The sequence below is a fragment of the Embiotoca jacksoni genome, unplaced genomic scaffold (assembly GCF_022577435.1).
Source record: "Embiotoca jacksoni isolate LCO1_2020_lvr unplaced genomic scaffold, fEmbJac1.0.p SCAF_12, whole genome shotgun sequence".
NCBI lineage: Eukaryota > Metazoa > Chordata > Actinopteri > Embiotocidae > Embiotoca > Embiotoca jacksoni.
Genome location: NW_027185252.1, coordinates 5,479,384 through 5,612,500, shown reverse-complemented (window position 1 = coordinate 5,612,500; position 133,117 = coordinate 5,479,384). Strand labels below are relative to the sequence as shown.

The following is a 133,117-nucleotide window of genomic DNA, read 5'->3' as shown; positions in this document are numbered from 1 at the left end:
TAGTTCAGTGTGCGGTATATTTTCACGACATAATTTACAATAGTTACGTTAGAAACAGGTTTCTGTGTGTTTGTGCGTGTTTGTGTTAACGTGTGCTCACGTCCATTCTGACTGGTCCATTATTACCAGTGAGTGAGATCTTATTATTATTGGCGAGATATACAACATATGCTGTTCTGGCGTCTCTTATTCTGTCTGTCTGTCTGTCGGTCTGTCAGTCACACACACACATGCGACACACGCACGCACACACTCATCACGTTAATACGCTTGTTATGTTAATGAAGGCCTCAACAGCACCTGAAATACCTCCCCTCGTTGCGTCTGCCTCCCTTATCCTCCTCCTCCTCCTCCTCGTCTTCCTCTCTCTTCCAGAGGTGAGCTGAATGGGCACGAGAGGATGAAAGAGAAGGAGCGAGCGAGGGAAGATGTGATTAGAGGACGGAGGAGGCAGGATAAGACAGGACAGTGCAAGGAGGGCAGGCAGGGAAGAGGAGCAGGAAGGCAGCCCAGACACAAGACTTTGATACCGAAGTGACTAAACACAACACAGCAGCTTGCGGTGCCGTACCTGTGCTGCCCGGCTTGGAGGTCGGATCGGCCCTGACCCCGGTTGCGAGCTCTTCCTGCCTTTTTCCATCCAGGGACATTCCTGTCTGTCCCTGCCAGGACAAGATCAGCGTGCCAGGGAGAGCTGGCAGCGACCGTGGGGGGGGGGGGGGGCATCTGGTGGGCCACGCCAACACACCGACTACCTTACTGTACCGGGGGCCTCTGAAGTGCTGCCATCCCATGATGTTTGCCACTGTATGTGTGTGTGTGTGTGTCTGTGTGTTGACTCTGTAAAGTCAGTGCAGCCACTTCTCAGACAACGTTTACTGCTTCATTTATCCCTTGAGCATCGTGACATATTGGCTGTTTTTTTTGGTGCCTTTTCTCGCTCATCTGTCTCTTCATTGAATACCTTGGGCGGTCGATGATGTCCAATAAAATAAATGCAGAAAAGCAGAATAAAAGCAGATGTCCAATAAAGGAAATGGTCCCATTTAAAAAAAACAAAAAACAAACAGAAATCGTGAATCTTTGCCTGTCTGCTCTCCGCAGGTCCTGGAGGACAACGACTACGGCCGGGCGGTGGACTGGTGGGGTTTGGGTGTCGTGACGTACGAGATGATGTGCGGCCGACTGCCGTTCTACAACCAGGACCACGAGAAGCTGTTTGAGCTCATCCTCATGGAGGACATCAAGTTCCCGCGCACTCTGTCGGCCGACGCCAAGTCGCTGCTGTCTGGCTTGCTCATCAAAGACCCCAACAAACGGTGTGTGTCGAGGCTTAATGTTGTCAACTGTGTGTTAAAAAAAAACAAAAAAAAAAACAAAGATGTGAGCAGATGTACTGTACTGACAAAAAAAATTGGCAAAGTGATGAGCTTGGAAGAGATTTCATTTATGTCCCTTATATTTAAAATCCTGTCTTGGTTGCTACATTTTGGACACAGATGGATTCAAAAACACCACATACTTGAAATCACAGCTCAAAAAATGATTGAAAAAAATCCCACACCTTTGACTGCTGCTATTATTTACAATAATTGTGGTCAACAAAACCTTCATCGGGGACATGAACAAGCATTACAGCAGATATTTATAGAAATATATCGATGTTCTTCTAATCCTCTGACAAATTAAATTTTTCTAAATGTGACCACCGGTACCGCAGGGTGGGTTATTTCCTCTTAGAATTTAGATAGAACAACCGCGGATCCACAAGTGATCGAAAACAAATGGACTGAGGCAAAGGATTCCCCCAAGATTACAAATGTTTATTTAAACAATTTTAAGAATATAACACAGTAAAATAAAAAGCAATTTATTAAATCAACTCTTGAAGAAACCAAGTAGGAGGGGGGGCAGACTCTGGGACATGGCCCTCACCAGCTCCTGTGCTCCACACACTCACATCAAACTATACAAAATTATAATCAAAAGCATGCAAATACTGAAAGAATGTGTAAGACTAAAAGAAAACGCCATCAGCCACACAACTGAGAATGTGAGGAGCAGGTGAGAGACCCAGTCACCAGACCCACCACATCTGGGCAGCCTAAAAGAAAACAGGAGAATCAAACTTGACAAAAATACAATTTTATGGAGAGTAATATTCTTGGGGGGGAAATACCAAACACAGTTTAGTTAAAACACAGGAAACTAACACCAACAGAAGTCCTCTAACTAAATGAAACAAAACAACAAAACCGTAACAAAACAAAACAGCAGTGGCTTTCAAGTCTAGCCCGAAAGTTGTGCCTCCTTCATCTGGGCAGGCTCACACCTGGTTTGGGCCTCCCTGAGGAGCTGGATCTGGGGTACAAACAAAACAAACAAATGACAACCAATAACAGCATAACTGAAACCTAAAAACACCTACCAGATCACTGTGGAGCCTCAATGCAGCACTGACACCAAACAGGACAAGCAGGCTGACAACAGCTCATTCTGTGCAGCTTTTATACCCTGCCTAATGAGTGAACCAGGAAGTAGGAGGTGCCAAGGCCTGCCTGCACCTCCAGTAGCTCAGGAGGGACATTTCCTGACTGGCTGCATACATTTCTCATCATTTTGAATTCCTTTAAGTTTTATTACTTTGTGTTTAACTTGTTGGTTCAAATCAAATGTTCTTCCACTGAGCTTGTTTCTTGTTTCCCCCTGCAGGCTGGGGGGAGGACCAGATGATGCTAAAGAAATAATGAGACACAGTTTCTTTTCTGGTGTCGACTGGCAGGATGTCTACGATAAAAAGGTTTGACGATAAAGCCGTATATATTTTGCATTGTGTGTTGTGCCGTTCTTTTGTATTGTAACGAAGTATAACATTAAGGATGGCGGAAAATAACCCACGGCAAAGACACGTTGTTAAGTTATTTAAGTTAAATATCTACTTGTTGTGGTTGTGGTTCAGGGTTCAGTCACATTCACACATATAAACTTGCACACAGCAGAACAGACAAGCAGATGTATGAAGCATAAAGCATTATGGAGAGGTGTGACTTTAAATCCTGAGAGTATGTCATTCAGCGCATGTGTTTGTTCTTATAACGCCACCGAGTGAGAGTCAGGTCCTGTGTGGCAACACCTACACCATGTTACACAGGTGCTGAGCTACCTTTTGACTTTGGTCTATTCTTTCCTGGATCCCTCAACAACAACCCCCCCACCCCCCGCCATCTCCTCTCCAAATTCAGTCTTCCCAGGTTGTGTAACCGCATCACTGGTTAAAAAGTTAAAAAAAAAATTCTTCACAAAGTGTACTATAGGAGGTGTTTCCGATCATGTTTCAGGTCCATTAAGTCATCTGGAGAAGGTCTGTGTTGCACCGTTTTGACACCTAACAGTGACACTGATAGCTGCAGCATATGAGCCGTCCCTTTCCCTTCCCCCTCGATTGCTGCTTTTTAAAACATGTCGAGACTTCGGAGTTAGAAAGCATCAAACTGAGATGATGGAAGGTTGTTTTGATGAAGCAGCTGAAGGGTAAATAAAAACTATTGTCAGTGGATCTCAGGGATTTAGACTCCAAAACACCACAGAGCTCCTTCCTTTGCGCCTTTTCTTTTTTTTTTTACTTTCAGCTGCAGGAAATGTTTGTGACATCCAAAGTTGAACGTCCTTCAAGCAGCTAATCTACAGTCTGGAAGAATCAAATCAAATGTAGGATCTAATCTGATGTATCACATCTCTCTCCCAGCTCGTCCCCCCCTTCAAGCCTCAGGTGACGTCAGAGACAGACACCAGATACTTTGACGAGGAGTTCACAGCCCAGACCATCACAATCACCCCGCCAGAGAAATGTGAGTGTCCTCAGTGTCTGAACACGTGTTCACAAACATCAGCCACAACGAAACAAAATGCTGTAAATCATCTCAGTGGAGAGAAAAGACGTAAACGGAGCGACAGAAAACGTTAATTGGCAGCTTCGAATCGTGTTTTTCAGGCATTCTGGAGTTCAACATGACGTGTTTCTGTACTATTTGTGAAGCAGCTGATTGTGATCGAATTAAGTGTTTTACTCTCAACGACCGTAGTGTCTCTTGTTCTTCACGTGAGACATTTACATTTAAATGAACAAACACTCCAAAGTGCCGTCGTCTGTTTATCCAAGTGTCTCCGTATTAGTCCTCCGGCCACGTGCAGCTCTTCACAGACTTCGGAGATAACGATACGGCTTTCAAAACGTTCGGCACTGAATTATGCATGAATGGAACCGACGTGTCTCTGTTAATGTGAGGTTCCACTTGTTTTGTAGGTCACACGTCAGTTAGTTAGACGGAGATTGGCGTCAAAAAAAACGCACCGGTTAATTGTGTTGTGTTTAATTCTGCAGTGCCGGAACGTGACACAAAGCTTAATTCTGTGTCATGTTGAATTATGTTTTGAGAGGATAAGATCAACCTGGCTTTTTGTATATTTCCCATTTGATTTCGGTTAGTAAATAATTTATTCATTCATGACTCCATGTTTCCATTTTTTTTCTTCTTTTTTTTCTTTTTTTTCTCAGTCGATGAGGATGGGATGGACTGTCTGGACAACGAGAGACGACCGCACTTCCCACAGTTCTCATACTCTGCCAGCGGCCGGGAATGAACTGTCCGTCACAGTGACATCATCACAGCTGGTCTCTGAGGCCATCAGTGTGGGACTAAAAGACCCACAGCTTTTGGACCGACCCAGAACGACGCTGACTTGAAGGATTTCTCCTCTTCTCCTTCTCTCTTTTTCACCTCTGCTTATTTTTTGTAATTAATTTTTTTTTTTTTTTTTTTTTTTTTTTTTTTTGGGTGAATCCTTTGTGAAAGAAAACCTTTAGGCGAAATTACTGTCTAATCCTGCACTGCAACCCCAGCTGATCCGAACTGTGATGTGATGAGTTGCTTTGTAATGACCCTTTAATGACAGGAGCATTACCGGTGGCCTGCTGTGCTTTGACATGTGTCGGTCCTTCCAAACTCTGAAAACAAAACTCTGACGAAGTTAGACAACAGCTGGTGCATTTTTAACGGAGACCTTTTTGTGGCTTCTTTATCTGTATGATGGAGAAGCAGCGTTTTCAGTCATTCAGACCCAAACTGCCATTACCGGTTTTTATCTCAGGCTTTTGCAGACAGACTGATACTCAGACTCAGAGACACATGCGGGTCTGATTTCAAATCCTCAGTTAAAGATTTCTGGGATCGATCGGGGCTGCCCGGCAGTGAGGAAGTAGTTTTGTCACGAGTGAGCAGAATCCCACACACCTCATGTTGTCGAGCAGGATTTGACTCAGGTTTTGCTCAGTGCAATTCATTATCGTTGTTGCTGCTATTTCAACTACTACCACGACTACTACAGGTACAAGTACTCCTACTGCTATGATACTACTACGGCTACTACTGAAATCCGGTGCTACACTACTAGCTAAATGCTGCTGATCATTATACAGGCGCCAGCAAAACATCAACCACCTGTATTAACATCTATGCTTGTACAGCTGCAGAACAGCTGCTACTCCTAATGTACAGCTACTACACATCAGCTCTGTAGAGTAAGATAGTATTAGCATGTGGTGTGTGTCTGTGTGTGTCTGTGTGTGCGTATGTGTGCGTGCGTGCAGGTTCCAGTTATTGGTTTGTGTTTCAGAACGCACTTCAAAGCACAGCAGTTCAGAAGGATGAAGCTCCCACACCTTGAGCTTTACTACATTTCCCACAATGCAGTGCAAGGTGGTCGATTCCATTACTGCAGAGGTGAAAATGAGAGGAAAACAGCTGGTTTGAATCCCCCCCCACTCCCCCCCTCCCTCGAAGTTTATTTTTTATTTTTTATTAACGTCTCGACATCGAGTCCCTCTTGAGTTGAAATCTCTCGCGTCCCGAAAGGGAAAACAACCGAAACGGTACTTTAGTTTCGACGACGGAAAGCTTTACTGTGACATATTGTTATCGCGGCTTCGGGATCCACACGGCTGTCTGTACCTCTCTGTCTTTGTGCAGGAAAGAGAAACTTGCAGCAGGAACAGATTCACCACAGAGTGAAGAGACAAAGTCCAGGATGGCAGGTTGGGCATTGTAATGAGAGGAGAAGAGAGTCCAGGTGAAAATCTCCAAGAAAGATACCATATGAGAAGTTTATAATGTGATAATTTATTGAGGAGTAGTGAGGTCACAGCTTCTGTTTCCTGTGAGTTTCTTATAAAGGATTTAAAAAAAAAGAAAAAAACATTATGATCTGTGAGGGAGGTATAAATCAACAGTTATGGGTTTACAAGAATCACAGCAATGGCTATAATATATATGTTCTATTTATTGTTCTTCTCATCAGTTTTATATTTAACTTTTTCTATTGTTATTACATTATTCTAGAAAAAAAATATATTGTTATTTCTTAGGGCTGAGAGGAAAAAAGGAAAAAAAAAAAAATGCACCTCAAGAAACAAAAATGGCTGAAGAATGTAGGAGGGAAAGCAGATAGCCTTCCTGCTCCATTGTTTTATTTTACTGATGTTTTTATGTTGTTTTGTGACCAAAATGTGACAGCCGAGAGGTGACAGGACACATTAAAGACGGAGAACGAAAACCATCCCGCGGGTGTTGAGTGTGAAGACTCGCCGCGCCTGATTTGGATATCGGCACACAGAAAAAAACAAAAAAAACAACGTTCCTTATATTTAATCTTACCACAGGTGTGCGTGTCGGAGGCAGAGTTCAGGGAGACGAAGAGGAAGTCGAGCAGAAAGAAAACGAGTGCAGCACAGATGTCTGAATGTAACAAGTTAAAGGAAGGAAGGAGAGTCAATGCCGAACTGTAAGTGCTACTGTTTACTGTAAGTGTGTCGAGAGGAGAGGCGAAAGTGTTTGGGCAAGAAATGCCAGCGTGTCGAGTCGGCCGTTGTTTTTGTCCTCGGATGTTGAGGTGAGTCGGGGACGTTCACTAAAAAAAAAGGCGTCCCGGCACTCCGCTGTGTCTTTAACGCGTGCTGTCATTTCTCCGGTCTGGACTTCTGCTTGTTTTGCGGTCGTTGCATCGTCATGTCTTCCAGTCTGACCAACAAGATTTAAAAAAAAAAAAAAAAAAAAAAAAATCCCCTCAATTCCTCTGTGTTCAATCGCCGGGTAAGCCTTATGGTTTAGCTCTGAATAAGTCTCCGACTTTGACATGCAGCACTTCCGAGTCAAAAACAAAACAAAAGCAAATCACCAGATTTGAGGTAATATATTTTTAACAAAAATTTGAAATCGCAAAACATCACGTGGAAGACATCACTTTGAGTATCTGGCTGACACAGATTAAAGAAGAGTACCAGGGGATGTGCTCTTATTAGGCATAGAAAACTGTACTCCAGTATATTTATTTGAATGTTTTTATTATTATCATTGATGGATAACTTGAATTTATTTTCAATTTAATTTATTTGAAGTCCTTTTTGTTTTGGTGTTTAGCAGTAAGGGGGTGTAGTCGTGTTTCACCACTTTGTTCTAAAAAAAAATAAATGTCGTTTTTTTTTTTTTTTTCTTTCTCCCCCCTTTTACAGACACACGACACATTACCTGTTTTATTCCGCTGCTCTTAAAGTCCGTATGCTTTACTGTTGCACATCCACTGAACTGCTACAAGCTAGCAAAGGGAGCTTTATGGCAGAAAGTATAAAAGGATGGCGCCGGCCTGCATGCTGTAGTCCTCCTCTGTCCGCAGCACCAGTCCTGAGTCAAAGTAGCACTCAGAACTCTAATGAAAAATACTTCTCTGTGATCGATTGAGCCTGTCTGGCACCGCCGAAGCAGCCGAATATTTCAAAAATGAGTACAGAAACCCACCCAGCTGGCAGCCGCGACGGGCTCAAGCGAACGCTCCCGAGCATTTGGAAGGAGTTCAGCTTTGATTTGACCCAGGTCCGCGAGTGACTGAGGAGTTCTAGCTGCATGTGCACGCTTAACGCCAAAATCATTAGAAACCAGAGTTCATAAAATACCGCTTTGTAGCTTTGGCCACAGCACTTTCACACCCATCACTTTTTTATAGGATTCAGAGGAATCTGATTCAGCCCTGCTTTAAAAGGAAGATTTTTAGCTTTTTTATGTTTTTAAGAAAACAGATTTTTAAAGCACATCTCCCCTCCATTTACGACCGCTCGCTTAGATGTTGCTCTGATGTCGAGAGTTGGCAAAAACCTGGACGAAGTGTCCCACATGCGGAGACGAGTCCGAGCCGAGTGGGCTGTGAATCGGGCTCAGTTAGAATTTTTTTTGGTCAGTGTTTATGAACTCAAATCTTTGTAAACAGCACTGATCAACCGTTGCACTGATGTCTCCGGCTCCTCCTCCGATCTGAAAAGTTTTGCCTCCAACTCTCCTTGCTCAACCCCCGACAGGTTGGGGTTGGTGTCGTGGCACCGTCGGCGTCAGAGATCCTAAAAACCCGAGTGTTTTCTTTTGACTGTTGAGAGCGGAGAAAGTGAAGCTCAGTAATCCTCTTCATCGGTGTGTTTTTTTTTTTTTTTCTTCCATTAAAGACAGCAACTGAGTCGTGAACACGCGTCGGTTGTCTCTGCTCTTATAACCAAACGGAAGGTTCCTAAACTGGACGCGGAAACTTAAGTTTCAGCGTCCCCACAGCTTTACTGGTGCCCTCGACGTACCCGACAGCATGCGAGATCTCTGACAGCGTTCACTCTTAAAGATGCTGCTGTTTGTACTGTACATCTATCACTCAACAGATCTGACTCCAGTAGGGTTTCAGTAATATGTAAAATTCTTTCAAAGACCTCAGCTGCTCTGTATTGATAGTCAGTTGTTAACGGACCGACGACATCAGCCAAAAAAAAAAAATCACAAACTGCGCTCCGCCTGGCGTGAACCGCAGATAATAAGTAAACGGCTCAAGTGTTTGGAAGGATTTCTGAAAGTATTTGACCTCATGTCTGCCGCAGATTCCCCCCCTCTCCCCCCTTTCTCTCTGGTACTAGTCTATCATCATGATTATTAACATAAATAAGCATGAGAAGCATTTATTTATAAACAGCAAACAAAAAAAAACAAACAAAAAAAAAAAAACAGCAAACATGTACAGATATTACAAAGTACACCTGAGTTTTAACGCCATGTTCATCGACTGTAGCTTTACAGTTGTGCGAGATGTCTCTGGACAGCTTCCAGCTGTTCGCCGAGCGGCCACATTTCCCCGAGACGCTGTAACACTGAGGTCCGCTCTGCTCTCCGAGGGGTCGGTGGAGCAGTGGCCACGTCGAATGCTCGGGACAGCGTCGAGGAAACTCAGCGGATCCGGAAAGATTCACAGAAAAGCAGATCAAACGGCCTTTTTCTGTCCTTCATGCTGTCAGGATGCAGTGCTGCTGGCCAGTCAGGCCGCCAGGATGTGAAAACAACAAAGTACCATCAACATGAAGCTGTTTTTTTTACACTGTACATCCTTAGTATTTTTACACATAAAATGTATATGATAGGGATGCACATTATTTTCCTTCTTACAGACAGCTTCAATAAAGCACTATGTCAATCTGCTGCCATGGAGTCCACTTTGTGTTTGCTTTAAACCTCAGCTCAGTTTTTAAAGGCTCAATGAAATAAGAAACCAGAAATATTCTTCAGAGTTAAGACATGACATGTCCCCCCCACCCCCCTCCAAAAAAAAAACCAAACAAAAAAACCCAAACAAACGAGGTTGTTCAGAGGGGTGTACTACGAAGCGAGATTAGTGGATCAGCAGATGCTGAGAGTAAAACCAGGGTTGTCAGTGTCACGAACGTGGCTCTCTTTTTAGCTGGCTAGATCACCATGGTAACTGATGCTGCAAACTTAACCTGGTCCGGAGCAGGTTATGTTTGAGATAAAGGATCAAAACGTAACAAAGTACCGCCTGCTGACCAATCGGATCTCTGTGAAAATGTCATCACCAATCGGAGAAGCTCCCGTGGATCCTGTACATCTGGACACAAGACGCACTGATTTGGACGACATGACTTATTTTTTCATATTTCGGACGACATGCTATGGTATGACTTTGGATTGTCGTCCAAAGTATTAAATAAAAGTCATACTATAGCGTGTCTTCAAAAGCACTAAAGAAAGTCACAGCATCACAGCCACAGTGGTGCAGTAATTAGTGCTGGTCCCTCGCAGTCAGGTCATTGGTTCAATTCCAGCTGGAGCCATGCATGTGAAGTCCAAAAAATGTCATGAAATTTAAATTATAAAAAAAAAAAAAAACTCATACAATAGCATATAGTTGAAAACTGAAAAAAAAAATTAAAAAAAAAAAATCAATTTCCAACTTCCAAAAGTTCCACATTTCCAATTTCAGATTTCTGACTTTGTTTTCCTATTTCAGACGACATGCTGTAGTGTGACTTTTTTGTCATATTTCGGACGACATGTCCAAAATATGACAAAAAAGTCACACTATTGTTTATCGTTCAAAATATGACTAAAAAAAAAATCATACTATGGTATTTCCTCAAAAGCACAAGAGAAAGTCATAGTATCACAATCACAATGGTTAGTGCTGGTGCAGCTCATTGAGAAGGTCATTGGTTCGATTCCTTCTGGACTTGTCAATTAAAGAAAAGGCTTACTTTCGGATGTCGTCCAGAAAAAGTCATACTATAGTATGTCCTCAAAAGCGCAAAAGAAAGTGCAAGTATCACAAGCAAGATGGTGTAGTGGTTAGTGCTGGTGCATCTCATTGAGAAGGTCATTGGTTCGACATGCCATAGTATGATGTTTTTGTCATATTTTGAATGACATGCTATTGTATGACTTTTTTTTCTTCTTTTTTTTTAAGTATGCCCCGACCCGCTGGCTCCTCGACGTGCAGCATGCGAGGGCCGCATGTCACTTCTTGCAATTTTAATTGGTCTATTCTATCCTGCTATCTGATTGGTCTATTCTATCCTGCTTTCTAATTGGTCTATTCTATATGCTATCTGATTGGTCTATTCTATCCTGCTGTCTGATTTGTCTATTCTATCCTGCTTTCTAATTGGTCTATTCTATATGCTTTCTAATTGGTCTATTCTATATGCTATCTGATTGGTCTATTCTATCCTGCTATCTGATTGGTCTATTCTATCCTGCTTTCTAATTGGTCTATTCTATATGCTATCTGATTGGTCTATTCTATCCTGCTATCTGATTGGTCTATTCTATCCTGCTGTCTGATTGGTCAATTCTATCTTGCTGTCTGATTGGTCTATTCTATCTTGCATTCTGATTCTACACTCCTTCTACTCCAGGTGGCGTGCCTAAACTGACAACAACAGCTGATCTCACGGTGTTTTTCTTTCATTTTCACTCAAACACAAGCTGTTGGTTTAAGTAAAATAATCTTATAAAAAGACAAAGATACATAGAAACCTGCTGCCAAAAAACTTGTATCAAAATAAATGAATGCAATTCCAAAAGCACATATTAATGGTACACAGGTTTTGTTTATTAATGTAAAAATTGTTGTAAAACTAATGGTTTATGAAAAGTAATACAAAATGTGCTGAACACAGCATGCTAGTACATTTAAGGAACTCAAGACGTCAGTCATGATAAAACTATGGACAATTGTAAACCATAAAATGCAACCACACAAAAAATGCTGAACATTTAAAGGTCCTATATTGTATACATTTTGATTTCAATTTTTGGGGGGATTATAAAGCAGTTGTAGGTGTTGTATAAAAAAAAACTGATAAGACACGGAGTGATGCACAAAACCTGTATAGAGCAATTATGTCTTTGGAATGAGCAGTTTGTGATGTCACAAACTCACAGCCTTGTCATATGTCCGCAGTATGCGCTGAACTTTTATGTGCACGAAAACATCGAGCGTTCATTCTGTCATGGAGCTAGAAAGCTACGAGACTGAAATAAAAACCTGTGGTTGGCCTGGACGTATGTCACTCAGAAAAGAGTCAGCCAATCAGAAGAGAAGGACGTTGCTATCAATGCACCTCAAAGATAAAGATAAAATATATTCTTATGGATATCAAGACTGAAAAAGAAAAGTGTAAAATACGGGACCCTTAAATGTATCAATGCACCTTAATACAAAATAGATGGACACATTCAAATGATCCAGTCTCTCTGCATTGTCCTTGATTTAAAAAAACAACAACATAAATAACAGTTTGTGTTCTGTCTTCACAGTAGAAGCATCCACATCCAAAGAATGAAGACCAGGAAACAAACAAGACGGATCATGTGGACAGAGTATCAACTCGTCTCGTGTTCAGTAGCTAGAAAGACAAAACACACAACATTCAGCGAAACCTGTATGTGAACGTCTAACACACACACACACACACACACACACACACACACAACCATGATTATGAATCACAGCAGAATACAGACAGCATGTTTTTCAGCGAATTTAAAACCAGACAGAATCATTAGTCATAAAGGGACAAATGTCTTCTTACTGATTTTATTTGCGTAAACTGACAACTATAACGTGCTCCTGGAGAGAAGAGGCACGACTACAAATTCATTTAGTAACAGAACAGTGAGTCACACACTCCTCTGTGTTCGTGTGTGTGTGTTCGTGTGTGTGTGTGTGTGTGTGTGTGTGTGTGTGTGTGTTTATACCTCGGTGCGTAGGTTTTGCATCTCCTCGCTGAGTGTGTTTCTCTCCTGCATCAGCTGGTTCTGTTTGGCCAGCAGCTCACACACCTGCTGGGCGCTGCTCTGACAGTGACGGTCCAACTGCTGCAGCCTGCAACACACACACACACACACACACACACACACACACACACACACACACACACACACACACACATAATATTGACTGAAAGTGTGTGAGAGGAATGTACCCTCTTGGCTGATATAAAACCAAATGTTGTAAATATTGAAAGAGAGCTGGATCCACAAAAAAAGCTTTTAATATCACTGGACTTTGTGTCGCTCAAACAATCAACAGTGTTTACATGGATATGATGGCAGTGTAAGTTTGATACCGTGAGAGCACACGAGGACACGGTGCGGTCTCTGAAAGAAAATAAGAACGCGGCGGATATTGGCCAGATGTCATTGATCCACGCGCTGTTTTTTAGTGACCGATGTCAAGAAGTCCCAACAAGTAGCCATTTCCATCGAAAGGCTGTTAATGATGGCACAATGTCGTCCTCTGAGCAGTTATATATAAACAACTATAAAATGAGTTCATCTTTGACACCAAGTGAACATGCCTGCTAAGTTTGAAGAAATGAATTCAAGGCATTCCTGAGATATTGTGTTCACGGTAATTTGATGGCCAGATGAGAGACATGAAGTCACTTTGACTTTGACTACCAAACTCTGATCACTTCATCCTGGAGACCAAGTGAATGTTTGAAGAAACGTACCAAAACCTCCTCCTCTGTTGTCAAGTCAGAGGAGCAGGACACGGTCTTCATCTCTGGAAAAATGGTGAATCTTTCTGGAGAATGAACCGACTCGAAAATAATCAAAACTTTTCTTTTTTTTTTTTTTTAAACGACTGCTGTGAATTTGCATCCTTGACAGTATGAATCATTCTGTTGCGACATATTCGCAGCGGAAAATACTCCCCTGAAAATATTTCAACGCGTAAAGGCCTTGAGGCTGAGTCGGGCACCGCCAAGATGGCGACGTTAAACCCATCTGCTCTTAAGGAACACCATGAAACATCCATTTTTTTTTTTTTTTTTGTAAACAGTCTACGGTTGGTAAACGGCACAACAAACGCAAATCCTGGGTGGAGCTGCAGTCGCGTAAAAGTGGGTTAAAGCGATGTATTTCTTTGTGATTTAATCATTCATCAAATACGAGACACCCTTGGTTGTTCATTTGTTTTCCAGAGAGCCCGTTGAGAATTCAACAGCATACAGAAGCTCGATTCGTTTGTTGATTCGCTCAACGTTACGTTACGTTTTATCGTCAGACTGTCACGTGTTTTTTTTTTTTTTTTTTTTTTTGTTCTAAAACAGCCCGGTGAGAAAATTGTTTGAGTGTGAGCAGTTATGAAGTTTGATCATCACTACGACGTCCCAATTAGTGTGTTCCCCTCCTGACACAGGCGCTCCTGCAGACAAAGAACTCTTTCACTGCACACTGGGATTAAACCGTGTGTGTGTGTGTGTGTGTGTGTGTGTGTGTGTGTGTGTGTGTGTGTGTGTGTGTGTGTGTGTGTGTGTGTGTGTGTGTGTGTGTGTGTGTGTTCGTGGGGTGGAGGATGAATGCCTGTTAAGATATTTCCCACCAGCAGCCCGGTATTTCACCCATTCAGGCCGGTCATCCCCTCCATGAGTGCAGCGGTGAACTCATTCACACACACACACACACACACACACACACGCACGCACGCGCACACACACGCACACGCACACACACTTCCTGATAATGAGATGGAGAAAACTCTCGGCACTGGAACTCACATTTGCATATTCAACCAGCCGTCCTGAGTCAGACACATTTCTGTCTCTCACACAGAGTAAGTCGGTAGCTTGGAATTTAACAGCACACATAACTGTCCGCGAGTACATTTACCCAAGGACTGTGCGAAACTGCAAAACTGAGGTACTTGTGTCGAGTACTTCCATCATATTGTACTTTAAACATTCTATAACATACCTTTTATTTATCAATTTAACAAATACAGTCGCTGCCGGCTTTTCAATTCAAATTTTACATGAAAGAAAACTAATCTTAAACGAATCATAAAAAAAAAATATTTGTTCAAAATTAAAATGCATTATTAAAGATTAAACCGGTCGTTCACAACTTTTTTTGGCGAGAAAAATTCAGAGTCTACGTTTTCAGATGTTTCAGAGTCTACGTTTTCAGATGTCTCAATTGAATGACAATTTTCTTTTTCCTTCATTCCTTACGTGTTAATCACCTCACAACCTCTGATAAATCTTAGAACGGGCCCCAGTCTCATCTTGTAAATGAGCAACTATACGTCGATACATAAAGAACAATCTAATGATAACGTATTTATAAAGGATCATTTATCAGTCAGAGGGGCCATTTTTCTGCAGAATGAGTCCTTTCACTTTTTCATACATGTTGATGATATCGCTAAATGAACGTCCGTTAGATTCAAACTCTCAGCAAACGACTTCACACGATGCAGATTAAGTAAATCTCTTTGTATTTCACGGCATACGGAGGTTTTAAATCTGCTGTCTGGTGAGACATTACCAAACTGGCTGGATGAATCCGTACCGGGCGTGCTCTGCGGGAACACTTCCAGTTTAGCACGACGCTAACTTGAACGGCGATAAAATGATTCAAGTGGTCTGTTCTTGTACATTTTCCACGTTATTGGATTGAATAGATGAAATTCTGATCGTGAGACAAGTCATTTCAGGTGGGTTGCGATGCTATAAATATTTATCCCCCGAAAGAATAACCTGCGATGGAGACTTTGTTGTAGGTTCATTATTACTACCTTATTATGTTATTACTCTCTCTGGCAGAAGGGGGGAGACGACAGTTTGGCACGTTGAAGGAGGACTTAAGAGTTTGGTTTGTAATTTTTGGGAGTCATGAGATGATTAACACGGTTATGAATAAAAAAACAACAACAACAACAACACATATCTGTTAATTTATTCCATCTATGCTGTGATCTTCAGTCTGAGAAGGGAACATCAGCCTCTGGTTGAGCTGCTCGTGAGCAGCCTGTGATGAGAAACCTCAAGCAGCAGTTATTTCGGATATGGAAGCCGAAAAGCTTTGAAAAACCGCTGCTCGCTTCGCCGAGTCAAAAGTGATCATCTCTCGCTTTGCCGGTCACCATTTCAACAGGTTCAGAAGGCGACGAGTGGCATGAGTGGGATAAAGAGGAGGAAGGGAGAAGAGGAGGATGAAGAGGGCTGTGGCTCGGGGCAGAGAGAGACAGCGAGAGGGAGCTGGGGGGGAGGGGGGGGGGGGTGGAGGGGGGAGGAGACAGATGCCCCTGCCCTGCTGGTCATGTTGGCAGTGGCAGGGCTGCCTGCGTGTGACAGACGGAAGAGGCGAACATCCCAACTCTGCTACACAATCTGCTCCCTGCTCTCCCCCACATTGTCCTCACTCCACCCTGCACGGTCTCCTTTTCCACCGCGGGGTTTAATCCTTTGCCTGCCCGTCCCCTCTTCCTCAGGAACCCCTCCCCTCCATCGTGATCATCATCATCATCATCATCATCATCATCACGAGTGTCTCAGCATCCTCATCACTATCAAACCACCGGCTCTCCTCCGGCCTCTTTCTCCTCCTCGTCCATCCCGACTGAAGGCCCTCCGGGCGGTTTTATCTCGGACCCGGAGGCTCCGTCCCGTCCTGGAGGCCGAGGGCGACGACTCCCCCTCCCTCTCCCCCCTCCCCGCCTGGTCCTCCTGCAGCCGGCCGCCAAGCTGTCCTGACCGGCTCCACCCCCTCACTCCCTCCTCCCAACCCTGCATCTCCCTCCTACGCCCATCACACAGCACCACAGCACGACACAGCAGGCCATCGCCACGTCACACAATAACACAAACGCACACACACAGAGAGAGAGAGAGAGAGAGAGAGAGAGAGAGAGCCCTGCTGTGGCGAGCCAAGACACAAGACACAGCCGATGTGCCGCTCGCAACGTGCCGTAGAAATCGGCGAAACACGCACAAACAAACGCACACAGCCGAGCTCCTAAAGGTCAGAAACAGATCCTGTTATTCTGAAGCTGTAAATGTTTGATGAGGGAAGTGTCCAGAACGTGTTCCTCACCAACAGGCTGAACCGAGTCACGCCGAGATAATGACAATCCTCATCCAATCGCAACCCCGATGAGCGATGCACACAGATGCACCAGAAGTTTGGAAACAATCAGAGAACACGGCAGCGACTCTCGGATATATTGTGGCGAAGACTGTCGGCCCTGAAATCAGCAGGAGGTTTGTGGAGCAGGAGATTCATCGACAGCTTTCGAGTTTTAACACTTTGTCTGCAAGTCGAGCCGAAGGTGACACAGAGGAGAGCATTTATCCTCTTATCGATTCTGTGAAGTTATTTCTCCGACGTGAACTTTCTCGCAGACCTGCCGAGAAAAACAAAAAGGGGCCATAAATCTTTGAAAAGTAATATTCTACACGGACTTTGAAAGGTCAGTTCACCCAAATAACCAAAAAAAAAAGATGTTTTCTTATTTCATTTCAAAGATATCTACCTGTGCAGATAGTTTTGGGTTTTTATTAGACAGGTGTATAGAAAGCCATCTGAATAGTTTTCAATAGTGAATCAAAAAGAAAAAAAAAAAAAGAATTAATTATCAAATTTATGTCTTTTCTTCTCTTTCCAGAAACGACAACGCTTTGCTCCAAAAAAAAATAAAAATCAGCCGAAGCAGTGTGTCAAAACCCTGTTGAATAAAACCAAAGTGTTCATCCTGGAGGTGAGAATTTCTTTGATTTTTTTTTTTCCCCCCTCATTTTGCTGAACTGACCCTTTAAATAAACCCACTTCTTTATTACATTACATTAGAGTTGCAGAGAGTAACTTCATGCCTGCGCGGTGTTTTGGCAACACGGGTCTTCTCTTTCCTCAGACTTCTACGGCGCCACTGTGCAGCAAAATACCCAAAACACAATTACTAAGGAGGCAACAGCTGCACAAAACTGTGTAAAACGCCAAAAGGCCTCCACGCATGCCACTGACGCAACAGTCAGCCAGATGAACAGCCAGCCGGGCGAGTCAGTCGTTCAGGTCGTGGCCCGAGATGTCTAAAGCGGCTGCAGGTTGTAAGCTTAAGGTTTATGTAATGCAGTAAGTAAAAGCTGTGACCCTGAAACCAACACACACTCGGTTTGTCTGGCCAGAGAGCAGCCAACCTCTGGCCTTACACAACACACACACACACACACACTTTCTCTAATCCACTTGCCTCACCTTCATACCCCGCCTCCGAGGGGGGATGTGTGTCTGTATATGAGTGTGTGTGTGTGTGTGTGTGTGTGTGTGTGTGTGTGTGTGTGTGTGTGTGTGTGTGATTAAGGTAGCCCTCCTTCCAGCAGCTAAAGCAGCAAATCCAATAACTGGCCTCTATCGACTGGCACACTCATTAATTAGGGCTTAATACAGCTTAATGCTCAGGCACTGCCCTCCACTAATCCACACACACACTGCGGGCTGGCTCGCCTCTGCCCGCTGCCTGGAACTGGTGGGGTGGGGGTGAGGAGAGAGAGAGAGAGAGAGAGGGGCGGGGGGAGGGGGGGGGGGTTCAGGGATGGACTGATGGAGAGACAGATAAATGGATGTTTGGGTGAAGAGGGTCTGCGGCCGGTGAAAAAAAAACGAGGGTCTGACGGTTTGGTGTCCGGTGAGGCGGCGGGGCGGGAGCGCAGGAGAGACGCAGAGACAAAAAGACGGCTCGGGAGCTCCGGCCGGCTGAGCGCTCGGGGTTAGAGAGGCCGAGCCCCCCCCCCCCCCCCCACCCTTCCACCCCCCCGACCCGGTGAAAGGACACCACCTGCTGGATCTCACGGTTTACGACACGCGCACCTACATCGAAAAGAACTCCTGAACCAGCTTCCAGAGCTGCTGCTAAGTGCGTGTTTGGCTCTCCAGCAGACAACGATAAAAGCACGTTTTGCTGGGAGGCACTTTTGCAGTAATTTCCCCTGACAGCCCAATAATCAAACTCTGCTCACGAGCTGCACCTCGAACCGCCGCGCTCTCCATTGACTGCTGCTACTAAGGAGATTAATTACAACACACACACACACACACACACACACACACACACACACACAGACACAGAGAGCTACCTCTCTGTGGTATACATCAGTCGTAGCCCACAGCTAGTGTCTAAACTCTTGTTGTGTGTTTGTCTGTGTTTGCATATTTATTTACAGGTGGGAGCATACGTTCCTCAAGGCATGGTCCAAAGGGAAAGTGCCAGCGTCATGTTAGAGGAACAGGGAGACGGTAAAAGATACAGAAGACCCGGAAAGCAGCGTTCAGGTCTGTCATTCAAGAGCCCCACGTCAACACGTGCGAACGGAGCGTGTCGCTTTAAGAAGAATATTTATTGCTCAGCGTATAGAGACGATCAAAAAAGGACTTGAAAACAAGCCACGGAGTAAACTAATGCCTTCCCGTCTAATCTGTTGTGTGTTTCCAAAAATAACCACTCAGCATTAATTTTCACTGAGAGACGCTATTGTAGACATTACAGACACACACACACACAAAAAATCTGATGTCGAAGATAAACGTGGGATGTAAAGAGCACATTTCAACTGTTCTTTAACGAGAGACAACACACAAACAGGGAACAATATCTCATCTGACACACACACACACACAGTCAAACACTCTCAACCATTGTGACAAACAGGGTAAAATATCTAATCTTACACACTCGCACTTAAACACTCACAAACAGGAGGAAAAAAAATATGCTAGAAATCAAATGTAAAGTCAAACATAACCCCAAAAGATAATGAAAAAAAAATCAGTCTTTAACACACACATTTGACTGACTGAACCTAAATGTGTGTGTGTGTGTGTGTGTGTGTGTGTGTGTGTGTGTGTGTGTAGCATGCAGGGGGCCTAGGGGGTGAAGAACGCAGGCAGACGGCCTCGACTTGCCTGGTTACAACAACGCTGCCAGGGGCATGAAGGCTGCAGCTGCCACACACACACGCACACACACACACGCACACACGCACACACGCGCACGCACACAACCATATTTTGCCCAACCCCAGGCCCACCATCTCCACCCTCACACCCCAGCGCTCTAGCTCAATCTTGGCTTGCACACAACTGCACTAGAGAATATGTGTGTGTGCGCCCGAAGGCCGCGGCCCCTCGTCCTCTCCACCAACCTGTCGTGCCAGTTGTTGCTCTCGCTAACATGCGCATTCGACATGGCGACGCGATTGGTGACGCCGTGGGTTTTGATCGGGATGAAACCGACATGCATTCCCTCACTGTTATTTGACTTTCTTTCCTTTTCATTTACTGCCACCTGTCATTTCCGAGAAATCTCATTTACACGTACTTTACTCCGTAAATGTTCGGGTTATTGCACATGACCGCATCATGTTTGAAAAGGAACCGAAGTTACTTTACCTTTCCAGAGATATGACATGTATATTAAATATCGTGCTGGCATTCATCATGTTTAATTTCCGATGTGCAGATAAAATCCCTTTTATGAGATCACTGAAACAATCCTCCTCAAGATTCTGCTGAAAGATAGTACAACTTTAATATGCAGTATTTAGCTGGCAGTCATTCTCATCTAACAGAGGATGAAATTTATGATGAAAAAAAAAAAGAAATATGTACGTGGGCTGAAACAATCGTAGGGTGAAGTGGCCTCTGATCATCCTGCTGATAAATCCTTTTTTTTTAAATCATCTGTGCAGCCGTGTTGGTTAGAAGTGAGAACAACGGCTCTTTCCTTTAGTCTACAGCTCACAGCTGTTTTCCAGCGGCGCTGAACGCCGTTTTTATTTGTTACTCGTGTGCCAGATGTTAAGTCGCACGAACACTGCAACTCATCCGCAACGGACGTTTAGCTTTTCTTTAAAAAAAAAATACCTGCGTCAAAGCATTTACTTTAACATGGAGGTGAATCCGGCAGTCTTATAGCAATAATAATATTTATTTCACTTCCCTATTTGGCCCCACACACTGAAGACATTTCTGAATTATCGTGTCTATATAATAAGTTCAATTCTCTCAGGTCGACTCGTCTGTTTGTTCTCATTGATTGGCTTGAAATAAAAGGTGCTTCTCAATGTGTCAGATCAACCAAATCAACATAATTATATCATTAAAAAAAAGCTCAATTTCTTTCTCTTGCTGTTGATTTTATCTTTTTTTTTTTTTTTTTTTTTTTTTTTTTTTTTATCTGTTTGTTTCCATTGAGCCTGTTTGAAATTTTACACTAAATGAAATAAATCTGAGAGTTGAAACTGATTCATTTTAAATGACAATTTTGTTTTGTATTAAATCATTAGTGGATTAAATCCTTTTACGACTATAAATCTTTCAAAAGACAGTGTTGCTTAATGTTTTCACCTATTAAGAAAAATTATTTGCTGAACTTTATAGATCTAATGACGGGAATTGTTTGGTTACATTTACTTGTCATTACAGCTGTTTTTTTTTTTTTTTTTACCTTTGCGCTTTTAACATTTTTATTTTAAAATTCAAATTCAATTGAGTTAAAACACTCTTCACTTCAGAAAATATATAAAATAGATAATAAAAGTCACGTCTGCTGTTACCGCCGTGAGAGAAACATTTCCACTTTGTGACTGAAACAACAGAAATGAGATCAGACATGAAACCAGCTGATTAACACACAAAACATGAGCAAATCTAAAGCACCATGGTTTCAAATAATACAGGATTAATTATAAATATGTATTGAAACACTTTGATCAGTTTACTATCATCACAATTCAAAAATGTGTGAAATTCTTAAGTGCAAATGATAAAACATGTGAAACCTGTTGTGTTGACCCGTGAGGCTGTATTTTACCACAGCTGTAACACACAGGCTGATGTGCATGTGTTGACAAACAGACCTCACAAATCATCCTGTTTGAAAACCTGTTTAAAACTGACATCTCCAATTTCTCTATGTTCATTTAACTTCATTTCTTTTTTCTGATATCTGTTCACAGTGAAAACATCCAGAAGTCAAGAGGCTGAATTTGTCCTCTCAAACTACCCGTACATCTGGTGGTTTGCTGCCTAAATATGATAATATATAAATACATAAGAGGCAATAAATTGAAAAATCAATTCATCTTTTCCACATAAACGCCTGGTCTTTGGTCTGACAAAAACCTCTTGCGCCCAGATTTCAGAGGTTAAGAGTCGGTTAATATTTCAGACTCTTTTTCTCTGTTTTCGGTCCCAGACAGCAGTTCAACATCAACTCACACAAGATCAAACAGCGTAAAATAAAACGCTCTTGGCGAGTAGTTATGATAAAACAGATTTGTAAAGTGTTTAGGAAGGGATGTCAGAAATATATTCATGATGTGACGAAGCTGTAAACAGCCCTGGACGGGCGCACGAGTCGTCTCTGCTTTCATTTCCTCAACCGTACCAACAGAGGTGTCGGTGCCGCTGCAGGCGGATATATCATCTATTCAATATAAAAGCGTTTGCTGCCGTGAGGCCCGCTGATTCTTTTTAAGTCTTGCGTGTTTGAGTGTTTGCTTTCGTGGCTTTAAAGCATTTCTGCTGATGTTACATTTGACATTTTTCTAAAGAAGGGGCAGGTGTTTCTGCTCGACTTCTCTACTTGTAGTTTTATGAAGTAGTGTTAGTGTCACTGACTCGGGCTTGAGATGTGACGCTTTGCACAGTTAACGCTCCAGCTTGCGAGCCTCTGGCTACAGCCCGACATCTGAGCTGCAAATCTGTGCGACTGTGTCTCTGTCTGTGTGTGTGTGTGTGTGTGTGTGTGTGTGTGTGTGTGTGTGTGTGTGTGTGTGTGTGTGTGTGTTTGTGTGTGTGTGCGTGACAGAGCTGTAAAGCCACCGTTTGACAATGCTCTTTCAGCAGGCCGCCCTGCGGTCGCTCCCGGCTACAGAAGCCAGCTGGGCAATGCAGAGATAGAAACGATGGGAAAAGCGGCAGAGGACCATGAAGGAGGAGGGAGGACGACTGATCAGCGCCATCCTGAGGTCAGAACACGAGCGTGACAGAGAAGTGGAAAAAAAAAAAAAAAAAAAAAAAAAAGAGATTAAGTACGAACAGTGAAATAAACTGTTAGTCTTAAAACGATTACGATGTCCTCACATTTGGTTTTGTTCAGTATTTCACATCTGCAATATCAAGTTAGTTTTATAAAAACATTTTTTTTTTAAATAAATCAAATATATTTCAACTTTACATCTTCGTTGAACAAGTTTAACAATATTTTTCTTTGGACAGAAAGCTCAGGAAATGTATGCAGCAATGCAGCTGAAACACCCGACAGCTCAGACCACCGCAACGGGAAAAAAAACACTGTATATGTGATCAGTAAAAAAAAAAAAAAAAAAAGTATTTGTCAAACGTACTAACACGAGGTGACAGCGGCGATGTTAATATTAGATATCGGAGGAACATGAAGCGTAACGATGAGTGTGTGAACGCTGCGGCTCGCACGAGGACTTCTTCTTTCCCTTTCTCCGCATCTCGCTCTTTTATCGTCCCTCTGTTTCTCTGTACCTCTCAGATCACACACACACACAGTTGCCACTCATCACACACAGATGCACACACAACATGGTCGTGTATGTGCGCGCACACACACGCACAGATGAGACAAATGAAAGCTGTCCTGTGTTCTTCTGCCCAGCCTCTGCCAACTTCATTTGCAAATGAAAAGTTTTGCGAGGAGCGTCCTTTTGCTTCTGGGGCATGGCAGCACACTGTGTGTTTGGGAGAGGGGGGGGGGGGAGAAGGGGGTGAAGAGAAGAAGGTTTTGACAGAGGGTGGGTGTGCGAGTGTGTGTGTGTGTGTGTGTGTGTGTGTGTGTGTGTGTGTGTGTGTGTGTGTGTGGCAGGAGCCCAGATGAAGCAGCCCTCGCCCGAGGCTCGCTGTCCGCCCGCGGTAGCAGCAAGCCTGTTCCTTCTTCCCCGGCCCGCCGCGACCATTTGTTCCATTAACCAATCTCCTGGAGCCTCTGGTGCAAACACACACACACACACACACACACACACACACACACACACACACACACACACACACACACACACACTTCCACAGGCATACATACTTCAACAACTGCTTGCACAGCTCATGCCACACATGGCCCTCCATCTCTCCTCCATCCTTCGCTCCATCCCTCCCTCCTCTGCATCCTCCAGACGCACGCACCATCTTTCTTCGCGGAGGCCATATGGCCCAGAGAAGCCTGTGGATCTACAGACACATCTGCGTATATGTTGCTACTCCCCTTAAAGGGCTGCACGGTGAGCCGCGCGCTCACTCAAACGCTCACACACCTATAAAGTACGTGCGCACGCACGCACACACACACACACACACTCTGCTTAAGCAAGTGTTGGTGTTATGTTGGTCTGTCGTACGTGTGTGTGTGTGTGTGTGTGTGTGCGTGTGTGTGTGAGAGAGATGTCTGTGTATGTGACCTAAGTGTGTACATGCGTAGTGATAATTGGTGAAACAGCCTGCGAACAGCTGTGGGGTGAGAAAAGGTTGCGTGGTGTTTAGTAGAAAAAGCAGAGGGGAGGAGGAGAAAAGAGGAGAGGAGTAAAGTTGGAGCATGGAGAAGAGCAGAAAGGAGAGGAAGCAGGCGGGCGGAGGGCAGAGGGGAGGACAGTGGATGCAAATCTTAAACAGAAGAGAGGAAGAGAAAAACAGCAGGAGTCAGAGAACTTTTCTCTTTCTGTACTTTTCATATTTCTCACCAGCATCAATCTGCCCGAAAAGATCCTTCATATAAATCCCTATTTTTTTTATAGACATAAATTAGTTTCATTACACACAAAAAAAGGAGAAATATATATATTTTTTTTTTTTTTTTTTTTTTTAAAGATACATCCTCGAAAAAAAGTTATGATTTCCAGACACAAAATGCAAGTAAGTGTACAACTTAGTCAGAAAGACATTTATTTGCATATTACTATATATTTCTCATCTTTTCTTATTGCAAAAACTGTTGTAATGTTTTAATAATCATCTTTTAACTAAACTAAAACGTGTACATGGGAGGGAAATATGTTCAGAGCGGAGGTGTTCGCACTACCATCTCGCATGTTTCCCTCTAAATGAACTGGAACTAAGATTTTTGCTTTTGTCAGAATTTTATATATATGTTACTTAAACAAATAATATTTATCTGAAAATACCAAAACAGATTGTAAGTTTAACAATCTCTTTAAAAAAAAAAAAAAGTTAATAACCCATCTTTCCATTTTTTTTTGCATTTATCATTTGATTGCTTGTAAATGTGAATATAATCTGAGTTTTCTCCAAAAACATGCGCTGCTCGCAGTGAGGAGCAATTCATCATCACTTTTCATTTCTAATCTTGTTTGCATTTCCTTGAATAAAAAAAAAAAAACCTTTGAAAATTACATAATAACTTAATAAAATGCAACCAAACTAATAAAGATTCTGGTGAAAGTTGCAGATAAAAAAAAAAGAAAAAAAAAAAGCTCAACGCTACAAACCTTCCCATTTGTGCTCACTTATATAAAAGACACATTTAACCTAACAAATCCAAAATGTTAAGTATTATTTCCTGAACCAAAACGCTCATAAAAAATTAAACTCGTAGCCCTTAAATCGATGATTTACTGTAACTGTCTCTGCATCTTCTCTAACTCTCTGCTGCTCTGCTCCTTCCCTCCACCCTCCGTTCCATCCCTTCATTTCCAGGCAAAAAAAAAAAAAAAAAGCAACAACACAGAAATAGTGAAATAAATAATGAAATGGTGCAGCAAAACATTGTGTGCTGAAACCCCTGTGTAGTTTGGCAATCAGCTTGCCCATGTAAAAATAAATCAAGCTGATTTTCCAAATGTTTTGTGCGTGGTGCGCTGTTGCCTCTCTTCGCAGCACAGATTGCAGGCCGATGGAGAGGCTGTGGGGAGGGGCGGGGCGCTGGATATTGAACCCACTTGCACCAGCTTGTTAACACGTACACCTTAACCCCCGAGCAGCACGGCAGGGCGCCCACCAAGTGCTCAAGGCCCTGCAGGGACCAACTAACATATACCCAATGTATGGACGCGCACACACACACACACACACACACACACACACACAACAAGGACCACGGGAACATGCGTGGTAGTCGGTGCAAGAAAAAGTACCATATGATGTTCCGGCTTATAGACGAATATGCACACAAACAGAACTGCCTGCACACTCTAATTGGAGATTTCAAAGTTCAGGGCTGCCTGTGCATCACAAACAACAACACATGACTTCAGTAAAGACCCGATGAACACTGTGAATCTCTGTATTTTACTCCTGTATGAATATATTTGTGGCAGGTTTTCAAGTTTGTTTTTGTTTTGCCCTCAGAGTACTATCAGTACCTGAAACCCAATCGCACACAAGGACAGCATGCGCTGCGATGTGCATCATGAATGCGAGCCATACTTCTCTCCCTCGTCTCTGTATTGTACCTCCTTGCAACGAATCACCTCAAAAATAATGCGTAAATACCTCAACGACATGTATTCACCGCTCAAACCGAACAAATGCCTCCTCAAGCAAACACACACACACACACACACCTTCTACCGAAAGCAAAACGAATTACTAAAATGTGGTCAAGCAGCTGAACAGTCCCTCCTAAAGTGACCTCTTGTAGAACCGAACTCGAGAGATTTTTAAATATCAGGAGGATTCATCGACAAAACTAAGTGTCAAAGCAGAAAATAAAACTCGGCAAATGCCAAGAGTGATTATCGTGGTTCAGTTGGGAGAAGGGAGAAGTTAGGTGCCAACTTCCCAGCCAATCCACTTTTGGCAGCCAGATTCCTACTCTGCTAAACCTCCTGAGAACATGCAATAGCAACCCATACACGCGTGCGCACACACACACACACACACACACACACACACAAAATACCACCATAACATATGCGCGGAAACATACAGAATATTCATACTTCGCACTCCTTGACAACTTTAGACTGTTTTTCTGTCTATGAAACGCAGAAAAAGAGTCACACGGCAAGCAGGAGACAGCTGTGACTCGGTAAACTTTGTTTTTTTTGGCAGCGTCTGAGTGTCGGCAGGTTAACACCGGTGGGTGGCAGACAATATGTAGTGTCATCGATGGAGCAGGAGAAAAAAGGGTGAGCGAGTGTGTGTAAGGTTGTGTGCAAGAGGAAAGTGGAGTTGTGGGGTGGGGGTGGGTGGGGAGGGTCACTGGGGTAGAGATCCTGCAGAGTGGGGCAACAACACCCACACACCCTCGCCCACATTGGCGGAGCCAGGCTGCCTGCCAGGCACCCCGTGGAGACGCACACCAACTGGGCTCCCCACTCAAGAGGAAGAGACCCCCACATCCTGGACACACACACACACACACACACACACACACATACAGATACTGTAGCATAAGCCAAAGATGAAAGCACTTTGAGCTGGAGCTTTTAAAAATAGGAAAACCAACAAATGTTCATATTTAAGAAGCTGCAACCAGCGACTTATTAATGAATAATTCAACTATCAAAATGGCCGCATTCTTTGTCTCTTAATAAATCAACTAACGTTGTTCAGCACTGCTCTTCTAACAATGCTTCATGCTTTTGGTTTAAAATGACTTGTGGATGATTTGTTAAAACGAGGAGCAATAAAAAGGTCCAGAGAACTGCTCCTGTTGTGCAGGAACGAAGCGCAGCACCGTGATGTTGCAGGGGGTTACACATGTTTTGTTACACATGTTTCACCGTGGACCTGAAACTTGAGCAAAGAAGCACACATAAGAGTTTGTGAAAAATTTATTGGGAGGTGTGTGTGTGTGTGTGTGTGTGTGGGGAGGTGGGGGGTGGAGGGGGGTAAAAGAACAAAGTCACAAGGAGCCAAATCTGGTGAGTTGGTGTTGAGTGACGTGGGTGTTGAGGGCGAGAAACTTGCCCATTTTCAACGCACGGCGCAAACATATTGTCATAGAGCCTAAGTAGCAGCACACCAGAGTTCAGATCATTTGCAGCGGGTGTATTCCCTCAGAAAGTCACGGTAGAACTCGGTGTCGACAGTCTGACGCTGGGAGACGAAGTCATGGCGCACAACACCACAAATGCCCCAAAAAAAAGCCAACGGTTGAGCTCCTGACCTGACACGCCTACTTCGGTCTTGGACAGTGACCTTCTGTCCCTCAAAACACCTCGCCCGGCTCATTACATCATGACTGCGGGCTTCCATGTGCATTTTAAGTGTCTGTGTTGCCAATTTCCAGAGTTTGAGACAAAATTGTACACAAGTCAATGATAAAATTGCCAATGCGCCAAACCAGTTTTTAAAAAAAACACGTAACTCTGGTGCTGATGTTGATCAAGCGACAAAACTTGGAATAGTCCCTCATGAAGGCTATGGCGTCCACCTGCTCCGTGCACGTTACAGTGCTACTTACCGCCTGCAAACAACAGGAGCGGTTTCACAACTTTTTTTTTTGAATACCTCTTGTATCTACTATCTCATTGTGCTGCTCATTAGAGAGTAAACTGCTCAGTGTGTGTTAAGCAGTTAAAGGTAACGGCGTGAATGAGGGCGTGTTGTCAGACAGCTAATTTATCTAGTTTGTTAAGAAAAAGGAGAAGATCAACTTAGCTATGCGTAGTTCGCAGCATGCTTCCCCACCAGACAGTACTTTGTGTTGCGAGTCACCAGTGAATCAGACGTCGTCGCATGAAGCATCTACCTGTTAACGTTGTAACTGCGTTGAACCACAGAGGTGTGAATCAACACAGCTTTGAATATTTGAGCACTACCGATCCTCATTTTAAGACTTTTTAACACATTTTACTGAGTGCACGCTGCACGTGAAGCTGTTAAATATTTCCCATGAATGCAGTGAGCCGTCGTGAGCGATTCACGGAAGTTATAACTACTTCATTTTCTCCAGCACATTATGTAAAAAAAAAAGAAAAAAAAAGAAGAGGAGTTTTTGACGAGAGAACACTTTGTGTGTGCAGCCTGAAGAATTAGAAAATGTTGCCTCTATACAGCCAGCAGGAGAACAAACTGCTGACACAAAAACCACTGTCAACAAAAATTAAAACAATTCTTATATAAAATAAACATCAGATGTGCAGAAGATTGCCTGGTTGGGGACAGACTGTGAAGAAAACTAGTTTTTTGGTTGTTTTTTTTTAGAAAGCTCGCTGCCACCTTCCACAAATGAAAAGAAACTAACACCAGAAAACCCTTTGAGAGTGCCAACTGCACCGAGACTGCAGTTACTTTTATGATGAAACTGTTTTTTTAATTTTGTTTATAATAGATATGAAAATACACACGGTCATAGAAAATCACAGCATACCGTACGACTGGTAGTTTTTCAATCAAAAAAAAAAAAAAAAAATATTCCTCAACTTTTTGATCGGGGAATCAACAGATCATACTTGTAGAAATCAGGTTTTATTAGCAAACAAATGGAGATGAGGATATCAGAAAATATCTTGTCCTCCGGTGTGCGTACAGAATGTGTAGCTGTGCGTGTTGCGTACCTGTCCTTCATGCGCTGGTGCATGCGGCCGTGCTGGACGCACTGTTCCTCCATGTTGGAGCAGCGAGCTCTCAGACTCTTCACTGTCTCCTCCAGGTGTTGCTTCTCCAGTGCCAGCTGTTCAACTTCACGTCTGCACAAACAAACACACGCACAGATGCTCTAAAGTTATATATTAACGCGTATATTACGATATAATTATATAATTCACCTTATCAATGTACGGCGCATCATAAAACTTTCAGACGGAACAAATACTGCACAGAAAAGTACAAGTTGACGTGTCAGCTGTGTAGACGGACTTCACAATGAAAGGTAAAACAGAGACGCAGCATTTAAAGTTGACGTTTTTAACAGTTTAAAGTCTCTAAAGATCTCAGGAGTTCAGATAACTTGTTAACTTATAATGTTTGTTTAGGCTTTTTTCAAAATATGTAATCGATTAAGAAAAAGTATTTGCACAGAGTCAAAAGGTTAAATTGTGTCTTCGAATCGACAAGATCAAAAAGCGACACCACTCACCCTGCAGTCAAAGGATGATGAGGTTGCTCGAAATACACCAAAAGGCAAACCTCTTTTTTTAAGATTATTATATTGGTATTTTGCCGTTATTTGACAGCAACAGCAGAGATGCAGACAGGAGATGCAGTGAAAGGAAGAGACGTGACATGAAACAAAGCTCTCTGTCTGGACGTTGTAGTTCTGCATTCCTGTTTCACAGCAGCAATCGGCATCGGTCCGCCCCATACGACGCGCCGTGTCAGCACCACTAACCACTGAAAACAGTTTTCTTATTCATCCTCCTACAACTGTCTCAGCGTAACCTCACTTAGCCTGACTGAGGCCGTCCAGCAGGACTTTAGCCGCTACACTGGGCTAGGACTCCAGGAGCCCGACCAGCCCGAGGCGCAAAACACACCAACGCCACACTGCTGCTAAACTACGTAACGCACAGATACAGCAGATGTAGTTTGCGAGCCTTCCGGCCAGTGTTGTCCGCATGCGTGTGCGAACTCCTACCCGTAAAAAAAACCAAAAAAAAACCACATTAATACTCGATATGTGTGTTTAGTATTTGCGCTCTTACGTTAGAAAATACACCTGGCACTTTGGAGTGTGTGTTGTGTGCACGTGTCCTGTGGCTGGTGAGGCCAGTGCGGTCTGGCAGGGCCAGATTGAGGGCTGTCATGTGACTAATGTGCAGCACAGCTCCAACAGCTGACAGGACACTGGGCCCAGGGTCACTGTCATATATAGACACACACACACACACACACACACACACACACACACACACACACACACACACACACACACACACACACACACACACAGGCAGCCCAGATGGAGAGCTGGGCGGGCCTGCTGTGATTACTGTAGCATCAGGTTAACAAGAAAACAGGTCAGACTGGAAAGCAGTATGTAGTATGTTGACATGCTCCGTCCGAACAGCCGGGATAGATGATGCTTCGTGTCCAACAGATAGAGGGAATAAACAACAGAGCGAGAGAACAAACAACTGTTTTCATGAACAAACAAATCAATAGATAAGTAAGCCACGGCGTCATGGAGCAAACAATGAGCGGGGGAAAGCATGATTGAGTGACTTTGTCCAAACGAACAGGAAATAAAGAGTGAAAGAGGAAACACTGACCTGCTGTTTTCTGTCAGCTCTTCCAGTTTGGCTCCCAGGTTGCAGCACTCCTCCTTCAGCTTCCTGATCAGGGAATTCTGGGAACTCAGGAGACCGTCCAACTCTCCGACTGCAAAGAGTCATGGGAGAGCTGACCGTGAGTCTCGGGTGAACCACAACAGGTGATTTCATGCACTTCCAGTAGCTGTACAGACGCTGACAGCAGGTTAAAGCAAGATCTCACTTCAGTTCGACACTTTTACTTTTCAGCCCACAGACGTCATAAAACTGTAAAAGCTGCCAGGGGGATCCGTTGTCTCCGGATCACCTGTTGGACCTTGTTTAGTGTAAATGATTCTCTTTGAACATGATTTAATAGCAAGTACAAATTAACAAAGACAATCTCAAAGTGTCAGTAAAACTACACCGTAAAGTAAAATAGATTTAAAAAGAAACAAAGAACAAGAAAGCAAAGTCATTTCATCTGTACAGTATTGGGAAGGAAATTGTTGATGGCTGACTGGGAAATAATGCGTAAAATCAGTTACGATATACTGCAGGACTGTAATGAAGCGCCAGCAGATATTTTTTGTCACCGTGTTGCTTGCTAAGGTCACTGGACAACTTTTAGTTGTTTCTAAATCCAGACTGACTCTTTGTGGCGAACAGACTTTCTCAAAACTTTGGAACAACCTCCTCCTTCAGATCAGGTCAACTTTTCCATCAGTCTTCAAATTCTTTGAAAAAAATATTTATTTTCAATGGCTTTTCCAGATTAGGCCCAGTTTAAGTTTTATTATAATAATTTTTGTATAATTATTTACTGCTCTTACATCTTTGTGTGTCTGCTTTTTATTGTATTTTTCATTTCTTTAGGGTAGTTTTTATCACTTATTTTATCTTTAATGGCTTAAAATGTTCCGGTCTGATTGGATTTAATTCAGTGTGATGTCGTGCAGCACTTTGTTCAACTGTTGTTGTATTTAAATGTGCCATATAAATAAATCTGACTGAACATGACAATGTGATTTCTAAAGCTGTAACTGGAACTGAAGTGATTACAATTTTATAGCGAAAGGTTCAGTTGGCTTTTTTTTTTTTTTTTTTTAATTCACAGACCTGAGCAGGTTTCTGTGATTCAACGTAATACAAATTTAACATAAAATTAATATCACCAAATTAGATGCAAAACTCTAGGTTACGTCATTGACTGAGGATTGAATTTTTTTCATGCTTCCAATTAATTCAAGTTTAGCAGTAAAAAAAAAAAGAAAAAAAAAAAGAAACATGTTTTCAGTTTCAAGCTACTGTGGCTCAACAGACTGCCTGATGTCCTGCATTAGTGAGAGGAAATAAAAGTCAAGAAAGGACCGTTAGTAGAGCAGCCATGGCTTCTTCTGTTAACACGTCCGAAACCAAATGGCTTCACGAATCAGAGGGCAACATTGACTTCGCCGAACAATGACACCTACTGCAAGAAATACTGCGGCAAAAGAAAGATGCATATGTCTCTTTGAACGTGGGCCCAAAAAAATGCTTTCGTCAACATTCACATACAAATCAAAACTGTTCAAACGACAGGAGATGTACAGAGAGAAGCAGCCACACGGAGAAGAGAGAAGGGAAACATGAAGTGTGCGAGAGGAGGGTAAAACGAGGTGGAGAAAGAGAGCGGATTGTTGTTTGAAACAGCTTTCTTTCTCCTTTCCACCCTTCCTGCCACGTTCTCATCCGCTCATGGGGGCCTCTTTCTGAACAATCCAACACTGGGCTTTCATCGTTCCTTTGAAATGGTCCACGTTCCCCTCTCCAACATATGTCTGCTCTTTTAAAATAACAATGGCTGCCGTTTGGATTGAGGGAATGATCCACCTGCTCCGGCATTCTGTTACAGTCAACCAAAACCAAAAAAACACCAAGGACTCGCAGTCTTTGAAAAGTGGCTCAGAGTTTTTATTGCATACAGTAGATATTGTGTGGGGACAGAGAGAGATAGTTTAAAAGGACAGAGGGAGAGCCGTGACGACAGATCTCCGCAATGATATCGTTTACACTTTAGACATCTCTGTCTTCTCTCTGTGTGCTATAGATTTGCTATGAAAACATGAAGGAGGACGTATTCACCAGCTTTATGTATTCCACTGTATACAGTCTCCGTCTTCACATCACCGCCACAGACAATGCACAGAGAGCAGAAATTGGATGCTGCGGCGCCTTAAACTATTACACTTAACTACACAAACTCGCAGCCGTGCACACACACGTACACTCAACAAAGTTTGGTCAGTCCTGGAAAAGTTGTATGAAGAATGCTAATTAGCCGAACAGGCTTTGAATGCGTCTGGCCGTGCGTAGGCCAAAAAGAACCCTGGGACACAGAAACACAGCAGAACTGGCACTGGAAACAAACAGAGGAAAAATGAGGGAGGGAGGGATGGAGGGAAGAAGCGTGGCAGGGAGGGACGGAGGGAAACAAATATCTGATATCATCTAGAGGCTGCTCTGTACACATTTACTCAAAAAAGAAACATGAAAAAAAGAAATTCAAAAAAAAAAAAAAAAAAGGTGGGAGGGAGTGGAGAAGAAGAGAGAGGGGGACGGATGGATGGAAGGACAAACGGATGGACAGAGAGGCGGGATTTGGAGAGCAAGAAAGCTAATTATCCAGCTCGTCTGTTGGGTTGCACGGGGAGAGGAAGTGATGCGAGTTACTAAAGGACGTCCACCCCTCTATCCCCTCCCCATCCACAGTTTCCTGCTGTGCTCTGATGTCAGCTCTCTTTAGACAACATGTGTGCTGCCGACACGCGCCAGAAAGAAACCCTTTGTTTACCCCCCCTCCCCTTCCCTCCCTCAAACCATTCCTCCCTCAATACCCTCCATCTTTGTTCTGCGTACCAGCAGGCTCCCTGGTTGTTGAAGGGAACCACAGGTAAATATAAAGATGGAGGAGAAGGGAGGGAGGGCGAGTGGCTGAGGGTGGGTGGTGGTTATGAGGAGGGAGGGAGGGGGGGGGGGATCCAGATGGTGCAACAGATGTGCTAGCAGCAGCAGCTCTGCTGTGCAGACAGACAGGGAGCTCTGAGCTGGGTCTCCCCGCTCTGCTTCCATCACCTTCCCTCTGCTCTGCCCGGCGAGTCTCTATTCTCCTCTTAAAGCTTCTCTTTTGCTATTTTTTTTTTTACTCTGTTCTGCTCTTTTGAGGTCACTTCAGCTCAGCGTTGTTCGGCTCATTGGAGAAGTTGTCTTCCCGTCCCCATAGTGTGATGGTGGGTGTGAGGGGGCACATTAAGAACAAAATACATCCTTCAACTGGAGGATGCAGGTTCAAGACCCGCATTTAGCAAAGATCCACCCTGCTGCATTATCCTTGAGGAAGAGATGAAAAGCCTCCCAGCTCCATGTCTGTGAATCCGACACTGACCCTGGTCAACTCTGCTGTTTCACTCCTTGCAATTCTCTAATTGCTCGGTCCAATTCAGTTCTGCTGTGTTTTTGTTCTGGTGCTTTGCTCACATCAACCTCTCTTCTGTGGAACAGATAATGTGGCTGTGTACTGCAGGGGCCTACAGTCAACCTAGTGGCACTGCAAATGTAAGAACATACTGATGGGTGGCCGTGTAGAGATGCTCTCAAATGCGTGTTTGGCTCTTCTATGAAAACCTTTAAATGTAACCGGACTCCCAAGTGCTTACCTGCACCGCTGATACGTATATTTAGCTGATGTAAACACAGCATTTAATGATTTAATGATCTTGACAGCAGTTGACAGCAATAGAAATGTTACAATTCTACTTCTGCAGATGCAAAATATTTAGATAAAATGAAGTTAAAGTAGCATGCGTCATACAGTTTTTAAAATAATAAAGTACAGTCACAAACTAACGTTTAACATTTTGATCATAAATAAGCTGCAAATGTGTAGTTAATACTTAAATCAACAAAACTGTGGGGAAAAAACCTGCATGATGCTTTGTCAACCACTTCCAGTGGACATCTGAACTGTGACAGAAAGCTGTAGTGTAACACTACTGCATCCAATGCCGATCAGTCAAAGTACACGTGACTGTAAATCAAAGGTGGATCTGTAGTGAGGACAGTACGAGCGAGCGAGGAGGAAACTCGTGTTTTTGAAGAACAGATATGGACCAGACATGTTTGATTGAGTCGGAGAGGTGGGAAGAAGACACAGTGAGCTGCGTCACAAGTCAACAGTACGTCTGAAACTCGTTCCAACTGCTGTGTATGGAAGCACTGACCTCTCTGCAGGTGTTGAGCCTCTGCTTGCTGCAGCGTCCCAGTCAGCTCTCGCTCCCGTTCCTGCGCTGAATGTGTTGCAGATGCCATTTGCTCTTCGTGAGCCCGTCCTGCGTTCTCTCTGTCCTGTCTGAGGAAAAGAACGGAGGCGTTACAGCAACATTAAAAGCTGTCTCCCAGTCAAACTAAACAAGCCGATAGCTATTTCATCATTTGATGAGATGATCATTTTGACCACATCTCCTATTCCTATTGTAAGAGTCCATGTAAGAGTGCACTGTGCAAAGAGACGCACAGTTCCACGACAAAACAGTATTTTCCTTCCGTTACAACCCTGAAACAATAGAGGAGCAGTCAGATTACCGTCAGGCAGTTATTGCCATGTAACAGAGGCAAAACTGAGTAAAATTAACTTTATATTTGCAACTTTAGTATGGACACAAAACATTGAATAAATCTGAGGTGTAAAGCAAATGAAAGAGGGCAGTGGGGGGAGCCAAATCTAAGACATTTTTAAATTAGCATCACAGCAACAGCCTGCCTCGCTCCCTCAAAGAAAAACTAACACTTGCCTGTTTTACCGATCCAAGTAAAACTCAAGAGAAGCAAGGACTACAATACTGTAGCTGCTGTATCAAATGTACAGGATTTACATGCACAGGATCATACATGTAAAAGAAAACAAATCTAAATACATGCCCAGTTCTTGAACCATTCATCACACTGTGTTAGTCTGTGCTTGATGGCCTCTTTCTCATCTTCTGTCTCGCGCATTAACTCCTGCACTATGATGCTTAAATTTACTTTCATGCTGTGCCATTAAAAGACATGTCAATTAGTCTCTTGGAGTCTCTGGAGGAAGTCAATTTAATAATCAGTCCCAAAATGAGTCATTCAAACTAAGAGATATGTGCAATGTCAGGTCATATTTATTATTGTTGATGTTTTAACAGGAGTATAAAAAATAAATGTGATCTTGCAATGCGATCAGTTATCAGGCAAACACCGTCCGCCTGACTAGAACATATCATGTATCTGCGGCTGTGCGGTCGGACGGCATTCCAGCAGACTCTGCCGACGTTTCTAGGACAAGTTGGGGAAAAGGTTTTTTTTTTATGTGTGTGAATGAGATCGGTGATGTGGAAAACAGAGACTGGTAGCTGAACACAGAGGTGAGAGAGGAAGCAGGAGGAGAGCACACGCTGTACAACAAGAGCGAATGAAGGAAAGGACGGGAAGGACAATGACAGGAAAGGCTCGGGGGGGGGTCGGAGGGTAAACGTGTCAGGCCACTGTCAGCCTGAAGACCCCTGAGTGGTACAGCAGCTGTCCACAACACACATGTATACTACACACTCACTCACTCACTCACTCAAGCTGGTCCACTACATACAGAACAGGTCACGAGGAAAAGCCTCTTCCACTGATTGGCTAAAAGTTGAGGGTGAAGTTTTGACCAAGAATTACACTGCTGTAGCATTAAAGAATAAAAACAGATCTTGTTGTACAACTTGCACCAATATAAATGTTAACATGGCCGCAGTAATGCTGCAAACACACATGACACTACGGTGACATCCTATAATATCACTTCAACAGTCCTTCTTGCACTTAAAGAGGGGCGACATATGAATATATATCACTATGTAGTGCAGAGATCTCGGCTCAACTGGAATGCTGACATATTTGGTGGCGATCAAATCGCTTTAATCTTTGCTTGAATTTGTGTCAATATCCGAACGGAGCAGGTAAGATGCAAACCGAGGTGACACTTTGAACAACGGTGCATTTTGTTCCCGTTTGAACCAAACTTTCCAACTCAACTAAGTCCAAACGTACTCGAACAACAGAGACACAGACAAAGAAGGAGAGAAAAGAAAAACTACAAAGAGAGGAAAAAAAAACGAACAAACAAACAGAACTCTTCCTGAAGTCCAAAGGCGCTAATGAAGAGAGAATTCTCCAGTTTAAGTGAAAACTTTTCTCCCCTACAGCGCTTGGCCTGCATCTCTAAAGTGACCGCGTCTGTCTGTTCCTTCGTGTGTGTGTGTGTTCTCCTGCTGTCCTGCTGTCTGGGGTGTGAAAGCGGGTGGCGGGTGTGCAGGGGACACAAGGAGACTGTGTGTGTCTGTACGCGTATGAGTGTGTGCGCGAGTGAATGAACCCCCGCTGGGCTTGAACAGCAGCCTGAGCCACCAAAGCGCACACCAGGGCTCAGCGGGAGATGGCGGGCAGGCGTTGCCAGCCATTTGGTCCTGCAAGAGGTTCCAGGGGGCCGTGTGTATTTGTGTATGTCTATGTGTGTGCGTTTGTGTGCGATTGGGATGCGGGGGGGTGGAGGGGAGGGGGAGGCTCACACCAGACCTGTTTACCCACCAATTAGCATCAGACAGACCGCCAGAAAGTTCCAGCAGTCAGCAATAGAGTGGTGGTGAGGAAGAGGAGGGTGATAAAAGCCGAGGATAAAAAAAGCTAAAAAGACAGAGATACACATTTGGCATCTGTTTGCTTCTTGCTGATCAACTAAACCAACAATTTAGAAGTACAACCTAAGAAAGCGCACAGAGCAGAGCGAGCCGACTGAAGGCCTTCATTTGTGGAGAAATCCTGGAGAGGTGTGCTGAGTTTAAGATTTTGTTCATTTCATTGGGTCTCAGTGTTTGTATCCTTGTGACAAGAGCCTGAGAGCCTCACCGAAGATCAACCAGAAGCTGGAAAATCTAAGTTGTGCGCTTCTTTCCTCAACGCCATTTTGTATCCCCAATCAAATGCAACATGTTTGCTTGCAAAACGCTGTCACAAAATGGCTGCTGATGAGCACTATCAAATTAAAGCATTAAAAAAAAAAAAAAGAAAGCAAAGGAGAGATGTCAGCGGAGAGCCAAGCCCTGGAGCAAGCTTTAGGGGCGACGGGTAGAGCAGAGGCTGAATATGTGGAGCTGGAGCTGCATAATTCTCCTTGGGCAATAATCTGCCTTCCAGTTAATTGGTGAATGGGCTCTGGGACGCTGCCTGTGGCAGGAACTCTTGTTTGGGCCTAGGAGGCAATAGACTGAATGTTCAGTTAGCAGATAGCTGGGCCTGTTTGTATATGCCTGGCCTGCTGCACTGTAGGACAGCTTGATAAGTATGGCGAGAGCTGCATGGGCCAGGGGCCTAAGGTGGGCTGGAATGGCTCTGGGGCTGTGGCCAGGTACAGTGGCTGCTGGGTAAGTGGGAGGTGGCAGAGGCGGTGGCTGGCTGGCTAGCTGGCTGGAGTGGTGAGGAAGAAGAGGGAGCCCAGTCCACACTGCCTGCTTAAGTGGGCACTATTCAAGCTGTTGCCCATTAGATGTGGGGTGCCAGGGCCTGACCAAGCGCGGAGTTTGCAGCACCCTATGGTGCAGCCGGCATCCCACGCCAGAACCACCAAATGCCGCGGTTTATCAGAGAACGAGCACAAATTGGAGTCAGACGGTGGACTTGGAGGAATCGGAGACATTCACAACACCAGACACCACTGACCGCTGTTTAGACGGAAGTAAAAACAGACTCCACTCTCCAACAAACACAATATCACTGAGAAACATACACACCAACTGAAGTCATACATATATGAACACACACGCACACACACACACACACACGGAAAGAATATTAGTGTACATGTAAAATACACTAAATCGACGCTTCTATTTTGATTTCATTTCAAATAACGTGTGACATGATGGTGCACCGAACATAAACTTGAGTTACTTTTTGAAAGCTTTGTCAGGCAGATAACGTGGTGAATATGAACATATATTGTATATTAATCGTCTCCAGAAAAAGAAATGGACTACTAAAGAGCGCAATTCGTCAAATCAATGCATATTCATATTTATGCTCCGCGATGTTTCTGTGCTGCAAAATAACAGGTGTGAAATTAACATACAGGTGAACAGACTGTGAACTGAGCCTATAGCACAAACACACAGAAACACAGGCATTGTTCACACCAAAAAAAAAGACTGACTGTTGGAGGTACTGATGATCCCGGCGATGAGTTGTTGAGGAGGAGATGAAGAGTCAGGAGGAAGAGAAATAATGCTATTTCTATCGCAGAGGACCATCTGTACTGATAGCTACACGCTGCGCTGTGTTGCAGCTCATCCATCCAGAGTTTTACTCACTTTTTAAATAGTATCACAAAAGTGAAATGAGTGTTTTAAAAGGTAACCTTCAGTCGGTGAGATTTATGTATTACCTGTAATATCTTACACTGCTTGTAACTAAGATACTATAACAGAATTGACAATAAAAATAATTTATCTCTGAATTCTATTTTCTAAAATGCCTTTAAAATTGAATGCATTCATTTAACTATATACCCATACTTACATTTTTTTTTTTTAATGATACTTCCATTCAGATCGGTTCTGCAGCCGAAGCTCTGACAGTTATCCGGTGAGACTTGATGTCAGTAAGATTTTACGGAAATGAACTGCTGGTGTGTGTTACTGTATATAAAATTACAACTGTTAACTATTTGCTCTTCAACCACTCAAATCGGTGACACTCACGATGATTCATTCTTGTGGAGGAATTCCAGTGCATCCGCCACTATTTATGATAGACTGCATCAATCAGACAACATTAATATTCAACAGTTTGATACGCGGGACCACAGAGATGATTTCTGCTTATGTGTGAGCGTGCGACTGAGAGACGGTGAGACGGCGGCCTTGTGTAGGCCCGTCTAACTGATACTGCCAACAATGGATGAGTGCACCGCGGAGAAAATAAAGTGACATATTGAACAGTTGCTGTGCTGCGTATCGGTGGTGCCGCGCACGATAAACATTTGAATTGTTTTCGTGTCGCGGAGCGCAAACGGTGTCACACGATTCTCTGTCACACGCACCTCAATGTGTTTTAGCACATTTTTATTAAACCTCGGGGTGATGTAAGTCAATCACCACCTTTTTTTTCCCCCCTTCCCTTCATCACTCTGCTCCACTTTATGAAACAAACATATCGAGCACAGAGGCGGCCTGATGCAGCTTGTTTAACTGCGTGCCCAGCCCTTGTATCTATCTGTCCGTCCATCTATCCGTCCAGAGCATCCTCATCTCTGCTCCGATCCTATTTTCTGCTGTTTCCATCTCTCCCTCCTCCCTCCTCTTCTCCCTCCCACCCTTTTTTTCCTGTAACTAAACTGGCTGTGTCTCTCTCCATCTGCTGGTTCTTCCTTCAGCGGCCCTGCACCTGTTCACACCTCCTCTCCTGTTGGCCACCTCTTCTCCCCCCCCACCCCTCCCCCTAACCCCCCTACCACCACCCTCCTCTCTCTCTCTCTCTCTCTCTCCCTCTCTCTCTGCTCAGTGCGATGCTGCCAGGCCCGTTCCTGGCTCAGTTAGCCTCTCTGTCATTCAATCCATCTGTCGGCAAGTCAACTTTGTTTACAGCGGGCGGCCCAAGCCTCTTTTCTTCTTCAAGGAGCACTAAAGCCCCCCCGTCGCCACCAAGGTCAGTGGTAAGCCAATCGTGCCTGAAAAAACAGAAAACTGCAACTGTTAAAAGTAACAAGAAAAATTTAACACAGCACCCTCCTGGACACACACACACACACACACACACACACACACACACACACACGCGCGCCAAAGTATGGACAATAACTCTGCAGTTTTGTTCATCTGAAGTTCTCTTTGATCTCTCATCCATATGAATAACTGCATGCAAATACACACAGACAGCTACAAATAGACGTGACCCTCACTGAAAAAAGCATTTGCTGTTGCAGCGCACATTCCCTCAGAGAAAAACCCAGCTCGAGATTTAAGCAATTAGCGGTGACTGGCCTCTGTCATCATCTATCTGCTCACAAAACGGAGCGAGAGAAGTTTATAAATCTTAATTGGCAGAGATGACTGATGGTCTTAACACAAGAGGAGCGGAGTGGCAGCGCAGGCATCTGTGGTTTTTAAAAATAAACACACAGCATACGTACAATATGCTCTCGTTCTGACCCAATCCAGGAACCCAGGACTCGACGGCAGTGTCAAATCTGTGCCCTACAGAAATAGTTGTGGGAAACATATGTGGCAGTGCTGGAGGTCACAGCTATTTCAGATGAGAAGGTAAATGTTTGCCGAAAATGTATTATTTCAATCAAATTACTTCTTATTAGACATTTTATAAATTGTATGTATATTCCCAGTTATCTGAATGTTATTGTGGAAATATATCATTTATTATTAATATTATTAGTGATATAAAAGCAAGACTAGGAACAGAAAAAAATCCTCCCCATCCCCCTCAAAAAAAAACCAAATATGAGTCTGATTATGGGTGCATATTGATTGATTTAAGTGTTGAACTTAAATGCAATGTAGACAAAAAAAAAAATGGCGGAGAAAGTTTCAGATGAATAGTGATGAAAAGATTGAACAGTGAGAGAAAAGAGTGTTTGTACTGAAAACTTGACCACGCGTGTTCTTTTCCGGTGTGAAAACAATCCACCTACACAGGAATTCACTTCACACTTGAGAATTACCTGAAGTCGTTTCAAACACCCCTCACCCCTCCCACCTGGTCATACGCTTTGGGGGGCAACTGGCAGGAAGCATCCCGGCACCATCTCACTCTCCGAACCAACCCAACATACTCTTCAGTGATCTATTATCTTCTTACTTCCACACCTCATTTCTCACACACGCACACACTCGGCACACTCCTCTCCTCTCCCCTGGGCCATTTACTTTTAATCAGCCGTGTATTTACCTACCTCCCTGCTAACAGACTCCACTGGTCAGGGTTCACTCAGCGCTTTGTTTGGAACCAGGAGCACATTAATATACACTCCCTTTTTATATATTTTGGCCATTTTTCAGGATGTGAATGACTATGAACAAAAGCTGTTAGCAGCAGCTGTGATGAAGAGAAATGTCTTTTGAAGTATGTCCCTGTCTATAAAAGATAAAAGGTTGTTTTTTATATTAAAAATAAACCTCTGTGGATTCATTTATGAGTTCCTATGGTTATCATTACACATGTGGATTAAAAAAAAGCAGCTTTAACTATTCTTACTTTAATGCATTTTGCAAGGCTGCATGTATAAGACAGCCATACAAAAAGCCAATCATTACATTTAATTGGATTTCTTTTAGATGCCATACAACTTGTAAAAATGCAACTTGCAATGGAGAAATACAGCAGATTTTAACTGATTTCAAATAAATAATTTTTCTAGTCAGTGTCTCACATATACTCTCCAGTATAAGTGAAGGAGCACCATCCTGTCTTCCCCCACCTTAAAATGTCATCTTTACCATTGCCTCTCTCTCTCTCTCTCTCTTCCCTGTCAGTATTCCTCCTTCTGCATCTTCCAGATTATCTCAACCAAGCCGCTACCTCGCTCCGGTCTTATCCTCCTCCCTTCTGTTTCCTGCTCCTCTTTGTGATCATCTCCCAGTACAATCTGCTGATGGGGGCACTGGCCTAGTACCTATGAGCCACTGCCTGGCAGTGCTGTGCCCACAAAGGGCAACAGAGAGAAACTGATGGATTGAAGGCAAAAGAAAAAAAAAAAATAACAGAACAAAGAGCAGCTATATGAAGGACAAAAATGAAGAGGATGAGAAGATGAAAGCGTGGATCAATCAGGTAAGAGAGTGACGGAGGTAAAAGAGAGAAACGAGGGCAAAGGAAGCGCAGAGAGAGGTTCTGTCATGTTGGATGAAAGCTGTGCCTACTGGGCAGTGTAGAGCCACTGATTCTGCCACCCTCACAGCAGGGGTGTGTGAAGGCACAAAGTTGACCAGATGACACAGAGACACACACACACAAGTTCACATCTACACTATTTATTCTAAGATCCGTGCATACTGAATCCACAGCACGGTGGCACGTGGTGCAGTTCTCTAAAAATGAAGATAGCTAAACTCGCCACATCCATTTACAAAATACCTCATGATGTTTTAACATAGACAATTTGAGCATAGTTTGAAGGGTGGTTTTATGTACGTGCTATATAAGAGGAGGCAAGTAATGAGGATCAAATGAGGTGAAGAAGAGTGGATGGTGGATGGATAGAGTGGGCTGGTGCTCTCCCTTTCCCTCTCTGTCCTCCAGCAGTAGTGTGTGTATGTAGGCCAGTGTCCCAGGGCACACTTGGCTGGGGTGACAACAGTTGTAGCCGACAGATTTGCCTCCATCTTGCCTGAGGTCTTGCAGTCAGCGATCTGTCTATTCTATCCATTCCCAGCCCCGCAGGACCGATGGATTACAGCTCTGCTTAATAATCTTCGTGTTTACAGTAGAGTGTGTGATTTTCCTCTGCTGAATTTACAGCATCTAAAATGTAACTATTGTGATGCAAATAAGTTCATGCTGTTCCTGAGTTCGAGTGAGAAAGACATGATTTCATCTATCCTCTGAAACAAAAGAGGAAGGACGAATGGATGCAAGAATCAGTGGAGAGACACGCACTTGTCTCATCGCAGCTATACCTATATTAATTGGCTTGAACAGTAGAGAACACGAGGGTGCGAGGAGGAAAGCCGTCTGTTGCATGTCTTTGTCATGCTTACACTGTGTTTCACAGATGATGCTGTTAGTCTTTAAACTAATCTGAAAATGGATTTAAACCTACATCCATTACCAGCAGCTAATCTGGAATTTGAAAGGAGAGGGGGGCCTATAGAGCAAACAGCAGACAGTAGAAGTAAGGACTATTTCTTCAGTAGAAAGTAGTTCCAGTGAAGACTGTGCACATTGTGTTCTGTGGATGTGGATATCTAGAGTAACAAAAACTGTTTCTTGAAAGAGATGCTGTTAAATTTTTCAAACATCATTTTTTTACAACTAAAAAAACTAAACTCCATTCACCTTTACTGTATTGGTGAAATTTCAGAGTCAGATTTATCAAATTAAATATATCTATATAACCTGATGCCACCGAGGAGAAGCTGAAGCATTCACATTTTGGTTTTAACTGTGTACTTTCTGTACCTCTTGGTAATTTGGATAAAGCAACATTTTAAACAAATTTGAAAGAAAAACAACTTCTGTGAAGTGCCAATTTCTTTTTTACTGTTATTGACATTCCTGGTATGAATAAAAATAGATATAACCGCACTGACCCAGCTAAAGTATAATGTCATTTATAGAGTCACTATAATTATACTGTGTTTATACATTTATTATTACACCAACTATGTTGCCTCATTTTTACTTACTTTTAATGAAGTGATTAGTCCATGCTGCAGTAATCCCACTACTTTTGCTTTTAAGCAGCAAAACTGAAAACTGTCTTTAATTATCATAATGATAAGCCCCCCCTGTCAAAAAGAATTCGATAAGGTAACGTAAGATTACAGTGATATGTCAGAAAATATAAATAGCAACTGAAGTTACGTGTGCGTAAACTGCACACACCCTCTCTCTCTGTTTAATGTTACAGCTGTTTAATAAAGTAAAAGAAAAGATGCTGGTGTCCTCTACACAGGCCAGTGTCTGAAAGCATATTTCACGAGTTACATTAGTACATCAGCACATAATGCTGTGATACTGAAGGAGACGACGTTCCGGTGGACTGCAGTTTAACCCCCGTCCTTAACAGTTTTCATAATCATAGACTACTTGGTAAAGTGCCAAAAGGTCAGTTGGAGGAGCTATGCAGTTATATGAGCAACTACAGTCATAAAATGTGGCACTGAAAACAGACTTAGATCTGATGTGTTGTGCCTGGTGAAAGTTTTGCTTCAACACTAGACACACTAAAAAAAAAAAGAGTTAAAGTGAAAAACAAGAATTTTAAGCATAATGATGGAAACACTAAAACAGTGAGAAGATACATTGGTTTCGAACAAGAGTTACAGCACAATACGTCAGTGGCTGTATTTAGTTGTCCTCATTGTAACAAGCATACAGACATCAACCTGCTCCATCAATGTCAACATGAGTCAGGACAAGAGAAATGTTTCTGCTCTAGGGATCACATCTTCAAAGGTCTAGTGCTGATTTCAATAAAACCGTATTAAAATGGTTTTCATATATATTTGTTGGTAGCCACTCTGACAATAAAACACATTATTACTGTCACGTAAATGGAATTAAAACAAATTAACTTACAATTAAAGACCAAAAAAAAATAAGAATCAGCAGAGAGTAAAACAGTGTGATAGAAAGACAAAAGGAGACAGAGTCAAAGAGGCTGAGAGAAAGATAAAAGACCAAGTAGGTCTCAACAGATTGAGTGAGAGAGGTGAGGAGGCAGGATGGCAGAGAGGGCACTCCGACAGCGAGGAGAGAAGAACGCGGCAAGGTCTCGTCACCGGGCCAACGGGCCCACCACTGTCAACATCGTGGTGTACACGCACACGCACACACACGCACACACACACGCGCGCACACTCGTGCACACTCGCGCACGCACGCGCACGCACACACGGCTGGCCGACGGCCCTCCCAGCTGCCCTATCCGTAACTGTCTGATTAGTTGTGCTAAGCAGCCCCTCCCCTGCCAACCATGGTGCCATCTGCTACCCAACAACATGGCTGCCGACCAGACAAGCACACACGCACACAAACACACACAAATACACATACACGCAAACACGCAGCAAGCCCAATACCTGGCACTGCCCTGCTGCTGTCACACAGAGACATACACATCAAACTTCACAGACACAGGTGTAGCCCAAAGGTATCAACACATAACATTCGCACAAAGAAATGCACACAGACTCATCTAATTGCGCGCTCACAAGTCGACACACATCACGAAACAAGAGTACTTTGAGTGTGTGTGTGTGTGTGTGTGTGTGCACGCAGGCACAAAAAGTCATGCACACAGTTGCTGTGGAGGCTGTGTGCGTGTGCGTGTGTGTGTGTGTGGTGACAGTGGTTAGACACTGTTAATGCCAGGTAGGAAGAACGATGCTGTGCTCAAGTGTGTGTGCACTCGCTGGCAGTGCTTGAAGGTTCATTATGGCCCCCGCCTCTCCTGAGCGACTGCAGCCTGCGTGGCGCCCAGGCCCTTTTATTCCGGGCCGTGATTGGACAAGGGCCTCCCGCCGAGTTGGTTTGCAGCAGTTTTGTCGCGCCCAGATTTCACTCGCTGCTCAAAGCGAGCCTCTGGCGGGACGCGGCATCTGCTGCCTCACCTTCCTCATTTACACTTCTCCGCCCTCGCACACACACACACAGTTCTGTTCGCCGCCTTTCCAGACCTTGCTATCACGATGTACAACTGAGGGGGGAAAAGGAGAACTAGGTGGAGGAACAGAGAGAGCAGCAGCGTGACATGTTTAATAGAGTTTGGATAACTTTGGATATACGAGACGCAGCAGTTGGTCGGGAGTTTTGTGTAACTATCTCTCTCTCTCGCTGCTTCTCAGAATCCATCATCTGATTTCAGGGTCACAGAAAGGAGAGCGTGGCCTTAAAACTCAGGGACTGGATCTGGCTCCACTTCTAACTCTGTTTTCCTCAGTGCTTTATCGCTACCGAGTGATACGCACTATCCCTGCCTATTTTGTATTAAACTGATGGTTTGCAGCTCTCACACCTCATCTCTTCTCTCTTAACCAGACCAGGGAGAAACACTGGAACATACTTCAATGCAGTGAAGGCACAACACAGTTACAAGAAATGCAAGAAAACTAAACTTCAAATTTAAACTGTAGCACTATCTGAATGAAACACTATGAAGTATAACTAGCCTGTCCACCTGTCTCTAATTGTTGAAAATATTCAAACAGTGCTTCATTTTGTTCTTTCCAACGTGCGCCCTCCCCATCTTGCCATTACCGAGATATCGGACTACTCAGTGATCTCCACCAGAGAGATTGCTAAATTGTCCCTGAGGCTGAAGATTCCTGCATCCCATGTAGGTTCAAGAGTTTCTTAAAGTGTTCCACAGCTCAGTCATGACAAGCAGCTCTCCTCCCAACTCAGTTTTCCACACTCACTTGAAGGCCTACTTGAAGTTTGTCTCCGATAGTATTCCTTTTATACTTGTCGTTTTGCTTCAAATGCCACAGAAGCTTTAGTCTCCTGCATGACCTGTCCAAACCCCAAAGGCCTCCTCCACCACTAGTGTCCGACCGTGAGTTCTTGAGTTGCCACCACTTCAGGCACCCGAGACGATCCAGTCACATTTCTAAGCAACACCCTCAGGGAGGTTTTAAGTATTGGCCTTCTTGAACACAATGTCCCCAAATGTCAAGATGCATAATTGTTTTTTTCCAAATGTAAAGTTAAAGATTTTCCTCACAGGATCCTCAGCCAGACATTCACACATGACCCTCACTGCAAGTTTTGTCATCGTGGGTCAATCCAGCAGCTTCCCCGCCTCCAAATCACTACCAGGATGTTTTTAGCTGAAAGCTCCTTTTTAAGAATTCCTCACAGACATCCGCAGATTGGATTATATGAACAAACGTGTTCAGACATTTCCTGACCCACGAATTCATAATCAAAAGTTGTAGGTGAGAAGCTGACAGCAAGTAACGTGATTCAGTGAAGCCGATTCAGCTCCAGGTCCACCTACAGCTCTAAGTAAGCAATCTCATGAACATGGATGCTTGATTTTCACAGGGATAACAAAACTGGTGGAAGATTTGAGGCCTCACAGATATTCGACTTGTCCCAAACACACAGGTCTCAACTAACCATGGATACACTAATGCATGCAAACACACATCTCTCCACTCATTCCTATCTGGCATGCGCTGAAACCGAAGTTATGCTGGGCAGTTTTCACTGTGGCCTTTGGGATGTGTGATCACAACACGGGAAGAGATGAGGCCGGATGGGGAAAGAAGAAAAGAAAGAAAGTGAAGGAAGACAGGAGCAAGCAAACAAACAAAACAAACTTCGTAAAGCCCTCTGCTGGGCTGGGGCCGGGACTGGAGTGTGTGTGCGTGTGTGTGTGAGGCGATGTGAACAGAGTGGCGGGGATTAGGACAGATCCTGGGCTGTCCAACTCACAGCTGGCTGATGATCCAATCCTGGAGCACAGTGCAGCGCACCAGCCGCCATGGGACCCCCGGATGCGTGCCTGCATCTGTCTGTGTGTGTGTGTGTGTGTGTGTGTGTGTGTGTGTGTGTGTGTGTGTGAAGGCATGTGGATTCGACTGATGTGCATATCAGTATGCACATTTGCAAAGATTCAGTTGTACAAACAAATATGTGCATATGTATATGTGTGTGTGTGTGTGTGTGTGTGTGTGTGTGTGTGCATACGATATGTATGTGTTTATCAGGAAGGAAGGTAGGGCTATCAGAAATCAAACAGAAGCTGTCTGTGCTTCATGTCCCCTGTTTGAAGGAGAGCTGTGATCATTTGGGCCACGAGAGGAGGACAGAATGAAAGAGGGGAGCGAGCAAGTTGCAGGGAGAGAATCAAAGACTGTCGAAGGCCTGTCATACAAATGCCTTCCAGCCTGTGAATCTCACACTCTACTCTTACTCTGTACTGTAACAACACATACACACACACAGTGACACAAACCAGTCCACGAAAGCTACAAAGACTCATGCATGGCTCTGTAGTGAACAACAAGAGAGGGCATGACTACGAATGAACTACATGTAGCTCTGCATAACCCCTGAAGGCCCACAGATGGACAGAAAGAGAAGCACGGAGTCAGACGTAGAGAAAGAGGGGAGCGACACAACCGCTTGAGGTTTATTTGTTTAGTTTTGGAACAGCAAGAGAAAAAAAAAAAGGGCAAAAGAGAGCATGAGAAGAGAGGGAACAAATGGAAAAACAAACAAAAAAAAGGTGGAAAAACCACAATGCTGGCCTGAGAAGGGACAAACGCTGTGACCAAATTTCAACAGGTGTGTTTGTGGCGTGTCTGTATGTGTCTTTCTATCCTTGTAGGGACACACTTCTGCATTGTGAGGACATTTTGGCCGTTTGATGGTTATGATTTGGTTTTAAGGTTGAGGGTAAAATTAGGTTTAAGTAAGAATAAGAGTTCGGGCATTTACATGTGATAATTAAGGTGAGGATAGGAGGTGGGAAGGATGGCCTTCTGTCTATGAGTGTCCACACAAAGAAATACAAACATATGCATGCATGTGTGTCAGTGTATCTAGATTTAATGCTTCTTTTCTGATCTGCTCCAAATATGTCCAGTTATTATGGATGCTAGGTTTAAACAGCACATCTCAAAGACCAAATCCCATTTTTGAAATGTGTTCCGTCAACCAATAAGGATGAATGAATACATGGAAGACTTTCTGAGCTCTTAAGAAAACTAGCCTGCTAGACAGTTTAACTGTGAGTAGTAAGAATAAAGACCAACACACTGGATATTTTGACACAAAATAGTTAAATTAATCCAGAATATAACCCCACATTTTTTGGATTATCTTTATTAGTATTCAGTACTCAAACTCTGAATGAACTGAATGTTATGTAGGCTATTACAGAAATGTTTAAATGGAGCACAGAAGTCATATTAACAAAAGGTAACTGTTGGAGGAAGGAAATGCTTGTCAATTGGGAGAATTTACTTTGGTGCTCTAGATGTCAAATTAAATTGTGTCTTTTTATACCTTAATGCAAATCTCAGCCCTCACCTGCTGTTCAACTTTGAATTTGACCCTTTAATCAAATTTTAAATACAACCCCAGCTTTAAGCAAATTAGGTTGTTAAAAAAAAAAGATGGTCTGCAGAGTATTTTTGTCATCTTTCCCAGTTGGGTCTCAAACAGACGTGTAACAGACATGCAGGTCTTTTAAAGCAGTTTCAGTGCTTGCTAAATTGATTGATATTGATTTATGATTTGTAGTTTATGTGATGTTATATTTAAAATCTATGTTTTCTGTATATTAAATTATGACAATACTGCCTTTTAAAAACTCTAACACTAAACATAACTCGTATAACTAATACTGCATGCATACATGTAAGACTTCCTGTCATGTAGGAATGTAGGAAAATAAATACCCACATTAAATTAGTATCAGAAGTGGCTTTCACTGCTAATGACTGAAATTGAATTTGAATGGCTACATGCTCAGCCAAGTCAACAGCTGTCAAACATCTAGTATGCATCTGAGGACAGATAAAACGATAAAGTCTGTCATGCACATACAGCCACACACATGGTAGTAAAATGGTTTAGTCCAGTGGCTCCTCGAGTGCAGGTCAAAGTCATCATGTTGCCACATTAATATGCATGTCATTCTCCACAGCTGGCTGCAAAATGTACACATACATACGCACGCGCACGCACACACACACACACACACACACACACACATACATACACACACACACACACACACACACACACACACACACACACACACACACCTTGCCTCATCCTTTAAACACACGACAGCCCTTCATGCAGCTAGTGTGTAAGCACTGGCCAGCTGACAGACAAACACACTTAAACACTGATCAGAGCCAGAAGCAGCCGTGGACACACACACACACACACACACACACACACACATACCACCAGGCTGACAGACACATAAACACACACATACACACTTAGATTGCACAAACTTGCATCCCGCAGCCTCCAGCACCGCAGGGCACCCCCGCCACATCTGTGCCCATCTCAGACACCTCGGCTGTGGGCAGCGGGGGTGAGAGAGTGCCCTGAGCGGCTGGCATGGGCTGGCTTGGCCTTGGCAGTGAATGGTGTGGAAGGGAACAGCAGCCAGCGGATGACAGGAGGGAAGGAAGGGAAAAGGGAGGAATGTAGGAAGAAAGGAGGGAAAAAAGATTACTGTAAAAGACAGGATGACAGATGACAGAGGGGAAATAATTGTTTCAGGTATAGATTAAGAGAAGAAAGAAGAAGGACAGTTAAGGACAAGAGGACAATAAATCTGGTGGCAGAAAAGATAGATGACTGTACGGATAGATGGGTGGGATGAACAGATATAAGAGGAACAGAGGAACTGATAGAGGGAGGCAGAACAAAATGAGGTAAAATGATGCAGAAATAGATAGAAAGAGAGAAGACAGAAGATGGAGGGGAGCCGGTAGCGCCCGCCGTGAGAACGGGTGCAGGGCACTGGCAGGTGGCACTGAGGCCAGGCTGTCCAGTGACCATCAGCCATGCTGTTGTGTATGTGTGTGTCTATGTGTGTGTGTGTGTGTGTGTGTGTGTGTGCGCCAGGGACAGAAGAAAGGCTCAGGCGCCATTTTGGCTCTGCTGGAGCTGTTGCTGGGCTGGGCACTGGCCTGGTGGCACAGAGCGGGCAGTGTGTTTATGTGTGTGTGTGTGTGTGTGTGTTGCATTATGTTGTGGCATGCTTAACAGGATTAGAGGTGACCTAGTGAGGTCCAGTTGGTACCGGGACCATGGCACAGCGGCGCGCATGTGTGTTTATGTGTGTGTGGTTTGTATAATAGGATTAGCTGTTACCTGGTGCGGTACAGTTGGTGTGCTGGTCTGAACTGGACTGGACTGGGCTGAGCTGGGCAGGAGCTGGGCAGAGGGTAGTGCTGTGTGTGTATGTGTGTATGTGTGTGTGTGTGTGTGTGTGTATGTGTGAGTGTGGTGGCATGTATAATAGGATTAGGTACTACCTGGTGAGGTGCAGTTGGCGCTGGGCATTTGCCAGCTGTTCTGCTAGGCTCAGGACTTCGGCCTGCCATTGGCTCCCGTCCTTTTGGACCACCTCCAGATGCTGCCGACAGCCAACCAGCTCTGAGCTCAGCCTTTCCACTTCCTGTCCCGCAGAGATGGAAGAGGAGAGGGTAGAGGAGGTGAGGAAATCTTTCACAACAACCCACCTTATGCCCTCAGACAAACACAACATTAAAACCTGATTTCAATGTGATTTAAAGACTAAGTCTAAAATTTAAAACATTTTGGTGGCAGTTGATTAAATAGCATTTTACAATATCAGGCCAACTCATATGACCTATAAGCTACTCTACTTAACAAGTCCTGTGTCATTTAAAAGTGTAACCAGGACTTTTCTTGCTGAGGATATTAAATAATTACTAGTCTGCATAACTGATGATTGTAAATATGATTTCAGTAAATTTAAATGTTTGGAATTAAATGTTTGAGTTGAAGAAATGTTTGAGTTGATCTTTGCTTTCTATGCCTCGGAGCAGCATCCTCAAAAAATGGTGGCTGCTTACTAAATTATCAACTAGACTAATCAATTGCTGACTTGTAAACAAATCTAATTAATCAAATAAATTTAAACTAATCAAGGGCTTGAAAGCAGACATACCTGTGCAGCCTTTTCCATCTGTCTGCTGGTCTTGGTGTGGACGTCTCTGAGCTCTCTCTCTGCCTCCTCTTTCTTCAGTTTGGCCTGGCTCAGCTGGTATCGCAGATCCACACATACCTACAGACGACAAGGACTGATTAAAAGCAGCCAGTCCTTTGCTTAACAAATACCCCTTGGTATTGACTGTTTACTCATTTTCAGATTTTTGATTTTCTTTGTATTATCTTACAATGTATTGCCTTTGAAAACCCTTCATCTGAGCAATCAGACACAGACATCTCCTGAGTCTTTTTTTTCCCAGGCTTAAACACACTGATCTGAACACGGTATGTTTTAATGCTGATCTGTTTGGCCAGACTTTGACACATCTCTGGGAAAGAACCCCCTAATCTAAGAATAAAGACTGATTAAAACCCGAATTAAACATCTTCAAGTATCTTACCTTAAATTGACCTATTCAATCATGTTGAATTTATCCTTCCAAAAACTGAAAATAAATACCTAATATAGATAATCTTTTGCTGCCATCCAGTGGATTTACAAAAGTATTACATGCAGACAGTAGAGATGACAGCGCATCAGGAATGTGCTTTGCCTTTGTTCCTTTGAAGGAAGATCTATTTTGAGGAACTGCTCATGCAGCAAACAGCTTCTGCAGCTGTACTCTCGTTAAGCTGAGACAGCCTTACCCATTGTCACTAATCACTTCAAACTACAGCAATATAAGCACCACCGATGAATACGAACACATGCTGACTTTAACTTTTCTTGCACAAACTACACAGCGTACCTGAGTGTTGTCTTGTTCCTGACTGGTGAGTTTGCAGAGAGTTTCTTCCAGCTGATTGGTCAGTGAACTCTTGTCTCTTTGAGTTCTGTCTAACTGTCCTTCCAACTCAGCTACATGTTGGGAGAGGCTGGACACCTGATATACACACACACACACACACACGCGCGCGCGCACACACACACACACACACACACACACACACACACACACACACACACACACACACACACACACACACGACAAATGTTAAATATTGAATTAGTAGTGCTAAACAAACAAATAGCAATGAGGCAATTTCCTACTTTTTGAATAGATAAATATGATGATTATCCATTTGTGTGATAATATAGTTGTTTATAAGTCAGCTGTTCAAAGCAACCAGAACAGAGTTTTGGAACTTCACATGTGAACTATAGCTCCAGTTCTAGGTTCTCTATACATACAAAAAGGGATCAAATAAGACTTACTGTATGTGCGAGCTCATTTTTCTGTTTGTGGGCCTCAGCTCGGCCCTCGTCTCTGGCCTCAGCCAGTCTCTGCTGCAGAGCGTGTGCTTCTCGGTCCAGCTGCTCCCTCTGTCGAGCCAGCTCCCTGGACAGCTGCTCACACTGGACCTCTACCTACATACATACATACAAACAGACACAAAAGGATTGCCAGTTCTACCCAGATAAACTGAGCATATGACCTGTATATATCAAGTTTGAGTCAAGTTGTGTGGTAGGTTGTAATTTTATGTTTCTCTGACCCTCGCATTGTGCAGATTTGCTTCTTCCGCCATCTCCACTGCCTGTTTGACCTGGAGACAGGCTGACCACTCCCTCTGTTGCGCCTCTTGCTGGCTAGCCCGCACAGCACGCAGAGCCACCAGTAACTCATCACGCTCTCTGAGATCAATAAATAAGCAAATGCATGATGAGTGTTTAAAAAACAAAACAAACAAAGAGGTACTTTTGGGGTCTCCTAAAAAATGTTTTTTGTCACAAAATAACATGAGCAATCAGAACATTTCTTACAGCCACATGAGCCTGTGGTGTAAAGAGCTGATGTGCTGTTGCTAACTTGTGACTGATTTGTGTGTGTGTGTGTGTGTGTGTGTGTGTGTGTGTGTGTGTGTGTGTGTGTGTGTGTGTGTGTGTGTGTGAGTGTGTTACCACTGACTTTGTGAGCCTGTCAATAGCCTGGACATGCAGATTTGTGTGAGTCCCAGCTAACACGGCTTCGTGCTGTGCACACTTTAGACAAAATCCCGCCACACGGGGAGCTCCAGCCTTCAGAGCATCTGCAGCCTGTTTCTCCCTTTGTCTCAGACGAATCTTCACCTCCTCACACTCCGTCTGACTGACCGATAAATCCTTTCTAACGATAGAAGCAAATAATACAATAAGGAGAAAGAGAGAGTGAAGATTAGCAGGAATAGAGCTATTGGCTCTGTTGCAGTCACTGCATGATTCACAGCCAGAGCTTTACACTGACCTGAAAGAGATGATCTGAGCCTCCAAGCTTTCTATCTGGGCCTGGTAGATCCCTTTCAATTGTTCCTGATGAATATAAATATTTAAATGCAACTTTAAAACAACACACCAGTTTATGAAACATCATAAACTGAGATGATAATGATAATTTTGTTTTCTATGACAACAACTGTATTAAAAATGTGTATCCCTGTTTCTATCTTTAAAGTTTCAGTGGGGAAAATTAGCAAAAGAATGCACAAAACAAGCTGAAAATCCAACTCAGAACGATATATATTATTTTTAAGCAACATATTTACATAAAGGTGAACTGAACAGTAACTGGAAGAGAACACTTCAATCATCCCTACCAGCTCGTTTTTCCATGTGTGACGCTCCTCTCTCTGCAGCACACTGTGGTCTGTAGGGGGGACAATGTGGCTGCTGGTCGTACTCTCATTCACCTGAGGAAAACATCAGGACAGATAATGAAACACTTTTTCCAGTGACCATTAATTTGAAAAATTTCAGTCATCTCCAGCTTTAGTTTGTTAAGAGTTCTAATTCATTCAGTTTGTGTGTCTTAAATTTCAACAACTTATATATAAAATATATGTTAAGAATGGACAAACATTACAGAAATCTTCACACATACAAAAAAATTATTCCAATGATTTTCTCACTCGCTCACTCACCCACACACGCACACGCGCGCACACACACACACACACACACACACACACACACACACACACACACACACACACTCTACCATGGAGTTTCGGATTGTGTAATCTTTCAGGATTTCATCCACAGATTTGGATTTCAGTTCTGACTGCAGCCTCTCATTTTCCACCACCACCACTCTGATCCGGTGTTTCACTCCTTGTAGCTCTTCCTGAAGCCACACAAACAGAGATATAAATTAAAAGCACGCGAGTAAAACACACACACACACACACACACACACACACATTTGTGCACAGACCTTGCAGAATTTGACCTCAGCTTCCAGGTGTTGGATATACTCTGACTGGTTGTGAATCATTGGAACCAAATCCTGAAAGGTGGGCGCAGTGGACCTTCCCTCCTGCTGCACTCGCTAACAAGGGAAAGAAGACCGATAATCAAAAAACACAGAAGAACGGCAAATAAAATACCGATATCATGGAAATGCCTGGACGATTCTCCACATTAAACGGCAGAGAATGTATCTGAGCCTGACAGGTAATTCTGTCTGACTATCCTCATGCATTTAAATGTTCAACCATGCAAAGATGTACATTTTACCTTTGATGGAGACTGTTTCTCTGAAGGAGAGAGAGGAGTGGGGATTTCTCTGCACTGCTTCAGCAGAAGGCTCTTCAGCTGATTAACTACAATGCCAAAAGAAACAAGCCTGAATATACACACACGAAGCATTTTATTATAGCTTTGTGTACTGTCTTGTCAACAAGATTATGAGCACGGAAATCTCCAGGTGGTGCACAATAAGGATTGAGTCTCTGTCAGGCAGCCACATCACCACTAATGATTTAGTCACCTGCTTCACTCTGTGTCTTTGGGCTCCACCCGGCCTTGTCCGCTTCGGCCATGATCGTGAAGAAGTTGCCATCACTACCGCTGACCTCCTCAACCTCATCTCCATCAGGGTTTAGCTGCCCCAGAGCGCTGCTCAGCTGCTGGATGCTCTGGTTGGCACGCTCTAAAATCAATAAGCACACAGACACCAGTCTAAGTGCAGTATATTATTTCTGTGTCCCACGACAGTTCAGTTGGTGTCTGTGCGGAACTCATTTTAACTTATGAAGATGTCACCTCAAGCTTTGGGGATATGTGATGGACTTTTTTTCCCCCACTAATTCCAGACATTTATAGACAAACAACTAATCTGTTAATCAAGAAGAGTCTAAAGATCAATTGCTGCTAAAAAAAAAAAAAAATGTAGTTGCAGTCCTGGTTTATTCAAGTGCTGCTGAATGATTAACAATTTATCTTGACCCAGGTGTATCCCAGTGATCACACCAATGATCCTTTGTCACAGTAGATATTTTGACATAAACAGGGTAATTAATTGCATTAATTAATGATGCCTGCTTGTCTATCTAGTTCTTTATTTTCCACATCTCATGCAGGCACACTGTCATACCGCCATGGCTTAGCCCAGAACAGAAAAACCAAACACTGATGTGTTAATAGGGACTTCTGTGTATGTGTGTGTGTGTGTGTGTGTGTGTGTGTGTATATATATATTTATTAAGGTTGCAATCCACCACCTCGCCACCAGATGTCACTAAATCTTACACACTGGTCCTTTAAACGGAGCAGAGCTGTCTTCGTCATGAAAAAAAAAAAAAAAAAAAACCTGCTGTGAAAAATCTCCATTCATGTCTGTTTTCTTAGAAATGCAGCCTCAGCTGAGGGAAATCATTTCCGCGAAGATGCTCGTTCGTCAATGGGACTGGAAAGCAAGCAGCAAAACAGGTGGCGATGACTTTAACCGCCCTATTCCCTTATTTATAACACCGTCAGAGACAGCACGGCTACAGCATTTTGTCAACAACACCTTTTTCCCCGACACCCACCTGGAAGAAAGTTAGTGCGTGATAAAGAGGTTAACTTACGCCTCAGCTGTTTTTGCTTCGCACCCAGCTGCTCCTCTTCCTCTTCATCCGAGTCGTACGGTTTCATTGAGGTTTAAGTGTCATTAAATCACCCTACGTGACAAACTAAACACGCTAAGCTATACACAACAACCACAACACCGGCCATCATACGCAAAGCACGTCGTTAACGGTCACAGAGGGCGTTGTGTTTGTTTTATACACCCCGGCGTGTCCCGAAGGCGGTGTTCTCGTTTCCTCCCAATGTGACGCGGACCGCCCCTCCTCAGAATTCAGTCGGTGTGTTCTCCAACTACAAAACGAGTCAACCCTCTGCCAACGGCTCTCACTTCCGTAAACTGAGGGGGATGCTGGGAGTTGTAGTCACTGTTCAGTCTCAACTTGTAGTTGGTCATCCGAACCTGTTGTGAATGCAGTTTAAACACATAAATCTGATTATACTAATGAACGTAATGATAAAGTGTTATACTTAACATGAAAAGTCTAAGTTGACTATGTGGCTAAAATAATTAGTTGGTGTATTTTGCTGGAAGTCCCCATATTTACCAAAAATTGGTAAAGCTAAATTTCAACCCACCCTCTTTGGCATCTTAGCTTTCTTTCTGAAATGTATGTTTTAGCTGTCTATAAAATTCAACTAAATTATTTTGTATGTAACATGTATTTATAAATATTAAAAAGTTTTTCTTAAAGCTGTACACAGGGATTTATGCCCACTAGGGGGCAGAGAGACTCTAAAATACTCATGTTGGTTACATAGTTTAACCACAGACTGTATATAAAAAGACATTCACACTTAAAAGTAAAGTATTGGGTGTTATAAACTTTGAATTATTTTATTTACTGTTTATAGAGTCCTAAAGCTACAGGGTCAGTGATCACCTGCTGTACTGGTTCACTGTTTGTTACTAACTACTGCCGTGTGTCACTTTCACTTCCCTCATCATCTTACAGTAGCAGTCCAACGAGTATAAGCACTCCCACATACTTGCATACAGTGATCACACTGCTTATACGAGGTGAATAATGATTTCTCAGAATTGCTTTCATACCAATAATAGGCCATCTGGTTGTGAAATTGTGGAAATTTATAGAGTATAAAACACGTTTATAAACAGTTTTGAACAAATTCTAACACTGTAAAAAAATAATCCATGACCATAATGCAAATATATATCAAAAAAATAAAAATACAAGTTTGATATTTTGTGTGGTCAAGCATTCATTTACTTTAAGCTCACAAATGCATGAACAAACCCTTAAAAATGGCCTTATATCTGTATCAGAAACCTTTTCGTTCGTGTTTTTATTTAATGCTTAGAAATGTTCATATTTAATGTGGTTTTGAGATTGATAATCAGACACTCTCTCCTGTGCACATGAAGCACACTGTGTTGTGTGTATTTCAGCTCTGAACTCTCAACAATCCAAAAGTGGAAGCTGCTTCAAGTTCCAGGCAAAAATGACTTGGAGGAGTTTCAAATGACAGTTACAAAATGTTTTTTAGTTGGTGTGTGTTTGTGTAACATTCAATGGAAGGGGGTTTCTCGTGTTTACCGCCTCTTACAAAAGGGTCAGACAAAAGTAACCATGGATACACCCTGTTCCTATTGCACAACAACAGATAACTTCCTGCTTAATGAGCCTTGGCTGTACTTTTGATTTTTGTGACATGTCAGTTTTCAATAGAAGACGCCGCGAGTCGGAGTTTGGGAGATTCATTCACAAAGAGACACTGCGCTGTAATCTAGGTTTGATTTTTTTTCATTCATAGTTTAGTGTTGACAGCTTAAACACTGAGTTTAGGTCACATGGATTTAAAGTCAGCCACTTCTATCACTGTGTAAATTGGAGTGTAGTCGTGAACAGTCAAAATGAAAGGACATTAAGAAAAATGTTGTTTTTTTTTGTTCAACAATTCGATTCTGGTTAAACATTTGAGCATTTGATATCCTAAAGGCTGGATAACTGTGCAAATCTGATGAGCCACAGCCTCCCAGGGACCCTACAGCTCTGCTCTCACTTCCTGTGCCAGTTTTATGCTACTTTATATTTCCACTCTGGTGCGACTGCACTTTTCTGGTCCACAACAATCATCTAACAGCAGCAGTGGAAAGTTACTTTGCTGATGAGGATTATTCCATACAAAACATTTGATTGGGTTATAAAATATGATGCATTGTTAAAGATTAAACTATCCAATGCCATATAAAAAAAGTTAAAGAATGTGTATACGTTAAGCACTTTTACTTGGTATGTAATATTATTTCCACACTGTGTTTTCGTTTTTGGACTTACTTCTTCCACACTCTAAAATACAACAGTAACACATGAATATCCAATATATTAAAGTGGTTTACACATTAATAAAACATAAAACATCAGCTGTTTTATGTATGGCTTTGGCATACATGTCACTTATTATACATATTATAAATATCTTTTAATTTATTTCCTTCACATCTCCCCAGTCAACTCTTTCAGCATAATTTGAAACAGGTGTTTTCCAAGAAGACATAGGTGTCTTGTGATCTGCTTCATAGAATTATTTATATATACAACATATATAGAAAGGGTTATAGCACCACAGCAGTGAAGCACTCACACTGGTGCTGGTCTGTTTTATAAAAGCATTTACATACGAGGGTATTTCCAGGAAACCACATCAGTTTACCAATCTGACTGTGGTGGAGGCTGCAGGTTGGTGAGAATGGCCCACGCACCACACTGTAGTCCCACACTTGTTAAATGTCACCTCTCTGTCCTGCCATATATAACCATTAACAACTCCCCACCTGTAACTGCCACAACTCCCCTCACTCCAAACTCCCCCTCCCACTGTCTGATCCACTCCTCTGAGTGAGCTTTGTTTGTTTTTTTTAGAGAAGGTGGGGGTTCCCTTTTTTTTCCTTAACACCCTAACAATAATCTGAAAACAACCGAGTAGTGACATCAAAAACACACCATAGAAAAACCTCATCATTTGAACTTTGCTGTATGGAAATCTACAGCGATGACAACAGAAAAAATACAATACGACAACATGAGGCGGAGAGAAGAAAAAAAAAAAAAAAAAAAAAGGAAAGCGCTAACCCAGTTAAGCATATGGGAAAATGGTGCAGTCATGTAAACCGGGCCTCAGTTATCTGATGACTTTTGCAGCACCCACTGTGCTTCCTACACTAGAGACGAGTTTGCTGCCAGTAGTGAGCGAGTGGATTTCTGCAGAAACAGTATTAAGCAATATGCAGCTCAGCAAAGAGACGCAATGCTGTAAGAAGAGTATAATGATGAATCTCAGAGAACACACAAGCACACGGCATGTGCTGGTTGTGTTGTATACATATATTCTATAATAGTGCAATTACTCCTCTTCCTCCTAACCAGAGACAGACAGACAGACAGACAGACAGACAGACACACACACACACACACACACACACACACACACACACACACACACACACACACACAGAGGTTTGTATTTCTATCTTTCATTCATTGACAGTCATTCAACTACACACTCACACATACACACACACATTAACAACAGAGCCAAGAACCACATTAGTCAGATTTCAGATTTCTTAATAAAAAATAATTCATTTCAGGACGACATATAAATAATTATTGAATCACACAATACAGATATCTTGATATGAATAAATACTTAACAAATAAAACCAGGCTTTTTTCATACAATACCCTATTGTCGAAAGGTCACACAGAGAAACTTCCACACCATTTGCATGTTTTGTTACACCTTCTGCTCTTAAGCCGATGCTCATCCTACTGTTGGAATGTCCCTACGCAAGTCGGAGTACCATTCCTAAATGCCTCAGCAGCTTAGACAAGTCATGTGCAACTTATGTGATCTCCTCCCAGTCAAACTCAGTCAGAGCCCCGAAACCTTGTTAAAGGGGTCGTCATGAGCCGACCACTAATTGGCCTTTAATTGATTAAGGTTTGTCTAGAGGTGATTAAAGCACACAGAGATCTACGTACAGGCCGTCAGCATGTGGGCTGGCCTGACAGCTTTAGATACAGTTGAATGAAAAGGCAGACCGAGAGCCTGTTTGTCTATGGTTTTCTAACTCGAGCCACAGATGGACATCTGCCTACAGCAGAGGAGGTGTTCAGCAGAAGTACGCGGGGAATAACTGTTCCAGTTGATATCACATTTGAGTTAGTCTAATAAATGTTTTACGCTGGAGGTTATCGCTATGGATAAATATTTCTTATTATTTGGATGAAATAAGACACTCAGAAAGCTGGTGTCCATTTGGGGATTTTCAACATGAGAGATCTTGATAGGCTCTAATGTGTGGCGACACAGAGTTGGAGATGTCTATCTGTGGCGCTGTAGTTAGTTCAGAATGGTCCAGGCTGGCCATTTTTAAGGAGGTAACAACAACTGTTTGGCAATTGATGGCACATATTTTTTTTGTAGGTTTTTTTTTTTGTTTGTTTTTTGCAGAAACAAAACAAAATATATCAAAATACATTTAAAAATTCCAAAACAAAAAACAAAACAAACAAAAATAAACCAGGAATGTCAGGTTTTTTTTGTGTGTATTCCAGACGCACACATGCGTGCGTTGTGTGTGTGTGTGTGTGTGTGTGTGTGTGTACGTGTGTGTCGGAGATGAGGCATCGGGTTGGAAGGTCCTACAATATGGACTAAGATCCATATTCACAAAAGCATTTTATAGATGGGAGCACTGATCCAGAATCACTGATCAGGCCCCTCTGGTCCATAAGATTTCAATCACTACTTAAAGGCAAAACTTATTGAGGATCAGCCCCAATAATGTGCTGTTGGAGAAGCAGCACTAAACACATTCAGATAAACAAGATTAGCCAAAGCAGGCAATGGGATTGCTCTCTGAAGTTTTGAAATTGTCGCCTTGGCACATCCAGCGGGGTGGAGCAGAGAGGAATGCATCTCTTTATGGGTAAGTTTACCTACACATCACCTCGGGCAAAGGTGGGGGCATACAATCTCACAGAGCTGTGTTTGCATGTGCATGTGTGTGCATATGTTTGTATGTGGTGCTAAGGTGGATAATTATCCAGACTTCACCCGCTTTCTTTTTCTCTGCTCTCTCTACAGCTGACAATCCCCATCTGACAGGACTGGCAATACTACATTTTTGTGTGCGTGTGTGGGTATGTGTGCACGTGTGTCTATGCGTTTCTAGGTGCTTAAGTGGTAAGTAAACAGGAAAACAACGTCCAAGGCAACAGATCTGTTTTTTTGGAGAAAAGGGGAAATAAGAGGAAGGAAAGGAGGAATAGAAAGAGAATGAGTCATGTCTCTTCCGTGTTCTCTGCCTTCTGTCCGCTGACACCGCCAGCATGTTGGCTACAATGGAGAGGCTTGTGTTTCTGTATATGTAGCACCAAAACTAGCAGGGGCCTGCCCTGTCTGTCTTGCACTGTTGAGACACAGGATTTGTTCTTACTTTCCATATCTACCAAGTTACATTGTCAAGTTCATTTAAGAGATAAGTATCAATAGCCTGGTGAATTTGCCTCAAAATATAAACTAACACTTCTATTGACTGACTAATGGAAGAAAATTTATCATTTCACAATATTGATTGCAAAAGCCTCATTTGGCAACTCTTTGTTTTGGGAGGACATTACTGAGTGATTCAAGAGAACTAAGCTAAATAATCGTGAATATCATGTAACTTCCTTTCAAGCACTTTACATGCTTTGCTTTGGCCCAGCTTGGCTCACTTCTGCTTCCTGCTTCCACAGATTCGTTGCTGGGCTTGCCGGAACGACTGCATCCCTCACTCTACAGACCAAATGCTAGACAGACAGGCAGACAGGTACAGAGATGGGGTTAAGACAGACAGACAGACGGGGGGTATAAATCCTTGGCTGTGGTCTAGAAAGCAATGTCAGATGCTTCTTGTTATGTCAACATACAATCATTTTGTCCGGCACGATTCACCACGTACCTCTAAATACATATTGTACACAAGAGTTAAGTCAGTTGCTCTGACATGTAGCCGAACCTCTCACCGTGTAAGTGCGCAGGGCACATCAGATGATAATAATTGCACAAAGAGGTATTCTGGAGGCCATGTCTACTGCGAACACACACACACTCACTACCCCCCCACGTACACACACTCTCTCTTCACATTCTACATGGGGGGTTTGATTTTCAGGCCATAAGGTTACTAGTTAGTCACTAGCTAGTTAGTTAGTTAGTTGGTTAGTTAGTATCAGAGGTGCATTGACTGGCATGGGGAGCCCACAGCAGGGCGGCGGCTCTAGCGAGCCAGCGATGTGTCATCGTCGTCGTGTGCGAATGTGATCAGCCGCGGTAAATCTGTTTGAAGTGGTCGCACTCGTTGCAGTAGCCCTGTTTCTCTTGGTTGGCGTAGTGGTCGCAGCCCTGCGTCCGGCACCGCTGCTTAGACTTCTCCTTGGGCGCCTGCGCCCGCCTGCCTGCCTCTCTGCCTTGGCCACGTGTGTGGCACTCTGGGCAGAGGTCTGTGCAACCCGGGGACACATTACTGCAGCCACTCCGCCGGCACTGAGTCTGGGTTTGGGTTTGGGTCTGGGTCTGGGTTTGGGTTTGGGTCTGGGTCTGGGATTGCTGTGAAGATCTGGGTTTGGCTGCTCGGTCACGCTTTTTGAACATAAAAAGAGAGAGGGAGCAAAGAGAATGAGGAGAAAGGTCAGTTGCCATCTAAAAAGATAAATGTGAAACAGCAGGATATTGCAAAAGTTAGTAAGAAGGTAGGCAGTGAAAACAGAAAACAAAGACAATACAAGGGTCAGATTCAACCAATAGGTGAAGTACAGTAAGAGAGAAGGACTTAAGAAGGTATGACAGACACCTACCATGACCAGAGGAGGGGAGTGTGGTGTGCGATGTGCCACTTGGTTGAGCCGTGTACTTTGCTCTTTGACGTAGCACTTATCGCAGTAGCCCTCCAGCATGGCCTTGCCAACCGCACCACAACCAGGCCCACGACACCGTGAGGCATTCTGGAAACCTGTTTCCAAACCATGCCGGCTCTGAACCGGGGCCGGGGGCGGAGTCAGGTCTGGAACAGACAGTAGCCAACATTAGCAATATGTCCTATGATGTGACATTTGAGTAAAGAAAAACAGAGATCCAGTTCAACATTACAAAACAATTACTTAAGGCCATTTATTAAAACAACAGTAACATGATTGAAGTTTTGTTTCAGGACTTACGGTGGTTGGTCTGATAGTCTACATAGCAAATAGTGCAGAAACCCAACTTCTCTGGCGTCCCAAAGAACTGGCAGCCGGATCTTTTACAAGACCGGGCCAGAGGGGCCTGCCACGTTGAGGTGTGCCCGGGGGTAAGAGTGAGGCATGGCCGTTCAGTGTCTCTGGCCTGGCTCCAAGCTGAAGATGAGTCCTCAGTCCTGGGGTTGCTCTGCTGTGGCTCTCCCCTCTCAGGAGCCTGCTGTCTCTGCATGCAGGGAGGACACAGGCCATTGAATATCCTGAATGCCTCCTGTCTGCACATGCTGCATCGCTCCGTCTCATTCTTGCAGCCCCCCCACTGGGTCCACCCGGTGCCCTGGCCTGGGTGGGGAACGATAGGCGCCCCATTGGGGCCTGGAAGTCCTGTAGTGGCTGTTCCAGCTCCAGGGGGTCCGTGGTTTTGCCTGGAGTTGAAGCAGCGCTCACAAAGTCCATCGTGCTCCACACTGAGGGTGAAGAGGCAGCCGGGTGTCTTGCACTTCATGGCATGAGTTTCACTGTATAGGCTGAGGCTGGGAGCGGTGGGTGGGGCTGAGCGGGGGCTGGATAACACCACCCCTCTCCCAGATGAAGAGCATGGGGGGCTGCTGCCTCGGGCTCCTCTGGAGCTCACCTCCACCTCTGGCCCCCCGATCACTCCGACCCCACCTTGCACACCTCCTCCCTTGGTCTGAACCACCCCTTCTATCCTCGCTCCTACACCCGTGGTGGCCTGTCGCTTCTCGAAGCATTCATGGCAATGAGGCTGCGTGTCCACAGAGACATAGAAGGTGCATCGCGGTGTGGCACAGCGGATCTCGATGAGGGAGAGCTGGGAGACGGAGAAGGGTGGTGGGCGCTGTGGCTGGGCTGCCCATGCCTGCTCCTTGTCCTCCTGCCAGCGCTGGTACTCGTGGTTGACAAGCTGCAGGTAGTCCTCCATGAGGTTCATGTCTTCAGGAAGGTTGCCCTCATCCAACCTTAGGACAGACACATACAACTTCACTTAACTGCACTTTTTTCAGTTAAATTCAAAGTTAATACAGCTTCTTTTTGGTTGTGATCAGCAAACAAAAAAAAATCTTTAAAACTGAGTTGCAATAAGCAGAACTGCATTTAACATTGTGGCCAGGATGTACAACTACAAAATCTTTTCCATTTAGATTTTGTCCATTTAGGGGACAGAGCTCATAAGCTATAAGTACCGTGCAGCTTTCATGATCCGCGTAGTGTCGTGGCCCAAGCCTATGACGGGGATCTCGATCAGGTGCAGGTAGTCTTTGAGAAGCCTCTCTTTCTGCGGCTGTTCCTTCTCCATCAGGAAGTGAACCTTCAGCTCCTCAAAGCCGACCCGTCTGGGGTTGATCAGTGGTACTGCTCGGATCTCTGGGAAAGACACAGAAACCAAATCATGAACAGGACTCTTTTATTTCTCTGTTAGTCACATCTGCTACGTAACACAAGTGTCTTCATGTTTCCTACCTGGGCCACTATCTTTGATGGTAATGAGGGGTGCAAAGTGCTGAGAGTCGTAGCCGAGCACTATTGGGTATTTGTAGCACTCTGTAGGCGGCCAGTGTAGAGGCAAATAAATCCCACCCACATTCAGAGGAGAGATGGAGGAGCCAGATTTCATACTTCTGACCACCTGGTCTGTTGAAAGAACACGATTCCAGAGTTACTGCTGATCTTTAAAAATTGCTGACCATGAAAAACTTAAAATATGATTTCAGTGAAATCAAATCCGGAAACATTTAATTAGACTCGATAAAAAAAAACACAACAATGTCATCTTTGATACTTAAATATAGATTGAAAATGTATGTATATAGTTTAGAAATCACAACATCCACTCTACATTCACTGTCAAGACAGATACAGTTACAGATACAGGAGGTGTTACAGTGAAATCAAACTACTATGACGACTTTAAAACAACCAACAGCAGAATGCTGAGGCATGTTTTTAAGGAGATATATCTTCACCCTCTCCATCAGTTGAAGGCATGTTTGTACAGGACCAGTGAGTCTTTAATGGCCAACAAGGAGAAATGAACATACTTTGAGATGATAAAAAGCGAGTACCTGCGATGACGATGATGGGTCTGCGGAGAATGTTGGACAGGATGAAGATGTGAATGTCCTCCAGAGAGTCGAACTGGAGGCCATTGCTACTGGAGATGGGAGACGCCATCTTCACGATCTTTTCCCACTCCTCCTCCCAGTTCTGTGACAGCACGCACACGCACACACACACACACACACACACACACACACACACGCACACACACACACACGAGTTATAAACTTATGCACACTTGCGTAATAGATTAAACTTGTGTAAAATAATTCCATAAAGTATTTTATAGTTAGGAAAAGGAGGGTAAAGATGCAAGTTTATACTATGGCTTGAAGTCGGTCATTAAAAGTAGACTTTTGACATGGACCTAGTGCATTCTTCATACCATGGTGGTGTATCGGAGTCCGGTCTGGGTGAACTCCTGCGACTGGAGCAGCTCTGCCTGGAAGCGAGCTTTAAAGACACCGGTGTCGGCTTCTTTCAGAACACCATGGAGAGTTTTCCGCAGCACCAGGTCAGTGTCCTGAACACCCAGCATGTACTGAGAGGCTGCATGAAGTAAACAGTTCCCATCTCCTATGGACACACACAGAGGAGGCAAGCAATCACGTGTTATTAGTTGATTTAATACACGGGTCACAGAGTTCTTAAACTGTGCACACGCACATTAAAAATGCTATGTGCACACAGCGTACACAACAGACACACACAAGTGTAACAAAGGTCTGGGGATTTCCAGGCCGTCGGGTTGGTTGTCACACTATCTGCTGTGTAGACTATTATATGACCCTCATATGTCTAACAGCAAGCTACGCACGCTGCAAACAAAAGCTCAGTCTTTACCCAGCGGGCCTGAGAAAAATGGTCCCTAATTTACCTGAAACAGTTAAAAAACATGTTTTATTTACCTAAATCTGCACAGAGAAGCGCCAACAATTTGTGGCCTGGTTTCATGTCAAAGAAAGCAGCTTCCTCCATATTATGCTAACCGCCCAGCAAGATAAAGAGGTGGTTGCTCAAAAGGCGTGTGTGTGTGTGTGTGTGTGTGTGTGAGCATGAGCAGCTAAAAGCCCTGGAATTTTATTTAGTCTCCTTTGTCAGTGCTGGGTCTTTTTCTCATTGTGAAACAAGAGAGCACATATTTGTCAATAGTGTGTAGTTCTGAAAAACCCTGTTGCCACACTAAACACAGGAATTTCCCTGCACTAACTTTTGTATGTGTGTGTGTGTGTTCCCCTCCTATAATCCCAACTCATCAATGCTACTCAGCTGGTCCTGTACTTTCCACATGGGCGTGACTTGGACATGAAGGAATGTTATCGTTTCAACTACTGCCATCAGCAGCCGATGAAGGCTGTGATTGATGAGCAAACATGCGCCCTCACATGCAAATACATACACAAATGTACTGTAACGTGTAGATTTTGAATAACCCTGCTATTCAGAAATGTCTAGCAGCCCGCACACCTGAAGCATACACACCTTTCTCTTTATATAATACTGCTGTATCAAACCGAAACGTTCAGCCTTCATAGCAAATATTTGTGTGTTTTGCCTTGAGGTAAGTGTTCCATAAGCCAAGCTGTGATCAGATTTCTCACAATAACATTGTCTGTGGTGCAAAATGAATGTAATGCGAGATGCGGTTGTTTTCGTTCAACTGAAGGAACACCCCACTGTACTCGGAGCAAAAACAACAACAACATCCTCTTCTATTTCAGACTAGCAAGCTGTTGTTGCATTTCGGTGCTCTTGCATCACTCAACAAAAACATAAAATGCACAGCTCTCTAGTGAGAAAAGACATCCTCAACAGCACCATCCTCCACAGAGATGCGCGCACGCACACACACACACACACACACACACACACACACACACACACACAAAACACATACTTTTGACCCTGAATCGAGGCTCCTGACGACTATTGTGAGAAAGACGATCAGCTGGTCCCATCAGTCTAAATATAGACACTTCCTCTGTGGCAAGCTGGCGCACTTCCTGAAAACGCACCAGTGTAGCAGAAGATTTCGGTGGCGTCCAGGTGACAGCACAAGTTTGCAATACTGTGCCACCAGTGGGGCTGTAAGTTTGTGTCACACATCAATCACTATCCCACTGTTTGTCTGCTCGTTGTCCAGAGAGACTGGCCCAACAACACGCGCTTGGGCCAAGACCACTTTTGCTTCTGCACCGAAAAGAACATTTAATATAAAATAATGTGGACACGACCTGACCTCAGTACTTATAAGGCAGGACACAGCGGCAGTGTATGCGTCCTCTCTGCTTCCACAGCATGGAGAGTCAGTGTATTGTAGCTGAACAAATCCTGCCGGGTGGGGACACATGACAGACATGGGATGCAGTTTGGGAAAAACCCTTGCATGTGTCCTAGACATTCAAGACAGAAGACACACTGAACTCCAATAACGCATTTCTTCACTGGGTGGAAAGGTTTTATGAAACGGGAAAACGGAAATGGCCCCGTTATTTTTAATTACTGTGGAGTGAACGTTTTGTAAGTCTCTTTTGTTTCTAAGATGGTCAGTTATATGTCTCAGTCTTGCCTCGTAATGAAGTCGGGTTTTTGGGAAATAAGTTGAAAGGCTTGAATCTTTAACACATTAACAGAGACGATGCCCTGAGAAAAAGATTTTGGGCTAATGAGTAAATTTAGGTTCAAGACGGTGCAGAGATGAATCTCTGGTAACAGAGTTGGACGTTCACTGTTGGACTTCTTCTCTCTCACGTTTTCTCCCTCTCTCTATGTGTGTGTGTGTGTGTGTTTGTGTGTCTGCTTAGCTCCAGTGACTCAGCAGCAGTCAGTCAGTCCTCTGTGTGTGTGTGTGTGTGTGTGTGTGTGTGTGTGTGTGTGTGTGTGTGTGTGTGTGTGTGTGTGTGTGTGTGTGTGTTGTCCGTCCTCTGCTCAAAGTCACGTCTGGGTCCTTCAGAGTTAGACTCCGGCTTTAAATTCTGTCTCATCTTTATGACATCATCTTCGAAAGCCAGGAAATTCCATCCAGGTTACTGGCAGCAGAAGTCAAAAGAGTTTGTCATGGAGTCAGGGGTCTTTCTAAAGAGGAAGCATGTACTGACAAGAGTTACAGTAACTACAGTACAGTCATTTCTAACATCAGATTTGATCCTCGCAAATAGTTTCACTATTTACAAAATGCAAATGTTGGGACAAGACATAAAACATCCAACAAGTTGCTCGTCCATCCAGAGACTGAATTTTGAGATAAGATTGATTAAAGACTTTCTCATATGAGAAAGAAAGAAACTATTTCCTCTGGAAACTCACATGTTTAAGACAAACTTGTATAGTCGATTGATTTCCGCTTCCTCCTCCTGTAGTGAACGCTACAGATGATGATTCCCCTCAAAGACTGTTTTTTCCCTTCGCCTTAAAATAGATCTGATGTTAACACCAAATGTATGTAAGTTATATCAGTGAAGATAAAAGGCCTCTTGACTTGGGTGTGATTACATTTGGTTCAGCAAGGCTCACCGAGCTGTAACACCTCTGGCAGTCACAAACCGACATCAGTCAGGCAGGTTGGGAACTGAAGGTAAAAACCATGTGCTTTTTCTTTCAGATCTTCTGACAGTCACACCCCTAACAAACACCCATACCTACACAGAAACCAAGGGGACATACCCCTGAAGTTGTATATGAAAAACGGTGGAAATAATCAGGTCTGAAACATCAGCGACAGTAAGCAACAGTCCTGCGTGTGACGCTGGAGAATTTCCCAGTACAGAGTTGATAAGTAATCAGGCCAGTGTGAGAATGTTTACCTAATCCGGGATGTTCCCGTGTTACAACATCCACGTCACAGAAAACATGACTTAGCAATGAGCTGTCTGCCCCAACTCCCCACTCGGCATAGTAAAACCCAGGGGGCTGCTAAATGAGTCTATGTGAAAGTGGAACCCGTGTTGCTCCATTGTTGTCATTTACAGTAACCCTGTTTGTGAGTCATGACATCTCAGAATTTACATATCAAAAAGCCCTGACTCATAAATACACACATACCCCTCATAGAAAATGAAACAAAAGCAAAACACATTCCCCACCGAGAGCCGCGAAGTTTAACTTCAGCTCTGTGACCAAGCTGTTAAATCGATCACGTCGCTACCTTCTGCTCCGAAAGCATTCACTCATACTGACCCAGAAACACACAGCTTTAAACCTGTGATAAACATCGCAGAACATAAACAAAATGTCCTCCAACGTCATGGTGAGGACACTAACAGCATCATCTCTCTTACCATTGGTGCGTAAAGGCACCATCCTCTTCAACTCCCGACACCAGTTGAGCTTCTTCTCCTGCTCCAATGAGGCCTGCATGGCCCGGTCCAGGATGGCGGCCTGCACCACCTCCCTGAAGGCCTGGGGGAAGTGGTTCATGGCGATCATCTCCAGCGTGTAGCGGTGCATGCCCCGCAGGTGGTGCATGAGGCCGCCGCTGGCAGCAGGCTTCACCACGTCGTTGGGCACTCTCTGACGGATCTTCACCGCCTTCAGCAGGTTGGAGACGAACAGGAACTTGGGGAGGAAGTTCTGACCCTGCGACATGGCGGACGGGTGGCCGGGTGGATGGGAGGAGGGGAGGAGGAGGAACGAGGAGGAAAGAAGGAGGAGGAGGAGGCACCAACCGCCGATGACCGAACAACGTGGAAACTGGATGGAGAGAGGAGGAGAGGGTATATTATTTCACAGCAGAGTACAGTAGAAAAGACCAGACTGGTGGGAAATTTTCAGCGGAGATTCCCCTTCCTTATTAATTGAGACTCAACACACAATTTAATTTACAGTTTGTCCGGGAAACTACCCATCACACAGGCTCATTCCACTGCGGACGCCATGTGGTGCTTTTCCACTGGAGATTCAGCAGGGACAAATTGAATAAAGTTCACAAAGGTCGCTTTGTGTCCTTGTTTGTTCTTTTAATTCTCCTTTTTGTCGCCACGGGTTTGGAGAATTTGCCCCTCCAACAGGGGGTCCCAGTGTCCCACTGAGCTCAAAGCCTCCCAACTATAAACTGGTGGTTTCCAGACATTAACTGGAGGCCACCAAAGGGGTTCCCGGTCTTGCTGGGAAGGTCACAAGGCGACCCTCCCATCGCCAACACCTCCACAGCTGTTGACCTGCATCAAAACTTTGATTGAAGCCTAAGTTAGAACAGTTAGAAAAATATCAATTCATGTGCTGTATCAGGCTTTTAGTTCAGACACTGACACTGTTCTCAATTCAGGAGGGAGATAAACAGCTTTACATCACTGCTTAAAGTTATCTTAACACAAGCAGCTGCATAACAATGCAACTTAAAGTTAGTTTCCTGATTTAGGTCAGAATATGACATTCGTCCTGGACAGTTTTGACACTTTATACCCAACCTGACAGAAGCAGCGCTGTAGAAAAGTAGAGTGGCTGGTTTTAAAGAAGTATTTCACCTAAAAATGAAGGGAGCGTCATTATCAGTTCACAGGAAGTAGAGAGTAATGGTCAGCAAGTAGGCCTGGAGTTGTTTTTTTTCTTCTGACTTTTAAACTTCCAGCTACATCCTCGTATGAAGCGCTTACAAGCTGCCAGACGCTGTTTTAAGTTCACCAACACCTGAACGCTGAGTTTAAAGTGGCCCCCTTGTGCCTTTACTAGCCAAACAGCAGCAGGTGCAACAGCAGACTGGGCCATGCTAAAGGGCTAGTCAGTCACATGAGGGGGAACTAGTAGACAACAGACACCTGGATGTCGGTGGGCATGTTGACGCGGATGGATGGCTGGTGTGGTGCGGTGTGGCGTGTTGTCACAGCGGGCAGACTTTTGGGCCGGCAGACAGCGGCGCAGAGGTGGACGCTGCGGTTTAGGATGGCTGGGCTACACAAAAACACAATAACAGCAGACTTTGCTGACGTTAAAGGCTTACGTAATTCCGATGACAACTACCTTTGAAACAATGTAGCGTTCAATCGCGCCTCACCGCGCGGGTATTACCACAGTGTGGCGGCGCCGACGGTACATTTGGCCGTTTAAATGCCCCGTTATCCGCTCGAGGGTGACGTCTTTGTAAACAATGGCTGTCAAAGCCACTGTCGTGAGCAGGCTTCGAGCTTCCTCCATGTCCCCAGAAACACGACCAATACGTTACTCAAGGCCCAAACGTGATGTGGCCAACCAAGTCTCAGCCCCACTCCGGCGAGAAACGCTGTCCACATGGGGAGGCACAATGAGGGAGGACTGGTGTCTTACCTGTGTAATATGTCGGGATAATAACAAAGCCTCCCGGATGCTCAGGCTAGTCCTCTCTCAGCCACTTCACTCAGCCTCACCGCAGCGGTCCTCGGCGCCATTCAACCTTCTCTTTCCCTCAGTATCAGATCTATTTTGGAGCCCTCGCAGCTTGCGAAGCCCTTCAAAAGACTACACACGTACGCTAACGATAGTTTGTTTTAAAAAAAAAAAAAAAGGAAAAAAAAGTCAAGGGGATTTCCACACGGGGACTTTCCGTCCACCCATTTTCCTTATTCTGTCACAACCTGGGTAGTTACAGCTAGCCGCCGCCAGGGGGGGGCGCTATCTGTCTGACTCGATACTGAAACGCATATCCCACCTACTGAGCACAAAAGAGCGTCACCGAGGGACAGGTCGCGTCACACTCTATTTCATGAGACAGCCTTAGAAATAAATCATTAACCTGCAGCCAGACCAGCCCCACCAAAATGAGTCAGGAAAGCGAAAGAAAAAACTCATCTCCTGATGAGAAGTATTTGACTAGCTGGCTGCATGTATGGATTTATTTGTGTATTTTATGACTTGCAATGATAATGTGGTAGTGCTTTGACTGTAAGGAAATTATGTTGAAAAAAACAAATTTCTGGAGCTCTGAGGGATTTGATGCCTTGTGCAAGGAAACTTATGAAGAATGAGCTCTCTGCTGCATCCGCTTCTCCCCCTCTTTCTGGTTTTCACTTGTTATCAAATTCAGAAATTATTAAATGTTTTATGCACATTAAAGTGCAGTGTTTTTTTATGTTATTTATTTTGTCATGCATATTGAAGTGTTTAGCCCACACACTTATAAAACAACAAAAAATAAAGCTGCATTGGTGAAACATTTGTCAGATAGGAACATGACTTCTTACCCATTACATTACAAACACAGAACTGTGCCTCCTGTAACAAGCTCTACAAAATATAATATGCCTGAAATCACTTCCTAAAAACTAAAAAAAAAGAAGCTTTTAATAGCCATCAAACTTGGAGATTTTTTTTATAGAAAGTACAGTAAGGCGATTTAAAAAAAAAAAAAAATAAAACAATGGACATTACAGTCTCAGATCACAAAACAAAAAAGAAGTTGTCTTTAGGTAAAAATTTAACCTATATGTTCTTAAAGCAAGTAAAAATTTTCTTAAACATAACTGTGCACATAGAATTCAGTAACTTTTGGTTAAATTCTGTCTCATGTATGACCACATATACTAAACCATCAACAGGCCATCTTTCCTTGCACATACAAAGAAAAATGTGCAGCACCCATCTCCTGACATCCAGCCTGTCGGTGTCTATCAAAGTAGAAATGCTGCATTTGTCAAATCAGGGGTACATTTGTGCTCTCGTGGGTTTTGGTGGTTAACAAGTTGCATTACCAGTGTGTGGCAAAGCATGTCAACTGTTTTACTGTAGTCTACCAACATAGAAGCTACAAAAGAAAAGCAGTCGCAGCTCCGTGCTTTTGTTTCCAGCAGTCACATCAGACTCGCTGTTGTTGCATGTGGAAGCCTGACAGATGAGACAGAGAGGCGTGAGGCATTCAGATGGCATGAATGGACAAATACTAATTGCTTTTGTGTGATAGAAACATTGTGCCAATAAACATACAGGTTCTTGTTTCCATAGAGACGTACTTTAAAATGTAGTTACTATAGGTGTCCAAGAGAATATTAAATAATTATTTCAGAATTGATTAATCTGTTGTTTTTTTAGTTTTTTTCTTCATCAAGCTGTAAAGAAATAAAAAGTGCTCAAGTTAAAGTTCCCAGTGTCTGAGATGAGGTGAACAGTCTTAAACCAAAAAAAGTGTACAAATTACAATATAAAATGGAGAAAAGCAGCTAATTTTTCAGTCTGAGAACCTAAAATCATTGAGTATATTTGCACGATGACTGAGTTAAATTGTTAATTCACAATTTAAAAAAAAAATTAAACTCACTAACAGATAATAAGATATCTTTTCAGTGCTCAACACAAACAATAGTCTAGCAGATGATAGAACATTCTGAACATTTTGTCTTATCTACCTGATGTTATCCTGTGGTGATTCAACACTTGCTTCCTATTTTCTTTTCTCCACCCTTTAGAAAGACTCCCTACTTCTGTGTTGTGCTGCCCAAACACTGGAAACCACAGTACAATTTCCTACCTACTCATGCAGGGAACAGAAACTCTAATAATCACCTGACTCCACGTATTCATGGGGAATAAGCTCACTGAATCAGCCTTACCTTTTAAAGTTCCCTGCCCGGGGCCCGGAGCCGACTTTTAGCACATACTGTATGTCAAAATAAACAAGTACAAAGTCACCTTTACTGAATACAAAAGGCCTTAGAATAATTTGTTACAGTCATGAACACTTAAAAAAAAACATCGAACCATGCTTAAACTGTTTGGTTGCTGATATGTTTATTATAAATAATGCTGATTGGGCCTATTTTAACGGTTCCTTTGTGGGTCACATGTTGGCTGACTCACAGGCTGAAATTATCAATACTAGCTGGCTGTAGAAGGAAGGAAAGTAAAGCAGCAAATGGAAAACCCCAGAAGAGACAAATGGCCCACTCCGCTGTTCCAAATCACCAGGTGGTTCAGTGTGAGCAATCCTCTAAATTCCTCACTGTTCAAATAGTTTCTGTGATCACTGCACAATTATGTGGTCAGACATGAAGAGTTCAACAAAACATTAACATCTGGATTGTTTCTGAGTGTGGAGGTGCACACTAGAAACAACAGTGGCACTGCTGTTTAGGCTGCATGAATTTCCCTTTAAATTTAAGTCAGTTTTGAAAGGTGAAAAGATGTAAGGGTAATACTTACCGTCTTGCAAGCTTTTTTGTTAAATTTAAAAATACAATTTTCTTTTGCGTTCACATATTAAAACCCTCTCTGACAAGCGAGTATGACCAGTTAATTAGTTACATTACTTGTTTATTTTCTAAATATAATTTTGCAGTGGTGGACTGTAACTAAGTACAATTAATGTACTCAATTACCACTCTGATGTGCAAATCTGAGGTGCTTGTATTTTACTTTCCATTTCAGACCGCTTCATACTCCAACTCCACTACGGTTTATAGTAAAATATTGTACTCTTTGTTCCACGACATTTATATCAGCTATATCTAGTTTAAAAATTAAGATCTCACACAGAAAACATTTAATATTCTTATAAAATGTCATGCATTGTAAAAAAAAAAGTTAAAACAGTTCAAATTAACTGCCACAGTAAAATGCTGCTTACACAAAATACAGCGGCGATAATAATAATAATGCATTCATAAAATAAATATTGGAAGGACACTCACAGGGGGCATTAGGTTGTTATTTAAGTACATACTGTAGATACTTTTACTGGTAACATAGTATATTGCGTGGTATTGCTACTTTTGAATACTTATTCCACTGCTGCCGTCTGGAAAGCACAGTGCTTCTTCCACTTTGAAAGTTTTGTATCGTCAAGCCATTTTTAACAGCTTTTTAAAACTTAACCAAATGCATGTCCATCATAAGAAGGTGGTGATGACTTTTGTTTATGCTGTGTCTAATTGTGATTCTGTTGACCTGGTACTCAATTTAAAAAACGTACACATAATAGTCAAATCAAATCAAATATGCATTGTCTGCCTTGTCTGCTAATAAAACATTTCATCTTAGGGAGTTTTGTTGATGTCATTTAACTTGACTCATTCCCAACTAAAGAAAGCAACGACTGCTAAAACAATGTTTAATAATATGCAAAAGTCAGACTTTGACTGATAATAACCTTCACATTGTTTAAAATGACGTCAACTTGTGTTCATGACTGGCAGTAATGCTACTGCACTTCTTTGTACAGCACACACTGCATATGGGCTTAATTAAAGAGCTGCAATGGCCTTGTTACTGAGTAAATGGCACTTATGTACCTGCGTTTGAATCCAACATGAGATCGTTGTCACACGTCTTCTTCTTTCCTCACACAGTCTTTTCTGTTCCTCTCTCTTTACTTCGTAAGATCAAATAAAAAATAACCAGAAATATGTCAAAGCTTTTCACAAGTGACTGGAGTCTCCCTAAACAGTATCTTATGATGGCATATATCAGCATAATGAAGCTTCTTTGTCTGTTTAAAAAGGCAAAATACAACTGACATTTAGGGTTTATGTAAATCACACACATGCTGGCTATTTACATTAATCTATAGGCCTATATGTGTCCTCCAGTCATGCATCTCTTGTGTTCTGACAGTGTGGCGAGTCCCTCACAGTGACTTCTGAACCCCGGTCGTTCCATCTGAGCCCCAAAAGCCTCGGTGCCCAGTCCCGGTATGAGGTGGCAGGACAGCGGGGAGAACCCTGGGGAGAACTGTGAAGAGGAACATCTCAATGTTCTTCTGGCTCTTCTGTCTCAGTGGAAAGCACCTCGGAGGCGGACTGAAACCAACCCCCTCTGAAAATCACTTGACACAAAGCTTTGTGGAGGGGTACGAAGGCTGACATTAACGTCCCCCTGTTTAATTGTCATACCTTGCCGGATTTAGGCCATGACTCGAGAGACACCTGTGAAAGTCCAGGCTGACCTGAGCAGAGAGAACAACGTGGGTTGAGCAGGTGGAAGAATAAAGAGCCGAAGGAGCTAATGTACTGACCAAGCCTGACCTCTAGTGGCACTCATGTAGAAACACATTTAATAAGCAAACAGTGATCTCATAAAGTGGTGATTATCACCTGTGGTGGACAGACATGTGGTCCATTTAATCAGGTACTGCACTTACTGACGTATTTATGTTTCACGAGAGTATTTCCATTATGTTACTTTCTGCATTGACTCCTTTACAATGCAAAGGGAAATATTGTACTTAAATAAATGAAAAATGGAACACATAATCAACAAATAAATCATGAAGTATTGCTTTTTATAGAGGAATGAGAAAAGATACTTGTACTTTTACTTAAGTAAAATTGTAATGCTTTACTTGTACAGTTTCATCTATTCCTACTTTTGCTTAAGTAAAAGATCTGAATACTTGTGTGTGTGTGTGTGTGTGTGTGTGTGTGTGTGTGTGTGTGTGTGTGTGTGTGTGTGTGTGTACGTGTGTGTGTACGTGTGTGTAGTTTACCTGGAGAAGGGACAGCAGCATGATGCACTGTGGGAAGAAGGCGAGCCGGTGGATGCAGAACAATGCTCTGGGAAATGTTCTGGGTCCTGGCATTCATGTGGAAGTTTTGTCACAAACCACCTAAACTTGAACATTGTTGAAGACTAGGTACACCCCTTCATGATAAATGTATCCCCTGATGGCAGTGGCAAAGAGTTCAAGATGTTGATTTGGTCAACCAAACTCAATCTGATGGAGCATCTGTGGGATGTGCTGAAATAATAAGTCTGATCAGAGGTCTTACCTCGCAGCCTACAGGACTTAAAGTGTCTGCTGCTAACATCTTGGTGCCTGACACCTTAGGACACCTTCAGAGGTCTTGTGGAGTTAATGTCTCCACAGGTCACAGCTACACAATGTCAGGCAGGTGGCGTTAATGTTCTGGCAAAGGTAGCAGCGACTGTCAGAACACACACTTCTCACCATGCAAGCAATATATTCAACACACCCATTGCAGTGAGGCGGGATATTTAAGCTGTCAGTGCTCTTTTGCTAATTTGTTTGCCAGCTAACTCTACTGTAGCCTTTCATATAAAGTCTATGGCTGTATATCTGCTACAAACACTCACCGCTGCCAATGCTGTCAGCTCAGGTATCACCTCTTCACAAGGTTTTCCTGCCATGTTGAGACTTTGTGGAGGAGACACTTATTTCAGTATTACCTGCCAGCAACATGCAGTGACTGTTTATTAGGGCCCGAGCACCGATGGTGTGAAAGCCCTGTTGTTCTTCAAGGAATTATTATTCCACGTTATTATTATTCTCTGTAAACAACTGCATTTTTTTTTTAGGCTTTATCATATTCAAAAACTCATGAAAGTTGGTACACGCATCTCTCCCACCAAAAAATTTCATATTTTAGTGGAGTCGCGAGCGCCCCCTAAACAGATGCCCCGGCGACTACCTTTATCTACAGGCACGAAATTTGGTGGACATGTGGATCACACCGAGATGTACAAAAAAGTTCCGATGCACCATTACGTCAACGCAACAGGAAGTCCGCCATTTTTAATTTAGTCATCATTTTTGGTGATTCACACATGTTGTACTTTAACGAACTCCTACAGATTTTGTCGAACTGACTCCGAACATGTTTGGAATTAAAAGTTATCAAAAGAATTTGTTTTCGTCAATCGGTGTGCCCATGGCGTGGCGGCCAAAAAAATGACCCAAAAGTCATACTTGTAGTTGTTTGTCCACTGCCTCTAAAACCTCTTTCAAAACAATGACTTGGATTATCTGACCAGCATTCAACTCTTCTTTTGTCAATTCAAACCAAGTCAGTTAACAGGTTATCTGTTAGTCTCTTGTTATGACAATTCAGATTCACAACCAGGGAGAAATGCATAACATTTAATTCACAGGCTGAAAATGAACCGGGGCAAACAGCACTGTAGATTAATTGAAAACGAACATAAACATATGATGCAGCCCTAATACTGACTGTAAATCACTATGTTTTTACAGTTCACGTTTTTTTCTGTTTTGCTATTTGATACATGCACAATAACACTTTCATATTGTTAACTTACGGAGTGGTGAACTACACTATAAATACCCATGTTTGAGTATTATCCGTGACCTGTGTTTAAAAGGTGTCGCAGGTTTTGTTTCTTGTTGCTCACTAAGTCTCAAGAAGAGAAATATTGTAATGAGGTGCCACATGAACACGACAGTCTTTATAATGAAGCAGTGGTCTCCTGCCCTGTGATTTAATGTGAGGCTAACCAAAAACATGTACATGCAGTGGGGGAAAATGACAGTGGATTTGGCATGAAGGAAAAGACTTCTCTACTATTGAACTGCGTTTTATTTTCTCTTTCAGTATCTCATTTATTTTCCCTTATCGTCCGTCTCCCCCCCCCCCCTCCTCCATATGCCTCACCCTCATGTCACACACCCCTCCCATTTGATGAGACACCAAGGTGTATAATTATCTGACTTACGTGTGCCTTTTCTTCTTCAGTGTTGTTACTGACTCCCTGAATCTTCAACTGGCCCGTCTGGTTTTCTGACTCTTGCTGACTCCATTCATGACAAAAAACAAATGTGTTGAAACAAGACCAAGTCGTTTTATTTAAATACATAAAAAATAGCTGATTTGTGAAAGCTGGCTGGAAAAAAAGACATATGACAAGTGAACTGATTCCCCCCCGCACAAGCACACGCCCTTGTGTCTTCTGCACATTAATTTCTCTCCCCACCCCTTCCACAGAAAAGCGAGAGCTGTCAGGACATGCTGAGCTACAGTAATTCTTACTTAGGCCTGTCCAAGGGTGGGACTCTCTGGGTGTGTGCTTATCTTAATTTATGACTCACATCTGTGGACTTCTGTGTCATTTATCAAATGTTCCTCTACGTGCCTGCATGTGTGTGCGTGTTTGGTGGCAATCCCTGAGACAGGAACATTATTTGCAGGCGGATCACAATGGAAGTTAATGTTTCACCTCAATAGCATTGTAATCAATAATTCAAAGTTTCATATAGATTTGATTCACATACAATATTAAAGTAAATTACAGGTGTTTGTGTGTTTATTTTTAAGTTTTCCGCCATTTTGTTACGACAAACTTGGAGCAATGTGAAGTTTTATGAAACATTTGGAAAACTGTATAGCACTATATGCACTTAAGTAATGAAAATGACAGTTTCCACTTTCTCCAGCTTGTGTTCCTCTCAAACAAAAACACAATGGGTGCATTGTAAAAAATAGTCCGAAAATGTAACCGCTTCAAAAAAAGGAAGTCTTTATTGCATAAAAATACACAGACTACCAAAGATAATTCAAACTACAGCAGAACAGAAAAAGCTGGGAAATTTCCAATGAGACATTCCCTATAGTACAGTATTCATCCATACAGTAACGAATCGTGTTTTTAAAAGCTGATGGTGTTATGAATGTAGATTCATGCCCATATAAGTAAAAGCATGTTTTAACATCACCTCGAGACATGCAGCTTCCTCAGTGGCCTGAATCCGTCCTGATCACCAATTAAAACTTCCACCAGATGAAATAAATTTACAGCAGTTATTTAGGCAGAAATTTGTTACATAATCAACCTGAAGGACTCCAGGTTAGATGTTAAAAGTTGTGGATTTGGCCACTGATCCATGATGCATTATCACATCTTTGTTTTTATCCCGCAGTCATAAATCATTTCTTCATTTAATTAAATAAAATAACTTGGTTGGACAGTGTGAGTCAGTAAATCCAGACTGACCAATTGGAGAGAACATTCAAGGATTCAACAACACAACACTGAAGAAGCTAAGGCACAAGTTTTACACACAGTAAATCAGAGAGTTGTACACCTTAGTCTCAGTGTCTCATCAAACCAGTGGCTTTATCAGAACTGGAAAATACAATGTTTGGCCATCTGTCTGTGAATGAAAGAAATTTGTTAACTCGGGTGAAAAATTTATCTTCTCTCTGAATTCACTCTAAATGTACGTACTCTGGGGCAACGAATTGTGGAAAACACATTGAGCTTCCAAATTTCTGTTTGTTCCCTTTAAACCCAAATTATGACATCATTATTAAACAAGGCAGCTCACATGAATTTGGATCATTTAATTTTTTTTGCAATATTTCTTTACAAGCTCTAAAATAAATCCAAAAACATCTTTTTATTTAAGAAATGGAAGAAATTCAGCCCTCAAGATGATTTCTGACTAAGACTGTGTTTTTAGATTAATTACCAGGCTCAATGTAAATTCCTCTACTTTACTTCCTGTTCAGTGACAGAAAAGCAACAGTTGCGACCAAGTCAGAATTCAAGCACCTCTTCTTCATCATTATCATATCAACTGTCAACACCGCTCGCCTACTCCTGAAATATGTTATTAATAATGTCCACGACACATCCAAAGACAGCACAACAAACTCCCACAATGAAAACCCCCTTTGGTTATAAGTAAATAAGAATACAAAGCCAGACAGCAGAAAAGAAAAACGTATGTAAACTACATTTCTGTACGGTTTCTATACTGATTACATTCAGTTTCTGAGTCCAGGCCTTTGCTTCCATCTTACCTTATACACAGCAAAAGTACAGAATAAAAAGACACTCCTTAAAGAATGGAGAAAAAAAATATAACACACAGGACAAAACCAGCTGATTGTGATGATTTATTTTGCATCCTCTGCAAAAATTTGAGTCTGGATTGCTCATCTACTTAGATTTTAGGAGCTCTGACATGAATCAGGTAAAAGCTAAGCTTTACGATTAGTTACCTTCTTTAAGTTAAGTGCACTTGGGTGATCTTGCATTGAGAATTACAGTTAAAAAGTACAGATACATTGAGGAATATGTTTCATGTGAAAAAACACCATGGTAAAAAACATTTTTTGAAGATGCTAACTGATCTAAAATAGAGGTCTGTACATTAAAGCAGATGCCACATCCAATCACAATCCACTTCCTGTAAGAATCACTTCTTTCTTTTAACTTCATCCTTCAATGGTGGAGGAGAGGCTTTCCGTCGCTAATCTTTGGTGAAATGGTACAGTGTAAAAATTTTCAATGGCCAGCACAGACCCAGCCCAGAGTGAAAAGAGGAAATGGCTGCAATCGGGTGGGTGTGCAGGTTTTGTCTTTAGGAGGAGGAATAGAAGTATTTGATCTTTGCATTATCGTTCAGCTCGTCCTCGTACTGTGGCAGGCAGCAGAAGAGGATGGCGCAGCCCAAGCTGAGGATGGTGGCGCCCCAACCGAACCCATAGGCCCAGGTGTAGAAATAGTCGCCCTCGAAGATGAGCTCGTTGAATTTGACGGGGTAGATGATCAGAGCGATGATCTGGAGAATCACTACAGAGAGGGACAGACGATAATGGTTTGGTGCACAGGTTTGAATAGTTTGACAGTGCCATTGAGACGTATACCGATTAAACAACCTCATAACTGTCGTCAGAACTTGTTTGAATAATCCTAAACTGTGATTGGTGTTCAAAATAACCTAATATCACCTTCTCCAAACCAGAGAGAAGAGCAGCACAGATAGGAAATCTCTCAGGAAATCACCAAAACCTTTCTCACTTTGGCAGAAAAGTCTCATGTTCATGAAGAAATGTATTCCTCACAGTCAGTCTGATTAAGAAACCAGTTTTCCAGGGAACTCAAAGTTACAACAACAAGAAAATGAAAACTTCTCCTTCTACTTATTATTGAACATTGAAGAACAGAAGGATTTTGAATGTTGTTGTTTATTTATTCAAATAAATACATATGTGATGCTATATGCTAACAACTGCTAAATGCCTTGATGTTTAATGCATTAAATGATATGGTGAGGTATACAATGTGATCTTAATAACCTATCAATATATCTAATAATTTATTTCTGACTCTAATTTTATAATTTGGTTAAAAGAAGATCAAATTTGATGTATTGAACCTTCTGTTACGACAGAACAAGAGACCAACTCTAAATTGTATGTCAGATTGGTCAGATAACTTATCAATGCAAACTGAGCTGCAGCAAGAGAAGGAACAATATTCTCAAAAAACAGTTAAAGTTAAAGTTTAAACCCACTAACAACAAAAAAGACTCAACTCTAAGATTGACAAACAAAGTTTCAAAAACCACAAGAGAAACAAAGAAACTGAACGACGACATTACTGAGTCAGTCATGAAGCCAGTTGGGAGGACAAACTGCACTGACACTAACAGCAGGGTGTGGAAAATACCTTCACAAGAGTGTGTCAGAGTTACATCAACATATCAACATCTGTGAGAAAGTGGTGAGCCATCAGTTCTGGCACTGATGGCTGTCTGTCAAAGTCAGAGGTGTAACTCCAGTTTGCTCCTTGGTGCACTTTCCTGTTAATTATCCTGTTTCTTTCTGCTCTTAAGAAAAAGCAGGGCAGGCAGTGAATAACTGGATCTTTTCACTTCAGCTCAACACAAACTCTCACGTCAATTACAAGGGCAGGTTTCAGTGTCAGAAACACGCTGATAATTTGTGAATTTTGCTTTATAAACTGAGTAACAGGATCATATTGACTTTGTTTTGTAACCATTTTGCTGTGAATACTTCACATTACTGCTCCCTGCTTTCCAATACATAACACATGGTTGAGATGACGGAGTGCTTTTTCCTGCCCTAGAGGCTACCATCGCTTTAGTTCATATCCGTATGGTATGAAAAGCACATTGTACAGACTTATCAAGATGCCCAAGAGAGGTATCCATCCCCGAAAATATTATGGTTTGGTTTTGACACCAGAAGTTTGAAGGATTTGTGGCAAACAGCAGTGACGCACTAATCAGGCTCTGCCAGAATATTACTCAAAGCTTCAGTTTTCTTCACAGTGATTATAGTCTGGACACAATGCTCGTATTGAATTAAAACAGGGGAAAATGATGTTAAGGGGCTGAGAAGGAAACTGTGAATATACCTACGAATTTTCCTACCATCCAGAGATCAAAAAAAGAAATAAGTTTACTTATAATCTATACATTTTTTCTCATCTTTGAATTTTTTCCAAGACTGACTGATACACGAGTCATTGGCAACACCTTTTCAGAAATAGTGTGAAGCAAGCTCAAATGAAGTGAAACTCCTTCCGGCATATTTCAAATGTCTGGCTCTGTCCCATGTTCTCTGACTCGCCGTGGGATGAGTCAGTCTGTAACAGGCTAAACCACCAGTTCCCACAGAGATGTTAAATCAGAGAAGAACACATTCAGCTCTACTTTCCCCACTCCCTTTCTGTCCTGGTACTCCTATTTAACGTCAAACAGATCATCGTCTTCACCCTTTTTTCCGAAAGGATGCCGAAACTAGAATTTTTTTAGCATCTACTTTCACTATGTACCCTTATACAGACCTTCATCTCTCTGCCTGACCCTAATGTCTCATTCCCTCTCAGTCTGTAGACACCCCTCCTCACACATTCCCAGAACAACAAAGCCTAATTCATCGGTGAGGTGTTAGTAAGCTTTAAAGTCGTAATTTGTCAGCTGTATCAGCACTTTTTTTCAGCTAAGGCATGACACAAAATTACACTCAGTGTAGTTGTATTAAATCAAAAGATTAAGGGCATGATAGTTTCAGACTGATGTAAACTTATGGTACTGATATCTGGGAGGTTTGGAGGAAGCAGGTTTGGGAACATTATGCACTATAAGAGCAGAGGCGTGTTCGTCATCAGTTTTACGTCATTTTATTTATTGCTGAGTGTTGCTCTTATTGTAGTAGTAAGAGCTACTTACATTTTCTAACATAGGCACCTAGTCTGCTTTATTCTTCTCAAAAGCAGAAACTGATTTATTTGTTTGTTTTATTGACAGCTGCCATGTTCTCCTGTCTCTGCTTTAAACATTTCTAAATAATTGACGTGTTAGTATTCATACTCATGGAAACTGGGTGTCTCTGTGCCTACTTGTGTGTGTGTGTGTGTGTGTGTGTGTGTGTGTGTGTGTGTGTGTACTTACCGACGAGGATCAACAGTCCACCTGTGAAGATCATCAGACCGACGTTGACAGTACACATAGCCAAAATGGAGACGATGAAGGCGACGATAAGGATGAGGAGGCCGATGATCATTAGAGCAGCCACTGCCTGGGCCCAAGCTGGAGTCCAACAGAAACAAATAAATTAGTGTAATGCTCACAAACAGAAATGGAAACATGAGAAGTCATAACTTTGAAATAGGAATTTCATTTATCTCGTGATGACCTTTGGGTCTTTGTGAGCTTTTCAAGGCCAGTGGATAAACTCTACAAAACTAAGTGGTCAATCTTAAAATTAATGTTACGTCATGTATGTCCTGAAACAATACAGATGTCATACACTACAGGGAAACGACTTTGATAAACTTTGAACTGCAGAAAAAAAGTGCAGAACTCCTACGATGGGGGAACACAACCTCCCAATTTTTCAAAATGTTTCCTCAGTTTTTTAATTTCAGGTTTGTTTTTTTGCAAGAGTCTGAAAAAACTGGCGACAAACTCATCCGAGTCACCTACAGTTATTACCACATCCTCAAAGTAATGAGCAGCAGAAAGTGCTGCAGTGAACTGACTGCTGTGGAGACTTTTCTTTGCTCTGCGTTTCACCTGCCAGGCTACAGATGGATCAACCCGAATGGGTTTTAAGAAAAATGTACTCAAACCAATTTTGTCTTTGGATGATATTTGTATTTATAGAATATAACATCCTAAAAGGACACAGGAAATAACCATCTGACAATACATCAGTTGTCTTTGTGGTAAAGATTTAAATACCATGTGATATCATAGACCACATCAGGTATTTATAAAGGATACTAAAGATAATTTTAGGATCTGTGCTTTATTAATGCAGTTGTGTTTTTCTTTCCCAAACCAGCCCCCTTGTGGAGAAGCACATAAATTAAAGCAGAAACTGCTTATATAATATTTTACAAATGACTAATCTATAACATTTGTCCGCAAATAATTGATTTTTGCTGACCAGTATGTCGTTTTTAGGTGAATTTAGTTATGGAGTTCTTCATAGCTTAGTTGCTGGAAATAAAGGAGTCGTTTGTCATTTAATGTCTACATGGTCTTTAGTCATTGTTGACGCTTTCTCACCAGTTACGAGTCACAACATGAACTCATGACAGAACAATTTACAATGATGATGGGGTTCAAACTGACATCAAGAGACAGGGTGAGAAACAGTTGACTTGTTTCACACCCACCACACCTTTAAAAACTTTTCACTTCTCTGCCACTCTGCAGACATGACCTCTATAATTATAGGGAACATGGAGCAGAAATACAGTCATGTAACACGCGTGACGCACTTCCCCAGTTTTCAATTTTTATGATGGAAAGTGTATAAAATGCTTGACAGATAAAATGCTCAGATTTTCCTATGTTGCTCAGTAAATGTGTACATTAAAAAAAACAAAAAAACATTGTATTGAATGTCTCCATCTGCTAGTGGGCCATCATGTTAAGAGTAGATATGATCGTATGTTAAGCCTGAAGGTTGAATTTCACACAAAGACTAACGCAGGTAATCCTCACATTAATCTATATCTCAAAACTACAGCCAAGCGCTCTGTGTGGAGTTTCAACAGTCACACCCAATTGGCTGATACCGGATCAGTCCACAACCTAAATTATTCACACCTGTGTGTGTTTAGGCAATGCCCAACCTACCTCAGCCAGAGGCATTTCTTTCATGACATACACATCAGACTAATTTGACTGGTTCAATCTTATTTCATGATCATAATAATGCTGACTTCTTTTCAAGCTCATCAACACACACAGTTCCTCTTTACTCAACGCAGGGCTCCTGTCAGTCTGAACGAATTCAGACTGATCTTCAACACAATACACTTATTATTAGTGCACTTTCAAAGTATTTCTGTAGGACAGAGAGTTTTATCCAGAGGTCAAGAAGCAAATCTCTGAAAATTCAAACTAGTGAAACAAAAGGCAACACATTCAAGAAGTGTTGCTGTTTCAAGACTTTTTTGTATTACTAACAACAAAGATGCAGGGAATAAACCACCCGCACATCGTCATGGTATCATTGTTTCTCTTAATTCTATGTATGAAGAATTAGATGATCACATATACAAAAAAAAATAGGGCATTAGTCCGGCAACAGAGCAGATAAATGATTGGTACACACCAGTTAAAAACATTCATATAATGGAAGAAATCAGCTTGCTGCACATAATAATCATATAAGAACACTGAAGATGATACAGTGATATTTCATCATCTTCACTGTGGTGAATTTTAAATTGCTAAAGATCCAGTAGAAATTCAGTATCCTAAAAACTATGCAGAAGTGATTTGTAATGCAATTACAGTGTTTGAATGCCTTCTACACACTTATATTTACACTTTGCTGATGACCTCTGGGTCATTTTTCACATTAAAATGTGCATATTAATGTGCAAAACAAAGAAAGGAATTAATTCCACAATCTCCATTTATATTTAATTTCTTAAAAGTTCTTCTTACATTTTGCTCAAATATTGCTATTTCCTACTAACTGTTCGCTCTCAGGCTCTGGAGTGTGTTCCATTTGTGTTAAAAGTGTGCTTCACCTTAGCATCGTTTCATTTTGAGTGCTTGCTTCAGTTTTTAGCCTGGAAGGGTTCGGTATCTAACGCACATTAAGATGTGACCACTGGAACTGCCGATCACTCTGACTTCATGCCATCCAGCTGTTCCACATCTGTTCATTATCACCACACACATCCAGGAATCTGTTTTTATCTGCAGATTTACTAAAAGGCTCCCAAGGAACTCGACAAATATAAACTCACGCTGACTCTCCCACAGCCTCGGCCCTGAAAAACCAGGGAGACGTTTCTAAACCTTCAGATCTGGTCTTACAGTCAAGGATAATATTCATCAAACCTTTTGGAAGAGGGCTTTCAAGCACGCAGCAGAGATCAACTCGACACCCTGCACTTTCCCTGGAAAGAATTTTAATGCGACACCTGCCCAACCAGCAACTGTAGTGCTCGAAAACACAGTGAACACAGCTTTATTTCATACGGGAAGTTTTCAAGTGAAACATTTTTAATCTTTCATTAAAGTTTTAGCTCAGTGAGTGAGTGATGATATTAAGAGGGCAGCATGGATAAAATCCAGAGCGCAGAGTAACAGTTACTTGATAAATTAATGGACAGCAAATTATCTCACAACTACTTTCATACTCGATCAATTGTTTCAAGTCACATTTCAATAGATTGACAGTAACATGAATATTTTGGGATTAAAGAATGATGGTTGGACAAAATATGGAATCTGAAGAAATCTGAAGACGCCACTTTGAGCTCTGGGAAATTACACTGAGCATTTTTGTGACAACCAATTGAGAAATCAACTAGCAGATTAACAGATAAAGAGAATGATGGGTGGTTACAGTCCCAGTAGTTTTATATTGAAATGTTGATATGGTACATTTTCAGAAGACTATCTGAAAGCTGATTATGAATAAATTACACAGACTGGAATTTCTTTTTTTTTTTTTTTTTTTTTGCTAATCCAATAAAGGAAAATGAAATCTCTTTCCATTTATAAGATTGCCTTAACTGAACTAACAGACTCCAAAAGATTAGAGGGCTTCATAAATTTCATTGTTTCAGAATATCGTCATCTCATGAACACAAAAACATGTTTGTTCCTGTTGGTCACAGGAAGGCTGCAGTTTGAGGGAATACAGTCTTCCCGTCAACACATGGGAGCGGCTGAAACACGCCGTTTGGTCCTTTTCCAAGTCACAAACATCTTCCACACACACACACACACCATCTGTGCTGCGGAGGAACTGCAGGGCAGAAATGTACCGTGCATCCAGCCAGAAGTCTTCTGGAAGCTGTGTTTGTCTTTTGTTTTACTACCTCAGTCCTGCTGAGAGTAAAGCAGCACTGGACAAAACAGCAGCAGAGAGCAGTTCAACCGAAAAACAAAACTACTTGGTCTAAAACTTCAAATGAGGACAGGAAATGTCTGCAAAATACTGTTAACAGCAACTTGTATTATCAGCCCTCATAGCGGGTCTATGATGCTGACTTATTGACAGTCACATTTATTAGAACTAAATAAAAACACGAGTGTTAAATCAATAATTAGTTCTCACCAATAATTGTTTGTGATAGGACTCTCTGCTGCTGCTGTGAAAGAGCCAATTGAAATCGAAACCAGGGCTGCAGCTAACGATTATTTTCATCCTAACAGACAATTATTTTCTCATTTAACTAACTTACTGCTCGTATATGTCCCCGTGTGTTTGTTTTGGCTTAATATTGTTTGAATTTATTTTATTTATCTTTAATGACTTAAAAGTTTGAAGTCTTTCAGATTTTCAGATTTGTTTTATCTCTGTTTGAGGTTGTGCAGCAATTTGATCAACTTTTGTTGTATTGAAATGTGCTATATAAATAAAACTGACTTGACTTAAATAATAAGTTCATGTAAATTCAAAACTATAGTAAAAAAAAAAAAAATGCCAATCACAGTTTATTAGAAATTGATTTCTTCAAATGCTTTGTTTCACAGCCCAAAAATAACATTCATGATATAAAACGATAGACGATGATAGAAAATCTTGACGGCAAAAGGACTGGAACTAAAAAAAAAAAGGATTTTCTTGAGGTTGGTATTCGAGATTCGTTCTCAGGTGTCGTGAAAACATAAAACATTGCAAAGTTCCTTGAAGTCATTAACACAAACCTTGAAGCACTTTCTGTCAGGAATAATGAGTCTAATCAAAGACTCGACACTATAAACCAGAAATATGTAACGGTGATAAAAGTGCGTTTTGTGCAGAGATGGGCAACATGCTTTCAGCTATAGTGAGCCCACAACAAGTGAAAGTACTGATAACTAATAATACTTTTTGCAGATCCCAACATGGACCTGCATGCCTTTAGCTGAGTGAGGTGCCTCCCATAGAGTTGCGTAAGAGCAACAATGTTGTCTTTGTTGGTGACTGAGGGTGTGGGATAACAAAATCCAACCTGAGTAGGAGAGAGAGAGCGAAGTGACGTCTGCTCTGCTCTGCTCACAGCTATTGTTAAACACACTTCCTGTGAGTTATGTTTCCATCAATCTAAACCAAAGGGTTTAGATTGATGGAAAAGCTCATAAACAGTTTGTCTAGAAATACATAACTGTTCAAACCTGCTTCTCATTTGCTTTTTAGGAAGGTAGGTCAAAAACGATGTAAAATGTGCCCAAGGTGTTTCGTTTTTGCCAACGCTTGCCAGCGGCACATCGAGTCAAACATACCACACTGTGAGAGCAGCTGGACAGGAATGAGTTTTTCTTAAAGTTTGAAGCCACTTTTGAGCTCTGTTGCTCCGCTGACTCCCTTACAAGAAACCCACAAAGCTCAGATATTTCATCTGTTGGCAGTGATAGAAGTGGTTGTTGTAATAAAAGCAGCGCTGTAAATGTGCAGCACCGGTGTTAGCAGCGTAATGCATCAGTAGTTTTTGGAGGAGCCTGAAAATCCACAAACAGAGCGGCGGGGATGGAAATATGACTGGAGCGATTCTTCAAATGCCTGCTCCAGGAGATTTTATCCAGCATGTATTTGAATCAGTGTGGTATGACACTGGCCTGAAGCTCATATTTAATCACTATTTATATTCAAATCAGAATTTAAAAAAAAGAACATTTACTGGCAGCAGAAGGTTACAGATCATTTAAATATCTACAAGGAGACTTTCAAAGTTTTGAAGTGAATCTATAGCAACAAAGTATTTTGAAATTACGACATTATTAAAATAACAACACTGTGAATTGTCTTTAGATAGATAGATAGATAGATAGATAGATAGATAGATAGATAGATAGATAGATAGATAGATAGATAGATAGATAGATAGATAGAAATAGGGATAAGAACTGAAGAATTACAAAGAAATCAACCTATAAATAAAAAGATTAATACAATAAAAAGTGACAACAAGAAAACAAATCTGCTCTTTATTAAACACAGTTCCTTTAGTTCTTTAAGAACTTAAATAAAGGCTGAGATTATATAATTTGAAGGTACAGACAGGTGTCAATCTTTGATCTTTACTTTCTTTCCCGTCTTTCACTTTTACTCACTGCTCAGTGGATCATATCAAGTATTCTCTGTTTGAATTGGCTTCTTTCCATTTTTCATTAGTTTTCATTTATTAGTTTTCGCCTTGTTGGAACCACTGATATTGTGGGTCTCTGTAAACATGCTCTCGGCCTTTACAAACAAACTTGAGGATAAATATTCCTCCTAGCAGGGAGTATTTAAAGTTAACAGGGAGAGGAGGCTGTCAGGGATTCTTTAACACCACCTGCACGAAGCCTGCCCCCTTTCTGCTCCATCTGCGCGGGCTGTGGACAACGAAAACAAAAGTGGAGACTAAAGTTCATTCCGCCTGACTGACTGGGAGTGCTGTAGGCCTCCCTCCTCCCCCTCAGACTAGACTTTTTGGTTATCACAGGTCGACAGTCTCAAGTTACAGTATGTGAATGTTGAATTTTTACGCCACAGACACCGGATCAGCTCATGTTATTAAACACCGCCATTCACCTTGGTGTTGTTATTTTGGAACAACCTAACCTATGATGTTTACTGTGTGTCGTCAGGTGAAACTTACAGTTTTCCATGAGCGATTTGCACTCCCAGTTGTCATTCCTGCCCCGGCAATGGTCCCACATACTGGCGTAGTCGGACTTGGCGTCCTTGTCCTCGACCCATCCCGACGTGGCGGCGATGGCGATAATGTCGAAAATAATGGCGAAGAGCAGCAGCAGGGGCACGATCCATTTGCACCGAGGGTAGGCGATCCCGCAGCGGAACATGACCGATGATCAGAGTGTGTACAGCGGGGCAGAGAGAAGGACAAGCAGCGGGCAGAGAGTTGTTGTCCGTCCGGCGGTGTGAGTTGGTGCGAGTTGGTGTCTTGTGCGTCTTAGCGCAGAGAGAGTGACAGTAGGGTGACGTGCGGATACCAGATAAAAGCTTCAGCCCCACCCGAGAATGCAACGCAGCCGTCAACCTGGTTTGGGACCTGAAGGGCAGGGCTTGTTTGGTTATAAAAGCTGGAACAGGCCCAGCCCCAATCAATGTGTCATATTACAAAGAATAAACAGACAGGGTCTACGAGTCCTGACCAGCACGAATTATTTTTCAAACGTAAAGTTGTAGTTTTGATGTCACAACAGGTAGTTAGGCTGTGAGGAGGTGGGTGGTAAGAGGCAAGGTAGAAAAGGAGTTAGAAAAGCCAGAGATGGCAAAAATGATGCAGTATATGAAACTGCCACTAGATGGCAGCCCAGCTCACTCCGACAACCAAGAAAACATACAGTTAAAGGCAAAAAAACACAATGATGATTTTATTTGCCCTGTATTGTTCCTTCTCTGTACGGGTTTATATATAGGCCTAAATATATATGCATATACATACATATTTATACACATATATGCTATACATACACGGAAAAACATGTATAATGTTTTGTGTTTTTTTCTTGCATTATAGGACATTTAGTTTTAAGTTATTAGTTTTACTGCAAGTGCAATAACTGTATGTATTGTAGCTGCTAAAACTTTTATCAGAAGACACAAAATGCTTGACAAAGTGCAATTTTTGTGTTGATTATTATTACTTTTTCAAATATTTTTGTCACTTGTGTTAGGCTATATTTGAACACCGATGATTCATCCGTCCGTCCGTCTATCCGTCCGTCTGTCCCCCCACCCATCCTATTCTTCCATATCTGTATATATATCTATCTATCTTGCTGCTGTGGCACTGGGATCAATAAAGTTTCTCTTATCTTATTAAAGAACTGTTAAAACATTTCCAATGCTGATGCCTCAATGGAGAGAATGCTATGAGAGCCAATGAGAGGTTTGATTAGTATGAAAATCATGCAGTCAGGTGTGAGACTGGGCTGCCAACCACTATCATCAAAACAGACTAATGTGAAAAAATGTTTTATTCGAAAAATAGTCCATTTCTCCAGTGAAATTACAAAGACCACCAGAGTCTATGATAAGGAACAAGGAGTTCTGGCTGCTCCTACTTTATATAGTTGCTTGTTTTGAGGATGAGCATGCAGTCTCTTATGCTGTGCATCAAAATCTTGTTCAATATCTCTCACTGTGATCATCATACAGATTTAATGAAGAGTTAGAACAAGAACAAGATGATTCTGTCAGTCAATGAGGAAGGTGAATATTTTAATAACCTTAAAGTAAAATAATAGGGATGAATAAGGTGAGAAACTAACACAGTGTTACTGTTGTTATAATAAAATCCACATGCAAACAGATTTTCTACAGAATCACAATACATTATTAACTTAAATGTCGTCTTGTTTTGCTGCTTACATCAGTACACCTGTCAAACAGTGTGAGTGTGACGAGGTTCCGATTTTGAGTTTTGATACTGGTGACTCCTTTTTGACAGACTCAGCAGAGAGAAGGCGAAACTGACGCTCTGACAGTGAATAACAAAACGAGTCTCATGACAGTTTGACAGCAGTGATTTCACTGGGAGCTGAAAACCCTTCAACCCTCAAATGAAACCAATTCTGATGCAATATTACAAACAAAAACTGTATGATGAGTCTGTCACCGCTTCAGTGTCACAAAGCTGTCCTAAGACGACATCAGCAAAGTGTTACTACACTGACGTCCACAGAGGGGAGACAGCACTCTGTTTGTGGGTATTACATTGGCTATACAAAACTATTCAAATCGCACAAAGGTATTTAGGTTTTAAGATGGATTTTGAGTTACACATTGAGAGCAGCTGTTACTAGAAGGTGAGCAATGCAACCTGCTCAAAGAATATATTCTTTGACTCAGAAATATAAAGAGAAAGAGATCAAAACAAACATGCAAAGAGGACAAGTTCAAATTTCCTATTGGAGCACATTAGCAGTGATACAAGTCAAATAAATGTAATGACATATGCCTCAGAGCATCCATCATTAAGTACTGATGTCCATCTTCAAAACACTGCTTCTGTAAAAACAAATCATGTTTCAGGAACATATTTTTTAAGTAACAAGTAATTATAATGAAGAGGAGGTGCATTAGCATATGATACAGTTTATAAAACAAGATAAAAAAAAAAATTGACACTTTACAGGATATGATATTTGGTGGCCTTTGGGTTAAAAATGTAAAAAAGATAACAATAAAAACAACACATAATTTTGGTTTATTGACAAGTTAAACTGCCCAGTTTGTGCTGAGGTTGTAAACATTGTCACATAAAACAGGGATGATACTGATTCATTGGCAGTATAACGCCTACAAAAGCTGAGCTTTTATGTCACACACAATTCAAATGGAGCTCATTACCTGAGTAAAGTTTTATGTGGGTTGAGTTATAGACACTGCAGATATTCAAGTTCATTTCTAGCACGTCCCGAAGTAACAATAATCAAAGTAACCATCAGGATTGAATCATTTTCAGATAACAAATAAACATAATTTTGACCTGTTAAAAGCATCTTTCACTTTTTGTAAAGAGTCGTCATCTAAGAGGGACGAAATAACATCTCTCCAATGGTTTTCCAATGATGCGATAGTTTTTTTTTTTTTTACACATCCAACTCCTATAGAATAGGATAGTTTTATCAGTTTAAACTTCCTGCCCGGGTTTACACAGGAAAATTGCTCCATCTCAATCTCAGCGTCTGTCGGCACTTCACAGCCTCTGTGTCATCCACTATATCCGTTTGCCTCTCTTCCTGTTCCTGCTGCCCTCACTTCCTCTCAGCCAGACATCATGCATCATCACGGCTACAAATCTGACAAACTCTTATCTAATCAGGAGCCTGGCTTCAGTTACTGTACAGCAGGCACGACTCTGACAAGCAGAGGTCGTGCTGTGAAACTTCTTTAATGTAACTGTATGGTGCTATTGTGCAATATTGGTTTACACAAGATCATATCAGGGTATTCTTTCACTTGGACCCCCACAACCTTTTCCTGTTTGGCTCTGCTTCCTTCTCTGCTCTTTGTCACACCAGTTTGTCACTATATAATCCAACGAGTACATATAAGTACTACAATCCATTTAACTGAGTCGACAGAGGTTCAGAGAAATGTCAGTGAAGTGAAGTAAGAGCTCTGAAATGAGTTGGATGTGAACTTGGCAACTTCATCCTTTTGCAAGTGTAAGGAAATGATTGCTCATAGTTTTCTGCTTCTAATCATTCACAACTAATTGATTCCAGACAGTCAACTAAATTGGGAGAAGAAAACAAAAATTTAACATTTCCCTTTATTCCTGCTCCAACTGCAGTTTTCACCACTTTACTATAAGTGTAAACCGTTGATTGTAATGTCCCTCCATCTCCCAGATTCCCCTCGACTGCCATGGTGTACTCATTGAAGTCACGGGACATCACTGCCCCTCACAGAGCTGCGACCGGCGGTTCTGAAGTCCTGGCATATGATGACCAACCTGTAAAAGTTCAGTATGACCACCAGGAAGTTCTTGATGGCAAAGAAAACGAGCATCTGGTGGAAGACGTCGAAGTGGGTCATGACGGTGAGCCTGACCACCAGAAAAGGCCCGTCCTGGATCAACAAGGCCTCCACGATGCTCCATATGTCAGTGCTGTGTTTAGTCAAGAAGGAGGGCTCCTGGATGCCCGGATCAACATCACTGTTGGGTTTGGAGTTCACAACTATTCCATAGAAGGAGACAAGAATACAAAAACAGTTGAATGAAACGCTCATTGAGGAAGTTATGGGAGTCTGTTAGGTTAGGTTAGGTTAGGTAGTTACTTTATTAATCCCCGAGGGGACATTTTTTCCACAGTTGCGCAGCTTTTCTTACTATTTTTTACTGGACTGGTCGGCATTTTTTTAAGAAATACATTATGTTGTAAAGGAAAAGCTGTAATTAACCAGTTCAATCCCCGAACATGAGAGCAAAGACAAAAGAACAACCAGTTGTATCCATGCATCCAACTGAATTTTTCAGCCGGTTCTCATAACTACATTTCTTATTTTTAGCTCCTAAAATATCGTTTTAGTTGAATGCAGTTTATCTGACATCTGCATCTACAGACAAACTATGAATGAACATTTGGGGACACAAGGTTCATTTAGTGGCTGTTTTGGGCCTTTCAATCACATCACATGATCGTCATCAGCAAATGTTCAAGGTCAAGAATCATCCTCAGATTTTCAAACGCAAATTCTTATAATGATCGACGGAAAAATTAAAGGTTTCAACTTTTAAGGATTACTGGACAAATTTAATCAGCTGATGAAGATCATTGGATGTGATCGAAAGCTCCAAAAAGAGCTACTAAATGGACCGTTTGGTGAGATCAACTGCTGTTTCCACAGTCAAGACAACTGTAAGCCTCAGATGCATGAACATGTTGCATCTGTATGTTGACACTTCGTGTGTTTACAAGGGATTCAAACATGGCCGCACACTCGCAAAAAGACACACCCACACAAATGGACACTGTTCACACTGACCGAGCACTCTGCATTCAAGGTAAGTGCACTAAATGTTCTATGACGGTAAAGATAAACATAAGAGTATCATTAGTAAGATCCATTCATAAATTATATGGTGGGGTTATGAATTATTGAGACCATTAATGGGGTTTATCTGTTCTGGGAACAAAGTTTTTCTGTTCTTCTTCTTTCTTTACACCCTGTCCTTTGTTCTCTCAGACTTCAAAAAGCGGGTTTATATTCTTCTCTGTGCTCAGTGTAACAAGTTTCAGGCAACAACATCTGCTTGTTGGGCTTTGCCTGATAATGTCCTCCTCTTATCAGCCACGGTGAGAAATGAAGACTTTGTTCAACTTGAATTTCAAACCCTGAATTCCCCTCAAAAGACCATCAGCATGTATATAAAAAAAAAAAAAATCCATAAGTGGTTTGTATAGTACATATTTCTGTTGTAGCAATATGTTTTTAACAGTCTGAAAGTAGGGACATGTCTGTGTCTGTGTTTATGTTCTTTGGGGAAGTGGAAACAAATTTGGGGTTAATTATTTCCCACCGCAAGAGATAGTGCTGATCTGCATTTCTTTGTTTACTCAGGCTTAGACTTTACTAATGTTTTGATAAGTTTTAAACTGCTTGTTTAGATTGTCCCACTCTGGGGCCGTGGTATAAACCTCTGCTGTAACGGCTTAATAAGCAGCAAAGTTAATGATTTACTGCACAAACACACACTGACCGGCCAGATGGAGGGGAAACTGCAGCATGCTCCAGGTCCATACAGCCAAAATGATGTAGACCAGCTCAGGACTGTTGTCTCTGCAAAAGATCACATTGGAAATATAGAAAGTCTTAAGAGTTTTGGGGGTTATTTCAGTTAAAATATTGTGATAATTTCAACACATTTCTACACCTTTGTTTGTATTTAATGTATGAAAACTATGAAGAATATTCATAACAGAACGAGGAACACGATTAGCCACCCACTTGACATCTGACAGCGTCTCACTAGTGAATTCGAGGATGTCTGCTGCCGTGCCAACGAAAATTAAGAGAAGCTGAGACAGCTCATCTCTTGTGACACCGCCTCCCAAGGGGAGGAGCCACTTCCCCACGATGAGGAGGATGAGCAGGATCTGATGAAGAGCCAGGATCCAGTCATTGGAGCAGACAGCTGTCAACGCCTGGTTAATATTCTGGAAAAGGAAAAGAGACCGAGAGATATTTCTTGACAACTAAACAGGTTTTCTGGGAGTCATCATGTTATCCCTTAATTTGCAGCTACCTCTGAGCTCATACAGACTATAGGTAAATATTATCGTTGCATTACTCAGTCTCTCAGTACTTTTCCAACTTCCCTGCAGTGTCAGTGGCTAAATCTTTTAAAGACACACAAACAAACATACACTCAGCAATCACTTTATGAGGACCACCTGTGCAATCTAATGCAAACAAATACAACAGTGCTGCTCCTCATTAATGGTAATACATGGACAAAAGTTTCAGAACAAATCATTATATTATTCAGTCCAGCACACCACCTGCTGTGACCTCAATAGAAAAAAGGATCACCTTTTCATGTTAACAAAAACAGAAAATTAATAAAGCTTCATAAAAGTAGAATTTGTGGCAGAACTGTTGAATTTGATTGAATTCGATTGCACAGGTGTTAAAAAAAAAAATTTGCTCGGTGGGTTTATAGTTTTATTTCTTTAAATAAAGGCTTATTCATTTCCTATAGTATCTGGACAATGTAGTTTTTGGCAAACAACACTGAAAGTACATCTGTAATTTGTTCAGGACTTTCTTCAGAGACAGATTTGGTGCACTCAAAAGCACTTATAGCAGCAGGAAGGTCAGCGTGGGACTGACTCAAAATAAATAACAATGTCCGCATTCCTCAGAAAATGTCACCAAGTGCAACGATGTGATTAACAGATGTGTTTTTAATAGTTTTTGTACAACAATGGAGGTTATAAGTCATGTTAGGATTTGACAACACTGCCTAAACCTTCCTCACATCACTTCACTGTTTCTTTTTTATTTTAATGGAATTTGTTGACAAAAAGGAAAATGCAGTATATCACCAGACTTATCCTTCAGTGAGTTCATTGTGTTGCACAACTTGACCATTGCTTTTATGAGTGAAAAACAGAGACGTGTTGGGGCATGCAGCCAGCTTTAGGAAGTGTGCTGACCAAACCTTGTATTTGTAATTCCCCTGGGTTAAATGGATGGCGTGGTTGTTTAACTGGTTTTGATATAAATGACCTTAAATGCTCTCCTCTCACTGCTATTAGACACACTGCTTTTCTGCCTCTTGTGTTTATAATTATTTTCAGAAATACTCTCTTTTGATCAATCTAAACTGAACTTTTCATCCTTATTCTATCACTTATTTTTTGCTTTGGTTATGAAAATAATGAAGCAGAGATTGTAGCTTATTTTAATTGTATTCTTGGTTCTCTAATAAGTGCATTGTTAGGTTATTAAGTCATAATGTTTTACGATTTTCAGTGGAAGTTTCCGCCCTCTCTTTTTTATGACTTCCTATATGGATATGCATACCATTAGCATAGGTTTATTGCTAGGCCTGCCTCACGTCACCTGGAGCAAAACAAAACAACAGTTTCTTCATGATTTAAGTGCTGCTTTTGATAGTGATTACCATAGTATTTTGAATCTGAATACCTTTGTACAAAAAAATATTACTATAAATGAAAAATAAAAAACATTGTCAACCATATATCATTCTGATAACAACACAGAAACCACAGTTTAGCACTCTTCACCACATTGTTCTTGACTTCACATTAGGGTTTATAAAAAGAGAAGGATGCTGCTTTTTGAAGATATCGGTGAAAGAAATTTGTGCTAAAAACTATGTTTCAGTGTGATAGTGTTTAATTTTTGGGGGGAAAATTGCAGGTGAACTGCATTATTGAGATTATTTTGCCAATTTCTTTTCAGATTAATGACTCTTTGTATGTGTTTACAACGAAACAAAAAAACAAAATCTAAATCAAGCAAATGCCATAGGTGGAAAAAAAAAAAGTTTTTGTATTGTTTGAAACACAACAGTCTGCAAAATTAAAGTTTGCTCCCATGCAGATATTCTTATGAGACATATCAAGCACACTGCTCCTCATCAGCTGACCAGGTTAGTTATGAAATACTTTAAATACTGAACCATATATTGTGTTGAATCCAAACTGCAGTGTAAGTGGTTTCCAAGAAATACATCATAAAATATTCATCAATCATTTTAAAGAAGACTGGAAAGATTTCCATGTTAAAGAAGCAGCCAGGCAGGAGTTAGATTATTTTAGCATAAAGACTGGACGCAGAGGAAGACAGTTAGCATGACTCATCTCATACGAATCCACAAATCCGTTCAATTAATTGAACTATCTGAATTTAAGGAGCAGTACCACACCTCAAACACTCCACTTCCGGCCATGTGCCTACAAATACCTGCCTATCTGGCACATCTGTCTGCTACTGATGTACGTGCGCTGCTCCCGTTGTTCGTGACTCCCCCACCCACCCTCCCTCTCGTCCTCCTATTTTTCTATTCCCTCCGTGATTCTTATAAGTACCTTGGGGATCTGCAAGGCCCGAGAGCTGCAGTGGATTCTCAGCTGAGCCTTCCCCAAACCGCATGTCTTGCTCAGCTCCAACGCATACCACCGTACCATAATCCATAAATTATGTTCATACCCAATCGAGGTGGAGGTCTTTGCTAGTTAATGCCTAGAAAATCTGAAGAGTTTAATGGCCATGTGTTTCTTATTGGGTATTTTGTGCTCGACTGTTTCTTGGCTGGGTGCAGTGGGTTCCTGAAATGTGCAACAAGAGTTGTGCGTTTGCAAATTTGTGCCATTCTGTTGTGGTTTGAGCTCTTGGTTGATTTCACTTCCCTGCATACAGCAATGAAATACATCATGTAAAAAAAAAAAAAATCACCTGTCTCAGTCCTGTTCATGTCAGGGTTTTGCAGACAGATCACACGAGAATATGTCCTGCTATAGGCAAGTGAGGGGAAGTACATTTTTCATTCTATCACTCTTACCTTCAGGTAATGCTGGTACGTGATGTTTCCCACAGTCTTGTTCGGAGTTATCGCCCCGAACACATTCCCCCAGGAGTCAAGCTTTTTGCACTGAAAACAGTTGAAAGAAGCTTTTACAGACTGAGTTTCACAGGATACTTGTACTTTTTACTTTGTACTCTACACATTTGATTAAAAAGACAATGCAGTATTTAATGAAACTGATAAATGAATGTTGAACTGCAGGTTTATATGCAAAGAGCTGGAGTTCTGCAACCTTCCCACACATCAACATATTTCATTAGATTACACGTTTGGAAATCATGCGAGCTGCTGTTTCAAGCGGTGACAGTGAGTATTTTCGTTTCTGGCATGGAGCACCTCGGGGCCGATGGCTTTGTTCTGCTGGTGGTGGAGCTCCAGGATCCAGATGGAGGGAATGATACTGATGAGAAACAAGAAGATCGGAGGAGAAAACCTGCAAGACAACCAGCAGCACTTCATCAGCACAGTTGCAAACTGATGTAAGACAAACCATTTATCAATGAATAATACACCATGTAGAACTGATTTGATGAAACTGTTTCCACCTCCATCAAGCAAATATATCAGGCTCCAGTCACTCAGATGCAAAGATTTCCTGCAGTTCTTTGTTTTTCTGATACTGAATAACATTTTTAAAGGGTGGAAGTAATTACTAGTTGCAGCCCTAAAGCAATTCCACTTTGCTCTCTGTTCACTTCCTCAAGCTCCCACACGAGCCACTGTTTCTTTTAAGGCTTGATCATGAAGCTGCAATGTTTGATTATTTTTTTGGGAACATTTTTAATGACGAGATGCTAAAATTCCCTGATTCACGCCTCTTAAATATCAATATTTTCTGCTTCCTTTAATTTTCTTTGATAAAGAACTGGAAATCTTTTGGTCACGGAATGCTGGTCAGAATAAAACAAAACATTTTAGTTTGTGCCTTTTGTGAAACACTGGTCAACATTTTCTTCAATTATATAACACTTTTAAGACTACATGCTAATCGGTTAGTTGTGAAATGAGTGGACAGAGGAATAGCCAATGAAAACAATCATTATTTGCAGCCCTAGTGAATAATCACACAGGATATCATAAAAATCTTTTGCACATCTCTGAGCAGGGAGAAGGCAATAGATGGGTGGTTGCTTCTCTTTAGATCACATACTGCATTGCACTAGATTAATATTATGTCAAATAAAATAGAAAGTTTAACAGATAACTTACATATTAAGAAAATTAAATACAGAGTATTGTTTACTAATTAAGTTCATACATAGAGCAAGGCTATTTGGGGAGGCTCAGTTCCTGCAATCAGAGTCAGGGGTTACCAACAACATTTAACAATAGCAGCAAAGGGCTAAGCAGGATGTGGGGATCTCAGGGAGGGGGGAGAGGTTGAAGTCTGATGACAAAAGCTTAATTAATCATGCATTATACTGTGCATCGAATAAGCAAAGAAAATCTCTGAAAACCAGAGCGTTGGAATTAGTTTTACACAAAAATGAGCAGCTCAGGGGCAATGAGCAACCAAATGCATCCTCAGGGATAATATAATTACAATATTGGGCTACAAGTTTTACCATTTGTAATCCTTTCCATTCCGTCTCTTCAGTGTTATGATCATTTCAGCAACAAGCGGCAGCAGGAGGAAAGTGAGGAACCAGTAACTGTAATCCTCCTTGTCCGGGTTGCTCTTCACCCATGTCACCCTCCAGACTCCTGTCAGGGAAACCAGGATGAATAGCGCTCTGGTGATGATCGCACACAGAAACTTCAGCAGGCTCATCCCGCCGGCTGCTGCTGGCTGCAGGTCGGGTTTGGACACCGTGGCTGGCCAGTTATTCCTGAGTGTTCAGACTCCAGACCTCCGTGAAAGCTGCACCCACAGCGACACAGTTGGATCTAGTTTTTTGAACAAAGTCCCCAAAGTTTAAGCTCCGCCCATCAATTTTTTTCCCCTCCTAACTCTGACGGGGGAACCAAAAAAATGGAGAGTTACCGACTCTAACCCGAACTCTGTGGGCTGCAGTTAAATACAGAGCAAGCTGTCTGAAAGAGTTAATTCAGAATGGTTTAACGATTTATGGATGACATCTTGACTTGATCACAAAATGTACAGGAGAGGGCAGCATCACATCGTCCAGAGCAGCAACATAAGAGCACATCCTCTGCTGTTTTCATTCCTGGAGACTATAAATTACTTCATCGAGCTGAACATGAACCACAAGGCTGCACATTAACTTATTTCTCTCAGTGAAATTACATGAAGCTAGTGCTGAAGAAGTATTTAGGTCATTTAAATGTCAATACCACAAGATAAAAAAAAAAAAGAGTCCTTATCAGCAAAATGTGCTTAAATTATCAAACACACACTGTATAAGTGTAATTACAAGTGCTTTAAACTTATATTTTAGCATGGTACTAAATATATCTTACATTCCAAAAGGATTATATTTCAAAGGTTACACATGAGAATTAAAAAAATATATATTCTTATTGGAATAGCTATTTAATTAAAATATTTAAATATAGGCTAGAAAGATTCACTTTTGTGAGTACATTTTTTGTAAAAAAATAAAAAAAAATAGGTGCATGTACTGTTTAGTAGTGGGCCAGAATTATGTTAATATACTCATATATATACATACTGTATACAGCCTACAAATACATAGCATTGTAAAACTATGTAAAAATTTAAAAATTGTTTAGATTTCATAATAGCCTAGATAAAAACTACATGCAAAGGTTTTAGGCAATAAAAGTAGGGATGCTGTCAAAAAATAATGTCATGAATAGTTTTTAATTGATCAATTAATGCAGTAAAAAGCACCTGAATCCAATCAATATAATTTTTTTTTGTCTTGGAGAACTTCATACTTGGCTGTTTGTCTGTATATTCAGGCTAACTCGCAGTCATCTGTCTCTTCATGTAACCCCAGACTGACTACATGTTGAGACTGAAGCTCTGTGGGGGCCAGATAGGTTTCAGGTTTCAGGTCTATCATGCAGCAGAATTAATTTGGGACTGATCAGATACCTCCCTGCTGGTGCTGCATGATGGATGAGAATCTAAACATCTAAATTAACATCATACAACTTTCACACAGTACTAGAGAATACACAGACAGAAATGCAATAAAACAAATTGTACAAACACTTTAAAAGCTGCATAAATTACAACAAAAAGGTACATTTATCCTTAAGTTTGAAATCAAACAACAAATTTGTTCTACTAAAATATACACAACTCAATCCTTAACATTTCTCATCAGTCATTAGGATTTGTCAAACATAAAACCATGTTTATGTAGTCTAATCACACATCTTATGCAACATCCATGCAGGAAACAAGTCTGCACTGACTTTCCCACACACACACACGCACGCACGCACATGCGGACGCACACGCACACGCACACGCACACGTACGTTTTGCCCTACTTGGCTGCATGCTGACTTGATTTCTATTCAAATCAATCTGGCCAGTCAGAGCAGCAGAGAGGAAGCAGCAGAAAGGTCTGTGACCTTGGAAAGGAGACAGACTTTTCCTGTCTTTGTTCCAAATTGTCTATCATCAAACCTCGGCTCGCATCACGTGCAATCACGATGAGAATTTCAGACAGTAGGAGAAACAGAGAGCAGGGTATCCAGCTGTATGCAGGAAAAATGAGCTGTGTTACATCCTGCATCAAAAAGCACTGTGGGTTGACTTTTTAAGAAAGCGCTGGTATATTTGAGAAACACGTCCCTGGTGTTTTTCCAATTTCCTGGTTTCCAAGCAATTGAAGTCTAGGGTAAACAATAAACAGAAAAAGTGGCACTGAGACAAAAATCTGACCAATTTTAAGGAAGAGTGTTCCCTCCAGACTTCAGCAACTTATTCTGTCAGAAAGTTAGCGTCAGTCAGGCAGTCAGTCAGTCAGGCAGTCAGTCAGTCATTAAAGAAAACAAACTCTCCTCTGTTGATAGGGACTGAAAAGCCATCCAACATCCTACCACAGGCCTGGTGTTACCCAGTCATTCTAGGTGCTGCTCAAGACTCTGCTCCTTGCTGCATGGAGACGATAATGACAGAGATGGCCGAGGGGCTCCGGTCACTGATCACAGAACAGTGATTCCCTCTATATGCAGCTGCTTCAATCAGTGCGGCCACAAGCCTCATGTAGAGCGGCACTGTTTGCTGTCTCAGCACAAAGAGTAATCTTGTCTGTCTTGTAGAACAGAATGAAATGGACAACACTGAGGATCAGTGTCTGAAATGTTTCAGGTCATGACTGCCAGCAAACTACAAAGGATGAGGGTAATTAGCTAGAGAATAGAGCATAAAACTGAAATTGAATTATGGCACTCAACACTGGTTCACTGACACTTCTGTTTACACACCAAAAAAAAGATCACTTAACCCTCTGTTATGATGCATTATTTCACTTCTTCTCTCCTTGAATGTTGCCTGAACGTTAACTTTTGCAGGGCGAACATCAATGCAAATTAAAAATTTAAACATACACTTCACAGCTATTTGCCAATGCATTATGCTTTGTTCAACTATCATTTTTGGCTACATTGCCTTCATTAGGCTGGTGTCTGAGGTTAGTGTGGCAGAAGAAAAAACCTCAGGCGAAGCCCTAATGAAATCGACATAGTTCCACTTTGGTGGATAAAAGATGGTGCAGCGGTTTTTATTTGACGGCGGTCATACACAAACTCTTTCTAGCAAATAGATTTGATTGATATTATCCTAAAAGGTTTATAGTTTGTGTGGCCACAGTTTTGGTTTTAAAGTGAATTGGTCACATCTGCCTGATACCTGATCCAGTGTGAGTACCCGGGCCGGATCGCCAACAGAAGCTCCACAGCTGTCCTCCAGAATTCAGGTTTAAATGTATGTCAGCCGTTTCTTTGTTTTAAAAAAAAAAAAAAAAAATTAAAAAAAAAAAAAATGATTTTGCGGTAATTGGATTAACAGCAAATTCTTGCATTAATATTTAACGTTGTGGCCAAGTCTTGTTCTTGATATAAAGATTAAGGCTAAGGATTATTTTCTGCTCACATGGTACAGGATAGCAAACAATGTTATGTTTAATCAAATTATCCCCTGGGTCATTCTGGCACAGGAGCATTGGTCCTTTCTGGGTCTTGAATCTTCAGCTTTTATCTTTATTCTCCTGTCCACACCACTGAAAGGTAACTTGGAGGTGGGATGCACACACAATACACAATATCACCATTTTATATGCTTCAGATGTTTGTTTATTGTAATCCCATGACTTTAATGTGTTTCTTACTCTTGTCTCCTCTTCGCAAGTATTTTTATAAAGTAGCTCTTAGTGTAAAGGGACTACATAAACCGCAAGTTTCCCCCACAGTTCAATAGATATGTTTACTCATCCGGCCTCAGAAATCCACTAACCCCTGAGAGATTTGTGTTTGTTTAGGTTTCAGATGACAGTTTAAGTGTTACATGCCTTGGCAGCTGTTAAAAGCGCCTCTACAAACCGATGAGAAGAAGATTCAAGTATAAACACTGAAGTTTTGCCAGTTTTGGGCATTTGAATAGAATAAACACACACAAGGACTCAGCAAATATATCAGCATTCAGAGACATTTAAAATCCAATTATTTTTTTTTAATATTAATCCTGTTTTTTTTATTCAAGCCTGCGATCTAAACTTGAAAATGTTTAGTGAGGAAAGCTGCAGCCACAGTGCAGCTTTTATCAAGAGTTTACGACCAACGGCTACATTTCCCTCCAGAGTGGGTAATTAATAACTTGACTATTATGTTACAATGTAAATTATCCTACGTAATCCTGTGTAATACAGCTGTCACCAGCTCCATGTCGTTACTATACTATCCCAACAGGTGGCACTCAACACCAGGAGGAGCAGAGCAAAAGAGGCACCTTTATTAGTCAATCTGACATTCATGCTAATGGATCAAAGGATCAGCACTTTGTAAAAAAAAAGGAGGGGGAGACACTGAATGGTTAGCAGACTTTGCACTGTGTGTTAATTTATTTTGTGGGATGAAAAATGTTTCAACATCATGCGGTGGACATAACTCATATTTTCCAAAAGAGAGCTCCTTTTAAGGGAGAAAATGTTGGATCCATCCCTCTTTTGTTTATTCATGTAATTTCATGGCAGCTGCGCCTGATTTGAAACTATGTCAGAAACAACACAAGCAGATTGTTACACAAATATAAACTTTCTTTAAACAGTACGGGTCATGGGTGAAGCAGGTGGTTAAATGGTCGTACAGCTCTTGGCCTTGATTCTCTTGCCGCGTTTCGAAAATACTGTTTCAACTGAGGGCCTTGCAGAGTCACACATGTCAGGCATTTGCATGGGAGAAATTGGACTTAAATGGGTAACACATGACTCATTCTGTCTCAGCCCCGACAGCTGCAACAGGCCAAGCAGTTATTGGACAAATATGATTCGCCTCAGAACAGAGTGAGTCTTCAAAGCTTTTCCAATATGGAATCTTTGACGTAAGCCGAAAAATAAAGAGATATTGAAGCGGATTTAGTGTGAAACATATTGAGTTACACTCAAGCCATATCATGAGTATATTCATTTTCCTTTCACTCGCTAGATTTGCTTTTTTCCTTCTGACCTAAACCTGACAACTGTTATGAATTCTGCATTAGCAATCAAAACAAAAGACTATTATGCAGAGCAATGCTGGCCCCCGGTTGCTACTTGGCTCATATTCCCTGTACAGTAAACAGCCCACAGATGTTTTACATTGATATTAACAACCTTAATTTGTCCTGTGCAGAAAAAGGGCAAGCATAGCGTGGGGATTAAGTTCTCAGCCATGTATCACACACAGCACAGACAGCAATCTCATTTAGCTTGAGTGAAGTTTACAGTGAGTGGGTTTTGCATAGGTCATTAGTTGTCTCAAAATACCCGCCTGTCACCATAGCAACTTCAAGTGACTGCTAAATTGCCTTATGAAATGAGATAAATTATTAATGTTGAGAGCTTTTTTTTCCGTTTGATATGTGTGTTCAGGCTCTGAACACAACCCTGTATTACCTTTCCTGCGCTGCTGTAATGGAACAATGCAGCAGTTGTCAGTCATATTTCAAAACTTATCCTTTGTCTCCGTTCCTGAATGGGCTGATTGCTGTGTCCTGATTTGCAGATACATCACAGGGATTACACAGATTACAAATGGCGCACATGACAACTGGAGCTGTTATTCAAAGGAGCACCTTAGGACAAATCTTGAAACCAGCCAGAGTAAAATGCCTGCATTGTGACTGCCTATACACACAGTTATTTGACATATACACATAATACAGTGCTCTCAGCCCAGATGGGAGGGCGACACGCACCAGTGAATAATCTGATCATAGATGTCTGCTGACATTTATGCCCGTTTTGTAACAATACAGTGTTTGACAGAAAAAGCAGTGGTGATACATTACACAGATGGTAATCGCTGAGGTCACTGTCCTCAGCGATTTCATAGTCACTGATGGTTTGACCACTGGGTGTAATAACCTGACTGATGTTTGGAAACATAGAAAGCACATCTAAAATGCTGAGATCAGGTTCTGTATTTATGTATTCTTCGGATGTCGAGGTGACACTGTGACCTCTTTGCTTAAATAAATACAGCGTTTTATTTCTTCTTTTTTTTCTTTAGATCCAGTGGTGTTCGTCTCACTCCCTGCACTGAAATCATCCATAACTCACAGGCAGCTGTAACTCAATCTAACAAAATGCCTTTTCAATCACTCTCATCTTTTATAGTTATACCCACAGACATTTACATAAATACATTATTCATGGTTCTAATCCTGGTTTCAGATGGGGAGATATAAAATGCGACTGTGTGTGTGTGTGTGTGTGTGTGTGTGTGTGGATGTGTGTGCGAGTGTGTGTCCTGATGTGTATGCAGATGGCAGGGGAATGAAGCAGCCTATTTTGTTTGTGGTTTGCACATTTCTGATTCAGCTGAGCACTCTCCATCAATGAGGCAAATTTACATTTGCTGTGGCAGTAATAACCTAAAACCCATACTGATGTTAACACTTGTATACACTCGAATTCACGTTGCCCTGCCGCATGATTACATTTGTGTGGCGCTTAATAAAATCACTCACTTGACATTATCAAACAATTTGGCTGTAATAGTGGCCCATGAATGTGAAATTGTGTTTTGCAGGCAATTAGTTCATTGTCATGCAATCATTCAGACCAGGCCAGTCAATGTTTGCCTTATGAATTGCTATATCACACATAATAACTACTGTATATAGTATTAAGTGTGATCAGTGTCCCAGCAATGAATGGATTCAATAATTGGCTTGTTGGAAAGGAGGGGACCAAAGTGCTGAATACTGAAATTTAAAATTTCAGAACCCATAAATTATGCATAAATCATGATGAAGTATGGTACCTCTGATAAACAAGTGTGATATTAGATAAGGGGAAAAAAAGAAGTGTATCATTTTTTAAAGAGGCTATCTATTCTGCTGTGAACAGTAATCCACACAGTTCACTGCATGCGGCAGCTCCTTTGATGTTCTGAAGATATCACTGCAACACAGATATTTATGAGCTCAGTCAGTTAATATTCAGCCTACAGTACACTGGCTGACACCTGCTAATATACACAGAAATCATCTCAAATAGCCTCCAGATGAACATATCGAACTCAGGTCCTGATTAAAAGTGATCCTTTCAATAAACTAATTGGGCTGCTTGTGCATGCACCATCCACTGTAGGTGGACTCACATGTGATTGAATGGAGAGAAATGTAACACCACATTATAATGAGTCTAAGAGGCTAAAATTAGCCCCTGCAACATCTCTCACAGCTCCTGTTACCTTTCCTAAAGTCGTGCCACAGACGGAGGCCATTGTCATGTCATTACAGCAGTACAAAGATGCAGGTGTAAAGTTACTATTGAAACGTGTTCCCCTGGACAAATTTACTTGATGGATTTTTAATGTCCCGCGCGCTTTCCGCTCATGATAGATGGATATCTACTGGGTAATGCAATTGTGCATGTGGAATGAGCAGGAGATAAAGTGTGTTGCCCTAATTTCTCACAAGTTTTTTTGCTTTAGTCATCTGTAGATTTTCATAATGCCTTGCAGCACAATCAGAAATATGGATCATCATATCACACTGAGAGCTTTTACTGTCAGTGAAAGTAATGTTTGGCTATATATGTACAGCCCTTGTACATATGCTGCCCGCTGCTGCTGAATGAGTCTGACCAGCTCCCCTCTCAGGATATTTACAACACTCTATTAGATGACTAATTCAGTAAATGAGAGGGGAATTTAATTATTTAGATTTAAAGATTTTCTCTCCTTTTTGATAACTTGTTGAAAAACAGTGGAGGTTACTATGTACATATATTTGAGTACTATGCTTGGGCAAAATTTGGGGATTCTGTTCTTTACTTGAGTATTTCCATTTTCACCTACTTAAAATGTGTACTCTACCTCAGGGAGAAATATTCTACTTTTTTTTTATTTTTTTTTTAACACCACCACAGTTATTTGACCACTGGAGCAGTATTCATGAACTGGGATTATTACGTACAAAAATATGCAAGAGCAAGCAACCATAGCGGATGAAATCAATACCATTTTGAAAATGTTAAAGTATCCGTAATATAATGATAACAGTAATATAGATAAGTAGTAAAAGTAATATAATGTTTAATCTACAAAAATATAAAACTGAGTGGGGGTGTTATTCTTACTTTTACATTTATTTGAAGGCAGACCTTTTGCTTCACCAAAAAAAGTTTCACAGTTTGCCATTTGTACTTTTATTTGGGGAAAGGATCTATCACTTGGTAAAAGTATAACATTTGTTTTATCTAAATCAACCAAACTGAACAATCTCTTGGGTGAAATTTTTTAGACCTCAAAAATTTGCCAGGTGCTGCAGAGACTTTTAACCACAGTGTTGTTCACTTCCTGGGAGGAAGTGAACAACAGAAATTTCACTCTTTTCATGTATCCTGTTCAAGAGTAATCATATTTATTGTAGTTCTATAATTGATGTATAGCGGTCACCAAACACCAAACTTCTTCAAAAACATGGTCTATACATTAGTAAAAATGTCTGTAAAAACAGTCTTTTATTTTAAACTCAATGTAATATTACCACATGGAAAACAAAGTTTTCTGATTGTAAATTCATTCAATTGTGACAAATCTAACATTAAATGATTGTTAACTTGTTGAAATGATCATCAATTAAATCATTAGCACTGAAGAGTTTTCTGCCATTTGAGACCCATATGTTGAATATATTGTCATAATTACTGCTAATTCTGGTAATTAATATTGCTAAGTCTTGTCCTGCAGTTACTTCTTTTTGGATTCTTATTGTCACCATAAACCTTTTGTAGCTGATATTTTTACGTTTAGGAAATATTGAGAAACATTAGCATTCATTTGAAAATGTGTTTTTGGTCACCAGATGAACGTAAGTCCAATATTGCTTCTCCTTTTAGCTCTATCTGTGGTCTCCACCAACTCCTGAGGAACAATATTTGTCTATTTAGTCACTAAATGGTCGACTTTGTTCACCAGTTAGCTTGTTAACTTTTTTTTAATGTCATCTGTCTGCCTCTTAATGTTGGTCAGGAAGTGTACAGGGGCTTTCCCAGAGCTTTTTCACATGAAACAGCTGTGGAGGGAAAAAAAACAAAAACAGAATCGCTTAAAGAAGCTAAAAAGCTCAGTGCAGAGCTCAGTGCAGAGCTCAGTGCAGAGCAACACCTTTTACATGGACGTAGTCACATGATATTGTGAATAAAAAATATTGATACAATAACAGCTGTGCACACCAACAACTTTATAGAAGTTGAGAACTTCTGTCCCAGCACTTTCAAAAGAAGACAGCCGCACACCTAACATCACACAAACCTGTAACTAACATCAATCTTTCGATGTATCACTTCAGGAGAGACAGCACAGATTAAAATGTTATTTCCTGTCCATATAGCCAAACCTGCCAAACCAATGTATGTTTCTCTCAGAGACCAGGCCGGCAAACAATCAATAAAACACATTTAATCTCTGTTTGAGCAGCTATTCTTTTACCACTTACAATATTCATAAATTACCAAAGTGCCATGTGATGTTTCGCTCTGATGTGTAAAGACATTCTAACAAAAAAATGACATAAATCATTAAGACATATCAACATATGGTCCAAATCATAAGTGCTATTCCGATGGCTTTGTATCGCTTTGCTGTGGTTGAAACTGTAACCCCAGCTCTCCATTTTAAAGGTGGCTTTCCAACCACATTTTTGGATCCCTGCTGGGGCTGCCTCATTAGGTTGAATGTGGAATACCTGTGTTGGGGGAAAAAAAAAAGTTTTCTACCACTTTACCAGGTATCTAATAAGTTTCTGCTATAGGCAACAAATAGGAAGGTATCTCTCTGGAACACATTTATTACATTTTTTTCTCATTTTTTTCCCCCACAATAAAGCCTTTCAGTGAGTTCATTTGTGGATATGTTTTAGGCTTCTCTGCGGACTCATGCTGTCAACACAGATTGTATGACTGTTTTTGTCTGAGCTTTGAAAAAAACCCAAAGAATATTCATGGTTCAAAAAGGCATACAGTATGTTGCTCAATCTCTTTCTTTGTCTTTGGAAATTGTTTGGGACTCTTATTCTTTCATTTTTGCATGTTTCAAGTTCACTCATGGTGAAACCATATTGATTCCATTTATTAAATCTTATCTGATCACAAAGCCGAGATAAAGTAGAGATTGTACATTTTGGATTTTTACATTCAGCATGTGTCGTCTATTACGCAGCATCTGCTATTGCTCAGCTGTCTCAAATATTTTGATGTATTATCATATTTGTCCAATACCTCTCTTTTTCAACACACACTTTTCATTTATTTTCAATAAAGATTTCTCAACGTGAAGCTTCATTCACACCAATTCACATCAATATCTACATCATAATGTTGCAGTCGCTCTGGGCTCCGGCTGTTGACAAGCAAACACTTGCAATTGCCAGATAAGAGCTCGAGTGGTGCCATTGATTAACCAGAGACTTCATTATGGTGGCTGCCATTAACAATGCAACCCCATTGATTCAAGCCACTGAAATTGCTGTGGGAGAAATCAGGAAAGATAACACTAAGAGCTGGAGTTTATATTGGATTCACTGCAGGAATCCCAACACTGCTGCAGCCACATGTAAGACAATGAACCTCTGTTTAATCCACCTTTTACTATGGTACTTAAAATATCTGAGTGTCACAGAACATTGCCTTAGCTATTTTGTATTAATGCTGTACCTAATGTCTTCTTTGAATGGAGGGCAGAGAAGAGATATAAAAGGTGTAAATTACTATCTGCGGGCACTGATTCTTCATCTGTCCCTGTATACCATGCAGACATTCGTTTAACGAGAAGAAAGCCTGTCAGGTTGGTAGACAGGAATACACTTTACTGGATGTGAATCAATGCGCCTGTGTGCTCTGCTCGTCATTTCAGGAGAAAAAAAGCGCATTGCGTAATACTGTACTTGAAATAGCTGGTGTCAGAAGTAGGCCTACGTCGCTGTTGCATGCTCTGCGATCAAAGTGGTGGATAAATGCAGGGCAAAGAGTGGGTGACAGTGGAGAAACAGCACAGCACTGTGGACTGACTCGGTAATTTTCAATACATGGATAATTCCAGACAGCCGATAAAATACAGCTGACACATCCAGCCAGGGGAGGAGACTCAAAGGACAATGAGTCCGCTGATGTAAATAGAAACCGTGAAGTTTTTGCAACTTGGTATAAATAACATAACCGTGATTAATAATTCATGGCTCAATATTGGTTTCCTAATATCGTTGTTATTCCCGGCTGTTACAAATAATAAATATTCATCCTCTTTGATCGCGTAAATGTGGTAACCCGTGTTAAATATATATCCCGCTGTCTTCACAAGGTCAGCTTAGCGTTTTAACATGATTTATGTCTGGATAATGGGCCGCCTCGTGAATTCTGTCTCGTGACGCCCCGCTTTCTAACTCGGCCAATTTGGTCTTTTCATGCTCGCCTCAAAATATACAAAGGCCATTATTTTCTGCATTAAAGCAAAACCTGCGAGCCCGAGCCACAACGCATACCAAGTTCCGCTCAAAGCAAAGCCCCTCACTGGTCCCACATTGCCTTTTGAGGAATCATTTGATAGCCCTATTAACTTTCATGTAACATTGTTTCTTAAAGGCATCCACAGCAAGCGCCTCAGTGTCATTACTGTGAGAAATGTGCTTTCATACTGAACGTCTTTTACAGAAGTCCTGGAAGATGCATGGTCGTAGAAAAGCCCCTTAACGCAGAATAACAGCACAAATTCAGCTTCTGTGGGCAGATAATTTGAATGAAATTATGTTTTTTATTTTTACATACAACTACCTCTCGCTGATTATTAAAATGTTTTATGATTTCATAGTTATATTGTAATATTTTGCCTAAACACACAATTGCACTGCGTAGAAATGCGCTGAAAGGGTCAGAATCACAAGATTTACTTCCTTAAATTAATACACAGACGCATGCAACGATTCTGGCAGTGTATTTAAAAATGAAACCAATTTTTCTGCGTACATTTTATTACTAAAACACGATGTTTTAAACTCTACAGAAATATGTCTCTTGCAGGACCTTCGGCAATCCATTCAAGCCAGCAAGTTTGGAGAGCGTGTTGAGTTTAATCAATTCATAACGTCGAGATGGAGCCGAACTCACTGAAGGTAACGTTTGTTATCGACTGTCGATTTATTTTATTTTCACATTGCGCTAATCGCCACCTTTAGGCTCTTGTAAACTGTACTCGTGTGCCAAATCCACAAAACTTTGACATAGTGCATTTAGTATGACCACATATGTGTCATATGTTGAACATCTAAAAATAGTTACATGATACTGATTATGTTCAGAAAACTGAGATCCCCTGATGTGATATTTGCCAGCCGTGCGTAATTGAAGCAGGATCGTTTGAAATGTTTATGTCCGATCGGTTGCGATTTGTTTACCAGTAGTGTCGATAAGCCATTCATTAATTTATCTGTTTGTCTTTTTCTCCTCCACAGTGGGTGGGCTCGTCTTGCGGTTTACATGGACCATATATATTCTATAAAGCCTTTAAATTTAACCGGGACGGCAAGCCGAGAATTCTGTCTCTCGGAGACTTTTTCTTCGTCAGATGTAAACCAGAGGATCCTATTTGCATAGCGGAGCTTCAGCTGCTCTGGGAAGAAAGAACAAGCAAGCAACTTTTATCAAGCTCCAAACTTTATTTTCTACCCGAGGATACTCCCCAGGGACGGACAGTCACTCACGGAGAGGTAGGAACATCAATTGCCTGACGAATAATCGTGAATCATTGGGATTTTTTTATTCGTGTCTATTTTCTCCGTGTTCGCGAGGATTTTATTAAACAGCATCTTTACTGCATTAGGAGTTGGCGGTGGATGTCTCCGGTGACAGAGGCATTCATAAACGCATGCATTGATACTGACATTGATGTATTCGAGCAGTAAAAGGAATGACCTGCAGCGGTATTTGTTCTCTAGTTTTACTTTAGCCTATTTGTCTATTGTGGTGTCAACTGCTGAATGTGCACTTGCCCAGCTGCGCTCAATAAGGCTGCCTCTGCGCTGTATGGGGTTAATTGTGATATAAAGGGGAAAATCCGCAAGAATCCTGCGCCTGGGCTCTGTCATTTCATTTCTTGGTAAAGCGTGTCAAATGCTGACATATGGGCGGAAATTGCGAAACGCTAATGAATGCATGGGATCAAACTGGCCCAGATCGGTCGCTACGATAGTTATTAGATATTTTGTAATGCCTGCTGATGTTGAAAGAGGCAGAGCGAGTCATAAAGCGTGGCGGAGCAAAGCCAGCGCTGACACGTTTAAACTACTCTCCACGCTTTGCATAATTTTCCATGTGAACATTTCCATCCTCAACAATGCGATATTGTCTGCTCACATTTGAGGCAGCACTTAAAACGCCTCTGTGTTACATTACGCTGTTGTTGGCACAGGAAAGCAATAGTTATGATTGACTGTGGCCATATGTGGCGCTTGTGATCCGGTTACATCGCTGCACTGAATGGCATTACTCTGATTATTGAGAGGTTTTTTTTTCCTCATAACGATGTGTTGTTTTCTCTCCGATACGACAACAGCACTTTAATTACTGCTCTCTGCTTTTGATCACTCGCGGCTGCGTGGAAATGATTCTCTGCTGCTGTTATATTGTTTATAGGGAAGGACAAAGCCGTGTTTGTACTTGACTCTTCCGCTGATGGTTTACTTACATTCTTTCCTCTTGAGTAATAGAGTGGCTATCACATTTCCCTTTCATGAGAAAGGTGGCTATTTATGGCCTGCCGCTTAGACAAGCTATCATCCTTGTGAATTCTTCTATGAACGGGTATCATCTCCTGAAGCCCCCTCGCTTCAGTCGTTAACACGCTGCAATTATTTAGTAATTACTTTGAGTGTGTGCATTGCCGATTCTGAGGCCACACTTGCCCAACGAGATGTCAGCTCCGCCCCTTTCCCAAAGACGTATTTGCATTGCAAAGTGCTTACATTCCAGTCCATTGAGTATATCTGGAAAATATTATATTGAACTACCAGAAGGTCTGCGCTGCCAATGCAAATGAAATCTCACATTTTTTTCACATGAGGGGAAACACAGAAGGAAAAGAAACAAAAGTGAAATCATCTGCGTGAGTTTGTGTGTTTGTTAACAGTTAAATCATCTGAGGAGGAATGCAAGCAGTTTCCCTGCATAAATTATGCATTGCAGCACCCGATCCTGCGAGGTACACTTGCTTTGAAGTTGGACAGATTATAGAACAGACAAGACATTGAAATAATATAATTTGGGGATGAAATGTTTGAGTGCAATGAAGGTGCCTGCAGGCTGACCTCAATTAAAGGGCTTGTCAAACGTTCTGCTCTCAGCGAATCGCACTACTTACTATATATTACACAGTGGAAATTGCCCTGACAACTTCAAGTCAGTTTATGACCTTCACCGAGCCCATTCAGATTCTCGCTGACTTTGCTCCATAACACTAATCTGCACTGCATGAGTCAGCTAGGAGCGTTTACAGATGCAAGCCATAATCCAAAAAACAAACAGGAAGGGTGAACTGGCCCCACAAAAACATTAAAAGTCATTGGCGCTTAAACTCTGCCCCTGAGTGATCTGTGTGAAAAGGTAAACAAGAGAGAAGAGTTCATTTTTAGCTACGCTGAGAAGTGGAATTTACAAACTTCACATTAGTTATTTTTCTTCAGGACTGGGAGTGTATAAAGGCAGATTAATGGCTGTGGAGCCACACTGAACTGTAAATCTGTGATTGACTGGCTGGAAATCAGGAGTTCAAATTAGCCCAGTGACTCATACAGATATGAACTTGATAACTTACAGCTCTCAGGAAGTGTGCTGTTTTCATAAGGTTTTAATGCCAAATGGGCAGAGACAGCGTCAAGAGGTAAAGCACCAGCTTGGTCTCATTGTGGCTTTGAACGTTTTTTTTTTTTGTTTTTTTTTCTTACATCATGTTTGATTTAGTCTTGAAAATGTTCACACAACATAAAACAGAAACAGTGTGACTTATGACATGTAAACAGCTGGTGCCGGGTCGCTCCCTTTCTCTTAGAAATCACGCCTTGTATCTTCTAGATAGCTATTATCTCAAGCCTGGAGCCAATATCCTTCAAATACCAACAGGCATCACTTTTTTTCCAAGACATCCGAACAGTCTCATATTGAAGCAGCTTTCTAGAATTGGATTACTGATTCACTTGTGTTCTCTGTGCTGAGGTATGATGTAATTTCCTGGTTATTTCTCAGGTATTTGTTTGCTCACAGCCGCTCCTGCGCTATGTTTGCCATGTTTTGCTGTGCCATGCAATGACAAGAGGAACTAACCCATGACCTACTGTGCTTGTTTTTCTTCTGTCACAGGGTTGGGGGTCAATTCCTTTTAAACGCAGCCAGCTTTAGATCCAGTCAGCTTTGGCTGGAAATAATGATTCATTGAATAAATGCAGCTCTCGGCGCCTGTGTTTGCTGACTAGTTGATAAACAGATCCAGAGAAGTTTTATTAATCTATTTATACCAAGTTAATTATTAAGTCCATATGTGGAGGAAACTCTACTTTTAATTGTATCTCGGCCTGACAAGCGGTGTTTACCCCCACCAGTTGAGCTCAGCCTGCTCTTTAAACAGGCTTTGTGTCGGGTTGCTCACCCATTATGACAAACCCTCTATTGGGGCCTCTGCTCTATTTGTCTGCCTGCAAACTGCCACTGACTAAACAGTCACATGTGTTTTAAAACTCATTGAGTTATTTCTTCTCACTCCAAATGGCCTGCTTCTCTCGCTGGTAACGCTGTGATACTTTCTGTTTTCGGACTCCCCATTTTTCAGGAGAGAGCTGTTGTAGAAAACAGCTCACCACACACACATACACACACACACGCGCACGCACGCACACACACACACACACACACACACACACACACACACACACACACACACACACACACACACACACACACACACACACATTATTGTATACTCTGCTTCAGGCGGTTAATTGCCTATGCTTATCTTATACTATATATCCCACTTCACCGCAAATACAGCAAGGCACTCTTAATGGGAATTCACAACCGCAGAGAATATTTCTGGATCATGTTATATTAATGTGCTATTATCATCACCTCTGATTTCATCTGACCTCTCTTCTCCTCTATTCTGTCCCTCTAGCTGACAAGGCTTTGGCACACACACACACACATGCGCACACACACACACACACACACACACACACACACACACACACACACACACACACACACACACACACACACACACACACACACACACAACACACACACAACATACACACACTGACAGGCTTGGGACTGCAGCAGTAGGCCAGTATTGATTGCTGTGGAAAACACTTTGGCATGCATCCAGAGCCATTTCTTCAGTACATGGCAGTAGTCCATGCATGTGTTTCAGTGCTTGGAAAGCCAGCTTGTAGGGAAATTAGATTGTATTCATTTGCTGCTTCTTTGATTTTTCCTAAGGGAAAAACCCTGAATGGGTAATTCAGGCATCTGGGATGCTGGTTGAGTTAAGTGTAAGTGGCTTAGATATGCGACCAGCATTTTGATGGATAAGGTCGTTCTGCTGAATGACTTGAGTGTAAATGTGATAGGGCACATTTTTACAGTGATTTTTTTCTTTTTTTTTTTTCTTTTAGTGCGTCCATAGTGCTCTCTTGTCTTGGCCGGTGTGTGCATTATACCAAATCTCTCCATTCACGCAACAATGGCAGGAATTTAGAGGTGGTGGTGGTGGTGGTGGTGGGGTGTTTAGTGTGCATGTGTGGCACGCGCGTATGTATGCCTCCTCCTGCCGCAGAACAAGTCATTAACTCTGAACACTGCCCTCCAGTGAATTCCTCACCATTGCTGAAATAGCATGTAAATTATTACCAGCTTTTTAGGATAGTGTAATTTAAAACCTTTAAAATGTAATACTCTGGACTTCAAAGGCTATAAAAAAAAAACACAAACATTCAGATTCTGTTCCTTTTTGCCAAATTGTTTTGTGTCTTTGCAGCCTAAGTAATGATATGTTACAGCAGCGCCTGTTTGTCAACACACAAGAGACTTTTGGTGCTCTTCAGCTCGTTGTTTTTTTCCCACTTTGTCATTGACTAACCACTTGAACAGGCAAACATTTGCCTTGATGCATGACTCCAGTGCCCCCAGCTACAGTGGATCGTTATTATAACCTTTGAGGAGAATGCAGCCACAGACGAGGCGCTCTTGCTTAATACTCCAGACAATGTTTTTAAATCTTTAACTCACGGTTTCTGTGGTATCATCAGGCGTTTTTGTGTGCGTGTGCATTTGCCAAAATACAAGGATACAAAGCTGCAGTGATTCAAGGGAGCTGACGCAGCTTTTTCGTGGTGTCACCTTACATGATGGATGCCTCACCCACCTTCAGAAAAGGCTTTGAAAACCCCTGTTATCTGCCTATTTTCCGATGTCATTATAACTGCAAAAAGAATGCTAAGTTCATATATCAGCCCGGCTCATGTGAAAGCAATCTCTTAATGGAATCAGTGAATAAAAGATGAGTGCAGCACCCCGCCGATCTTACAGCAACTTTTATGCATATGAATAAACTGCATGAATTAAGTGGCAGAACACTATGTACAATAACTCTCACCTCTTAAATGCCGTACCTTGAACTCTTTGTAGTCTTAAGGCAAGTCTCAGAAAACATACTCTGATTCAATTGTCCCTGGCTCACTCCCCAGAGCTCCTTTTTAATTCCCAGATAAGTTTGTTTTGGGACACTGAAGCCAAGGTCAGTCATGGGGAGGGGAGATAGATAATGAACTCATATTGTGTTTCATACCCTCGTTCTCTCTCTCTCTCTTTCCTTCTTTCCCTCCACTTCTCTTCCTCTCTTGCCCTCTCTGTCTCCTCATTGTCCATGTCACCATGTCCATTACTCAATTACTAATCTCCTTTGGCCTTAGGAATTCCAGCGCTGACCTCTCTGAGGCAGCAGGCTGAAACCTTCCCAGCATAACAGGAGCACAGAGTATGTGTATGTATGTGTGTGTGTGTGTGTGTGTATGTGTGTGTGTATGTGTGTGTGTGTGTGTGTGTCAATGTGTGTGCCCACGTTATAGAAAGACACCCACCCACTGGGATGGTGCACCCCTTGACTTCCAAGCTGAAAGTCCTGTCTGAGCGATGAGACGCTCCGCCGCAGAACGCTGACAGTCAGGAATGCCTGCCTCAGTGTTCGCGCACAGTGGCGTGGATTTCTCGCAGAGAATTGTTCGGAGTGATATGGAATATTTCAGGGTGCATTGTTTCTAATTGGATCACCGAATATAGAATCGGGAACGTCCCTCATGTGCTGTTTTTGCCACCAGAACCCCACCGCATCCATATAAATTGAATGATATGGATTTTAGTGAGTTTAATTTCAATGAGATTGCCGGAGTCATGGGTTGCTGGAACAGAGTTATCTACAGTTTCACAGCAGAAGTCTGTTTTTTTTCCCCCCTGCTTTCAGTCCATTATGTGCAGTCATAGCAATAAATTCACTCAGTAATGTTTTTGGAGATATCATGCTGCTGCAGTAATAACATGAATTATTGATAGTAGAATGGAGACAGAATGTAACATTTAGCTGTTAATGTGTTACCTTACATTTTTAACTTCAACCATAAAAGGAGCAGTTAGTGTGTCTATGTGTTTATTGATGTACCCGAGGTAAAATGACACCAACACATAAGATATTTAGTGCAGGATTCAGAGCGTATAAATGCTTTTAATGCATGTGTGTAGGAAGTGTCACTGAAATGACACCATGCTGTTTGGTATGTTGCTGATGTGGAGTGTCACCTTTTGGCTGTGGGCTTGCAGTCCTCTGACCTATATTATCAAGTGGCCTGCTGGCTGTGTCTGCCGCTTTGCTAAACTATCAACTGCCTAAGTCGAAATGACAGCACAGTGTGGATGGGCGGCATTTACAGAGGAGCGAGGCCCCGAGTTTCCAAAGCACATCTTTGAAGGCCAAAATCCAAGCAGTGAGTCGAAGACCCCTGCAATGCTGCTGAACACTGCTGGAAGGTTTCATCTCAGTAGAGTTACAGTGAAGCAATCAGTCACTTAATAGCTTTGACAGAAAATTACTCCACAGCAATATTGGTAATAGATTCTTCATTTAAGTTGTTAATAATAATTTGCCCAATTATTATTCCTAAACTGTTCCACATGTACTACTGGTGGTAGGTAAGGCTCCACCTCGTGGTACACGAGCCCATCTGAAAAGCTGAAAAATCGCACTCCAACTTACATACTCAAATTTTTATTACAGACAACCGTCATTACACATAGACATCACATTATGATGAAGGAATTAATTAGTTGATTTAAATCATTTTGAAATAAAATTTGCCCCTGCTTGGTGACTTTTTGACGTAGGATGAAGCTAACATTAGCTTGATGATGTTGATGTTTTTATTAATCAGCATTAATGGAATTTTGAAATTACTACAAAGTCCTAAAAACTGTTTATAAGCAGGTGACAACACTGGACCTGACAGATCAGACGACGCCTATCTAATTTTAGCTGCAGAGTGATGCCACATCTACCAATAAATGTTGTTGTTTGTTATTTAGCCCTGCTGAGGCTACTGCGTGGTTAAATATGTCAATTTTATTTCATGTAAAAAACTGTTGGTATGTGTTGGTAAATTCAGTTTGGTTCGGGAACCTTTGGTCTATCCAATTCCCAAGTTGATGCTTTTAAATTTCTTGTTTTGCCCAACCTACAGTCCAAATCCCAAAGATATTCAGTAGAAAACACTCACATTTAAGAAAGCACAACCAGAGGATATCTGTCACTGTTGATCAGCAGCTATCAAAACAGTAATTTTCTGTCTCTTGGATCTCAAACATTCACTGGTCCAGCTTCTTAAATTTGAATAATTTCTGCTCTTTCCAGCCTACCTGAGTGTTTGGCCCAGACATCTGCTTGGGTTCTGGCTGTTTGGCCACACTGCATTTTTCTCAATGTAGTGGCAAACCAGGTTGGTGCAATGCTGTTGTGATCGTTTCTCAATAATTGACTGGGGCTGGCTGCTTCTGAGAAACCCTTTACACAGAAACACAGCCCATTTCTTAATTCTACAGTATTTGACTGCACGTTTCTCAACCAAATCTCATGACTTATGCAAACCACAAGCCAATATTCATCTTCCTGCTCCAGCTCGCAATCTTTGGCTGACGTTAAGTTGGCTGGTAAAGCAAAAAGAAAAGGCAAAGAAAAACAGTCTATGGCAAAGTTAATGGATGTAGCCTGTTTTCAGAGCTGTGCCTCTGTTCATAGACTGATTATATTCTGGACTGTGTTGACAGCTGCTGAATTGCGCTCACCTGTTGTGTTTTGCTCTCAAGCTGAACAAGTCCCCAAACAGGATCTGTTGACACTCACACAAGGCACTGTGTCATTCAACTGATTAATATAGAGGGAATGGCTGTGTGCTTTTAAGGTTTGCTGTGTGTATGCTCTGGTGTGTTATTGGAATACTTGAAGGATTGCTGTTTGACTCATCCTGTGCATCACCAGCAGAACATTCAGCGCATTGTTTTGTTGCTTTGAAGGGACTCGACCGAATTATCTTATGGTATTGTTTCTCTATGTACAGTCAACAGATTGCATCAAAGTACAGTAGATAATGCTGTGGAGATACAGTACAATGTGGTTTTTGGCTGGAGGCTGAATGCTATTTACTGTTCCTCTGCATTATTGAAATGGCCTGCTTTTCTGAAAGCAGAAACAGCAGTCAGTTTTTCATTGCATGGAAAGCCGGTTACAACCACCCGCCACTACTTGACAGCTGAAGACAGCTCATTATAAGAAGACCGAAAACCCATGTTTGATGTTTCTACTTAGTGAGGGAGGCACAGCTATATCAAGCTATCCCTTGCAGGCTTTTCCTTTATAAGGAAATACTGTCTCCAACTGGTTGGGATTTGATATGCCTGTAGTTGCAGATGATGTGAGAACTGAATATGGGTAATTGTATAGACAGAGCACTCGGGGAGAATCTGAAACGTTGAAAAGTCATGAGTTTGTTTTGAGGATGTGGTGACAAAATAACAGAAACACTTTGAAATAATCTGTTCAAACATGCAGCTTAAAATGCCGTAAAAGGCTAATCTTAACATTTAAAGCTTCACAAAGGCAGGATTTTCCGCAGAGTTGGATTTTTATTGGATTGTTTAAGTGCACCTTTATAACGTCTAGCCTCTACTTACACACATAAATATGTCAATATGACATAAATGAGCGTTATTTTAATGCCAGTAATATATAAGCTCATGGGGGGGGGGGGGGGGGTGCATACAGGCAGTCAGATGCCTGGTAAATTGGAGATAACTAAGGTAAACATCAGAGACCCACTCAGTGTGTCTGCGTTTCTGCCTGTACACATCTGTCCTCCAGATTTCCCTGTTTCTGTAATAGCCATCTTACAGCACAGCTCTCTATTCTGTTGGTAACAAGCACTTCAGCCATTAGCCCTTCAAATGGAAACACATTTAAGCATCCCCGCTTCCTTCCCTCTCCACTGGACTTGTAGTACGAGAGTTATTAAAAGGGCCTGAATCAACCTTAGAAAAAAAAAAAAGGATTGCAGCACTGAAGGGAGAACAAATCTTATTAAGTAAGCCAACTGAACAGACTAAAGCATGTGCACAAGACCTTACCTCTGTGTCAACTATGCACATCAGTGCTATAGATTTACATTTATAGTTTCCCGACAGTGCCACGTTGGTTTTATTGTGCGTCAGAGAGACCTCTGGCACACAGCTTTTTCCTGTTCATTCATTACACTCTCACCGCGACAAATTACATTTCATCCGCTCTTCTGCACTTTGAAGGTGCAATCAAAGCCACTGAGTGTGACTTGCTATTTAAAAGCGTAAAATCTCAACATTCATGGTGAATATCAGGAGCCCGACTTCCTAAACGCTAATCAAAAAGTCTAAAACACCTACGTCCTCGTTGACATTGATTTAACTCCTGGCATAAATTCAATTCAGCAATCATCCGCATCATCCATATTCATGCTGCTGTAATTTACTTACATTAATGTGCATCCACAGCCATAACGCTACTTGATGCACATACCAATTTAGCTGATAAATAAGGACGTTCTGTTGTTGGTCCTGTTTACTCTGCTAGCTTTGATTTGGATTCCAATTTTAATCCTGTTTTTTAACCAGCCTTTGACTTTGATTATTTTCATCTTAGTTAAAGTCCACTGTGACTTAGTTATCATATGATTTGATGCAGTATAGTACTATTAATCAACACAGTAGTATACACAGTATATTGTCTCAAATATTTGCTCAATATTGATGAACAATAAAATGCTGTTTACATAAGCTGTATCCTATTTCATACTGTAATATCACAACCATATATCTTTAATAATATGACTATTATGTGTAATTATTGCTTTTACTTTTGATAATTTAAATACTTTTGGATGATATTAGTTGTGTACTTTTACCAGGACTTTCACTTGTATGGGAGTATTGTATATATATTTGGATCTGAATACGAATAAAGTATTTATAGTGTATAATGGTCTGATGTGACTTGAGATGTCAAAAGAAATGGTAGGTACCGTAAGTTTTGTAGCCTACACCTTTTAGTTCTCTGTAAAAAATACTGTCTCAGAAGTTTTATTGTTTGCTTATGTGCCGTTTTGTCGGGAGTAATTGTCCTTTTTTTTTGTTAGTTTGTTTGGTGTTTTTTTCTAATCTATTAAATCCAAATTAGTTGTGTAATTATTCACAGACCAGAGTTGTTTACTGTCAATCTCAGTTATTACTGGAAGAATAGCATGTCTGCATACTTGGAGATGTGCTGTTTTGAAATGTTTATGTGTCTGTTCAAACACATTTCAGAGTCATGAAACTGTGGTTGAAGTAAATGAAGCATTAACTTTTCACAGCTGCATTTATGTAACTCCTCGTGTTCTCCTGATTCTGCCCGGCCTCTTTTCAGCACGAGGTGATTGCTGTATCTGAGAAGGTGATTGTACGGCTGGAGGACCTGGTGAAGTGGACGGTACCAGACTTCTCAGGATGGGCCAACGGTCTGAAAGCCGAGCCTCTGAAACCTTCCGTGCTCCGGGAGCTGGGGACCAACGGGAGGCGGGAGGCCCTGCACCGCTACAGGGAGAGCACCCTGACCAGCGGACTCAACTTCAAGGATGTCCAGAGGGAGAGAGCACAGCTAGGTGAGCGCAAGGAGAAAACTCAATTTCTTTTTTTTTCTTTTTTTCCCCCGTACATTTCCAAAGGTTACTGCAGTGTTTCAATTTTCTCCGGGCTGTTGTGTTGAATGTTTATGTATTTGTGTCCTGTGTTCGCCATAAATCATCTTACGTTTATTGTCCTTTGGTTGGTTTAACAAGTGTTGTTTTGACTGGAGTAATTCATCAGTATGTAGTTGGAATTACTCCCGATATAATGAGCTGAGAATCACACTAATAGAGGCAGGCTAGAGGTAATGGCAGCGTGTTTGCCAGCACATTACCATCTTACAGTGTAACAGCTCTGTTTTCTGAGTGTGACAACAACAAAGACAGCATTGCAAAAATCACATAATTCAACTGGCAGCGTCTTTAAATAATTGAGTCACATCAAACTGTCTAAAGCACCTCTGATACCGTCTTATCCATCAGTTCAGATCATAATTGGCTGTGTAGCTCCGCAGCTTTAAGGATCATTGCTGTGCGTGTCTGAATGGTTGTCTGGTGTATTCATCATGTACACTATGCCATTAAGCGTCAGTGAATGCTCAATTCTTGAACCGGGCTCTTGGGTTCTCACTACAGCATTAACCATGAATCAGGCCCAACATAAAGCTGGATGTCTCTGTGGATGACTCATGCGATGCAAATAGGAAACTCTGGCATTTGAGTCTAATAATCAGTAAGAACATTATGTTCCCTTTGAAGCTGTTTCCCACTTATTTTCCTCTCTCTCTCACATGGCTGTGATGTAATGCCTAATGCTGATTATACTGGTATTAGATAGCATAGCAAACATGCTAAAAATACCAGTACAATTGTAGTGCCGCTTGTCGGGTTATCCTGCTGATTTAAACCACAATTTTAGCTCCAGTGCAAATCACGTTTTTTTCCCCCTAAAGCCTAGGCGGAAGTGAAACTGCTACAGGCTTAAAATTATGTGACAATTTCTGTAGAAAATGGTGATTTATTGATGAGTCTTGTGGTGTTTTCTTCCGGGAAGAGAGGCTGTTTTTGTGTGCGTGTGTGTTTCTGTGTGATGCTGTAATGCCCTTGATTACTCGACATTGCTCGAATCTCATACGCAAAAAGGACAAGAAGATCAATGATGAATGCTTTGTTGTTATTCCAGTAATCAATATTGTGTGAATGCGCTTGTGGGTGTGGGTGTGATTGCTTGCATTCATAAATAGACATGGCAACGGACTTCTTAAATGGTATTATGTTCCATATCTTGACTTTCTACAAATGCGCTGTACGGTTTAGATTTTATAGTTTTAACTGTTTTCGGTGCAATAACCTCACGATAACGCTATTGTTACTGAGCGGCTGAGTGTGTGCGTGTGTGCACGCGTGTTGCTAATGAGCAGCGCTGCCGTTAATGACTCCATCAGGCTGTTTCTAAATGCACTTGTCACTCCGATGGGACACTACGCCAGAGAATCTGCCCACTCAGCAGAACGGGCTCAGACTCTGGCAGGGCACCAGAGACACACACACACACACAGACTTTGACACACACATATACACACACACACATCCGTACACACGTGCTACACACCGACAATCAGTGGTGTGCACTCACTTATGTTTGTTTGTTCACTACATCTTTGGCGCGTGTCAGTTGTTGACAGTCTAACAATATGAGAGGGGCAGGGAATTTGGGAGAGAGTGAGAGAGATCACTTATTCATCAAGGCAAATGAACGTTACTGAGCAAGGGGTTTGGATAGAAATATGAAATATGCCACTGCAATGCTGCTCGATGCCAAAATGAAATATTCATACCACAGCAGCTGCAGATCAGATATAGCATTAAAGGGTCCTGTAGCTGAATGTCTGTAATTCTGTGTAATATGATGGCGATTTGACTAAACTGACTCTTTTATGACAGATACAGTGCTAGGTTTTTTTTTTTTTTGTGATAGTTTTAGCCCGCAGCGGCTGCTCGCTGTATTGCTTGAATGATGTATTTGCTGATTGTTATTCTCAGGCTGATGTGTAACTATGTCAGAAGAATTGGACTGTTCCCCATAACAGGATACTGCAGCAATACCACAAGCTACACAGAAAACCATTGTGAGCTAAAGAGCAATAAAATGTGCCATTGTTATCGAGGGAAACTGCTTTTCTTTTTTTTCCAAGTGTATATCCTAACTTTTCCTGGCATGCTGCCAATGTGAATGAAGCACACTATTATGTACTTGTGTCTCACAAATGTGAAAAATACAAAGACAAATGTGTCTCAAACAGACGGATGACAATTGTTGTTTTTTCGTGATCTGTATTACACGAGGCATTAGGGTTTGCAAGGTAACAAAACTCTGCATCTTGTTGTCAGAAAAGTATAAAAACTGAAACCAAAAGATTCCTGCATAAAGTCAAGTAATTAATTAGAAACAGGTGACCTTCGCTGCAGTACTGCACCACTGATTGCTCAAATAAAAGCTTCTGAGGCAGAGAAACGATTGGTGTCATAATTCAAATTCCAGCTGTAGTCAGGCCTCATGACAAAGGGCTTTCCAAGAGTGGCAGAAATGGAATAACATTGAGTCCTTTAATAATGTATATAAAAAAGATTTGTTTTGTAAAGTTTAAGAAGTTCAAATCCTTCTGTTAAGGGACTACTTAGACATTTTGAGATATATGCTTAAATACTTCCTTAATTAGATGAGAAGATCAACAATATCGTCATGCTAAATGTGACGCTACTGCAGCTAGTTAGCTCAGCCTAAGATATAAACTGAAAACAGAGGAAAACGCAGCATCGCGCTGTAAAGTGTTGAACTACTATTTTATGCACGGTTTATTGTTTTTTCAATGATCCCCAGTAGTTAAAAACTCAGTTATTAGCCCTTTTGTGGTCCACAAAGGACATTTAATTACATGAAACATACAAATTTAATGGGATTGCATACGTTTCCCATAAATTCCAAGGCACAAAGATAACACTGTGCTACCGAGAGTGATGTATGGTATTTTGCAGTCCTTATGTAATCTGTAATGTAATTCACTTAATCAGGTAATGCAAACTGTTCAGTCAGTTTATCATGTAGGCTATTGGAGTGAGTATTAGTGCTTCTTTTTACAGTTCAATCCACCAGGGATGGCTTGCCAGGGAAGTTTACATTCTGCCCCTCTATCTCTCCCCAGAGGACTGGCCTGATTCTTTTTTTCTTTTCTTTTTTTTCATTGCTGCCTGACGAAATTGGTTTCTGGTCGTATAGTACGAGGCCGCGCGTTTGAGAGCCGTATCTGCTGATACAGTTTGTTGGCTTGTGCCAGGAGAAACAGAGAGCTGCAGAAAGAAAATAATAAAAAATTAAAAAAACAACAAAAACAGAAAGGATGGCTCTTGCTCACAAAATAGCTCAATAGGATTTCTGTCCTGTCTTTCTTCAATTCAAGCCCTCAGTGCGGAAGCCAGTGAGGAGATTGTGAGTTGAAATGACGCGGGGGATTACACAAAGTCATAGCTTGTGACTCCTGCATTCAAAGAACATAGATGGTGTTCATGACACCTGCCCCCACCTTGAGTATCATCTGTAGCTGGTTCATCCCTCGGAGCGACCAGGATCAGGGTCCTCTGAGAAAACACTGAGAGCGATGAGCCATGCTGGCAAGAAAAAACATACAGTGAATTGCGTAATAGTTCGCCCACCTCTTTGACTTTTTAATACTATTTTTGTGCTGCATCAACTTTTGAAAAATGAATGATAAAAACATTAAAATAATATTATCGGCCATTTTTTTTTTTTTTTTTTTTTTTTTTTTTTTATCTCTGATAAATATATGCTTCCTGAAGGGCTGCTTAAAATATGTTGTAATTCTAGTGTTTGACCCACAACTCATATAGTGGATCTTGGAAAGGTTGAGTGTGCATGATGGATTATATATCCCAAAACATTAACATTTTCATGGGGTATTCAGTTAGCGATGAAAATGAAGGTCACTTGTTATTATTATTATTCAAGGAAATACATGTTTGTCATGCAGCTCTTTGCTGTATGAAAAGCTGCAAATAGTTCACTCTGATTGATGCTCCCCATCCAAAACCTCCATCAATGTCCAGAGTCAAATTTCACGACAGAGATTTGAATCAAAGTGCACTTTGTTGTGAATTGTATGCTTAAATGAATTAATTTATGGATCCCTCCCCGCCCCCCCAATAATCCATAATAACTGACCTTCATCACCATGCATGCGGTACATTTCAGGCTATATTCATTTGTCTAAAATGGACTTACATATTCACAAGGAGCAATTTGTAGTGCAGCGATTTGCTCAAGGGTACGATATGAACAAATGATGTCAGGGATCAAACCACCAAATGATACAATAAATGGCTGACCTTTACTGCAAACTAATCTGTATAATAATCACATTATAGGCAGTTCTTTAATTCCTGCCTTATATACAGGATGTGCTGCTCTATGTGATTCACAGTAGACTAGTTTTGAACGTAGTGTGCAAAAAATAAACATGTTTGACCAGTTTATACAAACAGGAAATGATACTTCAAACTGCAACTTCTTATTGCCAATTTAAAGGATGGGTTAATGTTTTTATTACCTCAAACTAATATGTAGCTTTTGCATTGTGAGTTAATTCTATTAAGTGAGTATCTTCTCAATTAATATATCATCTGGACAATTTTATTGGCCTATTACAGATATAACGGTACCGGCGTATATGTTGGCGTGGTGTAAATTAGTAGTTGTTATATTTGTGTGTTTGTGCTTTATAGTTAGTTATAATCAATAAATTCCCAGTGAAGTTTACTGTTTCAATGCACTATAAACTGTAAAATATCCTGCCTTTATTATATCTTTGTCACAGGTATGAAAATAGTTTTATAGCCACATTTTAGGGATCATTGCAAAAGAAATTTCTGTAAATAATTTACCTGCAGCATATTTATAAAAACAAATCGGTTGATATATCAATAGGCCTGTATGCATTTCCTTCCCCCTCCTGATATTAGTATTCCAGTATCAGTCGGGCTGTTGTATCTTCTCATTATTTTAGTTCTTTGTTTCCTGGATGTTGTTTCTGTGTTGAGCTGCAGCAGACAGACAGCAACACAAAAAAATACATTCTTTCTAAAAAAGACGAGAACTTTGAGTGCCCCCTTTTTTTCTTTGTGTGTTGCATCACACAATCATAGGCAATCATAGTGTACACCAACGGCACACTGCAGCTTTTAAGTGTAAATGCTGACCTTTGTTGAGTACATTTAGTTTTGTCACTTTTTTGTCACTTATATTGATTGAGCTTGAAGGCACAATAGTCCAGCGAGGCACGTAGCTGCTGTTTCAAGATTCTTTAACAGCCTCGCCCGCTCGGGGATAGAACCACTGTATTTCTCTCTGATGCAACATCTGATCTGTATGCCAGGCTTGGCACATATACCCGAGCTGATATCCTGACAATATTTCAGTCGGAACATTTCAATTTGATGTAGAGGATAGATTCTGTCCCTTTTCAGAGCGTCACTGAATGTTTATGTGGGTAGGAACTTGTGATAAGGAAACAGACAGATGCTGTCTCCTCATGGTTGATTTGTCTTGGTGACAATACAGAACAATATTTGGGACTTTGAGTCACTATCACACGTGGAACTGTTTTATATTTCGACTGCGACGTGGGAAGGAGTGAAGCGGCTTCCTGGAAAAGATAAAGACAACGGGGTTGTTGTGTTACAAGAGTAATAGTATGTTGTGACTCTGACGGAGAAAGAATGCCGTGCTTTTGTAAGACACACTACCGCTGTACTCCTCCGTTCAGAGTATGTGGCAGATTGTATCGTTTGCACTTGTTTGCTTTCCGCCCCTCAAACATATTTGCTTCCCCTTCTGCTTTTTACGTGGAACTAATTTGAGAAACTGTACAAAATCCCTTTTTTGAAGTAATTTAATGGAGTGTTTGTATTGATTATGTGCCTCTCTCACTCCCTCCCCTTTTCTGTCCTCCTCTGGTATGCTTTATTTTTTCCCTTTTTACTGGGTTTATGGCAGTATCTTCTTCATTATGCTCAGACCTGTAGGAGAGAGAATCACAAGCTGTTTTTCCTCACTGATGTGCTCATATCATTAATTCCCTTCTGACTGTGGCCTGGCCGGAAGCCAGAGAATTCTAAATCTGTAAGCAGTAAATTGTGTGCCGGGGTGGAAAAATCTATTAGATGTTTGAGCATGCCTCGAATTTGAATGGGAGAGAGAAAGACACACTGTGAGAGAGAGAGAGAGAGAGAGAGAGAGAGAGAGGGGGGGGGGGGGGAGAGGGAAAGAGACCACCCAACACAGGAGCCATATCCTGTTATGGCTCACATCGTAATCAAATTCAGCTTCTTTGGATGGTTATGGTCATCAATAATTCGTGTTATTTTATTTCTGGAATGTCACATAATGTGTTTTTCGACTTGTGTTAGGGAGGGGTGGGGTGGGTAGTGGGTGGTGGGTGGTGGTGGTGGTGGTGAGGTGTGGGGGGCTGCAGGCTGGTGGATGGTTAAACAATGAGAATGGCCTCAGAGGAAATGAAGAGCTCCGTCTCTCCATTAGGGAGGTCTGAAACAACAGTTGTGTCTCTTCTCTCCATTAGTCAGGTCTGGAACAACAGAGATGCTATTGATGTGACCTCTGCCAGGCATCTTAAATAGACAGAAATGTAGTGACTTGCTTTCATAATCCACCAGCTCTTCTGCCTCTGAATCCCTTATAGATGTATTATTTATTGCATTTTCTTCTATTGATTCTGTTGTTATGAAAAGCTTTAAAATCTCGAGGTTTTATCTAAGACTGTTGATTTAGGAACATTTGTTTTCTTCTCTTAAACAAATTGCCTGTTCCAGTAGTCTGACTCATACCTAAGTGTTATCCAACCAGCAGGCTTTTTGGAGAGATTTCTATATCAGTCAAAATATGATGCTCATTTAAAGGATTACAGCAACATTAATATTTCAGCTCAAGAGTTATTGTTCATCTCCCCCTGATATGTTTCTTTATGCATGGCAGCCTCACATTCTGCCTTCACACAGATAGATATGGATTTTATGCTGCTCAGTAGGCAATCTCAACATCACAGACCGTACAATTATAACTTTGCATATTTTATGAGCATGCCAGTCCATCTCCTTTATGAACGCAAGTAAAACTGTCCTCCCCTGGACGCCCTGTTGTGCCTATTAGAAGGACTTGAAAGTCAAATCAACAACAAGGGTGCACAGCATGGAATAACATGAATGAATATGAACAGTGAGGGAATGTAACTGATTTACTTCAGTTCAGGTAT

General features: G+C 41.7%; 6 protein-coding genes across 10 annotated transcripts in view; 2 read left to right on the top strand and 4 right to left on the bottom strand.

The window, feature by feature from the left end:
- Positions 1-9,551, top strand: part of LOC138195209 (RAC-gamma serine/threonine-protein kinase) — a 55,283-nt gene extending 45,732 nt beyond the window's left edge. For all 3 annotated transcript variants that reach the window (XM_069144401.1, XM_069144402.1, XM_069144403.1), the window contains 4 exons: positions 1,105-1,319; positions 2,713-2,800; positions 3,746-3,848; positions 4,556-9,551. In XM_069144401.1, the coding sequence (XP_069000502.1) occupies positions 1,105-1,319; positions 2,713-2,800; positions 3,746-3,848; positions 4,556-4,641 (492 nt within the window). In that variant the 3' untranslated portion in view covers positions 4,642-9,551. The remainder of the gene's footprint in view (positions 1-1,104; positions 1,320-2,712; positions 2,801-3,745; positions 3,849-4,555) is intronic.
- Positions 9,552-11,456: 1,905 nt separating this feature from the next.
- On the bottom strand, positions 11,457-57,291 carry sdccag8 (SHH signaling and ciliogenesis regulator sdccag8). 2 transcript variants are annotated; one of them, XM_069144399.1, is made up of 18 exons: positions 57,146-57,291; positions 56,065-56,226; positions 55,812-55,897; positions 55,510-55,623; positions 55,294-55,419; positions 54,893-54,985; positions 54,544-54,608; positions 54,229-54,426; positions 53,816-53,954; positions 53,535-53,687; positions 53,068-53,202; positions 52,278-52,394; positions 51,619-51,761; positions 35,086-35,213; positions 30,848-30,956; positions 29,195-29,326; positions 12,627-12,753; positions 11,457-12,274 (listed from the first exon to the last, which is right to left on the bottom strand). In XM_069144399.1, the coding sequence occupies exons 1-18, from the start codon at positions 57,210-57,212 to the stop codon at positions 12,236-12,238; spliced, it is 2,133 nt and encodes a 710-aa protein (XP_069000500.1). In that variant the 5' UTR covers positions 57,213-57,291; the 3' UTR covers positions 11,457-12,235. The 2 variants fall into 2 exon arrangements, with proteins under 2 accessions (XP_069000500.1, XP_069000501.1); XM_069144400.1 differs by lacking the exons at positions 11,457-12,274; positions 12,627-12,753; positions 29,195-29,326; positions 30,848-30,956 and adding an exon at positions 50,569-50,707 and having other exon boundaries at positions 35,123-35,213.
- A 3,387-nt stretch (positions 57,292-60,678) lies between these two features.
- On the bottom strand, positions 60,679-72,993 carry tnfaip3 (tumor necrosis factor, alpha-induced protein 3). Of its 2 annotated transcripts, none has more exons than XM_069144398.1 (9): positions 72,728-72,993; positions 70,747-71,158; positions 66,855-67,045; positions 66,475-66,616; positions 65,873-66,043; positions 65,596-65,776; positions 64,373-65,370; positions 64,013-64,218; positions 60,679-63,797 (listed from the first exon to the last, which is right to left on the bottom strand). In XM_069144398.1, the coding sequence occupies exons 2-9, from the start codon at positions 71,051-71,053 to the stop codon at positions 63,480-63,482; spliced, it is 2,514 nt and encodes an 837-aa protein (XP_069000499.1). In that variant the 5' UTR covers positions 71,054-71,158; positions 72,728-72,993; the 3' UTR covers positions 60,679-63,479. The 2 variants fall into 2 exon arrangements, with proteins under 2 accessions (XP_069000499.1, XP_069000498.1); XM_069144397.1 differs by lacking the exon at positions 72,728-72,993 and adding an exon at positions 72,223-72,278.
- A 7,628-nt stretch (positions 72,994-80,621) lies between these two features.
- perp (p53 apoptosis effector related to pmp22) lies at positions 80,622-92,389 on the bottom strand. The gene is made up of 3 exons (XM_069144394.1): positions 91,985-92,389; positions 85,329-85,466; positions 80,622-82,699 (listed from the first exon to the last, which is right to left on the bottom strand). Exons 1-3 carry the CDS (start codon positions 92,187-92,189, stop codon positions 82,488-82,490), a joined length of 555 nt encoding a protein of 184 aa, XP_069000495.1. The 5' UTR covers positions 92,190-92,389; the 3' UTR covers positions 80,622-82,487.
- Positions 92,390-93,560: 1,171 nt separating this feature from the next.
- Positions 93,561-102,780, bottom strand: LOC138195199 (transmembrane protein 26-like). The gene is made up of 6 exons (XM_069144381.1): positions 102,487-102,780; positions 101,258-101,354; positions 100,898-100,987; positions 97,813-98,021; positions 97,565-97,644; positions 93,561-96,041 (listed from the first exon to the last, which is right to left on the bottom strand). The coding sequence occupies exons 1-6, from the start codon at positions 102,690-102,692 to the stop codon at positions 95,746-95,748; spliced, it is 978 nt and encodes a 325-aa protein (XP_069000482.1). The 5' UTR covers positions 102,693-102,780; the 3' UTR covers positions 93,561-95,745.
- Positions 102,781-114,610: 11,830 nt separating this feature from the next.
- arid5b (AT-rich interaction domain 5B) overlaps positions 114,611-133,117 on the top strand; it is a 77,208-nt gene continuing 58,701 nt past the window's right edge. Inside the window, exons 1-3 of the mRNA XM_069144392.1 lie at positions 114,611-114,674; positions 115,014-115,268; positions 125,579-125,813. Of these exons, the coding sequence (XP_069000493.1) occupies positions 114,654-114,674; positions 115,014-115,268; positions 125,579-125,813 (511 nt within the window). The 5' untranslated portion in view covers positions 114,611-114,653. The remainder of the gene's footprint in view (positions 114,675-115,013; positions 115,269-125,578; positions 125,814-133,117) is intronic.

Bases quoted from the DNA above. Each gene is read 5' to 3' on its own strand.
- sdccag8 (XM_069144399.1), bottom strand. From the start codon at position 57,212: ATGAAACCGTACGACTCGGATGAAGAGGAAGAGGAGCAGCTGGGTGCG. The intron at 54,986-55,293 runs GTAGAGTGTGTG...TGTTTTCCTCAG, and splicing joins ACACAATCCGAAACTCCATG to GTGAATGAGAGTACGACCAG. The intron at 12,275-12,626 runs GTATAAACACAC...TTGTCTTTCTAG, and splicing joins TGCAAAACCTACGCACCGAG to CTACTGAACACGAGACGAGT.
- tnfaip3 (XM_069144397.1), bottom strand. The intron at 67,046-70,746 runs GTAAGAGAGATG...GTGTGTCCATAG, and splicing joins GGTGCCTTTACGCACCAATG to GAGATGGGAACTGTTTACTT. The intron at 66,044-66,474 runs GTACTCGCTTTT...TTCTTTCAACAG, and splicing joins ACCCATCATCGTCATCGCAG to ACCAGGTGGTCAGAAGTATG.
- perp (XM_069144394.1), bottom strand. From the start codon at position 92,189: ATGTTCCGCTGCGGGATCGCCTACCCTCGGTGCAAATGGATCGTGCCC. The intron at 85,467-91,984 runs GTAAGTTTCACC...GTTGGACTCCAG, and splicing joins CAAATCGCTCATGGAAAACT to CTTGGGCCCAGGCAGTGGCT. The intron at 82,700-85,328 runs GTAAGTACACAC...CCCTCTCTGTAG, and splicing joins TGGACTGTTGATCCTCGTCG to TGATTCTCCAGATCATCGCT.
- LOC138195199 (XM_069144381.1), bottom strand. From the start codon at position 102,692: ATGAGCCTGCTGAAGTTTCTGTGTGCGATCATCACCAGAGCGCTATTC. The intron at 100,988-101,257 runs GTGCTCCATGCC...AACTGTTTTCAG, and splicing joins ACAAAGCCATCGGCCCCGAG to TGCAAAAAGCTTGACTCCTG. The intron at 98,022-100,897 runs GTAAGAGTGATA...TTCCTTTTCCAG, and splicing joins CGTACCAGCATTACCTGAAG to AATATTAACCAGGCGTTGAC.